We start from the raw sequence: 144,179 nt of genomic DNA, 5'->3' as shown, positions 1-144,179 counted from the left end.
GTATACGTATATGTGTGTGTATATACATACAGACAGAATAAATGGGAAATAATCTCAGAGGGAAGGGGAACTTGGAAAGACTTCTTGTAGAAGGTCAGATTTTTGTTGAGACTTAAAGGAAGATAGGGAAGCCAGAAATCAGAGGAAGGAGAGGAAAGAATTCTAGGCATGGGAGACATCCAATGAAAATGTGTAATTTGGAGATGGAGTGTGAGGCACGGAATGAAGCCATTGTCACAGTGTTATTTATAGGTACAATAAGAATGGAATGGTACGATGGGGCTAGGTTGAGATTTCTTTAAAAGCCAAACAGCAGATTTTATATTTGATCCAGGAAGCAATAGAGAGCCAATGGAGTTTATTGAGTAGGGCTGTGACATGGTCAGAGCTTTGCTTTGAACCACATGAATCAAAGGAACCACATTAATATTGACATTTTTGTGATAAAAGATCATAGTATATGTCGAGAAGCACGACATTCAGAAATGAATAAAGGAATTGATTTCATTGAAGACCTACTGACTAGAGGGAATGTCATTCTTTGAGAGACTTAGTTCTTTATTTTTCTCATAGAAGTCATGAAGTAATTTATAAGTAAAAGTCATATAAGAAGTCATTTATAAGTAAAAATAAGGCCATCATGATGAAATATTATGCGCCAACATTTGGTGCAAAGGAAAAGGAGACAAATTCTATGAAATACTTGACAGATTCTCCAAACCAGGTGAACACCTTAATACTCAATGATTTCAGTTTGAAGTAGGCAGAGGGGATGGTTTTTTTAAAATGGTAGAAAAGTATGGGTTAGTCTTAATAAATGATTGGATACCTCCTTCACCTCAAAGGGCTCCATTGTTGTCCACCTATGCATCTCCCTTTCTGTTTAGTTATATATTTTAATTATCCAGTACTTGCCACCAAATTCTTTCACCTTTTCCCTTCTAATCCCTGTGGTTTTAGAGATGCTACCTGACAGAGTGAAAGCCCTAGTTGCCTCTTCTCTCCTCTCTCTCACAGCCCTTTCCCTCTGTTTCTCCCCTCTTCCTTTTTTACCATCTGTTTTTGTGATTTCTAGAGCCCCTAATATTTTGTTAATGAACTCCTCTCCAGACTAGATTCCTTCCTTTCGTATTTGCTTCATCTTCAGGTGCTCATGGAACCCTGCCTGGCTTCCTTCAGAAAACTTGTCTTTCTTGGCCACCCCCTTTTCAATGCCTTTCTCATGCCTCCTGGCATAAAGGGCCAAAAGGGCAAGTTGGCATCTTCTTTGCTCCCTACTTCCCGACTCTATTTCAACAAACCAACAACCCTTCTTTATTTGAAGTTTGCACCTTCTGTTTGCATTACTCTGGCAGGTAGACTGACTAAAAGGCTATTTCAATAATCTAGGTGATAAAGACCCATATTTGGCTTATAGCTGTGTGAGTAGAGAGAAGGGGAAGTGTATGAGAGATTGAAAGGTAGAAACAACAAGATTCTCATCTGCAAAAAAAAAAAGGTGCTAATGATACCTATAGTACCTTTCAGGTTTGTTATGAGGATCAGAGAAGATAATGGATATAGAATATTTTTCAAAACTTTAAGGGTTACATAATAATAATATCTGATATTATTATTCATTAGTAGTAGGTAACAACAATACAGAATAATAATAGTAACAATTATAGTGTTTTTGGATTGTTACCAAGATCAAACGTATAAAGCCTTCATCACCTAGACTCTCCCTACCTTTCCAGTTTTGTTAACATTTTACTATTGTGGGCTTGCTCTAAGATCCAAGCACCCTGGCTTTCTTGTTGTCCCTCTTGTAGTGGAGACCCATTTTTTTTGGTGGGGCAATGAGGGTTAAGTAACTTGCCCAGGGTCACATAGCTAGTAAGTGTCAAGTGTCTGAGGTCAAATTTGAATTCAGGTCCTCCTGAATCCAGGGCCGGTGCTTTATCCTCTTCCCCACCTAGCTGCCCCTGGACACATATTTTCTGACCTGATTTTATAATCTCCTCATCTTAAGGTCACTCTACCTCCTTTCTCATGGAGTTTAGTAAGTAGCTGACAGTTTCCTTCCAAACTCGAAATAACAATTCATATACCTACTTCTTCGTCTTTACGAAATCTTTATGAGCATGTTCTATTCATATATTAGGGATATTGATGAAAATAGAAGAAGAAAACAGACAAGCTTTGACAGATGATTTTTTTTATAGCAGATCACATCTTTATACTCACACAATTGACTGCAAGGCAAAGAGAATGAACGATCCTGCTGGGTTTATTGTTTTTTGATTATAAAAAAAAGCATTTGACTTGAAAGAACGAAATGCAGCATTAAAGGCTGTCCTCCAGCATGCTGTCTCACATACATATGTTCAGATCATACAAGATTCCTTAATAGATGCAAAAACAAAACTAACTTTGTTCTAGGGTTCTCCGGTTATCTATCTCAAAACAGATATTAACAATGGAGATGTATGCTTAGCTCTTTTACTGAGCCAAGGAGACTCCTGTTGTGTACTGCCTTGCCTCCCTTATGCCACCCCTCAGAACCTCTCTCCATTTTTGTTGTGTCCCCCTCCTTTGTTCTGGTCCCTAGGGGAGAGGTGGTTCTCCTTGACATGGCCAAATCCCTTCCTTGTGCTCTTGATCCTGTTCCCACCTTCTCTCTGGGAACTTGACACCTCAGCCATTCTTTCTATCTTGGTCATTACTCCCCCTAAAATAAGAAAAATAACTTATATGGCCCTTTACAATTTGCAAAGTGCTCAATGTATATCATCTCACTTGATTCTTGTAATAAACTCAAGAAGTCCATATTGTAGTCATCATCATCTATTTCTCCAGATGAAAATCTTATTTCTCATTTCCCAATATCTCTCACACACATCCCCATCTCTTATCTCACAAAGTTACTATCTTAATTTAGGCTTTCAATCACCTCATACTGGGATTATTAAAGAGCTTTCTAGCAGGTTTCTCTGCCTCAAGCTTCTCTCCCTATTCCAGTCTAACCTCCACTCTGCTGGTAAAGTGATTTCTAAAGCACAGGTTTGACCATGTCACTCTCTCTATTCAATAAATTATAGTGACTCCCTATTCCTCAATCAAATAGGAGGAAGGGAATAAATGTCTATCTAGTGACAACTACGCATCAGATACAGTGCTAAGTGCTATTTACAAATATTATCTCACTTGATCCTCAAAACAACTATGGGAGGTATTATTATCATTATTTTATAATTGAGGAATTTGAGACAGAGAGATTAAGTGACTTGCCCAGGGTAACATAGCTCTTTAAGTGTCTGAGGCTAGATTTAAACTCATATCTTCCTGACATCAGGCTCAGCATTCTGTTCACTGTGCTGTCATTGAAAGTCCTTCACAACCTGGCTTCTTTCCTTCTTTCCAGTCTTCCTACTTTTTACTCCTTATATGATCAAGCTACACTGGATTACTTGCTGTACCAAACATATAATGTCTCACATCTTGCCTCCATGCCTTTGCATTGGCTGTGCCCCAAACCTGGAAAGCTCTTTCTTCAATTCCACCTCCTGTGGTTTCTTTGGCTTCCTTCAAGACTGCTCAATTCCCACCTTCTTCAGAACGTCCTCCTGGATTGAAGTCTGGCACTTTATCCATGATACCTTGCTGCCTCTGGTTTCTATAATGACAACAGCAATAATGATGACTTTACTAAAATGATTACTGAAGCCACTTCCAGCTTGAGTATAACGATTCTCTGTTTTTTATTCCAAATCATGGAGCTACAGAATCTTAGCAGGAAGACCTTAGAGGTACAATTTTCCTTTCCCTTGCTGCCTCCCCCGACCCTAAAAAAAAACAACCCTCATCCATAGTCCAATGTTTGGAAAAGAACACTGGATTTCTTATTAAAATACCTGGGTTTGAATTCTGCCTCTGATACACACTACCTGTGTTTTATTTTAGAAAAATCACTTCAAGTCTCTGGGCCTCAGTTTCCCCTTCTGTAAAGTGGGAAGTGGTGAACTTGATTTCCAAAGTACTTTCCACCTTCAGATCTTTAGATCATTGATTTTGAGGTAGAATGGACCTTAGAAATCATTTGGTATACCCTCACATCCCCACAAGTCACCTCCTATAGAAAGAGCTTGAGACTCAAAAAGGTCAGATAATGTATCTAAATGTGCATAGATATGTAGGAAGTGCCCATACAGCACTATCCTGTGGGCATGGGATCAAAGTCATATTGACTTGGGCTTTGTATCTAGTTCTACATAGTAGAAGAGTCAGAAGATGGAGTTCTAGCTGTGTGAAGGGGAAGTCACTTTATCTTTCTGGACCTGGGCCTTAGTTTTCTTATCTGTAAAAGAAGGGGGTGTTTTGTTGTTGTTGTTGTTTGTTTGTTTGTTTATGGGGGGCAATAAGGGTTAAGTGACTTGCCTAGAGTCACACAGCTAGTAAATGTCAAGTGTCTGAGGCCGAATTTGAACTCAGGCCCTCCTGAATCCAAGGCTGGTGCTTTATCTACTGCACCACCTAGCTGCTCCCTGTAAAAGGAGTTTTAAGTAGATCACTTTGAAGATTCTTGCCAGTCCTATCACAATATTCAACATCCATGAATGTACATGTAACTTCTTCCAGAAAATATACAGGTCAGGGGTCAGTTAACACATTTATATTAAATAGTAAAAGCATTGTTTGATGTAAGTGTTAATCACATTTTTCAGGATTATTCCTTAGGGAAGAAAGAAATAGCAGTTTACAGTAGGAAAATATTTTTGAAAATTCAGATAATTGTGCAACTGAGGTTTAAACAGGTTTTTGGCCAAATATTTTTTTTAATGTACTTCAAATCATTTGAAAGAACTTTTCTGAGGAAAGGTTAGAACTCATCCTTGTTGACTATTTCAGAAAGGCAGAAGCATTCAGTGATGGGAAGGTAGATATTACAAAATATTTGAGCTACTTAAAGAAGCCTAATGCATTAAGTTTTAACATGAAAATTTGGCAGCCCAATTTTAAAAATGAAAGCCCTTTAATAACAGCTTATTTTTACCCACTGCCAAGGTCAAAGCCTGTGGTTTTATTGGATTTTCCAACCCAAGATAGTATTTACTGTTGGTGGAAAGGATATATTGTCAGCTATAAAGACCCTTTGTAAAGATATTTGGTGTGTGTGTAGGGGGGAGTTGCAGCTAAAAAAAAAGGCTATTTCTCAGTCTATTAATATGATGGCTAGGAGGATTGACAACTCTGCCTAAGACATCAACAAGCAGATGTTATAAAGCAGCATAGTTCTTCGGAATGAGTAGACACTGCCAAAAATATTCTATTTGTATATTTAGTGTATGTCGCAAGGTCAGGGAGGTCTTCTGTAAGTGGTGTATTTTTCCACTGTTTACAAAATCCTAGGCATAGAAGCTTTCAAAAGCAAAGATAAATACACACCAAATTAGGAAAAAAAATAACACTGTACTTATGTTGCCATAAATAAAACGTGTACCTCTAATTCAGCCTATAAAAACAAGGAAAGCAGCTGACTGTATACTAAGGAGCAGAAGGCTTTGGACCTCAGAAGTAGGGGGTAGGGCAGGGCATGGAGGTTTTCATAAGAGGCCTATTTCATCGAATGATTCAATAGAATAAGCAATCATATTTTCTATAGATGGAATTAATGTTTCACACATGTGTATAAATTTTTTTTTTTAAGTATAAAAGTGGCCAGTCAGAACCAAGTTCTTAGCTTATAAATAATACCATCCCTACCTGATGCTGATCTGCATGGAGACTTGATGGAGCTGCTTACTGAAAATATGGAGTGGAGGTGACTTCTTCCAGATTCAGAGTATGTTCAGATTTTTAAATTTGTAGGTAAATTCTATTAATTAAATTTTAAAATCAATTTAAAAGAATTACTGAATTTATAATGAATTTTTGTCATTGCTTATTTTCTCTATAATGGACATGGATAGTAGAACTACTAGTATAGGAAGGTAATGAAACTTTTAATATAAAAAATGGTTCCCACTCAAAAAAGTTGAGAACCTCTGGTATAAAAAAATAAAGCCAGTTTTCTAAGATAAAGTTCATCATCCAATCTGTAAGTGCAAAAACCCCCCATTTTTGTAAAATAAAAGTCTAAAATAAGAAATAAAGAAAAAATATTTGTAATAAATATATCAGATAAAAGTCTGCTATCTAGAATATCTAAGGAATTAACACATCTATTTATATAATAAATATTCCCTAGTGGAACAAGACTTTAGGGACATTAATAGTTTTTTGAAGTGGGCTAAGCAGATAGTTAATAATCACATGAAAAGATGCATAACTCTCTATTGGAGAAATGCTAACCTAGACAGTCTTAGAATAATATCATCTTATACTTACTAAGTTGGCAAAAGCAGTGAAAGTTATAAAAATTTAGTGCTAGAGATACTGTGGGTAAGCAGGCATCAGGAACTCTAATTCATTATTGGTTGGACTATAGACCAGAGCAAAATTTTCAGATAGCAAAATGGCAATATGCAGTGAGTTAAATAATGGATCCTACCCTTTGTTCTAGAGTTCCTTTACTTGAGCTTTATCATTAAAGTATAATTAAAAAAGGAATGCCAGATAAATATATTTATAGTTGTTTCTTTTGAAATTGCAAACAATTGGAAACAATATGTATATCTATCATTTAGAAGATGACTGAATAAATGATTAGATGTTAATATAATGATATGTTATAGTTCTATTTAAAAAATGTTAAATATGAGACAAGAAACAAGAGAAAACCTCCATGAAGTGATACATTAGTAGAACTCGAACAACATGCCCATTGATTACAAGCTTATTTAAATAAAAAATAAATAAATAAAGCCAAAGATAGTAGAAATTCACTCTGAAGGGAACATTGAGTTTTGGGTAATGGAAAAGTATTGAATCTAAAGTCAGTGGAATGAGGTTTGAAGTATGGCTCTGCCACTTATTATCTGGGCAAATGAAGGGGTTGGATAAGATGATCTTTGATGTCTCTTCCATCTTACAATTTTGAATCTATAGGTTTGGGTATACTTAGCAACTCAGTATAATATGGATAGATATAGCCCATCTAATCCATTACCCTAGATCTTTTATCAGTCCTGCCATTGTACCTTCCAGACCACTAGGTATCCAGAAATGATGCATGAGAGGTCATAACCCACACAGTTCTGGAACTTCAGCCCTGGGAAATTCAAGCTTTCCTGATTGGTCAGTGAGTATAAACGCACAAAGCCAACTATAGGCATGTAAATGGACCCAGGTCATACTTCAAATACTATGCAGTTATCTGTTCCCAATATCTTTTTTGTTGTTGTTTTGTTTTTTTTTTTTGGTGAGGCAATTGGGGCTAAATGACTTGCCCAGGGTCACACAACCAGTAAGTGTCAAGTGTCTGAGGCCAGATTTTAACTCAGGTCCTCCTGACTCCAAGGCCGGTGCTCTATCCACTGTGCCACCTAGCTGCCCCCCAATATCTTTTTGATATTATCCACCCTGCCACTATGAACATGCCCTTTCCCCATCTTCTTTCACCTCTTGATGTGGAAATGATAATTACCTCAATAGTGACATGACCTTAGGAAAGGGCATGTCCAATCAACTCCACCATGGCTCCATTTACTGGCCCTGTGACCTTTAGTATCTACTTCTCTGTATGTGTTTTTTCTCCCATTAGAGTATAAGCTACTTAAAAACGTAGATGGTCTCTCTTTTGTACTTGTAACCTCAGCCATAGCCCAATAGTTGGCACATAGTAAGCACTTAATGAATACTTTTCATTTATTCATTAGTACATTAAGAATTTTATGGATGATTTTATTCCTTGTTTTTGTTCATGTTTATATTTCTTTAGATTACCTTCTACTGATGTTGAAAATTAGTACATTGTTTATAAAAGCCCAAGACTAGTTCATCTCAGCCACTAGACATTGTGATATATTACAAAGTCCTTACTTCTAATGGAAGTCACTAGGCTCTTTAAAAAAAAAATGTATATAAAGATGTGCTCATTTGGCTAGCAGCTGGAGCAGAAGTCATATACACCCCATGTGGTGACATATCAAAAGTTCAGTCTATAGCTCCAATTAGGCCACTTGTGTAAGTCTCAGCCCACCCGATTCTTCTCTATTCTCCCACAGTTGGAGACTTTGGTTTTGAGAAACTTTGCTTCAGTCATGCTGACCCCCTGACTGACTGTTATAAAAGCTTCTGCAGCTCTCACCCTTCACGGTGCAACTCCAGTCCTAATGTCAGCATTCTGGACTTCCTGATTGTCATCATCCTGTGATCTTGGGCTCAGGCATCTATCTGGAAGAAGATATAGAAAGTCTCAGGAAGTGTTGTCAAGGGCACAACTGATGATTACCTTGGGACACATTGTCATTACTGGTATATACTTTCCCTCAAAACCTGGGCCTTCCAGGGCAGCCCACTACACATGACTCTCTCCAGGGATAGAAAGAACTTGACAAACTTTAAATCCCTGTAATAACTCCCATGGAAGCTATTATTATCTTCCATAGCCATAAGCCTGAGAGACAGATGGAGATAGAGGTGGAGAAACAGACAGGTAAGGACAGAGGAAGACAGAGAGGGACAGCTGTGAAGCCAAGACCTTCCTGGAGAGGCTCCAAGGGAGGAAAGGGGAGGAGAAAGGAAGAGAAAGGGAAGGGAAGGGAAGGGAAGGGAGAGAAGGGGAGGGAAAGGAAGGGAAAGGAGAGGAAGGAGTATTTACGAAATATCTACTATGTCCCAAGCACTGCATTGTTTTACACATGTTATCTTATTTGATCTTCACAACAACCCTGTGAGATAGATGTTAGAAGTATCTCCATTCTATAGTTCAGTAAACTGAGGCCCAGAGGGTAAGTGACTTGCCTAGGGTCACACAGCTAGTAAGTGTCTGAGATTGGATTTGACCCCAGCTTTTCCCAATTCCAGGTCCTGTATTCTATCCACTTCACTGTATCAGGAACAGAGGTCATAGCTATCTCTCCTAATCCTTCTCCACCCCCTTTCATTCTATCCCCCACTCCTTGTTATTACTTGATCCTACTCTCAGGAATAACTATTTCTTTTTGTGTAGGCTGTAAAGGATACTTGCTGGAATTTCCTTTGAAGTCCAGATCACATGTTATTTTCCCCCTTTCTTCTCTAAATTATTCTAACTTTTAGGTGGTTCTTCTCTTATGCACTTACCATTTATGCCTTTGAAGCACATTGACATGTATTTTATGTCCCTGACTAGATTATAAACTCCTAGATCAGAGAAACCAGGCTTTGTTCATTCTTGTAGTCCTATCAGCACCTAGCACTAAATACATGCCTATTAAATAATAACTCACATTTTCATAGTTTTACATTGGGCCAAGTAGTGAAAAGAGTGTTGGACCTGGAGTCTGGAAGACTTGAGTTGAAATCCAGTCTTAGACGCTTACTAATCTTGTGCAACTTCTCTCTGCCTCCATTTCCTAATCTATAAAATGGGGGTCATAATCTTACCAGCCTCTCTTGGTTGTTGTGAAGATTGAATAAGATAATATGTGTGAAATGCATTTCAAAGCTTAAAGAATTATTTAATCACTAGCTATAATAAAATAGTTATTATTATTATTATTATTATTATTATTTACTCACAAAAACTCTTTGAGGTAAGATGTTGCAGGCATTACTTTCTCCTTTTCAGAGATGAATAAGTAAATCCTCTGGTTTCTGACTCCAACTATTGGCCTTTTTTCATTTTGCCTTTCAGGAATTAATAAATGATCACAAACTCACCAAATCTCAAAGGATTTAGAGTTGTAAAGAACCTTAAAAATCATCAGATTTGACCACCTTCATTTCCCAACTAGAGAAATAGGTTCAGAAAGGGCAAGGTACCTGTCAATAATCCCATAGATAAAACTGTTGAAGGAAGGAAACAGATATTAATTGCCTATCATATACCAGGAGCTGTGCTAGGGGCTTTATAAACATCACATTTGATCCTTATGAAAACCCTCTGAGGTAGGTGCTATTCCTATTCCCATTTTACAGTTGAGAAAACAGAATTTAATTGACTTGCCCAGGGTCTTATAGCCAGTAAGTGTTGGAAGTCAAAATTGAACTCAGGTCTTCCTGACTTCAGTACCAGAGCTCTGTCTATTTTATTACTTGACTGTCATATGCAGGATGTATTGAAAAGGGAAAGATTGAAGCCAAGAAGATATTTCAATTATCTAGGTGCACCCTTACAAGAATAGAGGGATGGAAGTCTGAGGGAAGAGTTGATTAAATTTTGTCATTGATTGGATGCAGAATATGAAGGATAAGGAATAGTTAAGGGTGAGTGCAAGGTTGTCAATCTGTGTATTTGGGAGAATGATAGTGCCATTGAAAGAAAGAATAAAGTTGAAAGAAGTAGAATTTTAGGAGAAGATAAAAAGTTTCATCATGGACATGGAATCATAGATTTATATGATCAGGGGAAAAGAAAAAGAACCTATGTGTTCTAAAATATTTATAGCAGCTCTCTTTGTGGTGGCAAAGAACTGGAAATTGTGCAGATGTCCATCAATTGGGGCATGGCTAAAGAAGTGGTGGTATATGATTGTGATGGGATACTACTGTGCTTTAAGAAATGATGAGCTGGTTGATTTTAGAAAAACATGGAAAGACTTCCATGAAATAATGAAGAGTGAAATGAGCTGAAACAAGAGGACACTGTATACAGGAACAGCAATATTGTTTGAAAAACAACTGTGAATGAATGTTATTTTGAGTATTATAAATAAACAAATCAGCTACAAAGAGCCCATGAAGGAAGATGCTGTCCATCTCCAGAAAAAGAACTAATAAATAGAAGTATGTATAGTGTTACATACACACACATCTGTGTTTAATAGTGGTTCTCTAGTGTGTGGTGGGAAGGGAGGGAGGGAGGGAAAAAATAAAAATTGTGAAGTAGAGAACAAAAGAAAACTTAGAAGGAAGCATAGAAAAGCAGGGTAGCTTAAAATACAATGTCTAGTATTTATTACATAGTTTAAAAAAAAGGTAAACAGTGTGAAATGGAAATTTGTGATTTCATATTGAATCCTCTTTTTGTGTTGTGTTGTGTACATGGGAAAAATTTTTGGTCTTTATGTATTTAAGTTCCAAATGAATAAAAGTTTTAAAAATAGCCATAGGCACTCTCTATTTTCCCTCCCTAATTTCTAATCTGTCCTAAAGTCAGTTCTCTCCTCAAGTATCTTAACTACACTCAGAGAATTCTGTGGGTTGAGGTAAAGGGGTGGAGGAAGAAATGGAAGAGGGGAGTTACATTAGTGATGACCCAAAATTCAGTACTTGCTCAAAGTGGAGGTTTATTATTTGTTTTCAATCTCTCCATTTCCTCTTCTTCCCTCATATAACTTGACAAGCATCTTCCTTCATCATAGTGTTTTAGGGTACTTCAGTAGCTCTGTCAGTGCCTTTTTTCTTTACCTTCAGGCAAGGGTAGTATCTCCTCTTTGAGTTTATGGGACAGGTAACTGCTTTCAAAATAAATTTGCCTCAATGCGGAAATTACAGAGCTAAGGAAGACCTAGATTTTATTATGCTTAAGCATAGGTTTAGATCTCCGACAAAAAAAAATCTGAATGAAGATCAGGATTCTGGCAAGACCTCTTGTAGATAAAGTTATGTCAGAATGACAGAGAAAGAATTCTTTTACATGTTGAAATCTTGTATATTTCTCTTAGGCTGCAAATGTTAAATAAAAAACAGATTCATAATCCCACCATTCCTTCAAATAAACAAAAATCATAATTTCATACATCCTTTAAGGAAACAAGCCATGTTAAATAGAGTCTATAGGTAATAAATCAAGTTACAAATTAAACTTCATTTAGAGGGTTCATGAATAGGCTGTTTGAGGGGCAAGATGTATATGTCACCAAGATAACCAAGAACACTGGAGTCAAGGAAATCCTTCCTTACATGTTTAGCTAGGGAGGCTAATAAATAACTAAAAAAAAAAAACTTTGGAAAATTCAAACTCCCCTTTGACTTTTATCAAAGGAATACCAAATAGCCTTATTATTATTATTGTTGTTGTTGTTGTTATTGTTATTGTTATTATTGTAGGAGTCAGATTGTGGTCAGGCAAGTTTAATATTAACAGAAGATAGGAATTTAGTTAACCAAAAGTTGCAGGAGAAATGTCCCTGAGCCCTAAAATATGAAAATTATTAAGAAGAAATTTTAACAATTGCCATAACATGGAAACAAAAAATGTTTCTTTTTGTCTTACTTTTGAGATCTCTCTCAGGATCAAGCAACCAGGTGCTAAGGACCATCTTTCTTCCCAAAGGTAAATATCCTTCAATACCTTCCCATCAATATCAGAACTCTCTATAGGATATATTTAGAATTACCCATTTTTGCCATGGTTAAAGTTGACCTTTGGATATTTTTCTTATGTTTCTTTATTTTTTCATTCTTCCCTTCTTCCCTTTATATTCTCCTACTGAAGCTTGATATCTACTTGCCTTAAATTACCTACTATGGGGATGAAGGATTTTTGACGTTGGTAAAAAAAACAAATCCTGAAGCCAGCTTAATCTCCTGTTAACAAGTATAAATGTGTAAAGTGTTTCATTTTAATATATTCTCGTCTCCTCCATGTGACATACCCGTGGATTACCAAAAATGACTTAGAAACTGTGTACCCTTTAGACATCATCTGCTTAATTATGATATTTTTGGTTCCCAAGTCTTCTTTACATGTAGGTGCTTACTCAGAAAGTGATGTACCAGTTCAGAAGAGGCTTAGATTATGACCCTTAGATTGTGGGTAGAGATTATAGGTTACCCAAAGTTATGGTTGAACAAAGGTTAAGATACTTTCATGTGGACCTGGACACTGGAGAGTCCTGGCCAATTGCATTAGGAATTATGTTAGGCTGACTGACCATTTGTCGTCACCTGTTGAAGGCAGCAGGAAGGATTTCTGGAATGCTACCTTTATTGGCTGCCTTTTCTTCCTGAGTAACAATCCACTCAGTATTGAATAGTGTGTGAGAGTGTTTATACTATTCTGTCACTGCCTGGAGGGGCAAGGAATATGATTTCTATTTGTTTTGACAATTACCCAATAGCTAGGTTATAATTATGCAGCATTATTCCTCTTTTCACCTTAAGTGAGACTTTCATCATTTTACATTATATTAATGTTACATTCCAGGATGTTATCTTCAATAAATAAATAGAAGTTATGAAACCAAGTCTCTCTTGAGACTGCCAATTAGAGCCTTCTCTATTTAGTAGCTTAAGGAAGTTCCACACTGTCAGTTAAAACAGGGGCAAAATTTCTGTGTCTTTATTGAAAAGGAGAGCTTCGAGGGAGATGATGCTGTGTAGGGATTGGCTGCATTACTAGCAGTTGTCAATAAGAGATTATCACTAGAGATTCAGAAATTTTACCTCTCATACATATACATGGCTATTTATATATAGTATATATATATTTATATAGTATATATATTATATGTATATATATATATATATACACACACACACCCACCCCCACCTCCCATATATATGTGTATATATGTGTGTGTGTGTGTGTGTGTGTGTGTGTGTGTGTGTGTGTGTGTGTATTCCAGATCCATAGTTTCATTGGTTTAGGAAACTGCTGGTATGGAAAACCCCTTCTGCACACTGATCAACCATTCAATCATTGTTGGGTGTTTTTCTGTTATACCCTTGTATCCTTCTCTTTCTCCCTAACTTTCTTCCTTTTTTGCTCTTCTCTTTCTTCTGTTCTCCTCTCCTCCAGTCCCCTATTCAGCACATTTATCTCGACTGACAGGTAGAGCCTCCACTGCTCATAGGTTGGACTTCCAGAGCTCTAGGAAAACACTTTAAGCTCATTAGATACTATAACAAATAAACCAGGGAGTGCATTTCCCCCCTGGGCATTTTCGGCACTAAGCTCTTCTTCAGTGATGTAAATAAAATAAACCTTTTTATATTGTTTTATTTCTATTGCTTGAAAATTTAACTCTACAGAAATAGACTTTTCTGTAAACACAAGACTACAGAATCAACTGCTACCTAAGTGGTTCCTACATTCCAAAGTTTGTGTGGGCTGTGTGTGTGAGATGGGAGGGGGGGATAAGAGAGGGATTGGGGATAGATGTGAAAGGATGGAGCCTCACTCCTCATTAAAGATGTCTGTTTTGCAATATATGAAAAAGAAATGGAACTGTTAGAGACATTTTTTCATAGGGTCAAAAATTTCATAAAACTTTGTTCTTCAGAGTTTCTCTGGCCTTCAAGAGCATTCAAATAAACTTATAATGAAAATTATATCAATAAAATAACAGTACAGTAATCTGATTCTACCTCATTAGTGATTATGCCTTGGAGGTGACCAGTAATTCTTGAAGACTATATCAACAGAGACAAGCTCTGGCAAGAAAAATGTCAAGTAATGACCCAGTGACAAATTCCCCTTACTATGATCAGAAGATCAGCTTGCTTAAATTAAGTGATGGATTTCTGTTTACTTAGCTAAATTAGTCTACCCCCTGGGCCTAGACAAAACCTTTGCCATTTGGTAGGATCTGCCAGAGTTACTTACACTGTATCATACAGGCTAGGATCAGGTATCTGAATAGAATTTTAGGCATAGAAGAGATGATTTTTTGTTTGTTTCAGCAATTCAGGAAACATCCTTTTAAGTTGTGTGTGTGTGTGGGGGGTGTTGCAATTTGCATGGATGAAATCGCATACTTTTGAAATATTGAGATGTGAATTATACCTTGTAAATTATAACTTCAATTTGAAGTCCTGAACAAAGTACCAAATTTGACTGAATGTGTATTCTCAGTCCTTCTGATTCCCTCTTTCACTTGTAGTCACTTACTGGGTCTTAGAGGGTAGAAAGCTAGAAAATCTAGTATAATGCTTTGAATCCTAGACCCAATTCAGTTAGTGGAAACAGAAATTTGCTGCTATTTTTTTAAATTATAAATTTTTTATTTATAGTTTTGGGTTCCAATTTTTATCCCTTCTTGCCTCCCCCCTCTTCCCCGAGGTGGTAAGCAATCAGATATAGGTTATACATTAATGATTATGCAACACATTAACATATTAGTCATTTTGTATAAGAAAGCTTGAATAAAAGAAAAAAATGAAAGAAAGTGAAAAGTAGCATGCTTCAGTCTATGTTCCATCAATATCAGTTCTTTCTTTGGAGATGGATAGTATGTTTCATCAAGAGTCCTTTGGGATTGTATTATATAACTGTATTGTTGAGAATAGTTAAGTCATTCACAGTTCTTCATCAAACAATATTGCTGTCTCTGTGCACAATGTTCTCTTGGTTCTGCTCACTTCTCTATACATCAGTTCATACAAGTCTTTATAGGCCTTTCTGAAATCATCCTGTTCGTCATTTCTTATAGCACAATAATATTCCATCACCATCATATACCACAGTTTGTTCAGGCTTTCCCCAATTGATGGGGATTCCTTTGATTTCCAATTCTTAGCCACCACAAAAAGAGCTGCCATAAAAATTTTTGTAAAAATAGGTCTTTTTTCTCTTTTTGGGGATGGCTTTGGGATATAAACCTAGTGGTGGTATTGTTGGATCAAAGGGTATGCACAGTTCTATAGCCCTTTGGGCACAGTTCCAAATTGCTCTCCAGAAAGGTTGAATCTTTTCCCAACTCCACCAACAGTGGATTAGCATCCCAGCTTCCCCACCTCCCTTCCAACATCCAATATTTTCTGTTTTTGTTTTATTTTTGACATGGGAACCAGAGATGTAATGTCATTTCCATGCCACTAAAGATAAGACCAAACAACCAAATTAAGAGAGAGAGAAAAAGGGCTTACCTACATAGGTTACATTTTTAAATCAATGTAGATGTGATCAAAGGTTGTAGAGAGAACTGAGAATGTTATTCTAGAGAAGAGAAGACTCAAGGGGACATGATAACTATCTTCAAGTCTTTGAAGGGCTGTCATGTGGAAGAAGGATTAGAATTGATCTAATCCTAGTTCAATAGAACTTGGATCACTGAGCTCAAGTTGCAAAGGGTCTCGATATCATCAAAAATGACCCAGTAATGGGGATTACCCTTCATTGGTGGAAAGAATGGATGGCCAATTGCTGGCTTTGTCTTAGAGGAGATTCATTTTTTGGGCATGGATTGGGCTATATGGCCACTGAAATCTCTTCTAACAAATTTTGTGATTTCATTGATTTTGTGTTTGTGGGGGCCTGAACTGCATCCCTGTCCTTGAGCACAATGTGTTCTGGAGTTTAGACTGTCACTTGACATCTGAGATACCTACAGGGAGTCACTGAAGAGAAGGAGTGGTAGATCTTCCCAAGAAAACTAGGAGGGCACTGATAGGGATATCCAAAATCAACCTTAGCTAGGGGAATATTAATGAATGAATAAAGGAAAGAAAGAAAAAATGCATTTATTATCTGTTTATTCACTAGGCTATATGCAGAATATACAACTACGAAAAGCCAATCTCTGTTCTCAAGGGGCTTATATTCTAATAGGTGGAAATAAGATCCATAGGAGAATGGTGGTCAGGGATGAATGGGTGTTTTGGTTGGGGAAGTGATGGGTCAGGGAGATAGACCCATTGAGGAGTTTAGTGATATAGTCTCTTTCCAGTAGCAATGAGAATATTAACTTGATTGTGATTCCCAGAGGAAGCTGTGGAAATGGTTGGGGGAGGATTTAGAAAGAGAGGGCTAGGGGTACAAATGATCACAGACTAGAGAGCATTGAAGTAGGAAGCAGAAGGGACCACTCTGTTGAAACTGGGAAAACAGAAAGCTGATATTTATTACAAAATAATATTGAGGAGTGGGGTGGGACTTGTCCCACTAAAAATGTTGATGAGTTTTGGGTAGAAATGTCACAAGGATGCCATAGCTCAGAATATCTCCTGAGGACAGGGACTGTGGGAATGGCTAATGACTGAAAATCAGAGGAACCCAGCTAGCACTTATTCAGGGGTTCCATGGAAGTGACATGGCCAAAGTCCACAGAAATAGGAAATGGGAGAGCTAGAATTCAAAACTGTCACTGGTGGGGGGGCAGCTAGATGGCACAGTGGATAAAACACTGCCCCTGGATTCAGGAGGACCTGAGTTCAAATCCAGCCTCAGACACTTGACACTTACTAGCCGTGTGACCCTGGACAAGTCATTTAACCCTCATTGCCTCTCCAAAAAAAAATGCAAGTAAATATATGTGATGTAAAAACAAAACTGTCATTAGGAATTTGGGTATCTGTAGCTTTTCAGATGTAAGGTAGAGATTGTGGTCAAAGGGACCACTAACTACCACGTAGCTCATCATGGTTCTTCCTTATAGTTGTACTACCCCTCTCCAAAGACTGACTGTGGTGTGGATAAGCATGTCTCTTTGGCTGGAGTGACCTGTCCCCTATTTCTGGAGGGTGAAGATTCCTGACACATCTCTTCTTCCTAGATAGGGTCGTCCAAGGAATTGCTTTCCAGTTGGCTGCTTGTTCCTAGGAGCTCTTCTGTTCTTTCCCTTCCCTCTCATGGCAAAAGAACATCAATAGGAAAGAAGCACGCACCTAAGATAATACCATCAGAGCAAAGTTACAGAAGTTTGACCTAGCTATGGATCTGCTAGGATTTAAATCCAGGTTTTCTTACTCCAGATCTAGTTCTCTTTTTGCTATACCAGGTTTTACAAATAGTTATTAAATTCTTCTTATATATAAAGTGATGGAAACCAACAGAGTTGCTGAGCTAATGTAGTTTACAACAGTTGCAAGGAATACAACATATCCACAATTAAGTATAATAGAAGGAAGCGATGCAGGGAAAGGGAGATTCAAAGTGAAATGCTCTAGGAAAATTTGAGGAGGTAAAGAACATTTTTATTTGGAGAGATCAGGGGAAGCTTCATGAACTATCCTTGAAGAGAAAGAAGGCTTGTAACACATGGTGATGAGGAAGATGTACATTTTGGGCATGGGCAGGAGTTGGGGGCAGATAATCTGTATCAGTGATGTAAAGCACAGTGGGAGGAGTAATATGAAAGGTACCAGGAAAAGCAGGCTGGAGCCACGTTGTGGAGAACCAGACATGCTAAGCTAAGGGATCTGTGTTATCTCATGAAAGTGATAGGGAGTAGCTGAAGGTTTTGTGCCAGGGGAGCACTTTCATACCAGCATATGGATTGGAGAAGGCAGGGAGACCAATTAGAAGGCTATCAAAATAGTCAAGGAGAGGGGTAAGGAGTTGATGGTAAGATCATAGAGGTAGAAATGATTGGACTTGGCACCTGATTGGATGCATGAGGTGCAAGAGATGGAATAGGCAGAAATGACTTGGAAGTTTCTAGCCAAGGTAGGTGGCAGTGAGAAGAAATTTTGTTCTCAGGTAAATCTGCCATGTTCTTCCTTATGAGTCCTTTCAAAAGGTGGGTGTTTAATCTTTACTCATAATCAAAAACCATTTTGGGGCAGCTAGGTGGCTCAGTAGATAGAGCACTGGGCTTGGAGTCAGGAAGACTCATCTTCATAAGTTCAAATCCAACTTCAGACACTTATTAGATGTGAGACCCTGAGCAAAACACTTAACCCCATTTGCCTCAGTTTCCTCATTTGTAAAATGAGGTAGAGGAGGAAATGGCAAACCATTCTAGTATCTTTTCTAAGAAAACCACAAATGGGGTCATAAAGAGTCAGACATAATTAAGAACAACAACAACAGGATGCAAAAGTAAGGTAGAGGTCATCTACAGCAGACTCTCCATAGAGAAGAGCAGAAGTAGTGGATAATTAAAACCATACGTACAGACAGTAAACTTTAATCTGGCCCTCATATTCCTTGTTGCTAGGGGTAGGGGAAGGGATGGTGGCTAAGAAATAGGTTGGTAAAGGAGTTCACAATCATTAGAAGTTCAGGAAACCAAGGGTGGAAAACTAACTGCTAGTGTGAATGAATTGATTTTTAAAGTCACTTTAAACTTCTACAATCCTGAAAAAATTGCAATAGTGCCATCTAGTGTTTCACTTTGAAAACAATTTAACATTTATACATTCATATATTCATTCATTCATTCATTCAAACTGGGGACAATTGCTCCCTCTGCCCCTTTCTTTTAAAGCCAGAGGTTCCTGAATTTAGTGGCAAAGTGTTCTTATTTAGGCTTTCTATTTCATCTGATATTAGGATGTTAATAATAATAAAAATAATTATTATTTACTATCACTCCATTCCTTTTTAAAAATTTTTTTCTTCACTCTTTCTCCCTGATTTTTTTTTTTTTGCATCAGTAAAGACACAATCATAAAACTGTAGACTCTTAGAGTTGGAAATGATCTTATTGGTCTCTTAATAAATTCCCAATTCAAGAAAGAATCCTTTTTAAAAATACCACTAACACAGGATGATCCAGAGTCTTGTTGGAACAATTCCAATAATTAGGAGTTTACATTTAATGCAGACAATATAGCTCTCTAATTATTCAAAAATCTCTCCTTGTTTCGATCCACATTATGTCTCCCTGTAATTTCCAATAGAAAATTCCCATCTCCAAATTACAGTTCTTCAAATGCTTGTTTTCAAAATAATTCATATTTACATAGTGCTTTAAAGTTAACAAAATGCTTTTCTTATGTGTTTACCTTGTGAGGTACCACATGAATTCTTATCTCAATTTTACAGTTGGGGAAACTGAAACAAGAATTTTAAGTGAGTTTCCTACAGTCATGTTGCTGGTAAGTGTCAGAATTCAATAAGTATCAAACACTAACCCAGATCTCCTTAGTCTATGACCATGTCCTGGTTTGTAATAAATATCATATTCACTCTAAGTCAAGGGTTCTTAACCTGGACCCCCTAAAAGGGGTCTGTGAATACATTTCAGTGTGTCCATGAACTTAGTTTATAGCTTTTCACCATTATCGACACATTCTTCTAAAACATGAATCTCTTAAAAATATGATAGAACATTTTTTTCCCTTTAATTGCTTGGGAGAATTTTTTTTTTACATCATTCTCACTTCCTAAAAAAATCACTCCACTATAGTCATCCACTTATAATAAAGAGATATAGCTAAGCAAAAGAAAACAATGATCCAACCTCATCTGACAGTGCATGTAACTTACCATATCTATAGTACAGGCATATCCATAGGTGGCTCAGTAGATAGAGTGCTGGATTTGGAATAAGGAAGTCCCGAGTTCAAATATGACCTAAGATACCTACTAGCTGTATGACTTTGGGCAAGTCACTTTTTTTTTTTTGCAGGGCAATGAGGGTTAAGTGACTTGCCCAGGGTCACACAGCTAGTAAGTGTCAAATGTCTGAGGCCAGATTTGAACTCAGGTCCTCCTGAATCCAGGGCTGGTGCTTTATCTACTGTGCCACCTAGCTTCCCCCATTCTTTCTTTCTTTTTTAATTTTTTGGGGGGCAAGTCACTTAACCTTAGTTTCCTCATCTATAAAATGGTTATGATAATCCCACCTCCTTCATTGTGGTCACATGAGAGCAGCACATAGTGGATGTTATATAAATGTTTTTGTCTTCTCCTTCACCTCTTTCTTCTTCCTCTTCTTCCTCTCCTTCTTCTTTGTCATTCTAATTTTCCTTTTTTTCTATTAAGAAAATGGAACTATGTTTCACCATCAGTCCTCTGGAATCAAGATTGGTCATTAAATTAATATGAATTTTGATGTCTTTGAGTACTGTTGACCTTTATGATATACTGGTAATTGTGTATATTTTTTCTCCTGCTTCTCTTTCTTTCATTTCATGATGCCTAGAACTGACTACAATATGCCTGATGTGATGTGATTAGCACAGAGTATGTAATGGGGATATTATGTCTCTTGATTTGGCCCCTCTGTTTCCATTACTATAGTTGGTGGGTTTTTTTTTTTGTTGTTTGTTTTTTGTTAACAGCTGTTTCACACTTGGGGTGGAATTAAGCTTGGGAATAGGGGGAGGAGTGAGTGATCAAGTAAAACATTTAAACCCCTTTTCTTAGGAACTGTCCAGCCAATTTTCACCTATTCTCTCCTTAGGTGCTGGTTTTGAAAAAAACAAACAAACATCTAAATCAAGACTCTACATTTGGCCTGTTAAATTTCATCTTGCTGGATTTTAGCCCATCGTTACAGCTATTTAGATAATTTTGTATCCTGACTCTGTCATTTAATGTATTAGTCATTCCTATCTCTCCTAGCTTTGAGTTATCTGATAATTTGATAAGCATGCCTTTTAGGCCTTCATTTAGGTTAGAGATTGAAAATTTTGGATAAAAAAAAATAGGATCAAGGACAAAGCTCCAGGGCACTCAACTGAAGGCAATATGGTACATTGGAAAATATACTCAATTACCAGTAGAGCTCTAGCACTCAAAGTGTAATGTCCCTGAACTGAAGTCAGACAATCTGGATTCAAGATTTGGCCATAACATTTCCTGGTTATTGTCATTGTGAACAAGTCAGTCTCCTGGAGTCTGTGATGATTAAAAATATGAGAGACACAGTTTCTAGGTAATTTAAAAGTTAATAGAAGTTAATAAAATGATGGTCACTGGCTGTCTCTCTCAAACCCAAGACCTCACTGTGGTCTTATATACTCTTGAGCTTCTATACCTTGAAACATTAGGTGGTAAATGGGGCCAAGAATTGACCCCTGCACAAAAATATTTCTCCAGCCTTGGCTATCAATTCAAAGAATGTCCTCCTTGGGCAGCTAGGTGGCGCAGTGGATAGAGCACCAGCCCTGGAGTCAAGAGGACCTGAGTTCAAATCTGGTCTCAGACACTTGACACTTCTTAGCTGTGTGACCCTGGACAAGTCACTTAACCCCAATTGCCCCACCAAAAAAAAAAAAAAGAATGTCCTTCAATATGGAGCCCCCAAGTGACCCTATTGTGGACTGACCCTCCTCCCTCCCCACATGGAGAAGCTTTTAGCTTTCTAGATAGATAAATCTGTTTCCACCCAGGATTCCTTATCAACTTAGGTTGGGCCTAAGATAAAGAAATTCAATGTAATATTATTTTTCTCTTTTTAAAAAAATAATAAACATTTTTTATTTAAAGTGTTGAGTTCCAAAATATATCCCTCCTTCCTTACCTCCCCTTCCCTCTCTCTGATGTGGTAAGCAATCAGATACAGGTTATACATGTATGATTATGTAAAACATTACCATATTAGTCATTTTGTATTGGAAAACTTGAATAAAAGAAAAAATGAAAGAAGTGAAAAATAGCATATTTCAGTCTATGTTCAATCAATACCAGTTCCTTCTTTGGAGGTGGATAATGTGCTTTATTGTTTTGACCTTATTTTAACATACAGTATGAGATGTTGGTCTTATTTTCAAGGAGAATTGGATCTTTGAGCAGGGGAGGGGAGGAATCAGGACTTTGGAAGAAGGGGAACCATTGAATCTCACCAAGATGTAGGTTATTAATAAGTATTTCTCAGAATCCTCAGTTTTCTTCTTTAGGGGCCAAAATATAACACAAAGGCTATCTCACATGGTCATTGTCAGGAAAACATTTAAAAACTTTAGCATATTATATAAATGTAAATTTCAGGCTACCATCCAAGTTGACTTTGATTCATTAACCAGCATTCTTTGAGAATTGTTATTATTCAACTGACTATCCACCTGACTATGCTAACATCCACTCTCCATTTGTACATTTTGTCCTCAGGAATATTATGAAAAATTTTGTCAAATAATTTGTTGAAATCTAAGTGTGTTATGCTTAAGGGGTTTCCTTGAACTATCAGCCTCGTATTCCTATCAAAAAAAAAAAGGGAAATGAGATTAACTTTTTCTAGCATTTAGAACTGGAAGGAATCTAATGATTATTTAGCCTAGGTGTTCTTAATCAAGGGGAATAGAATTAAAGAGGTCTATCAATTAGGATGGGAAAAATAACACCTGTTTCAAAATAATTGGTTTCCTTTGTGATCCTATAGATTTCATTTTACACCTTTAAAAACATTATTCTGAGAAGTGGTCCATAGGTACAAACATATAAGAACAATTGATCTAGACCAATGCCCTTCCTTTACAGATAAGAAAATTGAGAGCCAGGTGGGTTAAATCACTGGATTCAATGTCATGGAGAATTAATGGCAGAACTAGGCTAGAAGCCAACTCTCTTGGTTCATACAAGCAGATTTAATGTTTGTTTGCAAAATCAAGTCTTCACTTTACTTAATCCTTTACTTTGCTGGACTATGTCTCCAAAGCCCCAGTGCTCTCAGTACAGGATTGTGAAAATTCACCTTGGGGAGAAAAATTCTCCAGGTGAGTCTCACATGTCCTGCAAATATGTATCTGAATTCATTGTAGAGGAAGCTGGTAGCACAGTGGATAGAGCTCGAGGCCTTTAGTCAGGAATACCAACACTCAAATTTGGCTTCAGACACTTATCAGGCTGTATGACCCTAGGTGAATCATTTAATCTTTATTAGCCTCAGTCTCTTCAACTGTAAAATGGGAGTAATAACAGCACCTAATTTGGAGACTTAGCACATTACTTAGCATATAGTAGGCACTGTATAAATGCTTATTCCCTTGCCTTTCTCCCTCCCCTACTATAACCTACTTTAAAACAAAAAGTAAAAACCTTTAAAAATATTTTTTTAAAATTGTTTAACAGGAGAAAAGGGTGTTTCTTAATTTAAAAACGGTTTTATACTCTGCTCTGAGGGTTAACAAATTTAGACTTAAAATTTAAAAATTAAGCATGGTGAAAGAGCCAGGAAAGAGGGGTACACTGCAGGAAATGCCCTCCCTGTGGCTAAAGTAAGGACTAAGATGTTACCGAGGCTGATCACAATTCTGGTAAAAAAGACAAGCAATTACATAATTTTTTTTTTCCCTGCTGACTGTGCAGGGAACTCTTATCAGGGCTCTAGCCAAGTGTACTTTGACCTTTTAATCTCACTTCATTTCTATTCCCTGTTTGCCTGTCTGCCCTGTGGTACTCTCTAGTGATCCCTGCTTGGCCATTACTTTCCCTGCAGTTCTCTGGAAGTCCCTGGACAGTGACAATGGCTTTTTCCAGCAGTTCATACCCACAAGAATTGACCTTCCCAGAAGGATTTGGCTGGGGAGCAGCTACAGCCGCATATCAAGTGGAAGGTAGGAGATATTCCATGAGAACTTGAGAACAAAGGAGTGGGAAGAATAACAAGAGATGGTATTGGGATTTGTGTGGATTCATTTTGGGGGGACATAGTCTTAAATTTTATTGTTAATTTTTGTTTTTACATCATTTTAATTTCCAAATATATCCCCCCCCTCCATTCAGGGAGCCATACCTGTAACAGAATAAAAAAGAAAGGGGACAAAAGAGGCAGATCAGCAAGATTAGCCAATATAACAACTGACTCTAATAGTAAATGAGGGAAAACACTATTTTTTCCATCTCTTATTTAGGGACAAATTTTGTCATCATAATAAATTTATGTCAATTCAGTTCTTTTTTTCTTTTTTCTTTTTGTTGCTCTTTCCAACTACATTGTGGTACTTGTATGTGTTGTTTTCTCAGTTCTCATTTCTACGCTCTGTATCAGTTCACATGAAATTTCCCATGCTTCTCTAAATTCCTTATATTCATCTTTTCTTATGGTTCAGTAATGTTCCATCACTTTCATTCGTCACAACTTGTTTAGCCATTCTTCAACAGATGGGGATTGGTTACAATTTTTGGTACTACATTAAGTGCTGCTTTAAATATTTTGGTGCATTGGACACTACATTCTGACTTTGCTCTCCTTGGGATATATGCCTAGCTGTAGGCTCTCTGGTTCAAAGGTCATTTTCTTAGCATAGAAGCATCTTTATAGTGAATAGAAAGCCAACCTGGATGCCAGGGAGATGCGGGTTGAAAGCCCCACCTCTGACACATACTTCATTTTCCTCGTTATTTCTCTAATGCTCTCAGTTGCACAGAAGGGTGCAGAAGAGAAGGTGTTGACCTGCATTAGTAGAGGGAGCTTCTCCACCCAGGAGTTTCCTCTACCAAGGAAAGCACAGGTCTGGTTACCACCACCTAACATTTTTAGCATCATTCCAAATTCTTTCCTGGAATGTTTGGGTCAATTTACAGTTCTCAGAACAGTAGATCTGTCTTTCCACAACCTCTTAAACATTGACTATTACTGTATTTTCCCTCATCTTTGTGTGGCTTCAACTTAAAAAATCATTTGCACTTTCTTATGAGAAGGCAAATGCTCTTAATTTTGTCTGAGCTCTTCCAGCGTGGGGAGGAACTAAAAATAATAAAAATAGAGTGACAGCTGATCCCCTTCTCACTCTACCAGGGAGAAGCATCATGATATGATGGCACAGTAGGCAGAGAATTCAGAGCTGGTAGGGACCTTAGAGATCACTTATTTAAATCTCCAGCTCCCCTGACTCTGGATAAAGGACTATTTCTAGTCCTTGGAACACCTGGTTCTAGCATGCAATAGCTTTATAATGATGAGTCATCTAACTTCTTGGAGCCTTAGCATTCACATTTGTAAGATTAGGAATAATAGTCACCCCCCCCTGCCTTTTCTACTAGATTGTTTTGAGGAAAGTGCTTTTTTAAACTTTAAACTGCTATATAAATGTGGGCTGTGGTGAAAGAATATGATTCAGCGCACAGGAGGGGGTTAGACTATCATGAGAGTTAAAGGAGGAAAGAATCATTTGGGGCGGGTGAGGTAGGGGAGATAAGCAAAGGCTTCCTGGAGCTATAGGCACCTGACCTAGGGGAATCTACTCATAAAATCATAGAATTTCAGAATTGGAAGGGACCTCAGAAGTTATGTAGTCCAGTTGACCCCTCTCATGGACAGGGACTTCCCAAAGCAGCCCAGTCAGCTTTTGGATTGCTTGAATAAATTAGAATATGAAGAAAGAAATTCTAACATCAAACTTAATCCATCTCTGAAACTTCCAATTTCCCCGCTCTAGTTTTGCTCTCTGAGGCCAAACAGTAACACCAACTCCTTTTCTGTATAATAACCTTCCAAATATTTAATGTGCCCCGTCTCCACCCATGCTATCAGTTGGTATTGGCTCTGGAGTCAGGAAGAACTGAGTTCACATACTAGCTATGTGACCCTGGGCAAGTCACTTTACCTATATTTGTCTCAGTTTTCTTAACTATAAAATGGGGATTATAATAGCACCTACCTCGCAGGGTTGTTGTGGAGATAAAATGAGATAATATTTTTAAAGTACTTAGGAGAGTGCTTGGCATATAGTTGGTACTATATAAATGCTTATTCCTTTCCCTTCCAGTTATTCACTAGAAAACTCATGTGCAAAGTCGTAGAATCAAGTCACCAAACATTTATTAAGTTCTAGACACTATACTAAGGGTTGAGGATGCAAAAAATGAAAGACAATCCCTGCCCTGAGGGAGCTTAAATTCTAATGGCAGAATACAAAAAGTAAAAGGATAAAAGCTAAAAAGCAAGAAGGGGAGAATAGAACGAGATCAGGGGATGATGAAAAAAGACAGTTTTACTGGACCAAAGAGTGGGTACTGGAGAATAGTGTGAATAAAACTGGAAAGATGGACTGAAGGTTTCTTTATTCATAGCTTCTCTTTCTAACTGCTTTACTATTTGTTGATTTTAAGGAGTATTTAATATTCTCTATATGAGTTGGCTATATAGTGATGAGCTTTTTGGAGGAAAAGCTTGATATAAATCTGATAAGTAAATAATAAATAAAAGGTATAAGCAGGAGGAAAATTATGTGTTTTAGATGAGTTGTAAAGAGCATTGCAAAAAACAGTAAAATAATATTTGTTAAGCTAAAAGACAGGAAGGAAAATATAGAGGATACCTGTATATATCAATGACTTAAATGCAATATTTATAAGAAAGTAGCAATTCTCATTTCAACCCTCATAACTTTGACTCTGTTCTTCATTTATGGCCAGATCAAAGTCTAGGCATAAAACAATATGGTATTCATTCATTCATTTTTTAGTTTTTTCTCTTTTTTTTTTTGTGGGGCAATGAGGGTTAAGTGACTTGCCCAGGGTCACATGGCTAGTAAGTGTCAAGTGTCTGAGGCTGGATTTGAGCTCAGGTGCTCCTGAATCCATGGCAGTGCTTTATCTACTGTGCCACCTAGCTGCCCCCGCAATATGGTATTTAATTGACCTCTTTAGTAGGTTCTTCTCTTTTTTTTTTTTTTTTAGTGAGGCAATTGGGGTTAAGTGACTTGCCCAGGGTCACACAGATAGTAAGTGTCAAGTGTCTGAGGCTGGATTTGAACTCAGGTACTCCTGACTCCAGGGCCAGTGCTTTATCCACTGCGCCACCTAGCTGCCCCAGTAGGTTATCCTCCAGAGAAGCAATAGTCACAATGCTGAAGACTCAATACTGCGACTCTTGTATGCTAATAACGCTCAGTGTTTTCAGTGAAAGATGGATATAATACCACAAATTCCAGGTTGCCACAATTACCTTTTTAATTTATTCTTTTGCGGCCCAAATATATGGTCTCTAAATAGGCAAAACACTGTATTCTCTACAAAAATAGCAGGAAACAATTCATCAAATGCTTTACTAAAATCTTGATAAACTATATCTACCGCAGACCTCTAATCTACTAGTTTAATAACCATGTCAAAAAAGAAAATAAGGTTAATCTTCCATGAATTGCCTTTGTTTATATCATATGATCTTATTTTATGATTATTTCTTCTTTTTCTAGTTGCCCACTAATATTGTAACTTATTTGAATATAAACTCGTTTTGAGTAGGATTGTTTCATTCTTTGTACTCATATTCTTTGGAGTCCTATCAGATTCCTTCTATTACACAAATATGGTCATGATGCTAGAGAGAGTTAAAACAGAAGGGGGAAAACAAACTATAGATTGTATTTATATATGCATGCATATATCCTCATCTTACTTTACACCAGGGTAGAAATTATGAGAAACAAAGATAGTGATCTTGAAGTTCCTTTTGTAGAACCCTCATTGGTTCCAGAGAAGCATGTCATTTAGGAAAACAATGTCACAAGAGACCATTAATTCCATGGGAACAACGTTTAGCCACCTAGCTGAGACTTGGCAGTGGTCTCTGGAATGTCTCTGAAATTCAAGTACTTTCACACTTGTGACTATCAGTTGATCAATATCACACTGGGACTTTGGGAGGTGAGGATTTCATCATTGTTGGGAGTTCCCAGTAAGGAACTGCATTTTCTAGTGCAGATCAATATCACCCTTTCTGCAACTTACAAAGCACTGAGAAATTAAGGGACTCACTGTAACAGGCAGTGTAAAGTCAGGGGAAGAACTAAATCCCAAGGTCGTCTGAACTCCAAGACCAGTTCTTTATCCACTGTGTAATGAAACCTCTCCAGTGTACTTTCCCCCGCATTATAGTTTCATTTGGTTATCAAAGAATCATGGAACTACAAAGTAGAAAGCAACTTCAAACATTCATCCTCCATTCAAAACATCAATCTTATCTACAACCTTCCCTGACCAGTGAACACCTACCTTCCAGTTGAACATCCCCCAAGTCAGGGCACAAGTATATGCTCAATAGTTCCCGGGAGACATTTTTACTCTCTCCTACTTTCCTAACCCATTAACAAGAGACCAACTTCAGGAGGTAGATCTGTTCCAATGGTAACTGAGATGGTTTGAAGCTTCATTGTTTGAAGGATGATGTTGACTGGAGGGACAATTGCCATTTCCTTCTCCAGCTCATTTTACAGATAAGGAAACTGAGACAAACAGGATTAAGTGACTTGTCCAGGGTCACATAACTAGGAAGCATCAAAGGTCAGATTGGAACTCAGGAAGATGAGTCTTCCTGACTTCAGAGCTGCTACTCTCTCCACTGCATCATCTAGCTGCCCTTAATTTAGAAAAGCCAAGGTTACCCACTGTATCCTGGGACATTGACAGTTGTCTTGACTTTTTGTCTTAACATTGAACTTTATTGACTCTGGAGAAGTGAGTCTGTTGACTGCCCAGTTCTACCTCACTCAAATCCAATTCACCAGAAAGTCAAGACATCTCCCTTATGATGTCATTGGTTTTCTTGGAGAATGAAGGACAAACAACAAAAAAGATCTATATGTTTCTTGAAGAGTATTTGACCTCCTCCCAGCTTGAGTAATTTGCTTGCTTCTTAAATACACAAACTGAATAGTTCTGATTCATTTTAAGGAGGGTTTGAGGTAACAGGCTGTAATATCTTCAGGTTCATCTCCCTAAGAACTTTCCTTTTTTTTTTCTAATTCTCTCCTCCAGTACCAAGAAAAGTGCTTGTGCCTATAATCAACCTTTACTTCCTTTTCCACTTAGCTCAGGCAGCAGTAGTGGCATATTCAAAGAAATTTCCTCTTTACCTCCTTCTAAGAGGTCCTTAACCTTTTTTGTGTCATGGACCTCTTTAGCAGACTGATGAAGGCTATGGACCCCTTCTCAGAATCTTTTTTTTTTTTTGCCTGCATTCACAATTGAAGGAATACTAAATTTCAGTTAGACCATAAAAATGAAGATGGAGTTTTTTCATATCCAAGTCCATGGATCTCCTCAGAATTATGTTTCTAAATGCATAAAATCAACCACAAAAGATCATATTGAAATCTAGTTATCAAAATATTAAACAAAACAAAACAAAACTAACTTCATAGACCCCAGATTGAGATCCCCTACTTTAGCTGTATTCAGTTTAAAAAAATTTATTAAGCACCATGAGATGCAAAATTCTTTATTAAGCACTGAAATTGATAAATACAATAAGACATTATTACCCTTACTCTCATGGAGCTAGAATGTAGTAGAGGAAATAATTTATGTACAAATAACTATAACAGAAATTAACCTAACTTTCTGAACAAAGAATAAAGGGGTCTCAGCCAGAAAGACAAGCAGGCACACTGCCTGAGCTTCTTAGAAGTATTGGGGCAGAACTGTTCTCAAGGTTAAATAAGGACTTAATGCCCAGGTCCCCAACAATTTGCAAGCTCAGTCTGTTTACTGGATCTGGCAGGATGCAATTCACAGTATGTCCTTCTCCCCTCTTCAGTAAGTCCTAGTCCTTGAAGAGATAGATGACTTCTCTATAATAATCCTTTGTGCAAACAGCTAACCTGCTTATGTAGAAAAGAAACAAAGTAGAGATTCTGTAATACACGAGGCAGTAAATGAATTAACAGTCAAGAAAACTGAATAAGGGCTTTGTGAGTGATAGAGATATGGGAACTTTTTGCAAAGCCATGCAGGAATGCAGAGAAAAAATGTATACAAAGGGTTATTGATCTTTTTTTTGGCGGGGTTTTTTCCCTCTGGTTTTATATTTGTGGGTATCTACCCCCATCTCCCCACCCAATTCTAGATAGTCTGGCTCAGTTCATCTGGGGAAACAGAAAACTTTGCATTCATCCAACATTATGTGTAAGCAAAGAGAAAGAATCATAAAAAAAAAAAGTTTTTCAAGGACTTGAAGAATCTACCCTCCAAGACTCCCCCGCTACTCACACCTACACCCACACCAACACATGGCTATCATGGGTAAGTGGGTTAGCTAGGGCTGGTTGGCCTGGAAATTCAGAGCTGTATACTGGAGGGGCAAAAGCCAAGAGAACAAAAAATGCTTTCATATCTATTCCTGCCTGTGCTTACAAGGGGAAGGGATTACTAATAAAAAAAGGTCTGCCGTTTATCCCCCACTTGTCAGTTGTATCCCCTATAGCCTGGGGTAGGACTAAGGTAGAGGGGAAAAGAATGTCGCCTAAGTGGGGATAAAGAAAAGCGCTATATCATTCTGGCCTGCCTGTCTGCACCTCCAAGGGATACAGAAAATGAAATGGAGGCTTAGATTACTGCTATCAGGATCTGTGACCCAAGGGTCACTTATTCCGGCTCTCTGGTCCTGCAGGAAAAACCAGCTATCTATTAGCAGTTTCGGTAACCTAGAAGACACCCACCCTCAGCTGCAGAGAGTGAGATTTGGACTGTGCTGAGGGTGGGTGCAGATACCTGGAGTTTTGCCCAAGACCTGGACTTCAACAGCCTAAATAAGGCAGTAACCGAATCCCAAGGAGGAAGAGATGATTTCTGATTGGGAAGGGGGAAAGCAAGACTTGCCAGAAGAGGTGGGACCCAAGCTAAGTGATGGAGGATGCATAGATGCTGGACTAGGCTATTTCGGCCAAGAGAAAGGAGGGTGAAAAATGCCAGATATGTTTGTGAGGATGAGAAGCAGTCTGACTTGTCTGGAGCTTAAAGAATATAAAAGGGAGTCATGGGAGACGAAGCTGGAAAGCAGTATCAATGTCACTGCCTCAGTTTTCCTGATATTATTGGCTTCAGATCAGTTCAGGCCTAAGCACATTGGTGAAGAACAGGAGGTTCCTCTTCAGTGCTCCTCTTCGTTACAGGTCTTTCTCTCCAGCCCTTCGAACTGTGACATTCTACCTAGACTTTCTTGTCCTCACTGCACAGAACTCCATGTTCCCAAGTTTCTCCTTGACTCCATGAAAACATACTTCTCTTGTTCCCTAGGTCCTGAGGACTTTGATTCCTGTTAGTGACAGCTGACCAGTATGGCCAGTGATCATGAGACCATGTCAAATGAGGATCAGCTGAAAGTGCTAGAGATAGCTAACCTCATGTTGTTCAGTAATGTTCAGTCATGTCTGACTCTTTGTGACCCCATTTGGGGTTTTCTTGGCAAAGATACTGGAGTGATTTGCCATTTCCTTCTCCAGCTCATTTTACAGATGAGGAAACTGTGGCAAACAGGGTTAAGTGAGTGGCCAAAGGTCACATAGCTAATGTCTAATGCCAGATTTGAACTCAGTTCTTGCTGACCCCAGGTCAAGTATTCTATTCATTTCTACTCCTAGCCCGGATAATGCCTTGTTGAAGATTTTATTTGGGCTATGGTATTTAGGTAGTTAACACCCCCCCCCCCCCCCGCCGCCCCACCCCAAATCAGATCATGAAACCATCTGTTGTACCATACCATCATACAGTGGCCAGCCAGCCAGCTAAATAGATAACTAGTGGCTCTTTCTTGAAATCATTCTCCCTTTCTTTATTAGGAGGGTTAATCAAAATTTTATTATAAAATATGCTCAAGGCCAATCTTAACAAATTTTAAACCGCCACTTATTTTGATGACCGAAACCCTTGATCCCCTTTCTTAGCATAGATAATTGAGTTGACTATACTCCAGTATGTTATGCCTCACCTTCCCCCAAATAAAATTAACACCACATTGAAATATACTTTTGGGTTTAATAACCAATAGAAAAATCCTTCAGATTTTTTTTTTGCTCTTTTATCATTTCAGAATTGTAAATGCCTTTACTTTTAAGTTAGCTTAAAAAGAGGGGGAACCCTTAGAAGCCTATTTAAAATGCTGGCTATTGATTATGTATCCTAAAGAGGATTCTTTAAACTAGTCCTGGGGGTGGTGGTGGAAGTATAAGGAAAAGGGTATAGGCAATTCTCAGCTTATAACACCAGACTTGCAGAAGGCTCATGAATACAGACAGAGGAGATAATTCAAGAACTAGGCCACCAATGGGGGCGACATTGTCCTCCAACTTGAAACACCAGGAGGACTGATTGAACTAGAAAAGGAGTCTTCTCTTACACAGATATATATACAATTAATTAAAAATTTACCATAGACAGGCCTCCTGGGATACCAAACTAGAATTCACCATAATTTTTCTATAGAAATGATGTTATAAATATCTTCTAGGTGTAGTATTAGTATTAAACCCCAGGCATATTAATGAATTTAAAGAGTATTTGAGGGGCAGTCAGGGAACCAATTGCAGTGCTATTTTCTGAGCCCTGAACAACTTACTTATTAATGAAATGTTGGAGTATAGTACATTTGTAAGTTAGGGAATGGCTATGAAGATTTTTTTCCCCAAAAAACCCATCACCAACAAAAGGCAACAGCAATGAATTATCATTTAAATATCTGCTTGGGGAGTTTTAAAAATGTACATTATTTACTCTAAAGACAGTAATCGTTCTTTAGAGTCATTATAGTCCATCATAGAGATGCCTATTTGGGGATCTTTGAAAAAGCTAATTTTTCAACTGATGGACCATAACCACTTCATGTATATTGTAAATTATTATCCAAGACTAGATCTGGGGCTCAAGTAAGTGATATACATCAGAGTTTGTGTTAAGGGGCGTCTTTAACAGACCGAGACAAGGACTTCGTCTACACAGCATAAAGTGGAAGGGAGTGGAAATAATTTTACAATAATCTATTTTTATTTTATCAAAGTATAAAAGGTGGCACAGTGACTAGATCATTGGGCCTAGAGTCAGTAGGATCTGAGTTCAAATCTGGCTTCAGATACTTTCTAACTTTGTGACCCTGGGCGAGTCACTTAACCCTGTTTGCCATTGTTTCGTCATCTGTAAAATGAACTGGAGAAGGAAATGGTAAACCACTCCAGTATCTTTGCCAAGAAAAATCCCAATGGTGTCACAAAGAGTAGCGCATGACTGAAAGGCAAGAACAACAACATAAAAGGAGAACTGACCTTTGTTTAGAATGAGGCCTAACATACAATCAGAAACTTAAATGATGAGTTTGTAAAGTCCCTAAGGGCAAAGATGCCAGATTTCTAGTGTTTTTGTATTGCTACCAGCACCATGTAGCTTAAACAAAGTGACCAAAATGAAGGGGGTGAAGTGAAACAAGGCTGTGGTTTTCTTGATGTAATGAAAAAGTGGTGGGCTATATCTAGGAATCATTGTTGGGCCCTGAACTGTCAAGAACGTTTTATCAATGACTTCGATAAAGGCATAGGGACTACACTCATTACATTTAGATGACACAAAGCTGAGAGGAATAGCAAGCACAGTAGAAAACTGTCAGGGAACAAGAGAATTTTGACCAGCCAGGTAAAATTCAATTGGGATGAATGTAAAGTCTTACCCTTGGGTGGGTACAAAAATAAATAAATAAATTTCCCAAGTACAAGATGGAAGTGGGATACTTATACAGCAGTTGTCATGGAAAATGTCTTAGTTTTAGGAGACTGCAACCTCAATGAATCCATTGTGTGATGTGGAAGCCCCCAAAAAATCTAATGTGATTTTTAGCTTCTTCAAGAAATGTACAGGGGCAGCTAGGTGGCACAGTCGATAGAGCACTGGCCCTGGATTCAGGAGGACATGAGTTCAAATCCAGTCTCAGACACTTGACACTTACTAGCTGTGTGACCCTGGACAAGCCACTTTACCTTCATTGCCCCACGAAAGAAAGAAAGAAAGAAAGAAAGAAAGAAAGAAAGAAAGAAAGAAAGAAAGAAAGAAAGAAAGAAAGAAAGAAAGAAAGAAGGAAAGGTATAGCTTCCAGGAAGAGGAAGGTGGCTCTGTATTCTGCCTTTTCTAAACCTCTTCTAGAGTATTGTGTTCAGTTCTGGGTACTGCAGTTTAAGAATGATATTGATAGGCTGAAGAGTTTCCAGAGAAGGGGATCCAGGATGGGAAAGGCATTGAGTCCATATCATGTGAGGATTAGTTGAAGAAACTGGAGGTGTTTTATTCTGGAGATAAGACTGGGTGGGGGTCAGGGGAGCATGAAAACTGTTTTCAAATATTTGAAGGGATGGCATCTGGCAGAGAGATTAAATTTATGCTGATTGGCCCTAGAGAGCAGAACCAGGAACAATGGGTAGAAGTTGAAAAGCAACCAATTTAGGCTTAATGTCAGGAAAAATTTCCTAATGACTGTATCATCCAAAAGGGGAATGCGGTGCCTCAAGAAGTGGTGGTTTCCCTGTTCTTGGAGGCCTTTAAGCTGAAGCTGAATGACCACTTGTCAGGTATATTTTGGAAATATATTGGAATATATTGGAAATTCTTTTTGCATATATTGGAAATTGGTATGTAGTAGAAATTACAAATTGGCATATATTGGAAATTCTTTTTGGTTTTTGTGTTGGACTGCATAATTATTAAGGTTCTTTCCAAATCTCCAATCCTGTATTTCTATGATTGTTGTAGATTATGCAAGTAAAGTGTAAGCTCTGATAAAGTCCTATCAAGCATAGGAGGCTTTACTCATGATTCCAGGGATGAACTGTTATGTTTAGTATCTAAGGATCAACTTAGTTAATTTCACAAAGATTCATCACTGTGGGGCTGGACATCATCTGATAAATTTTTGGTCCTAACAACTCATCATATCACCTGATAAAGCATAAAAGGCTTGTGATCTTCACCGGTGAAGGAAACCAAAATGAATGGTCTAGACAATAAGAGAAAATGTTGTGGGCTGGAATAATTGGTGGTGGGGGAGCTGAACTAGAGGAGCTAGTTCTTAATATAGATAGGAAGGTCCCCTCTAGCCTTTCTGGCAGTTAGACAAGAGGGTTAATTAGGCAGGTGTGTAAACTGAGTGTGGAAGAGTTAGAAGGAAGATCTCTTTAATCTCTACTTTCTTGCTTAATGCTTCATCACATGCCACCATTGCTACCCAGTCTCCCTCACTCATTATCCACACTTCCCCTCCAGCCCAAGAGATATTGGCCAATACCATGGTTCTTAAAATGATCCAGTTCAGGAGAGGCTATAATAATAAAATAAGGGAAACTTTAAATGATTGAAAATGGAATTGTTGCCATCGGAAAGTTCTATTCTTACATTTAAGAAGCTTCTTTAAGTTCCGGGCTCTTGCTATTTCTTAGATATTTATGAGATGCAAAATGTTTTTATATGTACATCCTGTTCAATTTCAAAGCAGCTCCATTAGGTCATCACTATTAAGTCAATATTCAATAGCTTCAACCTCATCTTAAATTAGAAGACTGGATATTGTTTGGATGTTTTAATGACTTAATTGGATAACCTACTCAGCCATCAATCATTTTCTTGGCCACTTGTCCAATGTGACAACTAGGAAAATACAAAAACAAAGAGCCCCTCCATTGCCTGAGTTGGTGGTTCCTTGTATATAGCTATGACCTAAATCAAGGGGATATGTTATTAACTGAGCTATGGAATTGATTAGACTGGTTAGATCGGGCATGTTACACAAAGGAGGAGGGGGGGACTCTCAGATGGACAGCTAGAATGAATGATGAATATCCATGAGTGTTAACTAACTTCTGATTTCAAGGTGATTCTACCACTGTATGTTCACCTTACCTATCTTCTTAAGATTGATGTCTTTGTAAGAAGTCTGAACCTACCTTTGTCTACTTCATTGTAAAACCACACAGCCCCTAGAATCTGTGGGCCAGAAAACTACATTTGGAAAACTGACCTATTGAGAGCATTTAAGACATATGCGGCTTTGTTTCCCAGATCCAGACAAAGAAAGGACCCCAGTGATTGTCAGTGAAGCAGATATGCATACCTTTTTGTACCCTCACTGTTTGAGTGAAATGTCAACATGGTTTATATAACATAGTAAAAATAATAGTAGACATTTAATAGTTCTTTAGAGCTTGGAGAGTATTTTACATATGTATGAAGTTTCATTAGATCCTCACAAAAGTCCTGTGAGATATTATTATCTATTGCTATCATCATCACAATTTTACTAATGAGGAAAGCAAGGTTCTAGAACCGGTGGTATGCTTATAGACCCATAGCCAGTCAATATTAAAGGTAAGATTTAAACCCAGGTCTTTCCTAAATCCAAATGATACACTCCTTCAGATTGAGTTTGCACAACCAGATTAGAACAGAGAGTTGTGTAATAGTTTGGCAACTTCTGATAATTTAAATAAAATTGCTTAAATTTGGTAAATTGGATGAGAGCTGTCTCATATCACAAAATAACTTCACAACCTTCTTTCTTGTCACTTTATTTGACAGTATAGCTGTAGCTGTGATGCTAGTCCCAATGAGGCCTTTATTTGAACATTTTTTATGATTCAACTTTAATTTCTATTTAGAAATTGGGTTTGATTAGAAAGTGAATTTTTAAGTGTTTTTGAGAGAATTCAATTAAAATAGGTCATTCTCTGGGCTTGGAAAGCAGTGGCAGGCCTTGGGCAAATTGAAACAAAAGTTGTAAAATCCAACTGGATGCATTACAACATTTGTAAAGATGATGCCTTATTTAATAGGCTCGGTTAAAAAATATTTAGTGTAGGTCAAAGGCATTAACACCTGAAAAATGTTTTTATAATTTTTACCCCTTCTAGTTAGAACTAGGGACTGGGACCCCTTTGTGATAATCTCTAATGTCAACAATTCATTGCAGGGCATTGAGGAAAGTCAATTTGTTTCCAGGCCTTACAAGTGAATAAAATGGAGACAGCAATACTGATGGGAAAAAAGGCACTTAGAGATGTTTGTATAAAAGACACTTTGTCATTTGAAAGTATTATTGAATATTTTTTTTGTTTGCCTGAATGTGCCAAATGGCTTAGAGAACAAGCAGGCAAATTTATGTAAACCTTTTGTACAATGTCCCAGATACTCAGTGATAGGCACTATATATATTTATGAATAAATAAATAATATAAACATTATTTTAAATTTTGATGGCGCATCAATATATTTTTGGGTGTTAGCCAATGAGCCTGACCTATGTCACTGACACCAAACATCTGGCTTGGTGTAAGTGTTTCATAAATATTTTTAAACCCAGAAGTGCAGCATAAAAACTAATGTAAATAAAGGTAAATTACATCTTGACTTAAAATGTACTAGAAATCATCACCTCCCTCCCATAGGATTACACTGAGAATTCCCAGGTTGAGCTCCTTATTTCTATGTTGTTTTTTCATGTAGCAGTTAATCATTCTCTACTGTTGTTTTACATCACCCCAAAATGAAAAGTCATAGACTCAAAGAAATACTGGAAATTATTAAAGATGAACAGTGTGTCAAAGACATAATAGATCTCCTAGAGTCACCCAGTGCCGACATATTGGCACAGAACTGGGAGATGGGAGATAAGAGGCACAGAAACAGTTTATTTGGACTGGGTCTCAGCTTAATCTAAAAAGACTCAGTAACGGACCATGAAACGTGACAGTGGGCCTGGAAAAACTTGCTGTGACATTTCAAATTCTCCTAACTCTTCTAATTAACCATTTCAAGTATAATGAACCTTACAGCAATACAGATTTAATAAGACTCATATATATACTCTATCCGGAATAGCCTGCAGCGGATGGTCCAGCTCTGTTCAGGCAATGGACTAGAACCAGATGATAACCTAATTTTGACCTTTAATTTCTATAGTACACGGTGATTCGGAAAGGCATTTTTTTAAAGCCAGAAGCTACAGCAGAATTCTGTTATGAAACTGCTTGTCATTACAGGGGTTTGGACAGTCATTCATTCACTCAGCAAATATTTATTAGGTGTTTATGATGTGGAATGTATTGTGTTGGAGCTGGGGGAGATAGAAAGATAGACAAAACTGCAGTATCTTCCCCCAAATTGCTTGTGATCCAAGAGAAGTTGCAAGGCAGGGATGTTTAATTATGATGCATATTAAAATGTAAGTGCAAATGCGAATGGCAAAGTGCTATGATTTCTAATGAGGAAGAGATCATTGCCAGCTGAGGAAATTAAAGAAATCTTCATGGGGCCTTTAACATCATCTGAGGATGGCTAAAGAATTGACACATAGAGACAGGGGAAGTGGTGGGGAGAGGGCATTTTAGGTATAAGCAAAGGCATATAAATGGGAAAGCATGGGGCATTCTCATAGGAAAAGAAATAGTCTAGAATAAGTGAGGGAGAGTGGGAGATAATGCTGGAAAGATGAGTTGGAGACAGACAATGGAATGGATGGTAGCAGTGAATAGGATAGAATGATGAAACTGTGTTCCCAAAACAAAAATATAAAAGACGCCAGGCTATGAGGAATTTTGGCATTGACCATAGTGAAGACAGCATTGTGAGTAAGGAGTAATCTAAGTTAGGGGGACTGTTGTAGAAAGGATAATAGAGACTAAAGAAAATAGGCTCTGTAGGCCTCTGGCAGAGGAAACTAAGAAATTATCCAAATAGCCCAAGGAGGTAAGATAAACCTGCAATAAACAAGCTACTCTGAATTTGGGAGCTGGAAGCTGCAATAAGGAACTAGCTAACTAGCAAGTTATTCCAGATGAGGGTGGATAAGACTAAAAGCAGCCTTTATTTCTCACCTACTACCAAAGCCTCACTCAGGAAACCCCAGATATAAGAGGAACCTATTTAAGTATAGCTTTAAAACAGACCTGGGAGATTCACTCTCCCCTCAGGCAAGGGGAACAGTGTATATTTTGCAAGCACATTTTGTGAAAGGCAGGTCTCTGGAGGTTTCCCAAGGTACCTAGGCACACAAGTCCTCTATTCCTAAGAAAAACAGTGAGTGTTCTCTAAACTCTCTCATGAACAACTAAGCATTTATGTTCAATTTGAGGCTAATCTATTCGTAAGGCCAGTACCACATTTCTGCTTTGTCATCTGGTGTCCCCACTCAAGGGTTTGTATTCTTCGCTTTAGAAGTCAAAGAATAACTGTGATGCCTGGTTTGACCAGTTGAGTCTTTTTAAGCTAAGGATGGCTATATTAAGGGGTAATTCAAATGTCAAATCAAATAGTATTTATTAAGTGCCGACTGATTACCAGGCACTGTGTTGAGTGTTGGGAATAAAAAGTGGATAAACAATGCACATTCTTTTGGGGCTATCTTTCCAGTGGGGGAGATGATATGCAAACAACTATGTATGAACAAGGTATAGAAGGGATAAATCAGAGAGAATCTTAGAGGGGAGGCAATAGCTTTAAGTGCTGCTAGGTGGCACAGTGAATAGAGTTTGGGGACTAGAGTCAAGAAGAACTAAGTTCAAATCTGGCCTCTGACACTTACTAGCTGTGTTGTTGTTGTTGTTGTTGTTGTTGTTTGTTGTTGTTGTTGTTGTTGTTGTTGTTGTTGTTGTTGTTGTTGTTCTTCTTCTTCTTCTTCTTCTTCTTCTTCTTCTTCTTCACCACTCAGGTCCTCCTGAATTCAGGGCCAGTGTTTTATCCACTGCGCCACCTAGCTGCCCTTAGCTGTGTCATTCTAAGCAAGTCACTTAGCCCCGTTTGCCTCAGTTTCCTCATATCTAAAATGAACTGCAGAAGTTAATGGCAAACCACTCTAGTATCTTTGCCAAGAAAACACCAAATGGGGTCATGTTGAGTCAGATCACAGAAGCAACAGACCACCAACAGCAGCCCTAAAGGGTATTAGGCAAGGCTTCTTGCAGAAGGTTGGAAGGGAAAAATACAAACTGCTTTATTTACTGAAGGGACTAGCACAGTCAGTCTATCTGTCAATCTCAGTAATGCAAAGAATAAAGGAGAGAACACTCTTTCCTTCTAAGCACAGTATCCTTATCCTCTACTCTCACTTTGAATTAGGAGTCCCTGATTATCAGAGTCCAGGCAACCATTCCAATAAGAATTGTGCACAATGGAATTCTAAGACATTTATTTCGTAACAAGAATATCTTTTTTTTTTTTTTTTGCAGGGCAATGGGGGTTAAGTGACTTTCCCAGGGTCACACAGCTAGTAAGTGTCAAGTGTCTGAGGCTGGATTTGAACTCAGGTACTCCTGAATCCAGGGCCGGTGCTCTATCCACTGCGCCACCTAGCCGCCCCATCAAGAATATCTTAACAAGATAGAACAATGGACCATATCTAATAAGGGTGAATTTAATAAGAACAAATATAAAGTCCTATACCTGAGTCACAAATTAACTGTATAAGTAAAGGATGGGAGGCATGGCTAGAGAAGATTTAATATAGAAATTTGGGAGAGTTTAGTGGTCTGTAAGTTCAATATGAGTAAACAGCGCGACATGATGATCTGTCTAAAACTAAGACACTCAAAAAGATTTATGATTTCACTGATATGAATATTTCCTGCAATGATTTGGATCAAAACTCATTTGTACCTAACTATGCTGTGTGACCTTTATCCATATTATTCTATAACTTCATAGAATCAGTTAATCATTAGTTAATAAACATTTACTAAGTACTTACTATGTGCCAGGTACTATACTGCTGGGGATACAAAAAACAAAAAAAGACCAACAAAAACAAAAGATAGCCACTGCCCTCAAGTTGCTTACAATCTGATCATTACAATCAGCATACAAACAAATATATACAAAGCCAAAGGGGGTCTACCAGTGTTCTAGGATCCTTCTTCTCTTTCTTCTGCCATGGTATGGATACCAGTGGAGTAGTAGAGTTGTCTATCTATTGTTCCTTCATCTTGTCACATGACCACTTCCCATCTTTTTTTGATCACTCATTTCTCTAACCACAATCTTTACTCCAGTTTTTATTCCGAGATCTTTATTTATTATATGTTGTAGCCTGCTCACAACAATAAAAATATATATCTTTTCAATAGCCTTTGAGTAGTTCTCATTTTAGATAATTTGGAAACCATGATGCACTATGATTCATAGCTGCACAACAATACTATAGGATACTGGCATTCAAAAGATAGGCCTTTGTTTCTTGGAGAATTTTGGGATCATTAAAAAGGGCTTTGTAATTTCCTAAAGTCAATCCAGCTCATTCATCCATTTGTCTAATTCAGGGCTTTCCTTATCCCTTTGTACTGTTTGTCCAAGAAAAGAATATCCTAATAAATGAGTGCTATAGATTATCCATCTAACTTTATGACAGAGTCTGCACAATAGACAGTCTTTATCCACTTGTTTTTTCCTATGTGGATGGTTAAATCAAATTCTTTTGAGTTTAAATGGATCTCTTCCAGAACTCTATGCAGTATTCTGGAGCTTGATGAGTCTATCATAGTGCCATATGTAAAGAGGTGAATCTGGAGGACCTTATCATCCATAGGGTATGTATAGGGGTGTTCAGGAGGCCTAGCATCTGTGGTGTGAAAGCTTGCCAAACTTTTCATGACTGCTCATCTACCTTAGGTGTCTACCTGATTCACCTAACTCTTACCAGGGTTCAAGAAGCTGTAGTATGATGAGTGGCCACACCCCAGTAAAACAATCTTCACAGATAGGCCCAGGATGAGGGTAACCAATAGGCGCCACACTTGTTGGTGAGTTAGGGTTAAGTCTACCCCAAGCATGTGAAGATATTTCACAGGCAGAATGGGCAGATGAGAACAATTTGTTCAGACATTGAAAGCACCAAGGTCACCTACCACATCCTGGACCATATCACCAGTCATCCTGGATTTTTTTTTTTGTTTTGCCACCAGACTTCAATGACTCAGGAAGGCAGAGGGAGGCTTATGACTTTGTGTAACTCTGCCTCACTTAAATCTAATTTATGTGCAAGTCAAGATATTATTCCATGATGTCTTTGGTGCTCTTCAAAACAACAACAAACAATCCATAGGAAATCTCTTTTCAGATTGGAATCTGTGCTAGACCTACACCACAGCAGAGGTTCACATCTAGGGCAAGCATATATCTTCCTGATATATGCTAGTGTCCCACCTGGTATTTATAGTCATTGAGGAGTAAAACAAGATTATGTCTTATGTCTTTCAAGAAATCTTGATATATTTTGATGCATGATGGGGAGACATTTTGCTGGGACAGAACTTTTACCTAATCAAATGCTTTTAAAAATAATCAACAAGAAACACAGTAAGGTTTTTTTTAAATTTTCTACAGCTTTCCAATTGTGTAATGGTCAAAATATGATATACTCTAGATTGTTTTTTGAGGAAGCTTGTCTGATCTCTATTAATACCTTCAATAAATAATATACACTTGATAATTCCTATCAATTAGGCACATGAATTAATAGTTGTTCTCTCAGGAAATTTTCTTTGTTATTAATAAATCCAGGATTTGCCCCCCATTCCTTTGTTCTCTTCCCTTCCTTTAGATACCTTGGGAACCAATCCCCAAATGTCCTCATAATGTTGTGTTTCCTCCCGCTCATATTTTTTTTGTATACTAGGTCCAATCCCCACTTATTCCTACTTTTACATCACATTTTCCAAGCGTCAAAGTCGATGCTGATTTTATTTGGAAGGTCTAATTCAAGTCTTTCTAGAATTTCTCCATCTCTTCATACTCTGCAACAGATGTTGGTGTTTGAACTGAAATTATATTCAAAAAGGTACTTTTGTACATACTTATTATGAGTACTATGATACCAGATGACCAAATGTGCTAGGACATTTTGTTTTGTTTTGTTTTGTTTATGTTTTTGGTGGAGGTTTACTTGTGGCCTCAAGATAAAACCAATTCTTTTCTCTCCTTTATTTTGTATCTCCTATGAGACTGTGGCTCTTAGTTTGGATTAAATGGGGCATGATGAGAGAGGTCTGCCCTGGCAAGACCATATCCTGAGTGTTGTGTTCACTTCTAAGCATCACATTTTAGGAAGGATGTTGATAATAGTTGATAATTGGAACAAGTCCAGAGGAACTCAAACAGAAAGTGAGAGAACAGGAAATTATAACATATTAAGGATAAGTTCAAGGAACTCTGTACGTTAAGAAGAGATGACTTGAGGAGGACAGGAAAGTGTCTTAAAGTATCTGAAGGGATATACTATCTGGAACAGATATTCTATTTGTTCCATTTGACTCCTGAAGGCAAAACTAAGAGTAATGGATTAAAGGGAAAGGAAGCCCCATTTGGAGTTACAGATAAACTTCCTAAGATTAGAGCTATCCAAAGGTGAAGTAGGCTACCTCTGGTCACAGTAATAGCCATTATTGGAGGTCCTTAAGTACAAGTTAGATGCTTACTCTTTCGGCTTATTATAGAGGGCATTCCTCTTCAGGTACATGCACTTGATAACTTCTGAGCTCCCTTTCAGCTTTGGAATTCTGTGATTCTAATGTGTCTCATCTCCTACACTAGCATTATAAAAGGATTCTCCTATGTTTAGGAATTATGTACCAAAATATGGGTACTGGTAATAAAATATTGGCATTTACTTGATAAATAGCTTTGGCATGTTCTGCCCAGTTTCGTAAGCTAATTTGAGAGAAAATAAAAATGTTGTGCTCCTATCTTGTAGCAATGTCCAGTAAAGTCCTAGCCCAACTTGCTCACTGTGGCATTATGCTGAGTCTGTCAGTCAATAAACATTTATTACATACTTACTATGTGTTAAGAACTTTGCTAAACACTGAGGATACAAAGAAAGACAAACACTCTCTGACCTCAAGTCACTCGTGAGCTCCTGGGGGAGACAACAAGTGAAAACCCCCCAAACAAACAAACAAACAAAACAAAACCATGTACAAACAAGCTAAATAGAGGACAAATAGGAAATAATAGAAGGAATGCTCTGAACCTGAAGGATTGTGTAGAATTTCCTACAGAAGGTGGGATATTAGTTGGTGCTTAAAGGAAGCAAGGAGGTAGTGATGAAGAAGAACATTCCAGGCATGAGGCCCAGCCAGAGAAAATGACCAAAGCTGAGAGATGGAGGGTCTTGGTCTTGGAACAGCCAGGGGACCAGTATCTCTGGGTGTATGGAAAGATGTAAGATGAATAGAAAGGTAGGGAGCAGCTAGGTCATAAAGGCTTTGAGTTCTTGAAGGTAATGCCAATGAATGAACTACATATTCTGGCAGGACCAACCAAGCAGGAAAGAAGTTTTGTGTGATAATGGCAAAGGGTTCCTTATCACTTCCAATTAAATAGCTAAAGCAATTCACTGGTAGCTTTGTCATAAGGTGATCCTGTGTGTGTGTGTGTGTGTGTGGGGGGGGGGTGACAGCAACTCATGAAACTGTCTAGTAAGGTGGAGCATGGTTATATTTTTTGTTTGTGGAGTGAGCCAGTCAGTGAATAAGCATTTTTAAGGTATTTACTACGTATTAGGCACTGTGCTAAGTGCTGAATATCTATAGTGATGAAAAATCATGGATCTTTAGAAGTATTGATGCCCATTTGAAGCATACTCAAGAATCCATGATTAATGGTAGAAATTATTTGAAGAAGAGTTAGTAATTGAGTTAATGCTTGCCAAGTATATGGATTGTTCTACTCCATTCAGCAGACTGGAAAATTCCTGTGGTGTCAAGTAATTAGAAGAGAATTTTCAAGTTCGGGATATCTTGAGGATTTTTTTGATCACTAGGAATCTGTGAGACTACTAGCAAAGCTGTTTAAAATATGAGGTTCTCAATAAATATTTATTAATTTGATAATCTTATTAGATTTTTTCAAGCAAAGAGAATAAATCTGCCTCTGATTTGTGCACTTTTCTGTCTAGAGATAGAAATGGAGATGGAGGTGGAGCCAGTGTATCATAGTTTTCAAAATCTTTTATATGATGATATTATTAGAACCCTCTGAAGCCGGCTTGTAGAGTCACCCCCGTTTCATAGGTTTGAGAACTGAGGCCAGAGGAAATAAATAGTTCAAGGTTACTGGCAAAAAGAGATAGGAATAGCATAACTCTTCTTGCTAAAGAGTACTACAGTGAGATGGTATCTTCCATGAACTTGACATTAATTCCTCCATCTTGGGCTACTTCCACTTCTAGCCAATCAAGAGAGTGGTTGTCTAGACCAGGAAGGGTTTGGAATTCAGCTAAATTCCAGAGAAAATGTAAAGTCAGGTCTAGGTTCACTACTGTGAATCTGATCTAGTAGGACCAGACTGGATCTTTACTGGCCTATGTAGGGAGGTATAGTATCAATATCATTATATAACATAGAAAATGTAAAATACCAGGTGGAAAAACTAGATCACCATCAGAAGAAGACCACCAGAATGACAAGGGACCATAATATCTTGTTAATACAGGCAACTGATTAAGGAAGTTAGGATGTTTAGCCTGGAGGGAAAAAAATCAAAGAAAACTTGATGGGGAAGTGTGATGGCTACCTTCTGTTATTTGAAGAGTTATTCTATGAAGAAGGGATTAGCTTTATTTTGGTTGTCTCCATGTATGGAAGTTCCAGTGAAGAAGACTTCAGCTCAACATAGGAAAACTTTCTAATAAACTAATGTGCTCCCTTAAGGGGGAGTGGGTTCCCCACGATTGTCTTCAAGCAGAGGCTGAGGTACTAGCCATTGAGGATGATGTAAGTGCAATTCGTATTTGGCTAAGGGGTGGACAATCTGGGTCTTAAGGAACAAATACCCCTACTCCCTATATTAGGATATAGTACATGGAGGAGTGGGGCTCTATGAGGCTCACTAGCAATGGAAGCCTTTCTTGCACATCCTTTGCATTTCTAGGGAGAAGGGGACCATTTCTTGCAGCTTTGGTGAAAAGCTGAGTCTACCTCCAGGGAGACTTTTTGTCAGACATATTTTCAAGTTGGATATTGGGAATCAAAGAACATGTTTAGAATTGGGAGATACTTTAGAGAGCATTCCTGATCTTGAGAGGTAGTTTGGCATAATGGATATCCTAGCAGAATTAGAGTCCTGTCTCAGACCCTTTTTGGCTGTGCGAACCTCAGTTTCGTCATCTGTACAATGGGGATAATAAAAGCACTTATCTTACCAAGTTATTGTGGAAATCCTAAAATCATAGATTTAGAGCTGGGACAACAGAGTCCCCTGAGTCCAATACCTATATTTTATAGATGAGGAAACTGAAGCTCAGGGAGGTCAAGAGATTTGCCCAAAGTAACACAGTAATCATGTAAAATGAAAAGCATTACGCCAATGTGAGCTATTATGAGCTAAAGCAAAATCGCCTCATTTTACAAATGAGAAAGCGGAGTGAGCCAAGATTAGAACTGACTCCAGAACCTTTCCCATCATACTCTGTTAGGACCTCTATATGTTCTGTGGCCAAAGATGGCATGAAAACATGGAGGGCAACGAATCATACAACAATTCATTATTCACTATCAGAATCATTTTCTAATGCAGGCAACAGATAGAATGAGGGTATGAATGGATGATGATGACTAACATTAGAAAACACTTTAAGGTTTTCAGAGTACTTTATATTACAGTCTCTCATTTGATTGTCGCTTGAATTAGGTGCTACAGATGTTATAATCTCCACTTTGTAGGTGAGGAAATGGGGCCAATGGCTTGTCCGTGGCCACCTAGCTCACAATTGAATCTTGGCCTCTTCTGATTCCAAGCCAGTGGGAACTCCTGTTTTCATTCTTCTTCTTCTTCTTCTTCTTCTTCTTCTTCTTCTTCTTCTTCTTTTCTTCTTCTTCTTCTTTTCTTCTTCTTCTTCTTCTTTTTCTTCTTCTTCTTCTTCTTCTTCTTCTTCTTTTCTTCTTCTTCTTCTTCTTTTCTTCTTCTTCTTCTTCTTTTCTTCTTTTCTTCTTCTTCTTCTTCTTTTCTTCTTTTCTTCTTCTTCTTCTTTTCTTCTTTTCTTCTTCTTCTCCTTCTCTCTCTCTCTCTCTCTCTCTCTCTCTCTCTCTCTCTCTCTCTCTCTCTCTCTCTCTCTCTCTCTCTCCCCATCCCCCATCCCTACTGTAAAATACAAGTACCTTACAAAGTACAATAAGTACAATACAAGGCACCTATAGCTCATAGAAACCTGCTGTGGTCTTTGATGATACATATTTACATTCAGTCCATGCTTCTTGATGTCATAAGTGTAACCAAATTCTGTTTCCTTTTTTTAATCAGGAGGCTGGGATGCAGATGGAAAAGGCCCTAATGTCTGGGACACATTCACCCATCAGGGAGGAGATCGAGTTTTCAGGAACCAGACTGCTGATGTAGCTTGTGGCAGCTATACTCTGTGGGAGGAAGATCTGAAATGTATCAAACAGCTTGGATTGACTCATTATCGCTTTTCTCTTTCCTGGTCACGTCTGTTACCTGATGGGACGACAGGTTTCATCAACCAGAAAGGCAATTGTTTCTTAAAAATAGAAGGTTGCAGCTTTAATTCAAGGTTATTGCTGCAGTCTGGCATAATTAATCCAGTGTGCTCTTCTGCAGTGCAGCTCTCAAACTGCAAGTTGTGGGTGGGAGGGGGAAGCTGATTATAAGAGATTTTTTTTTAAATGGGCTTGCATTAGTTGCCTAGTTAATATTCTAGGCTCCTTGAATATTTCCTTCTTAGAGGTTGGAATAAGGATTTTGTTTACTTAAGGTGCCATGTGGTTATTAGCTTTTGGTGCATTTAAAAGAGATGACATATGAAATGGTTCTGAGTTTCTTAGAATTGTGTGGAGCTACAAAGAGACATGCATAACTTAAGCTGTTATAAATTTAAGTGGGGATTAAAGTTGTGTAGTAATTGCTTGATTTATAGCAATAAGTGGTTTATCTGTTAAGAGTACGGGGTTATTTATGGGGCCCATCTACTCACATTACCCAGCATTTCACACTGTCCATCTGTAGAACCTTTCCTTTAAATAACTTCTCGTGGAGTAAATTATCTTACCTCAGATCTCAGCATTCCGATGCTATGGTAATGTTGACTGTAGGCATAGTTTAGAGATTTTGAAGTTAGAAGTTCTTTTTTTTTTCTTTTTTTTTTTTTTGTGGGGCAATGAGGATTAAGTGACTTGCCCAGGGTCACACAGCTAGTAAGTGTCAAGTGTTTGAGGCTGAATTTGAACTCAGATCCACCTGAATCCAGAGTTGGTGCTTTATCTACTGTGACACGTAGCTGCCCCCAGAAGTTCATTTTTATACAAGGTGACTATAGCCCTGGTATTCTGAAATTGAAGTACACTTTTTATCCTAAGTGCCAAGATAAATCTTAGAATCCTGTATCCAAAATGATAAGGAAATTATGAAGGTTTCTATTTGCTTTCCAAATAACCTTAACTATTGAACCGAAGTTAGGTAAATTTTAACCTACTAAAACTTTCAGACTTTATGCCATTGTTACAGATGGACACCTTAAGAAGTTAAACACCCCCCCCCCAACTTATTTGTCCATCAGGCCCATTTCTTTTGTCTGTATTCACCCCATCTCAAATTCCTGCCCATCTTCCAAAACTCAAATTAAGTGACAGGTTTTTTTTTTTCCAGAAAAATCTTCCCTGGTTCATTAAGGAATCCTAGATCTAGAGAGGTCATCCAGTAGACCTCTCTACCTCCTTCTCCATTTCACAGATGGAGAAGCTGAATCCCTGGAGATGAGATGACTGGGCCAAGTTTCAGAGGCAGGATTGAACCCAGGTCATCTTACCACAAGAGCCAGCATTTTTTTATTGTACCATGTTGCCTTCTGAGTTCTCCCAGTTAGTACCTGCCCTTTTCTTCTGGGAACTTTTTACATAATGCTTTTTATACAACTTTGCATAGATTTATTATGCTTTTATAGGCTGTGTCCCATTCTCCTCTCCCCTGTCCACCTCTGCCCCACTTTGAGCAGCAGAGTCCATGAATGGCAGGGATTTAGCTAAACTCTTTTTATCTTAGACCCCTTGTACATGACCTGAACACAGCTCTTAATAAATGTTTGTTGAATTTTGAAATCAATTATATCAGTCATAGGCTAGCTGAGGTAGCAGATGTACACATACTGTATAAGTGATACTTGATTAGAAGTACAAAAAGGACGAGAGGAAAGGAGGCATACTTCATTCTGCTATGTGTCCTATTTACTCTGCTAATATTAAAAGGTCCCTGAGGGCATATGTCTCAACTATTTTTTGTATCAGCTTTTGCACCTACTATTAGGGCTTTTCATGTAATTTGTTGGTGCTTAGTTGTTCCATTTATGTCTGACTCTTTGTGACCCAATCTGGGGGTTTCTTGGCAAAGACACTGGAGTGGTTTGCCATTTCCTTCTCCAGCTCATTTTACAGATAAGGAAACTGAGGCAAAGAGGGTTAAGTGACTTGCTCAGTATAACACAGCTAGTAAGTATCGGGAAGATGAGTTTTCCTAAAGTTAGAGCATATTAAATTGTGGTTGAAAGAATGAATGGGTGAAATATCAATCGCTGATGGTATAATTGGAGCTACTAAAGCCTTGTGGTGCTTTTACTGGTGATAATTTCACAACAAATTCAATTTAATATGTTTTCAATTACCACCCACTATGTGTAGTGTGTTGGGCATACAAAAAATACAGTACCTGTCCTCAAGAGGCTAACTGTTTAGTAGGGAGGAAAGACATGCACACTGGTGACTATGATACAAGTCAAGAAGTGAGTTGTAGAATATGACTAATATGGAATGATGTATAACATGATTGTATATAAATATGTATAACCTATATCTGATTGCTTGCCATCTTGGGGAGGGGGGAGGGAGTGGAGGGAGAGAAAAAAATTTGGAGCTCAAAATCTTACGAAAATGAATATTGAAAACAATCTTTACATGTAATTAGAAAATAAAATAAAATACTACCAAGAAAAAATTTTTAAAACATTTAAAAAAAGAGTTGTAGAGAGAACTAGGCAAACAACCCTGAGAAATACAGGGGAGAGAAAGAGAGAGGGAGGGAAGGAAGGAGGGAAGGAGGGAAGGAGGGAGAGAGGGAGAGAGGGGGGGGGGAGAGAGAGAGAGAGAGAGAGAGAGAGAGAGAGAGAGAGAGAGAGAGAGAGAGAGAGATCATATTGTAGCTGCAACATTCTAAATGACAGCATTATGACTTAAAGACTCAACTTTTGGGGGTTTGACCTAAGTTTTTTTTTAAGCTGCCTTATTATTATTAAAAACTTTGTACTAAGACCGTTTTGGCCTTGGTTTAGACCAGCTAGTTTTCAATAAGAAGGAGCTCACTTCTTCTGAGCAGTGATCTGTTGAATCAATTGGAATGGTATAGCTCAGGAAAGGCCACCATCTTTTTTATAAATATTTTCTCAAAGAACATAAGAAGAATCAGAAAGCCCAGCAGCACTAGCCTTTCCAAGGATCCCTCATAGTTGACTGACTACCAGTTTGGAAATCTGTAAAATCCTGTCTTAGGGGACTTGAAGGAAATTTCATGAAATGGAATTATTCCACATGCTTTTATCATGCAAATGTCAAGTTTTCTGGGCATAGGAATAAGAGGCTGGACTTTTTTTCTTCTTGATCTCAGACGTTTCTGTGTATCCTGAGATTTACATCAGCCCTATAAAAAAGTCTAATCAATTAAGATTTCAAGTAATTCTCTAGGGAGAAAAATGGAATCATATATATATATATTTTAAAAGGAATCCATACAATCAAAATCTTACAATCATAGAACTGTAATGATTGGAAGTTTTGATCCCACCCATCTCATTCTACACCTGGCTTCTATGCCCCCTCCTATATACCTGATGCCATGGACATCTCAGTCCCATGCATCTGATTAAGTCTGACTCAGTTTCCTCTAATATGTTAAGTGCCATGGACATATATTCCATCCACCTATTTTAAGCCTGGCATACTGCATGGCTTGAGCAATAGCTCAAGTGTGGGAATGCTGATATCCCATCATTTCTCTGTTCTTTTATGGTAACTCCCATAATTATCTCAGGTGTCATGATAAATACAGTGTTGAATTTGGCCTTGACACCTGTTACCAATTATATTAGATTTTTAAATTTTCTCATAATGGCATGAGGATAATTAGGCAGATGATGCAAAAATTGATGAAATAAAAATAAAAATTATTTAAAAAATTAATATCGCAGCAATTGTCTTCTCAATTAACCCTCCACAAGGGGGGGGGAAACTATAGTAATATTAAGTTTTAAAGAATGTTTCAATTTTTGTTTTATTATATGTTTCATGTGTAACAACTAAGATTCTGAATTCCCTTAGACATGTTTTTGAGAACTTTCATTGTTTGATTTGATTATTGACAAAGCTATTTTAAAGTTGTGTTAAGCTCAATTTTGTAGGAAATTTTCCTGGCTGATTCCAGCATCTACACATCAACCCCTGAAAAGACTTCCATTCCACGACTACACCTAGAGGACATCTGAGAAAAGACTTCCAGAGACTTTAAAAGAACAGTTTTGGTTTTTTGTTTTGTTGTTTTTTTCTTTTTCTGTTATAATATACACCATCTGTTACATGTGCTCTCTGCAGAGGCCCTCCCTTTGCAAGACCAATATCAAAGCGCCGGTTCATGAGGACAAAAAGTTGCCCCTCTGGACAAAACTTTCCTCTCTCCCTTTTCTATATTGTTATTAACATATTGCTAGTTAGCATAGGCTATTATATTCTGTTATTTTTGACTGTTTCATCAAGGAAACGCCCTGTTTCTTGAAGAAACAAAGCAGGGACTGTAATGATTGGAATTATGCCACCTGCTGGAGACTTACTGTAGAAAAGCTCCGCCATGAGGTGAATGTCTCTGAGGGCCAGACCATTGGTCTTTTCTTTGGCATCAGGAAGTGACGTTTGCTTGTGGGAGGAAGAAGGGGGGAGTCTGGCACTCTGACTCTCTCTCTTTCCTGTGGACTCTGGGAGAGAGCAGAGCTAGACATGTGCTCTCCCTTTAATAGATAGATGAATATAGGCCTTTTCTTCTCTCTTTACCAAATTCTTATTCTCCTTAATAAATGCTTAAAAGTCTAACTTTTGCTGAAGCTTATAATTTATTGGTGACCACTCATTAGAGATTTTAGACAGACTAGCTAGAATTTTACCCTTAACAGAACGTTAAGCCAGGAAAGGATCTTAGACGTCATCTAGTCTAGCCTCTCACTCAATGCGGGAATCCCTGTTCTAAGCATTAGTGAGGGGTGGCCAACCAGCATTTATTACATGAGGTTTTGGTGACGAAGATGATTAAAGAAATAGGATATGGGTCTTTTAAACAAAAGGTAAATAGGCTAAAGAATAAAAGGAGAAGGAACAAGCTTATATAACACCTACTATGTTTCAGGCAATATGCTAAATGCTTTTTACAGTTTCATTTTATAGTTGAAAAACTGAGATAAACAGAGGTTAAGTGACTTGCTCAGGTACAGCTCTTTCTGATTCCAAGCCCAATACTCTATCTCCTAGCTTCTTAAACTGTGGGTCAACCCCATATGGGGCCACCTAACTGAATGTGGGGGTTGTGAAAAATTTGACAACAATAAAAGATTAGGTATACCTATTTTATATACCTATATATCTAGGGTCAAGCAAAAATTTCTGAGGTAAAAAGAGGTGGAGAGTGGAAAAAAGTTTAAGACTTTCTGCTCTATTCCCTGTGCCACTAGATGCCTCTAAAAGCCTAATGAGATGGGAGATGCTTGATGACTATCAGTGTACAATGAGAATTCTTATAAGGTGTTGGGGGAGGTGGGTTAGAGGTCCAGATCTATGATTTTTTTTTCAGTGTAGGGAAGTATTGAAATTCCCTCCACAGATACAGATTAGCAATTCTTTCATAACTTTTATTTTAGAGAATTGCCTAATTTGTCTATAGTCATGGCTAGCATGTGTCAAAGAGAGACTTGAGTCTAGATCTTCCTGTCTTCTTGGTGATACTTATGCCAATATTTCCTGACCCTTCCCCCAGCTCCCTTCCAATTGCCTTGAGAAAATTTCAGTTTAGGGGGCAGCTAGGTGGTGCAGTGGATAGAGCACCGGCCCTGGAGTCAGGAGGACCTGAGTTCAAAGCTGGCCTCAGACACTTGACACTTAACTAGCTGTGTGACCCTGGGCAAGTCACTTAACCCCAATTGCCTCAGTATAAAAAAAAAATTTCAGTTTAGTTATTCTTCATGCTCAAAGAGGATAGAAGATATGGGCTTAAATTAAAGCCAGAGAGAATTTATTGACCAATAGGCAACAGAAAGAGATTAGAGAATCTCTGTCCTAGGCAATTTTAAAAAAAGAATAATGGACCATTATCTTTCTTGAATGAATTGGGGTCCAGGACCATATTCCCCATTGATGTTTTTTTTTTCATTCTAGAAATGTGAACAAAAAGATATTTGTTTTACAAAATGCACTTATTCAAAGATGTATTTGTAACCAAATTGTACTAGCCCTGAGATATAAATATAGAGCCCTTTGGCAATTTGTTTCTGTATCACAAAAATGGAAGGCCCAAGAGTCATCTACATACTTATCAATATTACAGATAGCAGCTTTGAAAAGAAATTCAGAATGCTTCTTTCTCAGCCAGCAGTTATATGAAAGAATTTCTACAATACTGAATTTTAAAAGTTACAGAATAATTCATAAGCCCCAACTCCCTCCTGTCATGGGCCCATAGTGCAATTTCTCTCCTGATCCAGAAGGAGTAAGCTTTACTCTCCAGTAGTAAAGCGTTCAACACTGTGAAGTAAATTATTGACTACCAGATACCTTGTTGCTCGGAACAACTTAGAAGTAAGAATTTGACTTCCATTGAATATTTTAGTTACCTGCAATTCATCAAAGCATAAGGATCATGGTAGAATTTACAGTCAACAGGCTGGTTAATTCTCTCTCTTTCCCTCTATATATTTGTATAGATTATATATATGTATATATATTATATATAGTCAATTTTGTTTTCAGTGGTGGTGGTGGTGGTGGGAGGTTCCTGCCCTCCATTAGCCTAAAGTCTAGTAGATGAATATGAGATATGCATAGATAACTATGAAACAAATGAACATATAAGAAGTACATTAGAGAGGAATAAGCCAAGTCCTGTGTATAAGCTCTGAGGGGAATATCATTAATGACCAGGGGATTCAGAGGAGATACCATTTGAGCATGTAACGATTGGAATGACGCCACCTGCTGGAGACTTACTGTAGAAGAGTTCTGCCCATGAAGCAAAGGTCTTTGAGGGCAAGACCAGGCTTCAGGAAGTGACGCGGACTAGTGGGAGGAGGAAGGAAGAGACTGGCGCTTGGTCTCACTCTCTTTCCTCTGGACTCTGGCGGAGAAGGGAGCTAGAAATGTGCTCTCCCTTTAATAGATAGGAATCTAGGCCTTTCTCTCTCTCTTTACCAAATTCTTATTCTCCTTAATAAATGCTTAAAAGTCTAACTCTTGCTAAAGCTTATAATTTATTGGCGACCACTCATTAGATATTTTGGACAGACTAGCTAGAATTTTAGCCCTTAACAGATGGCTGACCACGAAGAGGAAAGCTGACCCTCACTTCTGATCTTCCGGTTGGGTAAGAAATTTCTCCTACCCTTTAAACTGCTAAGTACTGGCGCACTGACTGTGTTTTCCCTTTAAATTTTTTCGAATGGACCTTTTAAACTCCCTAATTACCCTATTTTTGATTTTAGTCTGTTTAACCAGACAAATGGGAGATAAGATCATGTTAATGCTTTGTTTTTGTGGATTTTCTATTTTTCTTTTTCTTTTTGTTAGAAGAGCCAGCAACTTACTCACACAAGGAAATATCTCTCCCTCTCCCAACCATGCTTTTTCAGAGAAACCTGAGGAGATTCCCGCAGCTTTTCCCAGTTCTAACACTAATTGTTGCTTTAATTTTGCATGCCTGGAGGCAATGACCCACCCTCTAGAAGTTTTTAATCCCCTAGCACCTGGAGGCAAAGTGGGGGAAGAGGAATCCAGGCCTGAGTTCAAAATCAAGTCTGATTCAAATTGTGCTGGTCCCTCCCCTCCTCTCCAGACCCCACCCTTTACTCCTCCCATGGCCAAGCCCATTGCTTCCCCTGCCTGGGAAGTCCAGAGATCTGATGCACATGCACAACTTTCTGTAACTACATTTGCAGCTTCAGGCTCAGCCCTTCCCCAGCCTGGATGTACTTCTGAGACAACCTTAGAAAGCCCTTTAAATTCCACATATGCCTGTTTTGTTCATAATTTTGCTAACCTGCTTTTGTCTTTAATTAGTATTCTTATAAAGCATTTGTATGGTGAAAACACTGACAGACAATATAGAGGGGTTAAAGAAGAAAAACTTAAGCTGAATAAGGATGACAATCATCACCATAGTTCAAGACTCCGCTTCTTTTGCCATGGAAGGGTATATATTGTACAGAAATGTAGAAGTAAGCAGCAAGGTATTGATATGAGTATTGGGGATTTTAGATACCGAAATCAGAAGTGTTCTGAATTCACTCAGAGTATTAATGTCAGTTCAGAGGTTACATAGAATTTCTATGCTATTACACATACATTTTGAAATTAATGGTATGGGTTTATTTTCATAGAGATTTTCATGCTTTTGAGATTGTGTCTTATACTTAGTTCCTAAAACAAGGAGAATATTTGTAAAAGCTTTTTATAGTCATGTGATCAAGTTTATATTTTATAATACTCTTATTAATATTAAGTTCACATTCATTTAGATTTCCCTAGTTTGAATTTCATTGTCTTTTATTGTTCCATGTGTATTTTTTTTCTATTTATTCATCTCTCTAATTTTGAAACATTACAAGATGGTTTTGATTTCATAATACAATGTTAATTCTAGGAGTATTGTGCTCCCATATTCTGAGTTGTTTGTTTTTGTTATTTTTTCTCAACTGATTATTTGATCAAACTCTTTAAAGCATTTCCCTGGCAAATTGGTTGCCATGGCAAGTGTAAATTGATTCTAGAAGTATTATTTTTGATAAGCATATTCCAAAAAAAAAAAAAAAGAGGGGAACATTTGTAAAAGTTGTCTTTGAGATTGTGTTGTGCTTTAACTTGTATTTAAATATGTTCAGATTTTTCAAAAAAGTAATTGTATGCTAAGTAAAAAAAAGGTATTATTTGAAATTGTTGCATAAATATATATTGTGTCAAGTCAAGATGTATTCACATTTTTTGCAATCATTTATTATCCTCAATTTTTAAATCCATATGAGACTTGGATTATGGGAACTTATCATTTAAGACATTAATTGCCTTTATTCTGAGTTATCAGATGCCAGTTGGCCAAGATGCCATCCAATCACAAGAGGAATACATGCAAGAGCAGACACTGAACTGTCACATGAGGGGAGACATGCATGAAGTCAAGGTATGGCCGAGGGAACGGCTTTTGACAAATGTTGAGGTTGGATTCTCTTGGTTTAATATTTTGTTCTCTTTTTCCCCACAATATTGTACAGATGGCTGGAAGTATTCATCCCACCCATCTCACTTCTACACCTGGCTTCTATGCTCCCTCCTATATGCCTGATGCCATGGACATCTGAATCCCATGCATCTGATTAAGTCTGACTCAGTTTCCTCTAATATGTTAAGTGCCATGGACATATATTCCATCCACCTATTTTAAGCCTGGCATACTGCATGGACAGTATATATTGCTCAAGTGTGGGAATGTTCATATCCCATCATTTCTCTGTTCTTTTATGGTAACCCCCATAATTATCTCAGGTGTCATGATAAATACAGTGTTGAATTTGGCCTTGACACCTGTTACCAATTATATTAGATTTTTTAATTTCTCATAATGGAATGAGGATAATTAGGCAGATGTTGCAAAAAGTGATGAAACAAAGATAAAAAATTATTTTTAATAATTAATATCGCAGCAATTGTCTTCTCAATTACCCTCCATAAGGGGGGGACTATAGTAATATTATAATTTTAAAGAATGGTTCAATTTTTGTTTTATTATATGTTTCATGTGTAACAACTAAGATTCTGAATTCCCTTAGACATGTTTTTGAGAACTTTCATTGTTGGATTTGATTATTGACAAAGCTATTTTAAAGTTGTGTTAAGCTCAATTTTGTAGGAAATTTCCTGGCTGATTACCAGTATCCACACATCAACCCCTGAAAGACTTCCATTCCACGACTACACCTAGAGGACATCTGAGAAAAGACTTTCAGAGACTTTAAATGAACAGTTTTGATTTGTTGTTTTTGTTGTGTTTTTTCTCTTTCTGTTATAATATACACCATCTGTAACATGTATTCTCTGCAGAGGCCCTCCCTTTGCAAGACTAATGTCAAAGCGTCGGTTCATGAGGACAAAAAAAATCGCTCCTCTGGACAAAACTTTCCTCTCTTCCTTTTCTATATTGTTGTTCACATATTATTAGTTAGCAATAGTTATCATATTGTTTTTACTGTTCCGTCAAGGAAACATTTTGTTTCTTGAGGAACAACAGGGGGGACTGTAATGATTGGAATGACGCCACCTGCTGGAGACTTACTGTAGAAGAGTTCTGCCCATGAAGCAAAGGTCTTTGAGGGCAAGACCAGGCTTCAGGAAGTGACGCGGACTAGTGGGAGGAGGAAGGAAGAGACTGGCGCTTGGTCTCACTCTCTTTCCTCTGGACTCTGGCGGAGAAGGGAGCTAGAAATGTGCTCTCCCTTTAATAGATAGGAATCTAGGCCTTTTTCTCTCTCTTTACCAAATTCTTATTCTCCTTAATAAATGCTTAAAAGTCTAACTCTTGCTAAAGCTTATAATTTATTGGCGACCACTCATTAGATATTTTAGACAGTTTAGCTAGAATTTTAGCCTTAACAAGCAGGACAGTAAAAGATGGGTAGGGAAATAGCAGGTGAACAAGGGTTAGAGGGTGTTCCAGGTAGAGGGAATGACTTTACCTTTTTAATATACCCAGCCAGGATTTAGAACTAGAATGGGTCTTGGGCACCCTCTATCTCATTTATCTCCATTTTATAGATAGGGAGATTTATTAAGTAAGTGATTTGCAAATCGATGGTTAAGTTCATGTAGACAATAAAGTAACAAGAACTTATCCTTCCATCTTCCATTTCTAAATCCATTATTTTTTTGCCCAAACCAAATTACCTCTCTGTCCTCCTTGTCTTCAGGAGATCATAAGCAGTTAGTAGGTACTAGTGAGTAGACTGGTTCAATTCAATTCAACAAACATTTGTTAGATACCTACTGTGTGCAAGGTGTTGTGCTGCATAATAGGGGTACAAAGACAAAAAATGAAAGTCCCTGCCCTCAAAAAGCTTATATTCTAGTGGTGGGTGGGAAACAAAACACAGCATATATTCAGATAAGTGTAACTCATAGCCCAGTGCCTCAAACTTTGGGCTTATGTGAAACAGCTCCTGATGGCTACTCCCAAAATAAAGGCAAGCTAGTTGGCATGGTAGATAGAATGACAGACTAGGAGTTAGGAGGACCTGAGTTCAAATCCAGGTTCAGACAATTACTAGCTATGTGACCTTGGGCAAGTCATTTAACCCTGTTTGCCTTGGTTTTCTCATGTATTAAATGAGCTGGAGAAGAACGTGGAAAACCACATTAGTATCTTTGCCAAGAAAACCCCAAATGAGGTCATCAAGAGTCTACAAGACTAAAAATGACTCAACACCCCACCTCAAATTCAAATATCACTTTCTTGAGCTCATTATACCCCCAACCTAAGTTTGCACTAAGAAATCTTCAGGTTGTAGCTTATGGCTAGGTTTCCACAAATGTTAGGAATTTATAAATATACTCAGGATAACAATGTTCATATCAGGTATAGAACTACCTTTATTCCATCCCACAGAGAATGCCTTTCTTTGAATTGAAATTGTCTTAAAATTCAACTTAGACATGTTTTAAATAATTTTTTTCCTATTCATTTTTAGTCTTTCAAAAATAATCACTATTTTTTTCTCCATCATTTTTGCTTCTAGGAATTGATTATTACAACAAGATGATAGATGACCTGTTAGCAAATGGTGTTATACCCATCATAACCCTGTATCACTTTGATCTGCCCCAACATTTAGAAGATCAAGGCGGCTGGAAAAGCGGAGCAATTGTTGAGGTTTTTGACGCGTATGCCCAGTTTTGTTTTGGCACTTTTGGAGATCGGGTCAAACTGTGGCTCACTATAAATGAGCCCAATACCCTTGCTCTGTTAGGTTATGAAGTAGGCATATTTGCTCCAGGTATCTCTAACTCTGGAACTGGAGCTTATCAGACGGCTCATAATATGATCAAAGCTCATGCCAAAGCCTGGCACAGTTATGATTCTTTGTTCAGGAAAAAGCAGAATGGTCAGGTATCCATAGCATTGTTCTCCCCCTGGATAGCACCAGCCAATCCTACATCTGTAGCCGACCAGGAAGCTGCAAAAAGGGTCATGGCCTTATCCCTAGATTTATTTGCAAAACCTATATTTATTGATGGTGATTATCCGGCTGTCCTGAAGTCCCACGTTGCTGCCATGAGTAAAAAGCAAGGTTATCCATCGTCAAGACTCCCTGAGTTCACAGAAGAAGAAAAGAGAATGATCAAAGGCTCTGCTGATTTTTTTGCTGTCCAATATTACACAGCTCGCTTAGCAAAGCACCAAGAGAATGCAGAGGGAGAACTGGATATTCTCAAGGATATAGATGTTAAGTTATTTATCGATCCATCCTGGCAGGTTTCACAACAGGGCTCTTGGGTCCGAGTGGTACCATGGGGTATTCGGAAAGTCTTGGAATACATTAAGGTAAATATGTACACATTTCTATTCATTTGCAAATATGTACCTACTCATACACATTTGTGTGATGTAGGTGATGGCTTGAGAGAAAATTGGGTAGAGAAGAACAAGAAGATTTTCTGACTATAGTCGGACAAAGAAAGCTAAAAGCCATGTAAAAGGAGGTCAGTGGGGACTGGGATCTTGAAAGCAAAGATCAAAAGATTAGATCTAATGTAAGAGTCAGTTAGGAATGACTGTAAGGTAGTGAGAAAAATAGTGATACTTAATTCAATCTTTTCAAATTTAATTCAACAAGAAGTCATTAAGTGCCTACTATGGGAAAGGCATTGCACCAAACAAAACTAGATCCCTTCCCTCAAGGAGCATAATTTCTAGTGACTCTACTTATCACCTAGCAGAAAAATTATTTTTGTTGTGAAGTGTAGCTTGATATAACATAAACACAGAAAACAAGGTTATGGGGCTAGAAGAAAGTTTTTGTACATGGTCTTTTCTTCCTGTGGGGGGAGGGTGTTGTGTATACCTATTTGGTGGCTAAATGGTAGGAGAGATAACTGAAAGTGTTTGCTTTGAGAAGGTAAACATATTCTTACAACCTATTGCTGAAAGAATCATAAGAAAATGTTGGGGGTGGTAGATTATATAAACTCCCCAAGGACAGGAACTCGTTCACTTTTGGCATCCACAATGCACAATTCAGTGCCTCACACATAGCAGGTAATTTTGCTTCTTGACTGATAGATAAGTGTGGAGTCAATCAGTTCAAATTTTATGGGCCAAATAGAAGCTTTCATAATCCACAGAGTTGTTGGAAATGACTTCAAGGATGCTATGACTGTGGGCTCCAAAAGTGATTTTAAGTATTGCAAGACTCAGACACTTTCATTTATACTGGATGGCACATACATAGCTGAAATTAACATTTCAACTTGTCAGTCATCAGGACCCCTACTGTGGGGTTACCGGGGATGCAGCTGCTGGCAGCACCAAGGGGTTAAGGAGTAGTTACAATAAGCAGATGCTGATGCAGGGAAGATATTTCAGTCTTCTCATTAAAGTAAGAGTCATTTCACTGTCTTCATGGATATTTGCACAATTTTGCTTTTCCATTGTTAGTCATAAAAGGTCAGCTCATGGAAAATTAAGTTAATAGGGTCAGTGCGATTTGATGAAAACTAGTTTGGGGGTTGTAGATAAGAGAAGATAGAGGGTAATGCACCTGATTTTATGAGCTTTTTTTACATCTGTTCAGAATAAAACTTCTGCTCTCTTGTTCTAGGATACGTATAATAACCCTGTAATTTACATCACCGAGAATGGGTTTCCCCAGGGTGACCCTGCTCCACTTGATGACACTCAACGCTGGGAGTATTTCAGACAGACGCTACAGGAACTGTACAAAGGTACCATTTGAAATGATGAAAGATCAATTGTGCAAACTTAATATAATTTTCCTATGTGCCTATTTGCATTTAGCAAAGACCAATGATTTTTGAAGCTGAAATTCATGTAAATCAGTATAAAGCAATGTGATTAGAAAGAAGTATTTAGGAAGAAGGAAGGTGAGTCCTTTTAGCTTGTCTTCAATCTCTTAGAATGGAATCAAATAGAAAAATGAACACCTGTTAAACTCATTTCATGAAATTGATCCCAAAGGTGGGAAGAGCATGGTACTTTATTCCCTGAAGATTATCATTTACCAACTCTCATATTTGTTTGCATATTTTAATAACCCACAAGACAAGAAATAGCCTGATAGATAATGAAAAGTTCCTTTTAATTAAATATTAGAGCAGTAAGCTTCAGAATGACAGAATCACCAATGAATATTTTTGTTTAAAGGAATGATCGGTTAACTCAGGAAGAAACAGTTCTTGCCATGTCAGGACTAGGCACTGTATTTCAAAATATTAATCTCTTCTGATGATTCATTTTCCCTGAATTCTCTTCATTGGTACGCAGAGGTGAAAATATTCTTATGTGGGCCTTTTCCCACTGCTCCCTATAGTTTATCCATTCATATTTATTCTGTAGGTTTTTGTAAGAGCTCAGTGGGTCACAAAGCATCAGGAGTTCAAAGTTGTAGAGGAAATGAAATGGCTTCCTAAGAATATTCATTGTCTAGCACTTAGCACAGTGTCTGGTACATAGAAGGTACTTAATAAATGCTCATTAACTAACTATCATTGACAAGGCTGGGAAAATTGTATTTCTTTGCCTCTAGTCTTGTGCCACTTTTGGTGTTAATCAGGAACAAATATTTTATTACTATATAAAGTTATTTAATCAGTAATATAAAGTCTCTCAAGTTTTCAATGCAAATAAAGGGGTTTGCTGAAGCACGAACTGGTCATATTTTAGTACAAAATAGTAACTCTGAAGGTAGGCATTAAAAATGAGTGATATTACAGGTGATGTGGGGACTAGGAATGTCTGTAGAAGTACAGGAGGCAAAGAACAGCTACTATTAAAAACCCACTAATTTCTTAAAGAGGAAGATGAGTATAGAAGATAGAATCCTAAACTTAGAGTCAGGAAGAACTGTATTCGAATCCTACCTCTGACACTTAAGTGTGACCCTTCATAAGTCGCTCTATGTATCTCAGACAACTCCCTAGGATTTATCTTTTAAGTCACAAATTGGTCATTTTCTATTCTGTTGGAAGGGATTTCTATATCAGGGGTCATTCCTACTGAGGCATCAGAGGAGGATGTTAGTGAAGGAATTTCCTCTTGTAGTATATAGGAAGCTCTCTCCTAGTCTTGGCCTAATCTCTGACTCAGGTAAGCAATAGCCTGGATGTGAGGGACTACCTTGTTCTGTGACCTTGGCTAAGTTGCACACATCCTGGTCTTGAGTTTCTTATCTGTGAAGCAGGGGCTGCACAGACTTGCTTCCTTCACAAAGCTCCCTTAAGGCACAGCTGATGATAATGATTGGCACGAATTCCATAAGTAAAAAGCACCAGGTGAACGATTAAAAATAATAACCAGCCAAATAAGACATTAGCAGGAGCACTGTAGGTGAGAGTCTAGCCAAAACCCAGGGAGTCAGATGGATGATGGTTCTGTGATTTCCGTGAACAAATTGTTCCCCCCATCATCACGTATAAAGATGGGCTCATAATGACACTAGAGTTGAATCAATGACGTTCTCCTGGAGGTCTTGTCTCTCTCATTAGAGAAAATTCCACAGCACTTAACAGAGCAGTAAAAAAGGAAGCTTATGTCTCCATTTCTTTTGGGGGAAAGGGGACAGAAAAGGAATAAAAAAATCCATTTTCTTTTTTTTTAAGGGAAAAGAAATCAGGTTTGAGATCAGGTTATGTTCTCTGTGTTACATAAGTATATTGAATAGTCTATGAGTGTCTAGACATAAAAAATTCACAAGTTTGAGGATAAATAGATCACCTTCAAGTTATTATCCTTGGCATCTGCACCTTCTTTCCAAATACAGCCTTGTCATTTTCCCCAATGTTTTCCCTGAGTCAGAGTGGGCATGGTGTTTTCCCAAGTATGTGTGGATCTCAGCATTTTGGTTTTACCCTCACGTAGGGGAAAAATATCTTTGATACACTGCAGACCTCAATAAATTTATGGCTTCATGAGGAAGCTCACTATGGATGTCATAATGTTGGCCCTGTGGCTATTTACAGTCGGAGTTCTGTAGAGAAGGGAGCAGCAATGCCCCTACTCCATTATTATTGTTGAAAGGGTTGCCAGGCTGGATAAAAAGTCAAAATGTTGGCAGTAGAAGCAATAATCTGGCAAGTGGATGCCTGGGATAGTTTTGTCATGTGAATATCTGGCCTCTTTTTGACAATAGTTGGCATTGCTAAATCTTTAAATTCCTTTTAAAAAGATCATAGTAATCTTAACTCTTTCTGAACTCTATACTGGCCCTTGTTTCTCTTGGGCACTTTATATCGATCTATTCACCATTATAAAGAAAAGGGGTTGTTGAAACCTGGCCAACATTTTTATTTTTTTATTTTTTGGTCACTAGAAAGTAGCACTTTTCCTGGGGTTGAAATTTCTTGGAAGATGATCTAGGTGCAAGGGGAGATTGAACAGATTAGGGAGAACCAGGTGGCTCCTCCACAGAGACTGATCTGCATTCACTTGGATATGTATCTTTAGAGAATAGGTGTAGATAACCTATTAGCACAAACTGCCTCCTTGCTATATCAAAGGGATTGTGTGTGTGTGTGGGGAGGGGGGAAGCACACCAGAAAAATAATCTGGAATTTCACTTCCCTATGCTTCTCTCCTCTGCCCCTTCCAATAATTTAACTTAACTGATTTAGGCATTTAGATGAATATATTAAGAATAGAGGGGATTCCTAAATATTCTGGGATAATATAGGATGATATTATAGCATAAAGGAGCACTTAAAGTTAGGACTTGGTGGAAATACTTAGGACTGAAAGTGACTAGAGAAAGACAGTGTGGTGAGGCTAAATGGGGGCATTAGTTTCAACAGTTAATTGGGCATGAATTTGGGCATGATTAGTAAGGCATGTTTACCATGAGAAGGACCCCTAACGCTTGTTGAAGGTTTCCTCCATGGAACCCTTAGACAAAAAACAAAAGTCAGATACAGAGTGTTTTGAATATTTCATAATGGGATGCCTTTTGTTATGATGCAATTATTCTACTACATCACCTTTCTGGGTTGAAATATGGGAATAATAGTAGGACTGACCTGGCAGGGCTGTTGTCTTATTTATCTGTGTATCCCCTAGCAGCACCTATCATAGTGTCTTGCACATAGTAGGTGTACAATACATGTCCATTGAATTGTATCGAAAATTTCTCATGGTCATCTGGTGTAGTAGATAGACTGCTGGACTTAGAGTCCCTAAGATATCTTGCCTTGAACTCTTACTATCCACTTATTTTCCTATGAAAAATGGTAAGTGATACTAACAGTACTCACCTCACTGGGTGGTTGAAAAGGGCAAAGGAGATAATGTATGCAAAGTACTTTGTGGACCTTGGAACACTCTACAAGGACCAGTTAAGCTTATCATCAAGGCAATCTTGTGTAGTACATAGGTGTCTATCTTTGAAGGCAGAAAAACCTGGGTTGGTGTTTTGCCTTTTTCACATACTTGCTTATGTGACCCTGGGAAAGTCATTTAAACTCCAGGCAATTCTCCTAAGACAGAGTAGGATGGAAGGTACTGACCTGCATTGGTAAATGGAGTTTCCTTACCTGGGAGCTCCCATACCAATGAAAATCACAAGTAAAAAAAAAAAAAGGAAAAAAAAAGAAAAAGAAAATCACAAACTCAGGTCCTATCATTAGTACTTCCCCCCCATCCTCTTCCTCCTCCTCCTCTTCCTCCTCCTCCTTCCCTCATTATATGTCATCAGGTAAATAACATCTATAAGAAATGTAAAATAAAGAGCTGGAAAGATTGTTTTCCTTCTCCCAATAATATCTTCCTCACGAAAGAAAAGCATGATTTTAGCAACTCTGTGTGCCAACCCAGCTTTCCAGTCCAGTGCCATGCCTGAGCTAGCACAGCAGTCTATGATTGCAGGGAAGGTTTGTTAATGACCAGCTTTGGACTTTTAATGACAAAACCCCACAGCAAGATGTCATTTGCCATTATTGAAGACTTCAGTGAGAGTGTTGAAGCTGATACCTTGTAACAAGAAGGTTGTAATCTTAGAGGCTGGATTCTCTACTATGACAAGATGCTGAGAAAAAAAAATTTATGCCCCTTTTGGTAGCACTCCTCCCCATGCATTCTGTGCCCCCCCATTCCCCATGCAAGAAGGGAAAGGAGAAATATGTTCATCTTCCCAAAACAGCATTTTCTGGCATTTACCTACCGATTCTGATTTTAGGTCTCAGACAAACTAGTGCGTTTAACTGGGCAAATTGTGTTAAGCAACTGTAACCTCTAAATGAGCATTAAAAACAAAGAAAATAACAACATCAAAAACAAACCTCCAATCTAAGAAAGGTCTCAGAGGTTAACACATTGAACATTCAAAAAACTGCAGCAATTCAAAATTGGTTGCAAATCCAGAATAGAAAGCAAAATGTCACGTAGAGGTGCCCTCCATGGCCCCAACTATGTATTTATTTAAGAAAATTTGAATATAGGTCTGTCTTGTGTATGTATTTATCATTCTACGTCTGTCTCTTCTATTCTATCCCCTCCTCCCCATCCCCAACATACACATTCCCTGAAAACCAATAAGTAGTAAATCTAGCCATGGTCTGAGTTTGACTGGGGCTGAATGATGAGTTTGCATTGCATAGTCCCCTTCTCTAGAAGTCAGTGTGGAGCAGTGGAAAAGGGTATTGGTTTTCGAGTTAAGAGGACCTGAGTTCCTCTGGTGTTTGCTGATTGTGTCCTTCAGCAAATCATTTGGGACTTTGAGTATTTGTTTCCTTTTCTATAAAACAAAGGGGTTGGAATAGATTGGTTTCTGAAGCTACTTCCATCTCAAGATGTATAATCCTATGATCCCACCTCAATTCCATGAGTAGCAAAGTTGGTGACAGAAAAGGAGAGAGAACAAAGACATTAAGTTTAAGTTTAAACTGTTGCTCAGTGAATCAGGCTGAGTGAGAGGTGGTCAGAGGAGATCAGGGAAGAAGGTATTGGGGTGAGATAATGATCCATTTGGTGGCAGAGTGGCAGAGGTTATTGAGACCTGTGTATTATTCATCAGTATAGAAAACTTCCAGTGTGGAAATCCTCTCTAGATGCTCATATGCAACTTAGGCGTCTTGAATATTTGTAGGTGCATTGACTTAAATGACACAGTATATGTCAGAGACATATCTAGGTCTTCCTAACATTAAACCTGATCTCTAACCACTATGCATGATGACTCTGGATAGATCCATGCTAGGTATCCCAATGAGTGACAGTATATACACATAAGTAGAGATCATAGTTACAGATGGTTTCAGAAAACAATTTAGCCAATTCATAGTTGAGAATTTCCATAGGTCCTATACTCATCACTGCTGTCTGGATTCACAAAAGCTACATTCAAAAATTTAGCTTTAAGAGATACTTAGGTATGGGATTATGGCTACTTTCTTGAGCCATCAATGTTTTATTTATGTAGCTTTTTCAAGCTCTGAGAATTCTTATTTCACCTCCTATTTACACTGACATAGAGTCCCAGAGAAGAGTTTAGAAGCTACTGTTCCCCTCTGGGGTCTAGGTGTATTCCTAAAGGGCAGTAGGGTTTTCCTTAACACCATCTGCGCAAGCCTCCATTCAGGCATGTTCTCCCTTATGTTTTGTTGTTGCGGTTCAGTCGTTTCAGTTGTGTATGACTCTTTGTGACCCCATTGGGGTTTTCTTGGTAAAGCTACTGGAGTGGTTTTGCCATGTCCTCCTCCAGATCATTTTACAGATGAGGAACCTGAGGCAGACAGAGTTAAGTGATTCACCACTGTCATACAGTAAGTATCTGAGGTCAGATTTGAACTCAGGAAGATGAGTTTTCCTGACTCCAGGTCTAGCACTCTAGCCACTGCACTACCTATCTGCTTTTGATACATTTCTAGTAATTAGTGCTCCAGAATCATTAACCAGTTACCATCAATTGACTTTTATGATTAATATTTTCTGAAGAAGCTATGGAAAGAACAAAAGTACCAATCATTCCCTTCAATACCCACTCTGGCCACTATCATCAGGATCTCTAGGGAGAATAGGCTTAAATTTAAGGCTCTTTCTCCATGGCATTTGCCCCACCAAGTTCACTTATTGAATGTGACAGAGCTGATGGATGAGTTGCTCTTCCTCCATTTGACTGCCTTCTCTCCACTTTTATGTTGGGTGAAGTCCCAGCACAGAGCCCTGGAGTTTACCTATGCACAAGGGGATAGACATGGATAATGATCTCTTTAAAGAGGTGAGAAAGGTAGGAGGAAAACCTTGAGAAAATAATGTCTTAGTTCTCACACACACACAAAAAAATCCTCTTTTTAGAAACTGAAGATCAAGAGGATTAAGTGACTTTCCCAAGGTCACCAAGAAACTAAATGGCCGAAACAGGACAAAGACCATGAAATTTGAAGTGCTGGATTTGGAGTCAGAGATCTGGCTTCAAATCCAGCTCTTTCTTCTACATAGTACACACTACCTGAGTGACTTTGGGTGAGTCTCTTTAGCTTTCTGTTTCAGTTTTCCAATTTTAAAAATGAAGGGTTTCGATTAGGTCCCTCCTAGTTCTAAATCTATACATTCTTATCTTAGCATATGAGAATGTTAAGGATGGAGGAGACATTTGTGGTAATTTATTTCAACCTTCTTATTTTACAGATAAGAAAATATAGGCAGTCTGGTGAAGACTACAAACACCTTCTCAGCATATTTTTAAATACCTAAATAAACATGTAGGATTATAAAGGAAGATAATTACAATAAAATACAATTATCAAACTATTAAAAACAAACTGAACAGAACCAGAAAACAAGTTTCACTGGTCCCAGGTTAAGAAGCTCTGGAAGAGGGGCAGCTAGGTGGCACAGTGGATAAGCACTGGCCCTGGATTCAGGAGGATTTGAGTTCAAATCCAGCCTCAGACACTTAACACTTACAAGCCGTGTGCCTGGGCAAGTCACTTAACCCCAATTGCCTCACCAAAAACAAAAAACAAAAAACAAACCCAAACCAAAAACCAAACCAAAAACAAAAAATCCCAAAAGAACCTCTGGAAGAGTTACTGAATGAGTATCCTTGAATCACAACACACCTTATTTATGATAAAACCAGGAGTTAGTTCTCTTTCCACTGTGCTTCAGTGCCTGTAAAAGCACATACCCCTGTGGAAAGAGACGAGTTTATTACCATTGTCTTTAGCTGTTCCTGCCTCTGTAAGGAAGCAAAGCTCCTAGCTTCCATGGATAGTCTTTTTTTTTTTTTTTTTTGTGGGGCAATGAGGGCCATGGATAGTCTTAAGCCAATTGTCTTTTCTAGGTACTTATTGGGCAGGGGCTTTGGAAGTTTGGACAGGGTTATTGCCAGGAATTAGAAGGAAAGAAAATATACCTTAAGATGGAGAGGAGAGGGTGAATACTAAAGCATAAGGGGGAAAGAAGTACAATTAGACAGAGGGATGACATAGTATTTGTGGTCTTGAACATTTTCATTTATTTCCAACATGGCAATTAGTTAGGAGACATTTGTCGTATTACAATGATATTCTTGGGCCAGGAGTTATGAGAGTCTGAAGGCATCAATTTTCCTTTTCTTAGAGGAAATATCTCCACAACAAAATACTAAGATATCCCCTTGGTATTGAACCTGATTTGACAAGGAGACCGAAATGTAAGAAGTGTAAGAAGTCTGAAAGTATTTTTTTTTTAATCTCAGGATGCAACTATTCATTGACCACAGATGTCAAGGATACAATTTTGTTAGAATTATTCACCATTTCCCAAGCTACAAAGTAAACTTTGAAGTATCAAAATTAATTAATAGAGGAATTAATTAACTAATTAATGGGGTTTAATTAATATGACTTGGCTAAATTGTTTTCTAAATCCATCTGTAAGTATGATCTCTACCTATGCATACACATTGTCACACATTTATATACCTAGCATGGATCTGTCCAGAGGCATTATGGCATAGTGGCCACAGTGTAGACAATATTGGACTTAGACCAGGATGTCTGGACTTCACATTCTTGCTTTGACACTAACTGTCTCAGTTTCTTCATCTGTAAAATGAGGGTATTGGATTAGATTGCCTCACTAAAAGATTCTTCCAGTTCTAATCGATAATCCTGTGATAAGCCCTTGGGGGGTTTCCTTGTCTTAAAACTGTCACTAGAAATGTGAACAACTTACCTACTTAGGTACAGAATTATGTTTATGCTCTTAAAAAAGAATTGTTGCCACAGATATATTGATTCCATTTCCAAATAGCTCCTAAGGTCAAGAAATAGTTAAGCATTTCCTCCTTTTCTGGAACACATTGAAAATGAATAGCACTCTTCATCTATGAAGCAAGTTATCACTTGAGTTCGTTGGGTCAAAAGGGTCACCTCAGACACAAGTTAAACAAAGTCACTAAAGATCGCATAAAATCTCTGACAGGAAATTTAATGCATCGAATCAGCTTCAAGTATTAGTGGTAAAATCCCCAGCCGAACAACTCTTGGCCAGTTACCATCATTGAGTAGTAAAATCACATTTCAAAACACAGTCAGATGAAGCACCGCCTAATCTATCAAGTTTTTAAGGCATTTAAATATGACCATCAAATACCTTTCTCTATAAAGTGTGTTCCTTAATTCTGTTAAACTGAGTAGTAATTTTAACTTTTCCCTTAAATGTGACTTTATCATTAACCTTTTGTTCGAGTTCTATCAGATAGAAGGACTCCTAGTCTATGGCAGTTCCAAAATTATACTCTTGTCAAAAGTCTGTACTGAGCCTTCTCTTCAGGAGGTTTGTAACTTGGTTGTTCTGTTGAGCATTTCTGCGAGTAGGGCATATTCCCCACAGGCCTCCATTTTTGTCATCCCATTTTCAGGTATCACTCCCCCAACACCCACTCCTTTTGCACATGAAGGATATATCAATCAGGGAAGGAAGCTAAAACCTGTCTCCACTAGAACAGAAAGTGATTTTTCAGATTTGTCACAAAAACTGGAAGTGGTCTGAGCAGAGAAGTGGTAGTTTCATCACTCTGAAAAGTGAAACACTAGCAAAGCATCCTATAACAGAGGCTGGGCCAGGGAAACCCTCTTGGGACCTAAGTTTGTTTTGTTTCTTAATAAAATTTACTCACATTGGAGATGTGGGATATTTATGGATTGCTCTTTATGGATTTCAACTCATTTCAATAAACATTTATTAAGCACTTATAAGAAGATTCAGGCTAAGTGCTGGGAACTACAAAAGCAGAAGTTAAAGACCCTGCCCTCAAGGAACTTATCTTCCATTGGGTGAAAATGACCAAAACCAGATAAATAAGTACCAAATGTCTATAAAATAAAACAAAAATAATTTTGGGAGAGGGTGGAGAGAGTAGAGGATGGAGATCCTGGACCGGAGGCCCTTAAGCTTTTTTGGTGTCACAGACTGCTTTGGCAGTCTAGTGAAGTCTAGGGACACCTTTTCTGAATAATATCTTTAAATGCAAAAACTGGAGAAGACCAATGTTAAAAAGAAAATGCCTCCCATCCCTATATGAAAAAATGTTTAAAGAAGTCCCCTTCCCTCTTTTTAGTAGCAAAGAACTGAAAAAAAAATAGATGCTTAATGATTAGGAAATGGATAGAAAACAATTATATAAATATAATGGAATATAATTTCATTATAAGAAATCATGAATATGATGAATACATAAAATCTTTGGAAAATATTTGAGCAGATAGCAAGTGAAATGAACACCAAGAAAACCATCTATATGCTGCCTACAATGAAGGGAGGTAAAGGACAACAACAAAAAATATTCTAAACTGAATATTGTGAAATTATAATGACTAAATTTGGCTTTATAGAAGTATGATTAGATACCTCTCCCACTTCTTTGTAGAGGTGGTGGATTATGAACATGGAACATTGCACATAATGTTAATTTATTTTATGCTTTGGTTGGTTTTATGCTTTTGGTTGTGAAAACAAAAGATACCAATATAAATTTATTTATAAAAATCCGTATTGTTTGACACTTTGATGGTTCTGAATAAACTCATTACCAAGTCTGAAAAAAAGATCTGTCCATCTAGCTATGTTCATTGTTTTCACAGAACAGCTTATTATTACATATGTGAGGATTTAAATCCCCTAAGAACACATTTTTAATAGTAGCAAGGTATCATGGGTTAGATTGTTGGACTTGGAGTTTGGAAGACTGAAGTTCAAATTCTGTGTGTGAATCTCTGTGTCATAGGAAACTTCTTAAAATGAAAAAAACAAAAACCATAGATGAGTTGCAAACTTGCATGAGTGGAGGGAGTTTTTACATCCAGAGTTTCCCATTCTTGAAGAGATCCAGATCCTTTCTGCATTTTCATAAGAATATACAGCTTTTATAGGAGTGTTTCAAGGCAGGAAGCTCTCTGTTGTATAGCAGTCTATCAATGGCAGTTTTATAATATGTGGCATATATCAAGTGTACACTGAAGACTCATCATGACGACCTGGTTAGTATATCTAACCTGGTAACTGCACCTGTGGGGTTTAGGCTCTCATCATCCATATCCTACATTCTCAGAGTTTATGCCAGGTGCCTTTCATGTCATTATCTTGATCACAGATTTACAGAGTTGACCAGGGGGTCATTTGGTCAAGCTTTCTGCCTTTAGGCAGTGAAATAACTAAACTATTTCCATCAGATGCGTATCTATCTTTTTCTTAAAGATTTCTAGAGAATGAGGCTCCCTAGCCTTCCTCACGAATCCATTATAGTTGTGACAATATTGAGTTAACTCAGCCTTCTTTTGTTCAGGCCACATTAAAGAATCCTCTCTCTCTCTCTCTGACATATATATATATATATATATATATATATATATATATATATATATGTGTGTGTGTGTGTGTGTGTGTGTGTGCACATATAGATATGGCATAGAGATAGACAGACAGATAGATAAATAGATAGCTAGATGACACAGTATAAAGCCCTGGGATCAGGACCTGAGTTCAAATCTTATTTCAGACACTTACTAGCTGTGTGACCCTGGGTAAGTCACATGCCTAATTACCTTAGCTATCAGGGGCCATCTCCAGTAGTCCTGATATATATCTTGCCACCGGACCCAGATGGCTCTGGAGGAGAGAGTGATGTTGGTGACCTTGCGCAGCTCTCCTCCTTAAATCCAATTCACTGCTAGTAATGGTACTCTTCAAGAAGGAAGGACAAACACACATATATGTATATAGATATAGATATAGATATAGATATTTGTATGTGTACATATATACACACATCTGTATATTTGATATGTATATATGTACATATATAGAGATACATATATACTTGCTGTTCTTTGTACACTGCAATTTAAAAAATTGCCTGAAAATGTAGCTTAACTGAAATATATAAATACAACAGAAGGGTTCTTTTTTTAAAAAAATGCTCAACTGTATTATAGAAGCTTTGGAATTTGTTATATTCAGAAATATTTTCAGCGAAATGAATTGATTAGAAAGAGACATCCAAGACAGTCTGTTTGCGCTAAACTGAACAGGATATAACATCCTAATAAAGGTTGTCACCTCCCACCCACCTTTGCCAATTTGTTGACTTTCCCCCACCATTCTGGGCCTATCCTGGAAAGAAGTCCATCAATATATAGATATGTTATAGTAACTAAAAACTACAGTAATCCTCACTATTGCAAATCAACTGTTATTTTATTGATGCCAAATATGTTTCATACTTGATAATACCAAGTTTGGCTTAAGTGACTATTTAAATCTTCTGGGAACTATGATTTTGAACTTTGGTTCATTCAAATGGTCAATTACCATGTTTCATAGACGTTGCTTCTGTAACAAAACCCTCACATTTCCATAAGTACAGCATGAGATCACAGAGCAGAACAAATGAATTTATGTTAATACAAAAAGTTTAAGACTTCACAACATTCACACTGTCAATCTCTGACTGTCTGCCCCCTTGATACATTATTAAACAAGGAAAAACCCTACCATTATCTTAAAAATGTGTGTATTGGCCAAACAATGAAAGATTGTGTTGGTAATAACCTTTTTCATCTTTATTTTTTGCCAATCCTAGTTCTTGGATATCATTTACATACGTAGAGTCTTGGAGCTTGAGAGATAGCTGGAACTTTCAAGGTCAGCAAGACCAGCCTTTCCTGACTATTATACAGATGAGGGAACAGAAGTCCAAAATTTCTGAGTACCTTGCCCAAGATTGCACAACAAATTAATCTAATCCCTGAGACTGGAACTCAAGTCTCTTGATTTACTGTCCTGTATTATTTCCACTTTACCAAACTCTTTTTCATGGACAATTTCCACCAAGGTAAATTGTTGAAGTTCCCACCACCACTAGCATGTGTTTTCCTCAGGCCTTTTGTCTTTGTATTTTATGATTAGAATAATATGCAACACACTCTCCTCTGAATAATTGGGTAGGCAATGTATGAAATACTGAGAAGTCTGAATTTATATATAGACTATTTTAAAAGAAATATTGTTTTATGACTTTCAGGTTTGCATATGGTACCTAAAGGTAAATCCACAGGTAATGGTAATTTGGGCAATTATGAAATTCAGTAAGGAAATTCTCTCCCTGGGGGAAGAGGAATAAACTCTGAATAAAAATTGGAGCAAGTGTGAACCTAAAGCCTAAGGCCAGATTGATGTTTAGGTGGGTCAATATTAAGGTTTTTTCAAAAGAACTAAAATAGGAGTTGACAGATGCTAGAAATTGGTTTATATATATATACACATACGCATACATATATGTGTGTTATGTGTTTGTATAGTAAATATATTTTATATATAAATTTATATATAAAATTTATTATAAAATATACCTATTTGTATATGTGTTATATAATTGAGTGCGTATAATATATTTTTATTTGATGTTTTAGCCTTTCTTTGTATCCTCAGTGCTTAGCACAGTGTCTAGAATATTGGTGCTTAAAATGCTTATTAACTTGACATGCATATGTCCTTTTGTAGAATTCATTTGTTTTATACAATCTTGACTGAGTTCATGTGTTTTTGACACATTCTTTAATGCATCATAAAACCACCCTTTGATCACAGTGGATATTAAGTATATCTTTGATTCCAGTTGATTTTTCCAAGTTCTAGTTGTGATAATAACCCATAGATTTTCTATGGAGAATAAATCAGGTGAGTTCCCAAGGCATTGAAATATGTTTCTTTTCATTTCTTGGATAAGAGATCTATCTCCACCTCTTAATCTCACATATAGCAAGGCTGTGTTTCAGTTCTTCTCTCTGTCTCTGTGTGTCTCTGTCTCTCTTTAGGGTTTTATATTATTTTGTAATAATGCTCCTCAGGATTTTTTGCTATTCGTCAATTTTTTTCAGGTCATGTTCGACTCTTTCTGACCCAATTTGGGGTTTTTCTCACAAAGATACTGGAGTGGTTTGCCATTTCCTTCTTCAGTTCATTTTATAGATGAGAAAATTGATACAAAGATGGTTAAGTGACTTGCTGAGGGTCATACAGCTAATAAGTGTATGAGGCCAGATTTGAACTGAGGAAGAGGAATCTTCCTGACTCCAGGCCTGGCATTCTGTCCACTGCACTACTTAGCTCCCATACTTCTCAGTATATCAACATGTTTTTCAGAGTTTATCATTCTCTTTATTGGGAGAAGACTTCCAGTGTTACTGGAAGGAAAAAAAATCTTACCAAAATTTTTGGATGGATGTTTTAAGGTTGATAAGGATACCTACATCTTAAAGATTTACCTTGGCTTCTTCTGACAATAGTTTTGGTTCAGCCTTAATGAAATAGTTGTGTTGGGCAGATAGGTAGTGCAGTGGATAGAGCACTGACCTTGGAGTCAAGAGGCCCTGAGTTCAAATCTCACCTCAGACACTAGCTCTGTGACCCTGGACAAGTCACTTATCCCCAGTTGCCTTAGACATCTGGGGCTATCTCCTGTCATCCAGAGATAGAGATAGAGATAGAGATAGAGATAGAGATAGAGATAGAGATAGAGATGAGATAGAGATAGAGATAGAGATAGAGATAGAGATAGAGATAGAGATCGAGATAGAGATAGAGATAGAGATAGAGATAGAGATAGAGATAGAGATAGAGATAGAGATAGAGAAAGAGAAAGAGATAGAGGAGATATCTTGGCACTGGACCAATATAGCTCTGGAGGAGAGAGTGAAGTTGGTGACATTGCACAGCCCTGCCTCACTTAAATGCAATTCACTGCAAGTCATGACATCACCCCAATGTCCTCTTCAAGAATGAAGGACTGACAAGAACAAGTCAATTGTACCAGTAAAAATTTCTTTTTTCTCAATCTTCACTATTCAATCTTTGCATTGTCTTGACCACAGCTAGTGCTTTTTTTCTTAGAAATAGCAGCTAACTTTTCCTTGGGGTTTTAAAATGTTCTCCCAACTTTAAGAAACAGGGACACTATAGAGGAATAACTATGTGACCTTGGGTAAGGAATTTAACCTCCATCTTACTCAGTTTCCTCTTTGGGAAAATGGGGGCTATAATAGCAACTACCTCTCAGGGTTTTTGTTAGCAGCAAATGAGATTTTTTTTCAGTCTCTTAACACAATCCTGAATGCATAGTGGGCACCATATAAATGCTAGCTATTATTACTGCTACTACTGGTCTTCCTATTCTTTCAGGCTTTAAGAACTACATATGACACTATAGAGGAATCAGGAACAACTTCAGTTTCCACATCCCTCTGAGTGTCTGCTTTTCTCTTTGGATTCACCCATCTATTTTGCAGTAGTACCTTTGTCAGTTCTTGGTTTATTTTTTTGTTCTGGACCATACTTCCCTTTGTGCTTTGGCAAGGCTCTGCCTGTTTCATTCTGGACTTAAATGATATAAAATGTTTGACTCCTTCCTCTCCCCCACTCCACTAACTAGTAATCTAATAGCAAACCTAACTCTTTAGTACTTAAAATTTTTGCATGCTTCCTTCCATTCTTAAAACCCTAGAATTAAGAAAATATGTGGTGCAATACAGTTTCATCTGTTTGAGGTCAAACATTTCAATCAGCCTAGTATCATCAGAAGCTCAATAAAATCATTGCTTGTCTCAATTAATTTGTATATCACTGTAATGTTATTCTCTACTATGAACACATTTTTATATATGCAGGGCATCCCAGAAATCTTAGTGCTGTCCTAAACAATTAAAACTCATAAATCTATTCCTGATTCCTCTATAGTATCAATATGTAGTTCTTGAAGTCAGAAAATTAGTAAGACCAGTAGTAGCAGAAATAGTAGCTAAGTTAAGAACTGCCACTGTCTTTTTGGAACACCCTGTATCTGTATATACACACCCATATATGTAAAAAGGGACTGGCTTGTGACATGTATTTACATTCACATATATATGTATATACTTTTATAAAACACACATGCATACATATATATGTGTGTATGTATATATATATATATATATAATATATAAATAAATAAATTTTAGATAGATAATAGTATTGGAGAAACAGAGAGAGAGATACAGAAGAGAGACAGAAACAGAGAGAGAGAGACGGAAGAGAAACAGAGGGGCAGCTAGATGGTTGTAGTGGATAAAGCACCGGGTCCTGGATTCAGGAGGACCTGAGTTCAAATTTGGCCTCAGACACTTGACACTAGCTGTGTGACCCTGGGCAAGTAACTTAACCTCATTGCCCCACAAAAAAAGAGAGAAACGAAACAGACTGAGAGAGAGAGAGAGAGAGAGAGAAGAGAGATGAGAGAGAGAGAGAGAGAGAGAGAGAGAATGAGAGACAGACAGAAGAGAGAAAGAGACAGGAAGACAGAGAAACAGAAAAGACATGAAGAGAGATACACAGAGCGAGACAGAGAGACAGAGAGACTTGTTCTATGACTTCATTGGTATAAGGAATTTGATATACCTTCTCTGCAACTTAGTCTTCTTATGGAGTTGTCTACAACACTGAGTCATTAAATGACTTCTTCAGTGTCATATAGTATATATTGAATAAGTAGAGAGAGTAAATATAATGGAGTAAAGGTCACTAACAGTAGAAAGAATTAAGAACTGCCCTAAGTATAAGGTGATGCTTGAGCTACTTCTTAAGGTGGTTTGCTTTTAAGTTGTTTTTCAAGTTTGGCAGGGATGAGGTGTAGATAATCAACCATCTGTTTGTTAATGTCTTTTGGGGCAAAGTATAGTTATCTCAGATTAGGAATTTGCCCTAGTTTGGTAGGATCTCCTCCTTCCTGCATTCTTAGTTGATTTAGCAATGGTTTTTAAAGGATTACAAGTACCTATTCATATATCCCATTATAGCACACTGCATAATGGTTAGAATCCTGGAATTGGAGATAGGAAGATCTGAGTTCAGTTGTGTAACCCTGAGCAAGTCACTTGACCTCTCCGCTCAGTTTCCCTGTTTGTAAAATGGGGGTGGTAATATTGACACTTACTTCACAGGTTGTTGTAAAGACTGTTGAGTTAACATATATACAATGGTTTGCAACCTTGAAATGTAACATAAATGCTAAGTATTGTTGTTCTTAATATATTATATTGTTCAATAGACCATATTTGGAATACTATGTTAAAACCTGTTTAAAAAATTCCTCAAGTTTTACTGATATTTTTTGTTCTTATCTTATTTTTGGATAGATCTCCTTGAATCTTTCCACCGTGAAATGAATTGTCTTTAATTAAAAAAATACTTAAGCAAATACAAACAATACAATGTATGCATCTAATAATGAATGCTACATTCTACCACCCCTATCCCCTTCAACATTCTGCTAAGAAGAGGGAGGTATATTTTATATCTGTTTTCCTGAGCCAATAATCTTTTCACCATATTTTAAGAGGAACATTAAGAAACTAGAGAGTGTCTGGAGAATGGGGAGGAGTGGTTGAAAGAACTCAATATATTTAGACACAAGGAGAGAAGACCAGGTTGGAACGCTCAGCTTTCAACCATTTGAAGGGCTCTCATGTGTGACTCTAGAGGGAAGAACTAGGCCTAATGCTTACCTCAGTTAGTAAGAGGTCCACCTGTCAATGAAATGTTTAAGCAAGCAAAGATGTCCAATCTATCCATCCAGTGGATTTTGTAGAGGTGCTTCCATTACCTTGTAATGCACTGTCCAGCAAAATGATATCCACCCATTTCCACCAACATCCTAATTTTGCCTCCTTCTTTTAAACTATGCTTTCTGTTCTATGATTTCAAAGATGGAACTCTGCATTAGCCAGTTTCCCTCTTTTTGTTCACTCCTCACCCACAGCTGCCTTGAAATTTTAGCATACATTCAGGAGTTTAGCATGCATAAGATTTGCCTTCATTTAGTTATATACTCTGCAGAGATAAATATTTTTGCAATAGAATTGAACCTCTGTAATTCCATGGAGGACTAAAACAACCATTGTAAATTATAGTCTGGACGAAGAATTATAAGCAAGTACATGCATGTTTTTTAAAAATCTAGGCTGCCACACTATTCCGTAAGTGTTTGAGGAGAAACCTCTCCTTTGCTATATCCTGGCTGTGAACTAAATCTTTTGGTGAAATGTTTTTGTAGGGCAAACCTGTTGATTTCTGGTAAGAGTCTCATTGTGGAATCTATAGGGTACAGTTTATTTCCTGCCTGAACTTTTGACCATGGAGCATACACAGACTCTGTCTTTCTAAATGGAGAAACAAATGATTCTATTTCTCCTCAGTGTTTGTCACTCCCAGTGCTCCAGAAATAGGAGTAAGGATAGAGAATAGAACTGTGACTTTGTTGGTTGAGAGAAATCCTGAGAAAGGAAATTACTTGTAACAACGTGGGTGGGCACCTCCTCTGTAATTTTTAATTTAGAAAACTGACTAGATCATGGAAATATTAAGTGAATTTCTCAGTTACATACACAGTATGTGTCAGAGACAAAACTTGAACCCCTGTTTCTTCCTGGCTTTGATTCCATCTCTCTATGAATATCAATGATGCCTCTAATGAATATTGTGATAATGAAACAAAAATGGTGTACTCAGTGGACAGAAGGAGTCAGTATGTTCTTCTGAGCTTCTCCACTTTACCAGCAGTGAGCAACTTAAACTTCAATAATAACAGAAACTCCTGATATTTAATTTTATGTAATATTCCAATAAATATATAAGGAGTAGTATGATTGTAATATGGTGCTGGATTTGGAGACAGGAATACCTTGGTTCAAATCCTGCCTTTGACACTTACTAGCTATATGACCTTTCTGAGTCTCAGATTCCACATGTGTAAGATGGGAATGCTAATACATGTAACAATATATCTCATAGGTTTGTTATGAGATTTAAATAAGATAATGTTTGTAAAATTCTTTGCATATTTTACAGTACCACACACATATACATAAATATTACAGGCGATTGAAAAAGTCTTTTTATCAAAAACAGCAGCTTTTTATAGCTGAAGAACCAGTTGTATCTTCCTCTTGCAGACACCTTCCATGGATGTATAATATTCTTGGAGGTAATTATTGAGAATTCTAAAGGACCAAATTATGCGTGTTGACCCTATAATGAATGAACCTAATCTAAACCTGTGTCCCAAACTGCTTAAATGTTGTCCTTTGTTCTGTATAAGGTATACTATCAAATTTCACCAGGATGGTTTTTGCTGTGGAAGGAACAATTTCAAGTCATTCCTAAGGAGCTCTTATGGTAATTAATTACGCAGGCCTAAAATATAATTTTAATATTACATATAAGTTGTTTCAAACAAAACAATAAGATATGGTAGGAAGGGTGGATTATAAATTAAGAATCTTGGTTCTAGTCCTGGTTCTGCAACTAACTAGTTATATGACCTCGGGCAAGTTATGTGACCTTTCTCTTGGGCTCATTTTCCTCATCTATAAAATGAAGTGGTTGGTCTAGTTATCTCCAAGGTCCCTGTAGGACCTAATGTTCTCTGATCTCTAATGCCTCAGCTTACAACAGATAGAAAGAAAAGACAGTGAATTAACAAGGATAAATTGAAAGTCAACTTCTTCTGAAAATCAAATCAAATCAAAACAAAGGCTTTTTTGCCCTTTGGTGGCATTATACATCTGCTATTTTCCTAGATTTTTGTTTTTTATTCTGTGTAGAGAAAGAAAGGGACAACAAAATGGCAAACCATTCTAGAATCTTTGCCAAGAAGACCCCTGGACACTATGGTCCACTGGGACGAGAAGAGTTGGACATGACTAAAAGAGAAAGAAGGTAGAGCTCTGAGTTTAGAAGACAAAAAAGAACAAAATGTGGTCTCTATACTAAGGTCTGGTGATGCTGAGCTAAGTTGTAGGGTAAAGAGGAGCCTCTGAGAAGACTTTTGATATGGGCATGGTGGTGCACAGATGGTCACTGCTTGGGTGGAAGCCAAGTTGGTTGATTGCTTGAGTTTAGGGCTGGACTTAACTGAAGTCCAGCACCAGTGTGCAGGGCCTTTGGGAGTGAAGGGCCATCAAGTTCTTCCTAAAGAGGGGGCAAACCAGCCTAGGTTGGAAAAATGCAACAGAGTAAAGCTTCTCAGCTTATTCAGTACTGGAATCAAGCCTTTGAGTGGCCTTTTCTAATTCTAACCTGGTGAGATAGGGAGAACCAGTCTCAAAAAAAAAAAAAAAAAAAAAAAGGCCAGAGAGGGCTTTTGACAAATTTAAGATTTAAAGTTAGTTAAGGAAAAAAGGAAAATAAAAGAAAAGCTTAGCATTTGTGCTCAAGGTACCTCAATTGTACCTTAAATATTTAGTTCTTTGCAAGATCCTTTGAAATGGTTTCACTGAAACTAAAGTTTGGTTAATTTTGTTTTTCAGCCATTTCAATAAGCAATTATAATTTGGATAAAGAAATATCACAGGGCTATGTCTGACCACACATAAAAGAAAAATCACTGACACAGACTAGATTGGAAAAGGTCCATCTAGAAAGATGAGCAAACTCACAGAATGCCAGACTAGTAGGTAGGTCACTCTGAGACAAAGTTTTAGATTTTTATGATCTAAAGTATTATATAATGAGAAGGCCAAAGAAGGTCAGAGAGAACATGGTGACTAAATAATCTCCCTGCCCAGATAATAAGACTCCTTTCAGACAAAGAATAATTTGTTTCTATCATGTTTATACTTAAGCAGAACTACCATACCACTGAGCTTTGGAAAATGTCATTTTTTGGGCACAATATTGTGGCATTAGTTCAAATGGTATTTGAGAGAGAGGAAGGGTTATGGGAAGTATGAGAAAGAAGCCTTTATTGAGTGTATTTTCAGGGGAATACAGAAGTAGGTGATTAAGTTCCTGTCCTCAAGGACCTTACAATTACATTTAGGAGAGAAAGCTTAATTGTATGAAACTCAGTGTATAGAAATTCTAGGATGGAAGACAGTAACATTGTCCTGGAGTGGTCAGGGAAAGTTACATGGATTTTCTAAATATTCAAGGGAGTTGCCCATTGGGATGGAATTGTTAAAGAAGTCTCTAATTTAGCATCTTCCAGGAAAGTGATTGACTGAGTGTTAAAAAGGAGAGAGGGAGGGGCAGCTAGATGGCGCAGTGGTTAAAGCACCGGCCCTGAATTCAGGAGTACCTGAGTTCAAATCCGGCCTCAGACACTTAACACTTACTAGCTGTGTGACCCTGGGCAAGTCACTTAACCCCCATTGCCTGCAAAAAAAAAAAAAAAAAAAAAGGAGAGAGGGGAGTGAAAGGCTCTCTTGAGGAACCAGTCACACCAGTTCTGTTGCCAAATACATTTCTTTTCTACCAGATGCTCCCTTGTAATGGAATCTGGCACCTACTCCCAAGAGGTTGTATCTTCTATAATACAGAATAAAAAAAGAGGGTGAAGATAAACAAGCCTAGAAGCAACTCTCCCAATCCCTATGCTTCAACTTCTTTGTTGTTGCTGTGTCATTTTCAGTGTGTCTCACTAATTGTGACCCCATTTAGGGTTTTCTTGGCAAAGATACTGGAATGGTTTGCCATTTCCTTCTCCATCTCATTTTTTAGATGAGGAAAGCAAATAGGGTTAAGTCACTTGCCCGGAGTCATACAACTCGTAAGTGCTGGGGTGAGATTTGAACTCATGAAGATGAGTCTTCCTGACTCCAAGCCCTGTGCTCTACCTGCTGTTTGACCTAGTGGCTCTATCAACTTCTTTACCAAGACTATATTGGTCTTCACACTCCATTTCTTTGACAATGAAAGAGAACCAGACTAGAATAAGGAAATGTGAGATCTATCCCTGACTCTGCTACTATTTAGCTTTGTCACCTTTTGTAGATCACCTTATGACTCTGGTTCTCAGTTTCCTAAAATATGAGAATATGGAACTTGAATTAGAGACCCTCTAAGATCCTTTTCAATGCTGATTCTACTGTCTGTCCCAAGGTATGTAAAATGCAGGATTGCAAATCTTTGAGGACTTCAGAGGAGCCATCTGGCAGAAGGTTTGGCAAAACCTACCTTGGAGTTTGGAGCATGTGACTGAGATGCCACCACCACATGGTGACAACCTACTCAAAGTGCATTTGTCAGCTTTTTTTTTTGAGTTTTAAATATACCATTGCAACAGGAAAAGTTGTAACTTATGAATTATCAACAAATGTCATAGGCTTATATTGACTGTATGATTTCCCAGTAACCAGTAAATGATTTCATGAAGTGAGAAGAAGCTCGAATCTTCCAAAGAGTCATGGGACTCCTTGCAGAACTTCATGGCCTGTTAGATGATATTACATATGGAAAAGATATAGGCCAAGTATTTTAAATTTCTTCATAGACATTTTTTCTTATGTTTGATAAAGAATAAATGGACATATTTAGGAGTTTGTTCTAGTTTCTTTTATTTTTTTTGGGGGGGGGGGTTTGCAGGGCAATGAGTGTTAAGTGACTTGCTCATGATCACACAGCTAATAAGTGTCAAGTGTCTGAAGCCGGATTTGAACTCAGGTCCTCCTGAATCCTGGGCTGGTGCTTTATCCACTGTGCCAACTAGCTGCCCCTGCTTTAGTTTCTTAATGCTTTCTACAAAATACTTCAGTGAAATAGGTTGTTGTTTTTCAAACTGATACATGTTACCAGAGGGAGAATGGGGTACTAGATAGATTGGTTGAATTTGGTGTCAAGAAGAATTAGGTTCAAATCTTACTTCTGGGGTTATGACCATAGTGAAGTTACTTGTATTTCTGGACCTGGGACAACTCTTTAAGACTAGATATTAAATTACAGGTCTTTAGATTGAAGGATTATAGATAATATATAAATTATAGATTTAGACTTAGAAGGAATCTTGGAGGTCGTCTGGTTCAGTGCCTTTATTTTATGTGCAATCTTTATTCTAATAGACCAAAGATGCTGATCACTTGTTCTGCAACTTGCTTGGAGCACTCAGAGGTTAAATCCCAAGTCCATCCTTTGACACATATTGGCTGTATGACCCATGGAAAATCAGTTAACCCCTCAGTGTCACTCCCTTCCCGAAGCCCCCAACCGCCAACTCCCCCTCACCCCAGCAGTTGTAGAAGAACAAGTGCTCATCATCATTGGTAAGAGTTCTTCATTGGAAGTTCTGATGAAATGACAGGTTTCTCTTCCCTGGTTCCTCCCCCCACCCCATCTTGGTTATGCTGTGCCTGGCATCGAGTCTTCAGATATCTTGATTTTTTGGAAAACTTTCATGATGATGATGATAGTAATAATAACAACAAAAATAATTCACATTTATATGGAGCTTTAAGGTTTACAATGCAGTCGATACGCATTGTCCTATATGATCTTACTGTTGCAGATTCACTCTGACCTACGTTTTTCTCTTGTTTGCCAAACCCATTAAACGTTTTAGGATCATTTAACAATAAGGTCATTTGTATTCTGTTTGAGTGAGCCAAATGGCGTGTCCTTATAACTCTGCTTATTGTGCCTACGATACTGTTGTGTGTACTTTGGATGGTTGAGAAATATTTAATGGTGATGATGGTGGTGGTGATGAAGATGAAGCAGAAATCTGCTGTTTGTTACATCCTAATTAAATTCTATTCGTCTACATGATTCCTTGAATCTAGGCAGAATTTTTACTTTAATCTCACTATCCATATTCAAAGATAAATGATAAGAATGTGTAATGAGCATTATCTTTTTTGTGGCTAGGTACAGCAGACTTTCTTTTAAGATGAAGATGTTTATATGTAATTTTGATACTCAGATACAATGAGATGGTATAAACCAGAATTTATGGTAATGATGACTCGGAAAATTAAGGTTCTTTTTAATGTTTAAAGGCCAGATTAATCTAGGAAATAAAAGTAATGGTAATGATGATTATGCTTTTAGCCATTTATAAGGCTTCTTGGTCGTACCATGTATTATATAGGGCATAATCAAGGGATATTTCATAAGTCCTCAATGACTATTAGTTATATATCAGCCAAGACATCCTGATATCCATAAAATAATTCAGCTTTTCAAGGATTTATGATTTAGCTAGTTTTGGCACTCCTTCCACAGAGGCAGCTCACAGTCCCTCAATGACTTGATAGTTTTCCACTGGCATTAATTAAGCCCACAGAGGCGGCTAGGTAGCACAGTAGATAGAATGATAGGCCTAGAGTCAAGAAGACCTGGGTTCACATCTTGGCCCAAATACTTCTTAGCTGGGTGACTCTGGGCAAGTCATATGCCTCTGTCTGCCTCATTTTCCCCAACTGTAAAGATGGGGGCTATAATGCCTCCTATCTCACATGGTTATTGTGAAGATCAAATAAGGTAGTATCTGTAAAGTTATCAGTAAACTTCTTAGTAGAGTGCCTGACACATAGTAGGTACTTATTAAATGCTCGTTCCTTTTCCTTCCCCTTCTCCATACTGTGTGCCAGGAACTGAACTAAGTTTGGGATTATAAAGAAAGACTAAAATAGTCTCTGCCCTTGAGGAGCTCACAACCTAAAGATAGAGACAAATATAAGCTACTATATCAAAATGAAATAGAAATGGGTGAAATCGGAGAAAGTGACAAAGGGAAGGCAGGAACAGTCAGGGGATCCCAAAAAAGCTTCTTGTAGAAGATGAGATTTTAGCCGACACTTGAAAAAAGCCAGGGATATTAGGAGTGAGAGACAAAATGGGAGACCATTTCAGGTATGGGTTTCAGCTGGTGAATGCACAGAATTAAGAGATAGGTGTTTTATGCAAGGACAGAAAAGGGAAGAAGTGTTAAGTGTTATAAGACAGTAGAGTATATGAGGGGGAGTAAAAGCCTACAAAATCGGAAAGGTAGGAGGAGGCCAGGTTATGAAGAGCTTTAAAAGTCAAATAGAGGATATCATATTTGATCTTGGAAGTAATAGGGAGCCACTGTGGTTTATTGAGCATGGTAATAACTGCACTTTTGGAAGATCACTTTGATAGCTGATGAAGGATAGAATGGGGAGAGACTTGAGGCAGGGAGATCAACCTATGAGCTATTACAATAGGTCTATGCATGAGGTGAGAGGGCCTGCAAAAGGGTGATGGAATATCAGACAAAAGAAGGGAATATATATAGGAGAGATGTTCCAAAGGTAGAACTGGTATGACTTAGCAAAAGATTGGATATGGAGGGTGAAAGAGCAAGGAGTTGAGGGTGTCACCTAGGTTGCAAGCCTGGGTAACTGGGAGGATGGTGGTGCTCTCAACAGCAATAGAAATTTAGGAAGAGGGAAAGGGTTGGAGGTAAGGAGAAGAAAGAGGATGAGTTCAATTTTGGACATGTAAATTTTAAAATGTCTATGGGACTTCCAGTTTGAGATGTCTAATAGGGAATTAGAAATGTGATATTACAGGTGAATAAAGAAGTTAGGGCTGGATAAAGATACTTTAATTAAATCTATAGAAGCTAATGAGTTGACCAAACAAAATAGTATAAAGGGTAAGAAGAGAAGAAAGCCCAGGATACAACACTGGAGGACACCCCAAGATGAAGATCCATCAAAGGAGACTGAGAAGGAATGGTTGAACAGGAAGGAGGTGAAGTAGGAAAAAAGCAGAAGATGGTGATTGGCACTGTCAAAAGCTACAGAGAGGTCAAGAAGCCAACATATATGAGCTGCTGTGGCTGAAAATTCATTATACTAAGTCAACCTGGTGATGAGTCATTTGGAGCTCAGTGAGGCTGGCTCTCAGATGACAAGCAAGTCAGTCATTGGAGCCATCTTGAAGTCTTTCCAATTGAGATAGCTACTAGACCTCGTGTCCAACTGGCTTAGTCTTCAAGGATCGAGAATCCTCTCTGTCCTTCAATGAGGCATTAGAGTAGGTCTTCAATGATATTATAAGACAGATTCCAAATATACTCTTCAATTTTAGGAAGGAGGAAGTGTTTATTTTGGTGTGTTGTTAAGTACTCAGTGTTCCTTAAACAGAATGATGTAACTGCTAAGGGAGACTTCTCGAAAAAAAAAAAAGGACAGTTATCCTACAATCTCAAGAGTTGGAAGGACATCAGAGGCCATCTAATTCAATTCATGTTCAATAGGCTTCAATAAGAATTCTCTATCCAATATGTACCTTTTAAAGATCTCAGGTTGAGGAGGATTGCAATGCTCCTGAGGAAGTTCATTCTACCACATTTTGCTAGCAATTGTCTATGAGTTTATCACACTGAAATTTGTCTCCTTGAATTCTACCTATTGTTCTATTTTTGCCCTTTGTGAACAAGCAGAATAAGTCACACTCATTCTTCAACACAACAGTCTGAAATACACTTGAACATAGATCTCATGTGTCCTATTCTCTCTCTGAGGCATTTCTTTTCCAGGTACCCATCCCCAGACAATTAAAGTCAAGCATATACGGCATGACCTAGAGGCCCTTTTGTAACACTAGTTTCCCTCCCTCTGGATGTTACTATTGTTTCTTATAGATATATTTTCTAGCCATATCTGAACAGAATTCTCCAGCTATGGTCTGACTGGGGCAGAATCAATGTGTCTATTGTTTTTGAGTTGTTTTTCATTCATGTCCAACTCTTTGTGACCCCCTTGGGGTTTTCTTGGGCAAAGATATGGACTGGTTTGCCAATTCCTTCTCCAGTCATTTTACAGATAAGGATACTGAGACAACAGGTTAAGTACTTACCAGTGTCATACAATTAGTTAGTTTTGAGGTCAGATTTGAATTTAAGAAAAGGAGGTCTTCCTCACTCCAGTCCTGGCACTTATCTACAACACCATTTAGCTCCCTTATCTTCTCTTACTATTTTCTTTGCACAACTAGATCATACTATTGACTCACCTTTAACTTGGAAACTTGTAAAATTTTTCCTTATTTAACATGATAGCTAAGATAAGTAAAGAGAGGTAAGTGTGCACCTATCTGTACTTAATTGAGTTCAAGTCACCCTATGAACTTCTTTCTAGTATACTAAAGAACTTGCAGATGTGATTTCTGAGAGGACAAGTAAAGTCTTTCTAGAAAAATCTACCTCATCTTGTCCATATGTGGTTGAGGTTTTGGATCCAAGTGTACAATTTTACATTTACCCCTAACAAATTTCATCTAATAGCTTTGGATAAATTTCAAGTTTTGTTTTGTTTTTGATATTTACTCTGTCACCTGACACTTTAGCTAGTCCTCTTAGCCTTTATTTTTCATCACAAATTTGATAAACCTGCCATCTGTGCTTTTAGCCAAATCATTGACAACAATGTTAACTACTAGAGGGCCAAGTACCAATTGTTGGAGGTCCTCCAGTAGAAATATCCTTTCATGCTGATATCAAACCATAAATGGTTACTCTTTGATTTCTGGCCATTTGATTGCTTCTGAAGCTGCTAATTGTATAACTGTCTTATTCACATCTTTATTTTTCCACAATAGCATGAGGACTTGTCAAAATCCTTGATCAATCTAGGTAAAATATATCGCATCATTCTCTTGATTGTCCAGTCTAGTTACACTGTCAATATAAGGAAATGAGTTTACTCTGGCCTGACCTATTCCTGAAGCCATGTTAGCTCTTTCTGATCTTTCTTTTTCTCTATGCCCACTAAGCATTCCTTTTATATGTTCATGGATCCTGCCAGAATAACATTTGTCAAACTAACTGTCCTGCAATTTGCTGAATACCCTGCCCTGTTTTAAAAATTGGATATCTGTCTTTTTCCAATCCTAAGGTATCTCTTTGATTCTCTACCACCCTTCAGATATCATTGATAGCTGTTCAGCAGCACATACCAGTTATTTAATTATCCAAAGATATAGTTCACCAGTGTCTGGTGACTTGAATTCATGAAATACAGCTAAGTGTTCTCTTGCTCTTAACTTATTTTAGGAATCAACTCCCTACTAGGAAACAGGATTTTATTGAAGGAAAAGAGTGCTTAGCTACTTTCAATGAATTCAAATCTCTATGTTATGATGAATGATATCCCAGGATGCAAAAATAACTTGTAGTTCTCATTGTGGATCTGCTTTAGGTAATTCTTGAGAATTTGTAAAGAACAGATAGGTACCAAAACTATAGAGATGGTCAGGGGGTCTATTCTTTACCAAAGGGACCCTGGACACATATAAACCTCTTAGCTGAATGCAATCACAAATGAAATATCACAAGTAATTATCCAACCAATGCTTGTTCAGTGATCACTAGGAGCTAATGCGGATTTACTAAAAATAAGGCTTACCAAATGAAACATTTCACTTCCTGATATGATTGCTAGGATGGAGGAGAAGAGACATGATATAGGCACAGTGTCTCATGATTTCATCTGGCCATTTGATGAAGTTGTAGAAAAAATGAAGAAGAACTTGATTGTTATAGAGTCAGATAGATTTATGTAGGATACACTGAATGCTGATTAGTGATGCCATCCTAGAAGAAGGTCTCTTGAGGTACAAAGAGTTTCTTTCTTTAAAAAATAAATGAATTGGATGAAAACAGAAACCATGTTTATTTAATTTGTGAATGAAACAAGCTATTAGGGATGTGAGTGATTCTCACTAGAAATATTCAAGAAAGAGCAAGATAATCACTTAAAGAGGATTAAAAAAAAAGGATTTCTCTATTGAGTATGAGGTTAGGCTAGATGGACTCTATTTCCCTCCCAACTTCAGGGTTTTAATATGGGAACATAGACTATACCTACATATTTTTTTTAATATGGCAAAGAAAAAATGTTTTGCCTCTCAATGCCCATTCTGTTTTTAGGGAGTAAACATGTATTGGATAAAATAAATAAAGCTAGATTAATTCTAACTCCACTTACAGGAAGTTTCAAATATTTTGGCAATTGTGTGTGTATGTGTGTGTGTGTGTGTGTGTGTGTGTGTGTGTGTGATTGGAAAGAGGCAGATCATGAGAAATAAACTCCTAGTAGGGCTTGGATTTAAAAAAACCCAACAAAACATGGTTTCCAGCATGTGCCTGAGGCTAATGTATATTTAGGCCAAATTTCTAGACCTCAACATATATGGCACTGTATGATTAGAATTGATGGAATGAGGTGCTGAGGCATGACAACATGTAATGTCCATCCAGGAATGCATGTACTCACTAGACTGTATTTAGCAAAACAGAAGGGGTGATTAGTCCATTTTGATTTTTTTTACCTTTAATTTTTTATATGTGATACTTTAAATTTCTATGACAAACTTGTTTTTTTTAAATAAAATTACCACATTCCTTTTAACTTTTCCTTGCTTACTTGTTATTTTTCTGAACTTCCTTCTGTGTATTTAAAAAATGCTTCAATGACCCTTTTTTGTTTTTTCTTTTGTTTCCTTTCCTTTTCTGTTTTTATTACACTATCAATAGCTTCCCTCTTTTCTACCCCCTCCAATAAAACATAAAAATAATCCTTGTAACAAACAAACATAACTAAACAAACAAATCCATGTATTTGGGGCCATTAAAAAAAGATTTTTCAGCAACAGTAGTTGAAATCAAGAAGGATTTCCTTGTTGACCCTCAGTAAACTAGTAAATTCAATTAAGAAGAATCTTGTTCCCCCATCTTTGTTTCATCCTAGAAGATGATGATAAATTTAATTCTTTATTGCCTCTTAACTTTTTACTCTCCATTGGTTAAATTAGTATCTACATGGTGTAACTGGCCATATGTTTGTTCTGGGTTGTGTTGAGAAAAGGAAATAAATGGAAATAAAATTTTAAATCCTGTTGTCCTCTTCTATCCCAACCTTTCCTTCTGTTTTCATTTGCCCTCTTTTTGCCAACCTACTGTTTTATGACTTGACTGATTTGTCTTTCGCTTACTCTGTCTATGGCTAAACTTGGCTTCCCAATGAAGCTATCACAGACTGCAGTGACCTCTGCCTCCTCCTTAAACGCAAGCTGGGATGAGGATCAGAATAAGATTGTAATGCAGCAATGCCTAGGCATTCACTGAGCCCAGCCACACAGAGCTTGGTCATTATAGGTTCACTTCTGGGTGCAATCATATGAGGCAGATAGCAGGCTTGGTGTGAGCCCCTCAGCATTAACAGTAATTCATGATGAGCTGTATTCAAATGAAATAAGGAATAGTTTTGAGCTCATCAAGAACAGGATTTTACTTGTGGTACACTGAAGTCTCTCTTTTTTTTTTTTACTCATAATATTGTAAGTCTAAAGGATTTCTATGGTAGGAAAATAGAGTTTCTAGGATCAGAAATATAGTTTAGTTTAAAAATTAGCCAGGTGGAAGATTTTAGTTTTAAAATGTGAAAATAATTTATCCAGCTATTCATGAAATAGAAGGCAGAGGATGATATTAATTATGCTAAAAATGTTTTTCACTCAGAGATTACTTTGAAAATTGAAAGTGGGGAAAGAGTGGTTGAAAGAGAATGTTGGGGCCAGAGAAGGAAAGGAAATAGAGAAGTAAGTGAGGGGATGAAGAGGAAAATACACAGAGAAGATAAACAGGAGACAAAAGACTAAGAAAATGAGTAAGGAGAGGGAAAGGGAGAGTAGGAGAGAAAAAGGGAAAGTTGGGAGGGGCATTTTGTGTGTGTGTGTGTGTGTGTGTGTGTGTGTGTGTAATCTATGTATACAGACATTCATTTTACACACATACTATATTTTTATGTTTATAGAGAGAGAGAAAGAGAGAGAGACAGAGAGAAAGGAGAGAGGGAGAGAGACAGAGACAGACAGAGAGACAGAGAGAGAGGGAGAGAGACAGAGAGACAGAGTGAGAGAGAAAGAAGGGAGGAAGAGAGGGAAAGAGAGAGAGAGAGAGAGAGAGAGAGAGAGAAGAGGAGAGGAGGGGAAGGGAAATGGTTTGCTGATATTCCATGACATGTAGACGTTGTTTACATTAAACAGTTTTTTTTTTTTTTTACTTCGTGTTTTGGTTTGTTTTGGATTTTTTCAGTGCAATTTAGCTCAGTGTCCCTGCACTTCTCACTGTATGTTTTGGCCAAGAAAAAGAATTACCTTTCAGAATGACTATTCCTACCTCATAATAAGATTTGTTTCTAGATGTGAAAGTTGGTGAGTGAGAAGAAACCTGGAGGTGATGAAGGTATACATTTTATGAGGGGAGGGGATGATGTTTTATCTAAAAGTAAATATTTATCCTCCTTAGTGCCTTACAGAGTGCTCTGCAATGGATGGATCTGTGATCTTGTTATGGATGAGTCATCTCAGTCACATCTGGATGTGACCCTATCTGTATTTATTTGTTTTTTGGAAAGGCTACTGGAATGGTTTGCCATTTCCTTCTCTAGCTCATTGTACAGATGTGGAAACTGAGGCACATAGGGTTAAATGACTTGCCCAAGGTGATTCAGCTGGTAAGTGTCTGAAGTTAAATTTGAATTCAGGTCTTCCAGACTCCAGATTCAGGACTCTATCCATTGTGCCACCTAGCTACTGGTCTGTGATCTTACTGATTCCAGAATCCCCTACATCCCTTCCTATATTTTGTGACTCTCATCTATATTCTTCCCCAAATTCACCACAGATAATCTACCCAATGTATTGGAGGCCTTTCTAACTTTCTCCTAACTTTGAGAAGATATCAAGGAGCACTTAGCTGTCCACCCATCATTTCTTTGTCTTGTCATAGAAGCCTATCTTCTATCCTTCATGCAATTCACTTCCTTAATTTCATCCTTTACTCCTGTTCTTCAGAATTCCTTATAGGTTACATGTTGCAGCCTGTTCATATCCACCATGCACCTTTCCATTGTCCTCTGTGTGACGCTCAGCTTTAGCTCCTTGAAGCTATTATGTTTAAAGTCTCCCTACTTGGTAAGACAGTTAATGAATGTTTTGTTGAAAGAAAGAGAGAAAGAAAGAAAGAAGCGAAAGAAAGACAAAGAAAGAAAAGAAGGAAGGAAAGAGGAAGGAAGGAAACATGTATATGGGCAGCAGCTGCCTTGGATGGAGATAATTAGCCTTTGGTTCATTTTTGCTGAGCTTGAATTCTGAAGAATGGTTGCTTGGTATTTATTAACACTCTCTGAGCTAAGCTGTCTCTTTTATAAACCTCAAAATTTTTTTTCTCTTAGAGAGCTGAATTCTCAAGAGGAAAACTGAATTATCTGGTTGACTAATCAGATAGTATATAATCTATATAATGGAATACTCTAGAGGATTAGTGCCTCTCCTCCTTCCCCCAAACATATTTCCTCCCACCTTGAGAATGTCCTAAACTGACTACTTATTTCCACAGAGCTTGTCTCTTATTGTTTTGGAGTCTGCCTCTCCTTTAGCTATGGATATAATTGATAAGACTTTTCACCTATATTCTGCTACCTCCTCATGAGTTTCCTCCCCACTTGGTAGTATCTTCTGCTTCCAGAAATCCCAGTGCTCTCATGGTGCCTCAGGGCTTCCCTGCCTAAGCCTGGGATAAGAAACTTGGATTTTAGTCTTTCCTTGCATATTAACTCTTTATATGACCCTGGGTAAATCACTTAGCCTTTCTGGGTCTTAGTTTCCAAAGCTACAAAATGAGGGAATTAGAAAAAAATAAGATCTCTACATAATCTTCCAGTTCTGAAATTCCGATCTATGAATACGGTCCTATCATATACCTGTGAACCAACTTCATGACTATTAAAATGTGTCTGCTACAGTACATTGTCTTCAAAAGCCTGTCTTTGCTGTCTCATGGTTTTATCAAGGGTCCCCCTAGGCTAAAGTACTGACTCCTCACTGACATTTAAATCTCTTCATAATCTAGGCTCCCTCAGTCTCTACAGACTTTTTTCCACCATGCTTTAAGCAACCCGGTCACATGGCCTACTAAGTGTCTGAGTACATCACACCTCCCCCCTTCACCCCCACCAACCCACAGGTTACCATTTCTTTTACATCTTCTACACCTCTGCACAGGCTGTTCCTGGGGCTCCATGCAAAGTACCCCATCCTCACATGTACTATTGACAATTCTTAGCTTCCTTCAGAGCTTATCTCAGGGCCTCCATAGTCCATGAAAGCTTTCTTGATCTTTCTAGTTCTTAGTGATTGTGCATTCTCTCGACTTGCACTCTTGATCCTGTCTCCCTTGAGAATTTGCCTCTTTAATCATCTCTCTATTTCTAATCTTCAATATATCTCTATCTGTCTCTTTCTCTATTTCCTTTTTCTGCCTACACACATACCTATGTTTCACTCTTTTCTTAAAGAACCTATGGCTCTGTGCTCTCTCTGCCCCACTATGCCTCAGTTCCCCTCTCCCCAGCCCCTCACTGAAGGTGGTTTTCAAAAATCACTCTGTCTTTGATGCGATATATTCCCATGGAGGCAGCTAGGTGGAACACTGGATAGAGCACTGGACCTGGAATCAGAAGATCTGAGTTGAAATCTGGTCTCACATACTTACTTGCTGTGTGACCCTGGTTAAGTCACTTAACTATAGCTTCCTTAGTTTCTTCAACTGTAAAATATGTAGCACTTACCTCCTAGAATTGTTGAAAGATCAAGTGAGATGATATATATATTTTTAACAATTCCCAGGAATATATATATATATATATATATATATATATATATATATTATATATATATATATGGGGCGGCAAGGTGGCACCGTGGATAAAGCACCGGCCCTGGATTCAGGAGTACCTGAGTTCAAATCTGGCCTCAGACACTTGACACTTACTAGCTGTGGTGACCCTGGACAAGTCACTTAACCCCCATTGCCCCGCAAACCCCCCTCCCAAACCCAAATATATGTGTGTGTGTGTGTATGTGTATATATATATTTCTATATTCCTGGGAATACCACACATTTATATTCCTTCCTTATACAATATTTTATTTTTCCCCAAATTACATTTTAAAACATGTTTTTAAAAACTTTTTTTAAAAAGAGTTTTGAGTTCCAAATTCTATCTCCCCCCTCCCCCCGCCCCCATCCCAGCCTTCCCCACTCTCTGAGACTGCATGCAATGAAATGATATTGGTCAAATGCTTAGCAAAATTGCCTGCTTGTTTCCATACTTCCTTCCTATTCAGAGTTTACTCTCAGAAATTTCAAATACAGCATTTAGATGAATTCACAAATATGAATTAATGGAGTCTCTTAGGTCTATATATTCAGCCTAGTCTCTATTCTGTGGCTCAAGAGAGTCCTGTAGGCAACTCAGAGTCATCATAAGTAAAATGGAGCTCATTCTCAGACTCCCCCATATCCAATCACCTGCTAAGTTTTGTCTATTCTCCCTCTTCATCTATTCCCTTCTCTCTACTCATGCACTGCTTCCCTCCTTCAGTCTTTCATCACCTCTGCTTGAACTATTACAATAGTCTGCTAAGTGATATCCTCTATTCATTCTCTCCCATTGGTAATCCATCCTGCCAAATTAATATTCTTAAGCAAGGTTACTGCCTTCTCAAGAAGTTCAGGTGACTGCCCACTGCCTTAGGCTAATAATAGCTAACATTCAAATTCATATTTTAAGATTTATGAAACATTTTACATATACTTGATTATTCAACCTTGTAAAGTAGGTTATATTATTTTCCCATTTTACAGGTGAAGAAACTAAAGATGAGAGAGGGTCAGTGACTTGCCTAGCACAATATATCCAGTAAGTATTTGAGGCAAGATTAAAACTCAGGTTTCTATGACTCAAAGGTCAACCAAATGTTCCAGTTGACCGTCTAGCTGCCTCTAAGCATACAACTCTTCAGTCTGGCAATTAAAGGCATATTTACCCTATGACTGGAACCAGTCCTTTCTAGACTGGTTTTAGATTTTCCCCTCAAACATTCTATGTTCAAGACAAACCAGCCTTTTGCTATTCCATGCACGTACATGTCAAATCCTACTCCATGCCTTTGTATAAACTCTCTCCCATCTCTGGGATGCTTCTTGTTCTTATTTCTTGCTTCTGACTCTCTAGTTTTCTTCATGTGCTGCCTCCTATAGGAAACTTTTCCTTATTAGCTTAGGTGTGATGCTCTCTCCTCATATTTTCATGCATGTACATATTTCTTTGTCTAGCATATCCCCCAAAGACAATTGCAACCCCAAGGAGAAGCACCATGTTCTAATGAATTGACCTTGAAGACAGAAAGACATGAGTTTGTTCGTCCTGCCTCTGACTGTATGTTGACTGTGTGTGATACTTTATCAGGTCAATGCCCAAGGCAGCTCTCCAAGACTATAGGTTTCAGAGAAAGTACTGATTTGAATTGGTAGAGGGAGTTTTCTGACCCAATGAAATCACAGATCCATTCCCTATCTCTCAGTAAAATGTAAGCTCTCATTAAAAGTGGACGCTTTCATTTTTTTCCCCTTTGTATTCCTAATACTGGTGCAGTGGTTTACATGTTTGTGCTCCATAAATTAATATTTGATTGGACTGTAAATAATCCTATACTTGACTTACATGGCAACATGTTATATCCCTCATTATAAAGCAAGGGCTGGTGACATCAGAGACCATTTTTTTGTTTTTTTCTTTGTATCCCCAGTGCCTAGTGCAATCCTTTGCATATAGTAGACACTCAATAGGTGTTTGCTGGCTTGAATCCAATGTATATAATTTAGCATATCCACATATTACTCTCCTAAAGATTTGTGAAAGAAAAGAAAGAAGAGGGTATGTGGTTTGTTAGTTCCTGATATCTTGTGGTTTTACTTCTGCTGGGAGAGGGGGTGGGAGAGAATAATACTTTTCATGACCTAATTTATTTTTTTGATATTCTTTTGAGAGATCTTGAAAATTGAACCCTGTGTGCCTAGTGGTACCACCAGAAGAAATTCTTTTGTGTGAATTGGGGCAGGTATATTCACTCTTCTTGTTTTTCTTCAATATCATTTCTAACTCCTTGAATCAAGTACAAACTCCCCTAAATCCTATGGTTATAAGGAGCCTGAGTCCAAGAAGTCTACCCCATACCTGAACAATGATACATCATCATCTGGCTTTTTATGGAAAACTTCTACCAAGTAGTAAGGTACTAACAACCCTTCCCCACTCCCAGGTATTCCATTCCACTTTTGACTACATCCTTTCAAATGCTTGAAAGTATCTATTCATATCACTCTTTTGATCTTCCTTATAATGCTTATTATAGTGATTATCTTACAGTAGTTAATTTTTTCTTAAGAAATAATAAAAATCATTGGATTTTCTTCCATCTTTCCTTCCCTCCTTTTTTGTTTCATATTCATAATACATACATACATACATGCATGCATACACACATACATTACACACCTACCTACTTACATACATTTTAACAGGTTAGGGTTGTAGCTGTGTTAGACTCTTGGGGATACCCCAGTTGAAAGGCAGAAAACTATTTTTGGGAGGTAAAAGGGACCATGTGATTATTCATAATTGGTAGTATTCCCCCAGGCTATAAAGAGGGAATGTCAGGACATTCACACTGTGGTAGGTGATTGTTCCAAGTTGTGGTCATGGTGGCAACATCTTACCTATAGTGTATTGTGGATTCCATTCAACTCAATTTGACACACACAGCTGTTGAATGAATGAATTAGGGACTGGTTGCTTGCAACTGAAAGTGTATAGGAATAGAGAAGGAAAGGGGCTTAATGGAGGAAGAATGGGGAGGGTGGAGGTTAGTGATGTGACAGTATGAAAACTAAGAGAGTGTGAATGATTGCATATGGGGTGAATAAGAGTAACTAGATAGCAGAATTATATGGCTCTCAGAGAAACTAATAGTTTGGGAGGTCTAGAATAGAGGAGCCTGTTCCTTAAAATAGTATTGAATGGGTAGCTAGGTGGCACAGTGTATAGAGCACCAGCCTTGGAGTCAGGAGTACCTGAGTTCAAATTCGGCCTCAGACACTTGACACTTACTAGCTGTGTGACCCTGGGCACGTCACTTAACCCCAATTGCCTCAGTAAAGAGTAAGTCAGGATCAGAGAAAGTAGTGGAGGCTGGCATTCCGCTGTTATAGCTTTCCAGAGAAATTAAATGTGGATCTGGGTCCTAGTGCCCCTAGACAAAGCCATTCCTGTTGAGCAGTGATGCTAAGCAATTACAGGTCAGATTTGCGTCGTGCCAGTTATTTTAATTGACTCTATAGTTTTCTCAGAAAAAAAAAAAAACAAAAAACATAACAGTGGGGATGCATAAAGGGACCCAGAACTGTTGGGTAATTGATAGCATGTGTGAGTGGGTTTTGTAACAAACTGGTGTAATGGCATCCAGAATCTTCTGGTTTATATAATTTCTTCTTACTTTGGTGTTAATTTTGGCATTTCTTATAACCTGTCAATAATATGATTACACATTACATGATTCTTAAATGATGCCCCTTTTCATATACCAGTTATTTTCTTGTCTCTTCAGATAGAGCTGATTTCATTTTTGTGTGGTGGTGTTCAGTACTCACTACATCTGACACTTCCCAACTCTCTTCCTTTTTTGCTCATGAACATCATCAACATTGTGAGGCAAACCGGTTCCAATGAAATGATGTATTGCTGCCTTGAGCCGATGATGAAACTGATGCTATCCACTCCTTTGTCTTTCTGAGAATTTGTTGAGTTATCATTCCTTTGGCTGAAACTTTTCCGGCTTGTGTGTGTTTATTTGATTTTTTATTTCACTGGTTTAGGGGACTCAAAAGAGGAGACTTCCTCTACCAATGTAGATTGGTAATTGTTCTTTTAATTTATAGTCATAGAAAATTACCTAGAAGTACTGAGACATTAAGGTGGCAGAGTAGATAGATGCTAGCCCTGGAGTCAAGAGGACCTGATTTCAATTCTCACTCAAACACCTACCAGCTGTGTGATCCTGAGCAAGTCACTTAACCCCAATTGCCTTAAACATCCAAGGTCATCTCTAGTCGTCCTGATGTATATCTTGCCACTGGACACAGATGGCTCTGGAGGAGAAAGTGAGGTCAGTGACTTCGCACAGCCCTCCCTCACTTAACATTCAATTCAGTACAAGTAATGATATCAGTCTGATGTCATAGTCCTCTTTGAGAAGGAAGGACAACAAGAACAACTGAGAGGTTAAAAGCCTTGCCCTGGGACACATAAACTAGTATATGTCAGAATGATCTGAACCAGTTATTCAATGGTTCTATCCTGCCTTGGTCTGGTTTTAACCCAATGAAAATATTGATATCAATATCGTTAAGTTGTTCCAGAGGTATATCAGCATTTGGTGATTAGATATAGATCACTCATTGAGAATAGAGTACTGGGCCTAGAGTCAGGAAGATCTAGTTCAAATCTAGCCTCAGACACTTACTAGCTGTGTGATCTTGGACAAGCCATTTCACCCATTTGCCTCAGTTTCCTCAAATATAAATAGACAACAGTATAACACCTACTTCCCAGGGTTGTTGTGAGGATCAAATGAGATAAAATTATGAAGTGTTTAGCACAGTGCCTGCACACAGTAAGCACTATATAAATGCTAGCCATTATTTTGCTTTGTTATTGCTGTGTTTGTGGATAGTTTAAGAACTAGGTAGTTCATAGAGGCCTTCTGCTCAATTCATGGTACAAGGGATTAGTGGAATGTTAATGCATATCAGTTTCACAACTCATTAGGGACAAAAAAAAAATCTGTCACTTAGTGACTGACCTAACAGTGGTAAACTTCTCCGTTATTGTAAACCTAGTCTGTGTGTAGCACAATCTTTTTTTTTTTTTTTTTGGCAGGGCAATGAGGGTTAAATGACTTGCCCAGAGTCACACAGCTAGTAAGTGTCAAGTGTTGAGGCTGGATTTGAACTCAGGTCTCCTGAATCCAAGGCCAGTGCTTTATCCACTGTGCACCTAGCTGCCCCTGTGGCATAATCTTTACTTGGACTGTATTCACAAAAGTCCTTTTCAGTATCTCATTGGGGCTTAGAGATGACCCACGGTCTTCATTCTTTGAAACATAGTATATGTTAACTCTGGCAGATTCTACAATGTTGGAATGACTTCAAGTTTAAGCCTTGTAGCCTTTTAGATACTAATAATTATTTATGAACTTATCTTTTTATATGTGATACAACAGTGGATTATAGGCTCTTAAAGACAAGAGATAGATAGATATAGATGGATGAATGGATACATAGATACATAGATGTATAATAGATATGTATAATATAGAATGTATATTTACCACATATGTAGTACAATATATTGTGTTTTATATATACACATCTACGTGTGAATGTATGTGTGTAATAGTTATGTGTGTGTATATATACACACACACACATATATATATTATATATATTATACACATATACGTATACGGGAAAGAGAGAGGAGAGATAGGGAGAGGAGAGCGAGAGGAGAGGAGAGGAGAGGAGAGGAGATGGAGAGGAGAGGAGAGGAGAGGAGGAGAGAGAGAGAGAGAGAGAGTAGAGAGAGAGAGTGAGAGAGAGAGGAGAGAGAGAGAGAGAGACTGGCTTTTATAACAGATAGCACCTATCACAATGCCTTACACATTGTATGGGTTCTTAATAAACACAGCTTGCTTGGGTTTCCTAGTGCTCTCCTCATTGTTCCTCTGTGAGATAGATGATGCAGGCATTATTACTAATACTTGGTAGATGAAGAAACTCAAGGTCAAGGAATTGTAAGTATGAGAGCAAGGTCTTGAACCCATGGTTTTCTGTAAGACCAAGTGAGTTGCTCTTTCCTATATAATTGACTGTTGCAGTCAATTTGCTGTTGTATCAATGCAACAGCCTGTGGACATTTTGTAATCTCAGATCTAAGAAAAACAGTGATATTCCCTTCGTTATCACTTTGAGGGAAGCACAAAAGACCTTACCGTGAGGAGCAAGGCTTAATTAGCACTTTGGTGATTCATGTAGCAGAGTGTGAAAATCTCCACTGCAACACAGAGAAAGATCAGAACAACAACAGCTTTCAGATTTTTCTCCCTGTTTTTTTGTTTTTTTTTAGTCTTATTCACTGAGAATACAAACCCTGTTTCATTGTTCGAATTTGCCGCAATCTAGCATCAAAACGACCTTTGAGTTCAGTATAAAATGAAGAAAAAAAATGTAGCTGCTTACAAAGCCTAGGATAATCTCTATTCTGATCATGAACTATACAGATATACCCTTTCTTTTTGTAATACACGTTTTCATAGGTTCACAGACATAGGACTTAGAAGTCATCTGATCCAAAGCCCTTATTTTACTGATGAGAAAAATTGGACCTTAGAGGAAGTTACCATTCTAAGGTGACAGAGTCTGGAATACTACTGTGCTGTAGGAAATGATGAGCTGGTTCATTTTAGAAAAAAACAAAACCAAAACAAAACAAACATGAGGGGGGCAACTAGGTGGCGAGCAGTGGATAAAACACTGACCCTGAATTCAGGAGGACCTGAATTCAAATCCGGTCTCAGACACTTGACACTAGCTGTGTGACCTGGGCAAGTCACTTAACCCTCATTGCCCCATGCAAAAAAAAAAAAAAAAAAGGAAAGACTTGCATGAAATAATGAAAAGTGAAGTAAGCAGAACCAAGAGAATGTTGTATACAGTAATAGCAATATTATTCAAAGAATAATTTGTGAACATTCCTAAGTTATTCTAAGCATTATAAATTTTCAAATTAACTATAAAGGACCTATGAAAAAAGATGTGATCCGCCTTCAAGGAAGAACAGATAAACAGAAGTATGCATAGTATGGTTTTACATATATTTATAAATCTGCATCAAATGGTGTCCTCCTCTAGTGTGAGATGGAGGGGGAGGGAGGAAGACAGTTTGGAACTAAAATATAACAAAAAAATTTAAATTAATTTAAAAAATAAGGTGATAAGAGTCAATAGATAGCAAATAATTATCCACTGACTGAATCTAACTTGTTTCCACTGTGCCACACTGACTCTTATTTGTATAGACAAGTGGTTTTGTTGTAAGGAATTCCCCAGTATGGGAACTCCCTCCATCATTTGCAACTCATATGAGTTGATAATAGTGATGTTGTTGTTCAGTCATTTTAGTTTTGTCTTTTACTGACTCCAGTTGGGGTTTTCTTGGTGAAGATACTGTAGTGGCTTGCCATTCCTTCTCCAGTCTCATTTTACAGATGAGGAACTGAAGCAAACAGGGCTAAGTGACTTGCTCAGGGTCACATGGTAAGTGTCTGAATCTGGATTTGAACTCAGAAAGAAGAGTCTTCCTGATTCCAGGGTCTGGAACTTAGTCCTTGAATCACTTCGCTGATCCATAGTAGTGACAACAGTTCCCAATTTCTTTAAGGTTTAGAGTTCTTTCCTCATAATACCGTAGATATTATTTTCCTGATAAGCACATAATGGCTACTGTCAGTTTAGCAGTAATAATACTTTGATGAAACAGAAAATAATGATGATAACGACAGTTGTGGTGGTGGCGATGGTGGTGGTGGTGACTATGTTAGTGATGACAGTGATGATGAGTTTAATATTCTTAGGATCTGTAACTTTTTTTTTTTTGGTGAGGCAATTGGGGTTAAGTGACTTTCCCAGGTCACCCAGCAAGGGATCAGTAACTTTTTTAAGGCAGGTACTCCCTCCAAAAGGCAGATACCTTAAATAAGATTAAACTTCTAAAACACAGTGGTTGGCACAAAGTGATAAGCATTTATTAATACTATTATATACATACGTGTATCCATATATGCATATCTGTGTGTACATTTATGTATGCATGTGTAATGTGTGTGTGTGTGTGTATGTGTGTGTGTACACTCCTCTACTTGGACACAGACTATGTTTGCATCTGAGGACCAATAATGGAAAGAAAAGTTCACCACCATCACCACCAGTGGGTTTAGCCACCAGTTCATGATTTTTTTTTTTTGCTTATGATGCTTAAGGAACTTATTCATTACAGCTTATGAACCTTCTGCTATAGAGTATGCCCATACTGCTGATATGGGACTTGAAATAGGAGTAATTATTTTTATAATTTGCCACTGATAACATGCTTTCGACAGTTGCAAAGTGCTTTGGATCCATTGTTGATAATCCTTTTGAGGTAGGTGATGAAAATTATGCCCTTTTGCAGATGAAGAATCTAAGGGTCCAAAATGTCAAATATCTTGCCCAAGGTGTCACAGGAAATTAGTGTTAGAGGGAGGAAAGGAACCCTTGTCTCCCAACCCCAAGTTCCCTTTCTACTTTCTACTGCCTCTTAAGTTGCATGCCAATTTTATTTTTACAAACTGAATCATGTTTTGAAATGTGCCAAGGGAGCTGGCTATTTAAAAGGACTCCTGTGTGAATCTTTTTGTAAAGTCACTCATGATTTATTTTTGTCAATTTAGATTTTTATGTATCGGTTTTGCTTGGGGCTGGGGACACCTGTGATGCCATTGTTTAGCATAGGGAATTTTCACAAGGGTATTTTAAAGCACAAGGCCCTATTGAAAATGCCTTTATTGAAATTCTTCAAGGAGATGTCACCGTGGCTGCAGAAGCTGCGGAAACTACACCAGGCCGTTAGCCTGTGGAGCTGTGAGCTATTTTACAGAAGACAAATTCTTCTTCTGTTGTTTGGCAGAGTCACCCTGGCACATGTCTTCCTTCTGTAGCTGACTCCAAAGGACAGGCTGAGGAGAAGGAACCTAAAAGTAAGTCTTTAATGGTGAGGAGGGAGAAAGCAACAGTGTCTGTTTGTTTGATTGGCACAAGCTAGGGCTCTGTTATACCTGTTGTGGATTATTCTTGATTTTTTTTTTTTTTTTTTTGGTGAGGCAATTGGGGTAAGTGACTTGCCCAGGGTCACACAGCTAGTAAGTGTCAAGTGTCTGAGACCGGATTTGAACTCAGGTACTCCTGAATTCAGGGCCGGTGCTTTACCACTGCGCCATCTAACTGCCCCCATTCTTGATTTTTTTTTTTTTTTTACCTCTAGGATGTGAAGCTATGAGAGGCCACTGAGCTGATCTAACTCAACTCATTCCTTTTCCAAATGATGAACCCTAGTACCAGGGAAGTTATACTGGTACATAGGTGGTAGTATGCAGTAAAGTTGAGATTTGAACCCAGTTCCTCTGATTTCGAACTCACTTATAAGGCACTATCCTCTTATCTCTTTGAAGTAGAACATAATCTCAGTGTACACGTCTTCTACTTTCTTTGTCAATTAAGCAACAAGCACAAATTAAGCCCCAACTGTGTGTCAGGCATTGTGCCAAGCACTGGGTGTACAAAGGCAAAAAAATAGTTGCTGCTCTAAAAAAGCTTACAATCTAACGAAGGAGACAACATGTAAAACAATTATATAGAAACAAGATATATACAGGATATATTGAAAGTAGTCATGATAGAAAGCACTAGCATGAAAGGGGACAGGGAAAAGCTTCTTATGGAATGTGGAATTTTAGCTGACACAGGAAGGGAATCGAGGAGCCAGAGACAAGGGAGAAGAGCCTTTCAGGCAAGGGACAGAGCCGGGGGAAATCTATCTCAATGAGGAGATTATGTCTGATCAAGTAATAAATGGGGTCAGTCAGCCAGTCAACAAGTATTAAGTGCTTCCAAAGCTCCAGGCACGGTGCCTAATGCTGGGAATACAAATAGAATCTCCCTCAAGGAGCTTACATTCTAATGGGGGAAGACAACACATCCAAAGGGGCATGGCAAATGGTGGACATGAGTCAGCAGTGCAGCCTGGACCCAGATGATGATGTCATTGTTTGTGCTTTCTCCTTAAATTGTAGGTTCCTGACATTTACTTATAGAATTTCTTTCGCTATCAGTGCCTTCCCTAATTAATTCTAGTATCCATAAACAAGTGGCAGGCACTATGCTGAGTGCTTTATAAATATAATCTTAGTGGAGATTCTCACAGAACTCGAGGTGGTATGGGTAACTATTATCCCCATTTTTACAGTTGAGGAGTTGTTACTTGCCCAGGATGATAGAGCTAGGAAGTTTTGGAGGGCGGATTTGAAGTCCAGCACTCTATGTGCCACTTAGCTGCTTACAAGGGGAGACAGCATATGAACAATATTACATACAAATACATTCAGGGTAAACTTTTTGGACGAGGTCACTAACAGCAAGTGGGAAGTAAAGAGTGTCAGGAAAGGTTGAATGTAGACGTTGTCACTTGAGCGGAGTTCTGGAATTTCCAAAGTTGTGAGGGCCTTAATTTATGGATCCTATCAAAAGAAAAAAAAAATCCATCACATTCACCATGATGTATTAGGAAAAAAAGCTTTTTACTTGGAGAATAAATTTTGAGTATCTTGTAAATACATAAGCATCATACTTGTACTGATTTTCTCACATTCTCAATCCTCTTAAAATACACTGAATATACTCTCTCTAAAACCAACGGTGCTCTTTCTGTGACAATGCATTTACAATTCCCAAGCCTGTTTCCAAAAACACCAATGGAAATTCACAAATCCTGATGTTACTTCCATGCTGTTACATACCTTTCCCCATCCTCATCCCCCCAACAGAACTGCAAACACCTGTTTCCTTTGCAGCTGCCCCTATATATGTCAGGAGACAGGGAAGGAATCTTCTGTAAAGGGCAACAACTGTGTTTCTCTCTTCTCAGTCCATAATGTCTCAAATCCCTGATACTGGGATAATTTCTTTTGTCATACCCTACTTAAGGCTTGATCAATATTTATTAACCTCAGGTTAGGAGATGCCCAATTCCTTCCTGGGGTAAGAAGAAGGAAAGCATATCATAGGAGGAGAAGAGACATAAATCAGAAAGTTAGTCCAGGCTGGTATCTTCAGCTTCTCTGGAGCAGCAATGCAAGGAGGAGAAGATGGTTTGTGAGTATTTAGAAAAAGAAGTGACCATTAAGGCTTATTCATCTTATGTAAGTCTAAACTCATTCCTTTTTTTTGGCAGGGTTACTAATGTGGCAAATTATGGAATTATCATAGACATATTTACATATGTGTTATAGTAGCATTTGGCCAAGTCTCTCAATATATTTTTACGGACAGGATGGAGAGAGGTCAACTGAATGATACCACAGCTAGTGTGATTCAGAACTGAATGAATGACAGGACCTAAGGAACAACCAAATCATGAAACAAAGTCAACCTGAAAGAAGATTTCCAGAAGACTTACTCAGGGACTTAACTTTGGCCCTGAGTTATTAGAAATTTTTCATTAATCACATGTATGAAAGCATAGATAACTTATTTATCAAATTTGTAGATGATATAACCCTGGTAGGACTAGGTTACACACTGGATGAGAGAGCCAGGACCCTGACAAGCCAAATTAATAATAATAACATTAATAAGATGTAATTTAACAGGCCAAATGTAAATTCCAATACTTGGATTAAAAAAATCAATTCTAGCATTATAGGACAGGGAGGAACATGATTAAACAATAGTTTCTGTGAAAAAGATGCAGGGTTAGAATAACTATCACTCAGTGTGAAGCAAAAGTGTGGACAGGGGAAGGGGAGAAGCCTTGACCATTGGTCTGATTTACCCCAATTCTCTGAAACTTCACTCTTGTGCTAGCTACCTGCCTCCTGCTGCCAAGTCTTATTGTTTCTTTATGGTCAGTCACAACCTTCTCCTTTACTTGCCTCAATTTTGAATTTTTCTGAGTTGTAAATGAGGGCAGGACTACATAGTACAATAGAGTAGAAATTTGGCCACTATTTGGTAACCTAAGATTCTGTTGATTGAAAAATGAGCAATAGAATACCCAAGAAATGTGTTCCGAAGTCTGTTTTCTTGTCTAGCTTCCCCAGATTCTCAATATCCCCCTAATTCCCACCAGAACTGATTACTCTTTACTTAACTTGTACAAGCAACCTGGCCCAAATGACCTTGCTGTGTCTTTGCTTGTGAAGGGAATATGATATTTGGAGAAACTCTGAGGAATTTCCCTGTGGATCATTTGGGCTTTCAGCGTTGTGCATTCTTGTTGGGTCTTTGCCAGCGGGGTCCCACCAGATTTTTTAGTTCACAGTTGTTCTTATATTCTCAAATGAGTATTCCTATAAGGAATTTGTTTTCTTTATCTAAAACAACTGTGTTTAGGGTAGTACCTGGTCATTTCTGCTATGCATACATATACATATGCATATATACATACACACTTATACAAATTTACATGTATACCCACAGAAGACACACATTGATATAGATTGCACACATATATGTATGTATTCACATTCACATATACAAATGCACATACACATATGTGAATATATATGTGTATAATATATACATACATATATACACACATGTAAGTTCATGCACTAGTTGATAGATAAGCTAGAGGAATGCCTGCTTTGGAGCCTATATATTTTTTCCATTTTCAATACTTTCATTTATTTCTCACTCTGAACTTGGAACTTTGCATAATTTTATATACAAAGAACAGAAAAAGAGAAACTAGTTAATCTCTATTACATATGGTTTGCTTTTAAAAATGCTTTAATTATCTTTTCTCTTCATTTCTGGTTCAATTCTTTTGTTTCTTTCTTTTTTTTCTTTTTAGTAATATTGTTGACTTTTGGAATTATTCTTAAAGATTACACAGAACTCTTAGTTTCTCAAGAATGTAGCCTAATAATAGCCTTAAAATGTCATTCATGTCATATGATCTTGGATGTTTATCAGCTGCTGCCTCCCAAAGTTCCTGGGCTTGTTTGCCCGTGGGCAGCAGTTGGTCAACACCTGTGTTGGTAGGTCCCTTCTTCATAGTGATCAGAGATTGCTTTCCTCAGAGATGGCTTGTGGGCTCAGGTTGGAAACAGGGCTACTATTGTGTGTGGTGCTGCTATTCCCACAGTTCTTGACTGCAGTGGTCATGGGCTGTTCTCCATCAAGATGTGAGAGTACAGTATAGTTGAGGTGGTCTGACTTGTCTGCACATGCCTACCCCCATGTCTCTCCTTCAGGGTATCCTGCACCTTGGCTGTCTGGCTTGCCTGGTAGGTGACAGGGTTGGGAGTGATGGCTGAATCTTCTTCACAAGAACTGCTTCCCCCCTTTAAATGGTTTTGGGGTCTGTGGTAGCATTGTTCTGGGCTTGATGAGGCAAAAGCTCACTCATGAGAGTCTAGAGTCCAAGGGGCCATTTATCAATAGGATAGTTTCCTCACCTGTGAAATGAGGGAGTTGGACTGCTAAGATTTGAACGCAGGTATCCTTACTTCTCAGCTTGGTACTCTTTCCATATTACCACAGGGACTTTCCAGTGTTTTTCTGGTTAGCTATAGTCAGTTGTGTTAAAATATTTTAAATTTTTTTGTTCATTAAAAAAAATCCTTTGAGTATATTTAGAGGGGAGGGAAGGATTATAGTTTTTTGGTATGAAGGCTTGGTACTGTTTTTCTCAGGAAAACTAGAAAAAGGAAATTAAAATCCTAAGTTGGAAGGCATTTATTTATTTATAACCTGAATGAACCTGTCTCAAATATGATAAATGCCATACTTTTCGAAGGTTTGTTATAGAATTGATTTTTTTCTACATGCTACTGGTGGGTTAATTTGATTGGCCATAGCAAACTATTTCTATTTGATGTGGGAGAAGATTTAAAGAAAATTCAGCACTCAGAACTGTGGGTGAAATTTTATTTGTGCTAATAATGTAGAGGTAACTGCATTTCTGCACTGTGCTCATGCCTAGCTCCTATGCTACAACATAATTGATTGTCCAGGTCTCAGACATAGATTTAAATCTTTACACAGCTGGGAATTAGCCAGTCACATCATATTTATTCCTGATGGAAGAGTCATGGAAAAGATCAAATGAAAAAAAGTTATTTTTTGATTACCCTTATATTTTAATATTGCTTTTGACCTTGGTATCAATAATAATAATCAATCAATGATTGATTCACATTTGTGTAGCACTTTGAAGAGTACAAAGTGTTTCCATAAATCATCTCATTTGTTCCTCACTATGACCCTGGAAGGCAGGTACTATAATTATTTGCATTTAGGAAACTAAGGCCCAGAGATGCTAAATGACCTTCCCAGCATGTAAGTGTCTGAGGTAGGATTCAAACCCAGGTTTTCTTATTTTCAAGTCCAGTGCTTCAACCACTACGTAATGTTGCCTCTCAAATGGATGATAAATCACACATATGAAAATTCACTCAGCCATAGTTAATAGGATCACAAAGCCAAATTCTCTAGGCTCAGGTACAAATACTATGACTTTGGGCTTCTGTCCAATTCCAGACCAATTTTGGTTTGTTTATTTTACTTTTGATGTGATGGCTTCATAAGACAGTGTACCATAGTGGATGGAGCTCTGGGGCTCTGTATTTATTATACAATTTAAGAGAATCAAATTGACACATCAGACATTACTCTGCTCTTCATCCCATTCTTCAAAGCTGCAATGTTAGGTCAGAAAGATATCCATCAAAGCAGAAGACATTCCTCTAAATATCATGGGGAAAAACAACCCTCCTTCCTCCTTCCCCCCTCCATAGGCTGGTCTTTTTCTGCAACAAGGAAGCCTTGTGGACCATTCAAATCCGAAAGACAGTTATTTATTCTCTACTTAAAGGGAAACCAGTTCAGCCTACAGCAAAAATAAATTCCAGTCTTGCCATATGAGGCTAAATAAATATGTAGAAAAAATTAAGTAAGAAGAATAAGAGAATAGAAAGTAAATAGTACAAAAGTAAATGAAAAAATAGGAAAGTAAATTAGAAAGGAGCAGTACGTAAAATAATAACTTATCGAACGTTGTGTCAGAGAAGGGAGAGTCTGTGGTCAGGAATGGTCTGTAAAGGCTTCAGGGGGGTCTGCAGCCAGGTAAACATTGAGGTTTTCTCCACCATTATGACAGGTTAGCATTTAAAGGACATTCATGCTGCCGGTCCCTTACTATTGCTTTCATGCAAACAGCATTGAACATAAGACTATAGTGAAGCTTTTGCTAGGACCAGATATAATACCGACAAATGAAAAGATTTTCAAGTCATCTTTGTGGAGTGGTGTAAGGGGTGTGAAGTAATCTCAGTACCTGTGCCTGTTTTAAACAGAAGCAGGGTACATGAGTAGGCCTCTGCCCTCTTTCTGGTTATAATTGACACTTGTAGCCCCAGGGCTGTCCTTACACAGCAGGGAATATAAATTAATCAAGGGAGCAAACATCATTTGCTCTTGAGAGCTGACAAAGGTATCTTTCACTGGTACCTTTGCTTCTCTAACCTCTGAAATCGAGATCCTGTCTTCTTGGCACAGTGGTGTCCTATGATCCTTCTGGCCCAAGCTTTCTTCTCTAAACTTACCCTCTGCTCTTCCCATTCCTGTATGCCACATGCCTGACCCCCCCTTGTCATGGATGGCATCTTTAGGCTAAAGCTCTGGCCTGCTTAGACCTTTATCATATGTCTAAACCTTCAAGCCTTGTTTATCCCTTCAAAACTTTGCCTCTTGCTGCCTTCACTTCTAAAATTAGGGTTTTTTTTTCTTTCTTTCTTTCTTTCTTTTTTTTTTTTACCTGTGGACCCTTATAAAGCAAGAGACAGTAAAGACACACTCAGATGGTGTGGAGAGGAAAGACACCACCCCTAGGACAATGACCCCAGTGAGGAGTTAGCAAGCTTACCCTTGCTGATTATCTGGTGGATTTCATTTTAAGCCAGGCCAAGGCAAGTCAATTCAATGAGTACTTATTAATTGCCTACAATGTGTTAGGCAGTATACTACTTGCTAGGGTTACAAAAGCAGAAAAGCCTTTGCCTTCAAGGAGCTTATGTTATACTAGCAGACCCTGGAACAAAGTAAGTAATCAATAAATATTTTTGATTGATTTCTGATACCATTTTATTTGAACAGATTAGCCTTAGTACTTTTTGGAAAGTAACTTCATGTGAGGAATTTAATTTGAGTTACTTTCAAAATTGTGTGGCTTTGAAATAAATGCCTAATGTGGTTTTATTGTGGAGTTATTATGGACAGTGATGATAGAAGGGCATTGGCAGTAGAGAAGGGTGTGGACAAATGGGGTGCTGTGGGTTTTGTTAGGGGTGATGGCATAAGTGGGAAGGGTCATTTGTCCACTACCTTCCCCACTGTAAGTTTTCTCTTTTACATTATTACTGTGCTATCTAGTCAACAAGCATGACTTGGCTGATGATTGTGGGTGAGGCCTACCCTTAGGGCTGGAGTAACAGCTGAAGGTTGGACTCCATCCATGCTCATGAAAAGGCAGTGGAGACAGGAACTAACCTTATGACCCAGGCCAAGTAGATGCATACTCTGGTTAGACTGGTTTTTCCATGTTTTTTGGAGAGAAAAAGAGGATATGATAAAGGGGAGTGTATTGTACTTGGACTATGGTTGGTTTTCCTCTTCAGTCTTGCAGTCCTTGGCAGTGTTTTCCTTTTTCGAACTTTTTAAGGGGCCTGAGATGGGAGCTTAGGGCAGCTGCGCTAAAGCCAATAGGATCTTTCCTCCTGTTTCACCCTAAGAACATGGCAAGCAGGTGTGCCACTATTCTGGTGGATTAGAGTTCTACCCCACTATAGACCTCCCTTCTATCCCTTGAGAGGTCAGGCCAGGCAGGATGACTACTGACTGCTCCTTAAACCCTAGGAGGAGGCAAGACACCCCCATCTGCCAACTAGGTACCTAATTCATCCTCTACGGGGAGGAGTAAAATTGGATATTTCCTGCCATTCACATCTTCATGTCCCTCTGGTTATCACAGCCTTGATAGTCAGTACCCCAGATGCCACAGAGGGTGTATCAAGAAGAAATGCTCAGCCCCGAGTTTCATGGCTTCCAAACAATGAGACTGAGGGGGTTACTGTTTATTCTACTTTGCCTATACACATATTGTCTTCCCAGGCACCGACCTACCTATCTGCTTACCTCAGCTTTGGGGATGGTGTGTATGTGTATGTATGTATGTATGTGTGGGGGGGGGGAGGGGGGCGGCAGGTAGGGGGCTCCTATTTGGAGACCAATCAATTTGTTCGTCTTATTTATAGTTCTTCAGATAGTGCCTGTCAACTGTCTTCTGCATATATAACCATTTGTTAAGTCCCGAATCCTCCTGTAACTTCTACCTCCACGTGTCATCTAGACCATGACTCTGGGATCTGTTTGGTCATTTCCTTTGTTGGCTAGTTCTGCCTCTCCCTCTCTCACTTTTGAAAATGGATAGCCCTGCACATTTTCTCTCTCTTTTGTGGCAAGAGGTGGTAATGTTCTCACTAATCCTCTTCACATTCAGTTTTACTTATGGAAAGCCCACTTTAATTCTTTCCTGTCTAATCTGCTTAATCTTAAGAAAGCTAAATGTGAGCACCCATTGGAAGGCTATAATAGGGAAGAAAGATTAAGAGCCGTAGGAAAAAAAAAAAGATTCTTTACTTGAATAAAGCTTTTCCAGGACTTCAGCTTTATTAACTTAGCCATTGTTTATAAATTATTTTGATAAAAACCAGGATGACATTATTTTCTTTTGCTGCAAAGGTCAGCTTTGTTCTGATCCTAGTCATCTCAGCTAGTCATAGATGGCTAGATCTGAATGTCTGATGGTAGTTTTGCTTTTCTCAGTCTTCTTTATCTCAGGACAGATCTTAAGCATTCTAAGCTTCCATAACCAATAATTACCTTTGCTATAGTCCAGTGACCTTTTCCTTAGATGATAAGGAGATACAACTCATAATAATAATAATAATAATAATAAAAATAACCATCTGTCTATTAAACAATTCCTCTGTCATATAGTTGTGTCAATTCCCTATAGATTTTGGATTTCAGATTTTCATGAGTTATTTAGTTTGTGTATATATATATATATATATATATATATATATATATATATATATATATATATATATATTAATTATATATTATATATATATATATTTTGTGCTATCTGTACCTTTCCCTCTTATTGAAGCAAACCCCATTTTATTTGTGCAAAAGCTTCTTAATTTCATGTAATTCAAATAGCTGATTTTGTGTGAATGTATGTATATGTTTGTGAAATTTTCTATCCCTTTTATTTTGGTTATGATCCACCCCACCCCTTTTCACAGTTATGAAAGATGTGACCTTTCTTTCATTCTTATCTAATTTTTAAATGGTATAACACTTCATTTTTAGATTGCTTTTCTTTTTGGAATTTTTTGTGATTTAAGGCACCATATATAGATCTAAGCCTAATTTTTACCAGTGTGCTTTCATGTTTCCTCAGCAATTGTTTTTGCATAAAGAGTCTCTTCTTCTGTAGTCTGTGGTCCTGGGTTGTGGGGAAGGCTGCATGGGAGAAGGGAAAGAGTGTTGGATTTGAAATGAGAGGGTCTGAGGTTGAATCTTATCTCCTGCCATTAACTTACTATTTTTCTATTGGACCAATCATTTCACTTATCTGTGCCTCCAGTTCCTTATTTATAAAATGAAGGAGTTGGATTAGAAAACTTAGCAAGATATTTCTAGCTCTAAATCTTTGATTTTATGATTAAATACTAGTATTCTATGTGCTCTTCTGTTTTTTAAAATAAAAAAATTATTTAAAGTTTTGAGTTCCAAGTTGTATCCCTCCTTTTTTCCCTGTTTGTCTCCCCATCCTGAGTCAGTGAGTAATCAGATATGGGTTATACCTGTGCAATTATGTAAAACATTACCATATTAGTCATTTTGTAGAAGAAAATTTGAATAAAAGAAAGTGAAAAACTTTGAATTTTGTGTTCAGTCAATAGCAGTTCTTTCTTGGGAGATGGGTGGTATGTTTCATCATTAGTCCTTTGGGAGTGTCTTGGATCATTGTATTACTGGGAATAGTTAAGTCATTCACAGTTCTTCAGTGAACAATATTGCTGTCACTGTGCACAGTATTCTCCTGTTTCTACTCACTTCACTATACATCAGTTCATACAAGTCTCTCCAGGCCTTTCTGAAATCATCCTGCTTGTCATTTCTTATAGCACAATAATACTATTTTACCATCATATACCACAGTTTATTTAGCCATTCCCCAATTAATGTATATTCCTTTTATTTATAATTATTTGTGCTCTTCTTTTTACATCTTACTTTTTTTCCTGGTCAATGAGGGTTAAGTGACTTGTCCAGGGTCACACAGCTAGTAAGTGTCAAGTATCTGAGGCTGGATTTGAACTCAGGTCCTCCTGAATCCAGGGCCAGTGCTTTATCCATTATGGCCCCTACTTCTTACTTTCCTAGTCCATTCTACTGATCTACTTTTTGATTATCTCCAGTATTAGACATTTTGATAATGAGTAGAAAAGTGATTCAGTTTAAGATACTAAGCCCTTCTACTGCCTACTTGGAATAAACCTTGAACTACTCAGACTTGTTTCCATTTCTTAAGTTTCTGTTATACTTAATATTTTAAATTCAATGATTGCCCAACTCAGACTTCCAAACACTATTTAGAAGTGGCCAAATTTGTTAAAGAGCTATTGTCCCCTATATCATACTCGGCTTAGATGAAGGGCGAATGATTCTTGGTATAATAAGCCACTTGCCCTTCATTTACAGTTTGCCACATTCCAATACATTTAAAAAATTCTAGTTGCTGATGAGTAGTCTTGTGATTCTAACCGGAGCTCATCAGTGCATGAGGGCATTCTGGTTGCTTGTGATGTTTTTTATCTTTGGCCTAGGAGCACTGGACCTTGGCAATTCCATTTCTGGCTGAGTTAAACTGGGAAGGCCTCTCTGGTAGTACCCTGTGGATTCCAATACCTTTGGGCAATTTTTGTTTATGATTTCATGACAAGCAATTTATTGCTCTATTTAGAGTGCTGACCAATTAACTTCTTCATAACTAAGTGCTGAGTCTTGACTCCTGCTGCTCTTCATCCCCTCCTTGTCATCATCAATATGAAACTGATATCTTATAGGTTAATTCTTTTGCTGGGTCATTCAACTTTTCTCCCCTCTTCTCCACCTCTCCCACTTTTTGTTTCATTATTTTTGTTTGTTTTCTGGAAGGCTTTTATGTTGGAATGGAATGATTGGATCTGGAATGATTTTTCAGTTATCTCCTTGAACCCCCTCCCCACAGGTCAATTTTTATTTTAAATTTTAGATACTCATATGTACTTTTAATTTACCATCTCCTGATTTGCTCTAATATTTCTTGTTTTATAATCAACTTTTTAGTCCTATTTCCTTTTTTTTCCAGGATATCCATAACTTCTAAAAGTTTTTTCTTTTGTTCTTCACTATCTATTTTTAGGTTTTTAAAAAAATATTATTAAGAGTTCTCATTTTGATGGAGGAGGCAAAAAGGGGTTAATAGATAAACTGAGGGGGCAGCTAGGTGACGCAGTGGATAGAGCACCGGGCCTTGGAGTCAGGAAGACCTGAGTTCAAATCCAGCCTCGGACACTTAATACTTACTAGCTGTGTGACCCTGGGCAAGTCACTTAACCCCAATTGCCTAAAAAAAAAAAATAGATAAACTGAGGCTTTAGTCCTTATCAATAATACCTAAAAGGTTTAACAGAGAAACTATGGTTTGTGTTCTTATCAACAGAACTGTAACTAGAGGGTTTAATGTCTACCAACCAATACTATAAACAGAGATAGTAACCAGGGACCATTAACCATTAATAGCTATTAATATTACTAGATAACAGGACACCTAAAAACCAGATCTTAAGTAAAGAGATATCATAAATAAAGAGACCCTCTGGCTTTGACAAGTTTAAGCATGTCTTTAGGAATATGCGAAGAAAGGACCAAATGTGTCCTTAAGTTCACCTTATGACTATAAACCCCAAAACACACCTCCAGAGAAAAAGGTACCCGGCTTGGAGGTGGTCTTAGGACTCCAGGAAGTCCAAATTAGGATAAAACCTCCCATGTACTGCCTTAAGATGGAGATTATAATAATGAGGACATCATTTTTTCTTACTACAAACATAACTTACCCGAGATAGCTTATGGTTTTGTTTTGTTTTGTTTTGGGTTTTTTTTTTTTTTTTGGTATTCTCCATTTGGCCTCACAGTATCCTAATAAAACTTGGGAAGCTGAGTCACTGAGTCTTATAATTCTTTTGGGACACCTCACAATCAATCTGATCGATTAAATCCCGCCCCCCCCCACTACAGTTTCACTCCATATCTCCTCCTTAATTTCTTTTATAAAACCTTTCAAACTTGCTTTGATTCCTTGTGTCCATTACATTCTTTTTTTTGGAGAGGTTTATTTGTAGTTATTGTAGAATTATTTTTCTTTAGATGGAGATTTCTCTTGGTAATTCTTTATTCATTCTATTAGGAATTTTCTTTGCTTGTTAAGTTTTTTCATTCTTTGTTTGTCCCGCTCTATGGAATTTTCTTATAGAGATTTCTTTCCTTTTACTCTTAGTTATTTTTAAAAAATATTTGGCCAATTTCTAGTTACTTTGAGGCAATGAGGTTGTAAACTGAGGCAAATGCTTACTTAATGGAATTTTGATCTTTCTTTTCTCAAAGGGGAAAACCAGAGAATACTGTGGTAAAAAATGAAAGTTTTTAACTAAAATTTAAGAGTTGAATGCATACTACTGAAGGACTGCCAGTTTTTGAAAGACCACCCTTTCGGGGAGGAGACCATGACAAACAGCCGTGAGCCTGCTGCTGCTCTGGAGAGCTTGGCCAAGGATGCCACTTCCGGTGCACCAGCTTAAAAATGAGTAGAGAATAGAAGTGGGCTCTCTGGCTCTCTGGCTCTCAAAACACACGCTGGCTCAGGTTTGACAGCGTGTTTGGGTGATTGGCTCTGGTCCTCGGTGGCAGCATGTGCTTGACTCTGGTTCTCAGCCCAAGAGGTAGGTTTGGGATTTGGTGAGTTTTATAAAAGAATATAGACTAAGCTTAGATCTAAGACTATTCATTTGTATTTCTACTTTCCTATTTCCCTAATCAGTATCACCTGTTTGTTGGCTAATTAATTCCCAAACAATAAAAGCTAAGTAATCCCTCTCTAATTAAAGCTCAGAGGTTTCTTTCTCTTACTGGTCTGGGAAAGGTTAAAGGGGAGTTTAATGCTCTTATATCCAATTTTAAATCTCACAGTACAAAGGCCAGTTCTAGAGATTTAGATCCCTTTATTCTTAAAAGAGAAGGAAACCAGAGAAAGACAATGCCTGTGAAAGTTAAAAGAAAGGTTTTATTAAGCAGGAAAGAAAATCTGACATGATCAAGGGTGCTATCCACCTTGTTGCCAAATAGGACTCCATGCAATAGATTGCAAGGGTTTATGTAGTTTAAACAAAGGCAGGCAATTTGGAGGAAAGGTGGGATTAGAAAGGCATACTCTGAAAGGGAGGGGGTGTGCATGAGGAATTCCAGGGGGTGAAGGATATGGCCTTTGATAAGGAAGCTTGATTATGAGATGTCTTGATGATCCTTCAAAAAGAAAAATGATTCCAGTTAGGAAAAAGCTGAAGATATAAGGTCCATATGTATAGTCACTTATCCTGTAGAATAAGTCTTTGCTTGGCTTCAGAGTTACTGATTACCTGCATGTCCAGCTAGGTTTACTAGAAATCACACAAAGGATTGTTGGTATATTAGCTGATGAAGCCAGGCCTTATACAGTCATTTTGGTTACCTGGATAACTGAGGGGTTCAAGGAAATCAAGGTATCCATTTTCACAAGGTGGAGCAGGACTTATCCCCAACATTTCCTTTAGTCATCTTTCTGGAAGGCCAATATTTAATTTTTCTAGACAAGTTTCATATTTTCCCATTATATTTGAATTTGTTGTCACTCACTATGATGTTCTTTTTATTTTAGTTTTTCTTCTTTTAAAAATATTTTATTCTGAACTTAAGAAATCAAACAAGCATTTCCATAACAAAGCTGGATAGAAAAACGAATGATTAAACATGAAATAGCAGATCAGTTATGAACAACTTGCTATTCCTTTCAAATATAAAACAAAGTTATGATGTAACATTCTTTTTTCCCCCTTTCCATCTCCCTCAAATTTTTAGACATAAATATGTATATGTATATCCTTTTTCTGGATTCAAACAACATCTTCATAGTATCTTTGGGTATTTATAATACTTAGAATGACTTGGTTGCTCAAAGTTGTTCTTCAAAGAGTACTTCTGTTACTATAAACAATGTTGTCTTGGTTCTGGGCATTTAGGTCTTCATTATTTTGTGGAGATCTCTCCATGCTTCTTTGAAATTATTGATATCATTTTTTTCCTTTTTTTTTTTTTTTTGGTGAGACAAAAGAGGTTAAGTGACTTGATCAGGGTCACACAGCTAGTATGTATCAAGTGTCTAAAGTCAGATTTGAATTTAGGTCTTCCTGACTCCAGGGCTGGTGCTTTATCCACTGAGCCACCTAGCTGCCCCAATCTCATCATTTCTTATAGCAGAGTGATATTCCATCATGAACATATACCACAATTTGTTCAGCTATTCCCCAATTGATAAGCATCCCTGCAGTTTCCATTTTTTTTCCACCACGAAGAGAGCTGCTATAAATATTTTAGAACATATAGGTTCTTTTCCTCTTTTTCCCTAATCATCTTGGCAAGCAGACCTAATAGTGGTATTACTGGGTCAAAAGATATAGGCCACTCACTATGATGAAAACACAGTATACTAAAATGGAAGATATTGCTTTATTATTTTTAAGTAATTAGTACTTTGATGTGGACCATTTAAGCTATTTGTCATTCCTTCTCTCTAAACCTCAAGGTATATATTTTTAATTTTTTCCAGGTCCTGGCCATGAACCTTTTGTACCTCAACTTGAGGGAAAGCTTTATAGCCGGGGAGGGGGGGTGTTGTAGTTTTTAATCCATCCTGGGTCAAATATCACTGGCTCAGGCCCAGTAAGAAGAGAACACATCTCTGGGGTTCCATTTCCTATTTCCTTCATTTCTCATACCATGCCTATGACATGACAGGGTTATGAGCTAAACTTGTAGAAGCTGATTGGATTTGGGAGACACTTCTATAGCAGATCAATTACACAGTATCATCTAAAAAGATAAATCAGTTAAAAGTTAGGACTTCTTTGGCAACAACTATGGAGCATAAATAAACATCCTCCCCACAAAAAATCTTTAACCATATCTAGTATGCATACCTGGTCAGATTTATTTATTCCCCCCACCACCATGTTTTTGATCCATGTCACATTCCTTGTACTATAGTGGGCTGTTCCACAAAGATAAATAACAGCAATAAATATCAGTAATAGTTGGACTGCTTCTGGAATGAACTAGAGAGACAGAATTTAATATCGGGAGCTAGATGCTCACTCACATAAAGGAAGTTAACTTTTGTGAGCCACTCAGTCCCAATTAGCACACAAAAGAAGATAATTTACTAAATAGACTCTGAGTAATTGGCCAGTGGTATATGGGTGAGTTGTTTTCTCCAGAGAGCAGTTTCCCATTGGACAGTCAGGACTGCAGTTGTTTATACTGTTCTAGTAATATCACAGGACATTAATGCTGCTTTAAAATGATTCACTCTTTAGCAAACTGGGCTAATGGAGCTTGGCCCTTGGTTCTAGGAGGTAAACACAACAAATATGCACTGGATAACTTTGGTACATTTACATGAAGGGAGTGAGAGTCTGCCCCTTTCTACTCATGGTCATTGCTGAGACATCAGCAGTGAGCCCATGCGCTTTTCCCAAGTGTATAGACAGCTACTAAAGGAAGCCAACCACAGAGTTGTCACTAGACATTTTTGTACCTGAGGCAACTACCACAAACTGAGCCCAGGACAAGTAATGAGGTCACTACCCTTATTTTTTTTTGAGGGAGGGGGATGAACACAACCTCATGCTGGGAGATGGGAACCCCAGTATACCTCAAGGCCTCTGATGAGAAAACTGCCCTCCTGAAGCCATAGTCAGAGGACCATTAGATAGCTTCCTATTTAAAACCTTGGTTCCTGGTTATTAAAAATAATTACTTATTTCTTCATCCCTGGCATCAAACAAACAAGCCTAATTAGTGGAGGTATGAGTAGAGTCTTAATTTTTGTAGCAGATGAAACAGGGCTTGAGGTTAAAATCCCTTTTCCCCTCCCAACCTCCCCTTCTCCCTGCACCCCTTCCTCAAAGAATCATGTTAGAATTGGAAGGCACATCAGGGATAAGCTATTATAATTCCTTCGTTTCTATAGAGGAGGAAACCTAGGCCCTATAGAGGTGAAGTGCCTGCCCCAAGGACACAGAGAAAGACTTATTCAATTCTCAGTGAAATCCAGGCTGAGGTAAGGTGGTATCCGATTTTGGACCAAATTTCATAGATTTTCAGAGCTGGGAGAGGCATTGTTCAAACTCCTTGTTTTACAGAGGAGGAAAAAGGAAACATACATTGTTGAAATGTGACTTCCCTTTGGGATATGGGAATTATAGCCCTTGTAGAATATTAACCCTAGTTTTATAAATCAGAACAAACAGCTAATCAAGGAGGTGGTCCCCTTGGTCTTTCAAGGTAGACTGTGGCCCTAAACTCACCACCATCCCATTCCCAACACTCCCATAAAAGTTTAAATAAAAGAGAAATCCTGGAGATGGAGGAACCAAAGACATTCCTGAGACAAAATTAAAACGCTATAAGAGAGCAAAAGCCAACACTCAAATGATAGAGAACCAAATTAAAGTAGGAAATCCAGCTCAATCTAGTTTCATCTGTTCAAGGTCAGATATTCTGAAACAGACATATATCTGTAGAAGCAAACATGCTTGGCCATTCCTATCTTATAATGAAATGACATCAAAATTGTTGCTTGTCCCAGGTAATTCACATGACAATCTCTCTACATATTGTTCTTTCTTTTGTCTCCAAGCAAACAATAGTATCATTTAATAGGCCTTCCCTCCCTGTCTCCATTATGCTCTTTACATTTTTAGACATCTTCTGCAAGAATTAATTTTTTCCTAAGACTAACCTTAGGTCAAGTCTCTGGGCTGTAGCTGTAAAACAAATCTTTTGGAGAAGATTCTATTTAAGGTTCGTTAGGGAACTATGATCCTATGAGTCTAACCATCTCTGATTCAAATTGCTCTAATCCCAACAACCCTAAAGTCCAATTTATCTGTAATCATGGTACAGCTGGGACTTTGTACTATATGTTTACATATCTACCATTTCTGCTCACATGCCTATTTTTCCTTGCCATATCTGCTTTACTTGATGAGGAAGCCATGTTCTTCATTTTCTTGTTCGTTAAGTGGCAAGATCATCATCCTCCAGAGAATGGGTTCTATGGACATGATGTTACTTGATTTCCTGACTGGGGCTTTTTACCACATTTACCTGAATTTAAGGCTTCAGAGTTGAGACTAAGCTAAATCTCTCAGGTTACCATCTGTGATTTTTATATGGTGTAGTAAAGGTGGTGTCTGTTTTTTAAAAATATCAAAGCTTCATTAACCTAGACCATTGACTGTAGAAATTTTCCTTCTACTTCTATCTCCATATGCAGCCATGATGATTTGTAATTTTATTACACCTTTGACATCAGACATTTCCCCTGATAATTGATCTGCTGAATTAGCTGACTCTGATCAGGCATGTTGAAATGTAATGTATGTACATGAGCCCTAAATGAATGTGGTTGTCCATCCTGTTGATGAACAAATATCCACTTAAATCAACTGATATTAATTTCCTGTACAGTTGATTTCTGCCTTTTCAATGTTGCGTGATTAAATTCTTTTTTTTTTTCCCTTGGCATAATGAAGGATTCTGGATGTAATAATGTTCTCATCCCCAAAGTTTAAGAGGAGAGACATATTTCATGGCCCTCACTCTGAGGTCCATAAGGAGTTTTATTTTCTGAATAAATATTGATTGCAGCTTACAAAATACTGCAAACCCCAATAATTAAAAAGAATGAGTTCAGTCATTGGTGGGCAGCACATGGGCACAGTATAAAAAGAAGACAAATTCTTCAGGTGCCTGCGATTTAATAATTGTGTTGGGTTTTGAAGCTTATTAAAGCTGTGCAGGTGCTATGTTTCATCACGGAGTGGTGAACCTTTGAAAGATATGCATAATAAACAGAGTTTGAAATATGTTTTTATACCAAGCCATATGGTCCTGTCTGGGGCTTTCCTGGATCTTTGGGTCAGTTCATTGTTGAAAGATGGGCTTGCAAGGACCCACCTCTCTGAGCTGCTGTCAGTGCCCTATCAGAACTAATACACTTTTGCATTATTATTTATTTTATGTGGCTCTCTGAAATGGACTCAGCCTTGCACGGTAGCTGAAATGTGCTGAGCAAAGTCTCTTCCCTGAACAGCTTGTGGCCACATCACCAAGTGATGACCTTCCTTGTCCTTAAAAAAGTGGGAAAGTGAGACTTTTAAATTAGGACCATACAGACAGTCTGGATTAGATGTCCCCACCTGGGCTCAAACTAGGTTCTACCATCTGAACCTTATATGCTGAATCAAACTAGCATTCTCATAGGGAGGTATGCTTTTTCTCTCTTTTCTCCACCTTCTGTCATCCAGTTTCTTAATGCCCTGGACTAAGAGAACCATACTACGACATTACACAGAGTTGCTTAAATTCTTTTTGAGGGTGGTGGTGAAGATGAAAAAATGACTTATTTCCCCCTCCTATAACTTTGACATAAAATGGCATTGGCTTTGGAACACTTTTTTTTTTTAATTTTAGTGAGGCAATTGGGGTTAAGTGACTTGCCCAGGGTCACACAGCTAGTAAGTGTCAAGTGTCTGAGGCCGGATTTGAACTCAGGTCCTCCTGACTCCAGGGCCAGTGCTCTATCCACTGTGCCACCTAGCTGCCCTTGGGAACACCTTTGATGAACTGAAGTGTCTGGAGAAGGAAAACCAAATTGCCAAAGAGCCTTGCAAGGTTCCATGCTATACGAGGAACAAACTGTTTAAATTGGAGAAGAGAAGACTTGGTAGTAGGGTGATGCTAGGGAGATGGAGCAGGATAACAATTTGAAGACGTGTGTGTGTGTGTGTGTGTGTGTGTGTGTGTGTGTGAGTGTGAGTGTGAGAGAGAGAGAGAGAGATTGATTGATTGATTAGACTTGTTCTATTTTGCCTGAGAGGGCAGAACCCCAGAGGTTGTATTTTCAAGAGGCATTGACTCCCACTGGAAGCAATAGGTTCCTCATCATTGGAGATTTTCAAGCATATCAGTTGTTTGGTAGGTTGGAATGATGATTGTTTGGGGCATGAGTTCAACTGACAGCTGCTGATGTCCTTTTCGATTTTAAACTGCTATAATTCTGTGTATTTTTAAAGGTACATGGATTTAATTCATTTAACATTTTTGAACATATATATGGGGAAGGCATAAGAGAACAAGCATTTATTAAGTGATTACTATGTACTGGGCATTGTGCTAAGCACATTACTGGTATTATCTCATTTAATCATCAAAACAGCTGTGTAAAGTAGGTGCTATTATTAACCCTGTTTCACAAATGAGGAAACTGAGCAAGACTGAGGCTGTGACTTACCCAGGGTTACCCACTTTGTAAGTATATGAGGCTGGGTTTGAATTCAGATCTTCTTGACTCTAGTCCCAACACTCTCCAGTATACTACTTTCCTGCTTATATGGCACATGCCCATCCCCTAATGAATATAGTATGCAGACACTAAGCTATCTGTTCCCTACTCTACTGAATCTTACAGTGGAATTTAGATGAGAGATAACCATAAGATAGTGGCTTAAATTATGGTAAGAAAATGCCCATGTTTGTTTAATATGAAGGGGAATCCATTGAGTGAGATTCAAGTACAATTTCCTTTACTTATTTGGAGAAAGGTTCTTTGGGAAAATGAACTGTGGGCTGTTTTGAAAGATAGAAATGATCAAGCTTGATCAAGGAGAGAGATTAGCTGACTTTCAAGCTAGTATTTAGCAAACTGCAGCTCTGATGTACCAAACATTTCTGTTTTCTTACAAGCCTGCCTTTCATAGAAAGAGAAAGCATTTTAAAATATTTTTTTTGTTTTTTTCTTTTGATGGGGCAATGAAGGTTAAGTGACTTGCCCAAGGTCATACAGCTAGTTAAGTGTCAAGTGTCTGAGGCCGGATTTGAACTCAGTTCCTCCTGAATCCAAGGCCGGTGCTTTATCCACTGAGACACCTAGCTGCCCCTATTTTAAAATATTTAATATTTACCAAGCATTGTGCTAAGTGGAGGGATACAAATACAAAAATCAAAGATGATTTATGTCCTCAAGAAGCTTAAATTTGAATGGGGAGTCAGTTTACAAAAGGAAATAGTAGTCAGGAAAGTGCACAAAAAGTTGCAAGATGGTGAGTTGGTCTGTAGGAAAGTAGATTGACACATCCCATCCAGGCAAAGCATGGTTCACTGCTCCAGAACTGGGAGTGGATTGTGGGGAGGGAGACAAGGGTTCCTGAATAATTGGTGTGGCTGTGGAAGAAAAAGCTGGAGAATCAGGAGTGAAATGAAGCATGGCAAGTGCTTTTCCTGAGTGGTCCAGGAGAGGCAGTCTTATCAGAAGAATGGGATTCCCCAAATAGAAGTTTCTTCAGGGTGGGAAAGCAGCTGGGAAATTAGGCTATAAAAGAGTCTTATCCTATTGTTCATGACTGCAGTGTCAATTTCTCCACATCCAAAGCCACAGAAACCAGCACCAGACTTTCCTCAGAAGATATAACTGGTCATTGATCCCAGGAAACTGCCATGTTGGGCTCTACTTATCTTTCTGAGCTCTGTTTTGAAGCATCTGTGATTGGTAGGATCATTTCTGTGATATTACAAAAAATATGCTGGTGACCCTTAACTCAAGAACTGGGATCTATGTCTCTCAATTATTACAATTTTGAAAGTTCCTGCCTCACTCCTAGGGACTAGTTCACATAACAAAAGAATCTATCCCATTGAGTTTCTATGTCAAATTAAAAACTCTCCAAAGCATATAAACCATACTTAATTCTTCCATTCAAGAAGTTTACAATCTAAACCTATTTACATTTTTATCCTACTCTGAAAAAGAAGGTAGGAGATTTTATATAGTAGCAACACCAAGGAAATAGAATACATCTCTAGGATCTGAGAAAATATCACTGAATTTTAATCCTGTTCATTCTTTTTTTTTTCCTTTTTCTCCTTTTAATTTATTTTTATTTTTTAAATTTTGTTCATTGTTAAGCATTGCTCTCAAGTATGAAATGTTCTTGACAATGACACACAAAGCTCCCTATCATTAGTTATTATTTTGCATACCTCTTGAAAATTTGACCTGCTGCTGACCTTACTTCCATGGAACACAGAGCCCCAGCCCCAGATGTTGTACTTTTCCCCAGTTTCCCCTAACTCCCTAGTCTCTTTACATACAGATTTCTGGTGCTGACTCTATGCCCTCTGAAAACTGCTGTGAAGCCAGATAGAAGGTGGAGAAATAGAATAATTTCATTCAGTGATTTACCAGCCATGAAGATGACAGATTTTCCTGCTTAGAATATTGCCAGAGTACTTTCTTCTACAGAGAAAGCCCTAAGTTGTTGCCATAAGGGGAAAAACTTGAAGTGAAATAAATACTTTTTCATTAGGAACCACTTCATTTTATAGGTGAACTGAGACCCAGAGAAGTAAAATGACTTGCCCAATGTCACAGAGATATAGTTAGGATCTGGTGATGTTTGGTTAAGCCCTCATCTCAATGATCTTACCATTGTGCTACGAAACATGACTTTCTAAGATGTGCCAATCCAACTCTGTTTCCATTACTCATTACATCCCAGGAACTTACTCTTTGCAAAGTCCTTCTCCAAGTGATCTTTGTGCCCATAACTTGTCCACTTTAGTGGAATTTCTATCATATTGGCATTCATGATAACTTTCCATCAATTTACCACGTACACATGACAAAAAGGTTGTCTTTCTTAGATGTGATTTGAGAGAAAAGTTCATACTGTCTTATTCCACATTAACTTTGGATACATGTCCCTCAGGAAGAGTCTAAAGCCTCAGAAATGGAGAGCAGTTATAGTCAGAGAACTGGTACACCTGCTGTTAGTCTCTTAAAAACACACGCACAGCATAGGTAAGAGCTAAACATAGAAAATGCACAATAAGCCCCCAACTCCAGGTGAGCAACAGTGACTGAGAAGCATCTGTGACCCTCCCTCCTCTCATGAAATCCCAAAGCAAGAGACCATTACTAAAGACTGATCTGATAAGTGGGAAAAAGTGAACCTATGGAAAGAAAGACTTCTGAGACCAAATACTAGGTTTAAAAATATATTTCATTTAAAAAGTTAACAACAATTGAATTGCCCAGAAATCTACATGAGTTGGTATGTTCCTCCTTTGTTAATATCTTGTGGAAAAGAGATAGACTATACTCTACTCCTCCCCTCCAAAAACCAAACAACCTTATGGGAGTTGATTAAAATGCGACATTTTAAAGTTGTCCTGGTGTTAATATACATTCAGCTCGAATTCTTATACTTTCTTCAACTTTATGTCCTGTATGATGGGAGTTATTTAGGATAATACCTTTGAGGTACTGCAAGCACTTTCTGTTTTAAATATGATGGTGATGATAATGAAGATGAAGATAACTAATATTTATATGGCACTTTCTAGTTCACAAAGCACTTTACATATATATAGACACTGGGAGCTCATTCTCCCAGAGTTAGGGTGAGTATACCTTCCCCTCAGATGTATAAGATATCCCTAAGCGGGGATGGGGGTAATTCTTCTCTTAACACTATTAGCTCAAATCCCCATTCCAGTGTGTTTCTTATTATAAATTGCCAGTGATTACTGCCTTAGCTTAATTAAACCAATTGTTATCAATTTGCTTTTACAAATGTATATTTATTGTAAAGATATAGCAAGAACAGAAGTTATAAACATTTCCCCTGTGGTAAAATATGAAAGTTTTTAACAGTCGGTTAGGATAACTGAAAGACGCCAGTTTTTCAAGGACCACCCTTTTGGGGAGGAGATGAACAGTCCGCCTGCTGCGCATGTCAGACTGCCTGCTGGGTTTTTGACTTCCGGGGTGGAGAGAACGGGAGTAGGCTTTTTTGCCTGCTTGGCGGGACTCCTGGCGGCGCGGCACAGACGGTCTCCCTCTCTCCAAAGGTGGCCTTTTCGGTTTGGTGAGTTTTTATAAGGAATATAGACTAAGCCTAGATTTAAGACGATTTGTATTGTATTTCTATTTTCCTATCCTTCTAATCAACAACACCTTATATACAATAAAGGCTCTATCTAGAAAACCAGAAGCTTCTTCCATTTACTAGTCTGGGAGATAAATTAAGGGAAAAGTTAAAGTAGGGGAGATTTATGATCTAATATCCAATTTTAAATCTCACACCCCTAACATTTGGTTGCACATTCTTTCCAATTTTACATTGGTCTCTGAAGTGAATGACCTCAGACTTAATGCAATTTCTCATAGCATTTGCCACACCAAATTCACTTCCCAATTCAGCATGGCTGATAGATGGGTGAGTCTACATCTCTGCTACTGCTGGCCTGGGTTAAATAGGTTTCTGAGGACTTTGCTCTTCCCCATCTGGCTTCCAGAAAATTCTTGCACATATTCCAGCTCCCAGATTTCTGATAGTTTTCACTCCAAACCTTTTAAAACTCGTAAAGCTGCAACCATATCTAATCTCCTTTACCTCAAGAACGATAAATGTGAAGAGGCAAAGAACAGAGGTCTTTAATCACGGGCCACAATTTGACCTCAAATGGGGAGATAAAAGCTTTTACTTTCTTGCCCCATTGAGACTTTAGTCCTTGTCTCCTCACTTGAACTCCTCATTGCAGGAATGAGAACCACCCTTACTTTGACTCGTTGGTACTAATTGAATGCACCTCAATTCTGGTTATATGGTCAATCAATAATCTATTTCTTCATCATGTGGTTAGTAGACTGGACCAGTTGCAGACTATCTAAATATGTTTCAAATCAAGGAGTCCTATACTTCTGTTACATGTCATCATTCCTTTCCAGAAGCAGGCTCTTTAGACTCTTCCACATGTGTATATAGCATTAGCTGAGTATGCTATACATGTTCCTGCTCACCATTATAATATTTTCATATTTGACCTTTACCAGATCCTCATGAGATAATTACTACCAATGTATTTATCTATAGCTATAGATCTCTCTCTCTGTGTCTGTGTCTGTGTCTCTGTCTGTCCCTGTCTCTCTGCCTCTATTTCTCTCTGTCTCTCTGTCTGTCTGTCTCTCTCCAAACTCATTCTCCCAGAGTAAGGCTTATTACATCTTCCCCTCTAACATGTAAGATATCCCTGAGGAGGTGAAGTAATTAATCTCTTAATACTATGAGCTCAAGCCCCCATTCTAGTGTGTTCCCTATTTTAATTGCCAGTGATTACTGACCCAGTTCCATTAAACTAATTACTGTCAACTAGCTTTAACAAAGGGATATTTGTTTCAAAGATATAGTAGGAACAGAAGTTATACACATTTCCTTTATTTATTATAAACACACACACATATAGTCACATAATTGGCATATAAGTGTCAGAGGGAGGATTTGAATGTCTTCTTGAATCTAAGTCTAGAACACTATCTACTACAGCAAAGCTTCTTAAACTATGGGTCGTGACCCAATATGGGGTCACATAACAATATGGTAGTCGCAAAAATTTGGCATTAAATGTTAAATTTGTATACCTATTTTATATACCTATACATCTGGGGTTACATAAAGATTTCTGGGGTGAAAAAGGGTTACAAGTGGAAAGAGTTTAAGAAACCCTATACTACAGGACACTGTCTCTGTAGCACACTATGATACTATTTTCTTGATTTAGTTATATTCAACTTGATTTAGTTAAAATTCAGTTATATTGGGGCAGCTAGGTGGCACAGTCGATAAAATAGCGACCCAAACCTGAGTTTAAATCCGGCCTCAGACACCTGACACTTACTAGCTGTGTGACTTCGGGCAAGTCACTTAACCCTCATTGCCCCCCCCAAAAAAAATTCAGTTATATTGAACATATTATAGGTATAAATTAGAATTTTATATCCTTTAAAATTAAAATCCATACATTCATTCATCTATCTATCTATCTATCTATCTATCTATCTATCTATCTATCTATCTATCTATCATTTTTTGGTGGGGCAGTGAAGGTTAAGTGACTTGCCCAGGGTCACACAGCTAGTAAGTATCAAGTATCTGAGGCCAGATTTGAACTCAGGTTCTACTGAATCCAGGGCCTGTGCTTTATCCACTGCACTACCTAGCTGCCCCTAAAATCCATTTTGAATGAAAAATAATTTCTTTCCTACTGCTTCAATTAGAAAAAAAGAAAAGAAAAATAAAACCCTTATGGCAAAATAATTTCTACATTGGTTATGTACAAAAAGTATTTGTCTCAGTCTATACCTTGAGTCTACCTCTCTGTCAAGAGAGGTAAAAACTATGTTCCTTCACTGATTCTCTGGAAATGTGTTTGGTCATTCAATTGATCAGCCTTCTTATGTGTCTCAAAGTTGTTTTTATAATGCTATTATTGTCGTCCTGGTTCTGCTCACTTGATTCTGCATCAGAAAATCTTTTCTCAGATTTCTCTAAAATTATCCATTTAGTTATTTCTTACAGTACAATAATATCTCATTACATTTATATAGTATAATCATTACCCATTTGATGTGTACTCCTTTAGATTTCAGTTCTTTGCTAAAATAAAAACCGTTATAAATATTTTTGTACATATGGGTTGTTTTCTCCCTTTTGATCTCTTTGGAATATAACCAATTTGATAATTATACAACCTTTCAGTCATATAGGTCATGTAACCATTTGTAGCTTTTCTTTGGTTTAAGGTGTGAGATCCTGGTGTGTGTGTGTATATTTTCTTTTTGTTTTTTTCTTTTTCTTTTTCTGCCAGTCCACTTTCTAGTTTTCCCAGTAGTTTTGGTCAAATAGTGAGTTCTAATCCCAGTAGCTGGCATCTTTGAATTTATAGATCACCAGGTTACTGTATTTGTTTGCTTGATAATTTTGTAACCCTCTGTTTCTTAACCAGTACAAAACCATTTTAATCACTACTGCTTTGTAGTAGGTTTTGCAATCCAGTACATCTAGGTCCCTATACTTCTCATGTTTTGTTTTCTTCCATTTTCCTCTTTAGAACATTAAATATTCCACATGGTTCAGGGAACTGAGGCATTATTCTAGTAGTAAATTCTAGGCAGGATTTCTTAATCTGTGGACTGTGAACTTTAAAAAAAAATATTTTGAGAATTGCATTTCAACAGTTAGTTTTCTTGGTAATTCTATGTATTTTATTTTACATTTAAAAGCATTATCAGAAGGGGTACTAGGCTATCCTAGACTGCCAACGACATCCATGATGCCAAAAGAGGATGAGAACCCTTGTTCTGAAAGCTGTGGACAAGAGGGGTTTAGACATCAGGTCCTCTGCACCCTGAAGTGGGTTTGCTCTTACATACTCTTGTCGTCCCTGCTCTAGGCAACTGTAAACCTAGATGGAGGCAAGACTTATTCTTCAGATTCTTCTCTCCTGATGATAGCAGGAGGCTTTTGTTGGGCTGCTTCAGTGCTTGAAAAGGAAATACGCTGTTTGTGAGGACTCTGATGGCTGATGTGGAGAAGAAAGAGTGACGACTTGTTCTTGGAAATTATCTGTCACAGGCCTGCTAGAGTCCACAGTTGCTAACACAATGAAGGAGGTACTAAAAGGAATTCTCCAATGAAAGAGAATTCCAAGGATGCTGAAGGGTCGAGCTTGGCTAGGCTCAGCTGGACTGAAAAACTGACCTCTTTGTACAGCACAGAGAGTCTAGTAAACTGGAATTCTTCTCTTCTAGTACAATACTTTATTTTTTTTAATGTGGTGCTAAACCCTTTATTCCTAAATCTTAGACCTTACTTCTTGCTAGCTCTCCAGATTTTGCTGTGCTCCTGATTTTCAACCAGCTCTCTTTCCCTACATTTTTATTTCCTGCAGCTTTGCAATGGGTGACTCTGGTATAATCCAAGTTTCCAGCCATGTCTGGAGCATTTTGTATGAGACTCTCCTAATTTGAAAAGAAAATGCTTTATGGGATGCTGCATGTGTCAGCATACTCTCCACCAATTAAGGAGAGTCCTGTACAAAATATCCCAGGCTTGGTGGGAAACTAAGGCTACACTGGTTATTGACCTCACTTGCACTTCTAGCACTGCTTTAGGACTTTTATCTCCTCTTCTGCTTTCTTGTACCATTATTTTTTTTCTTTGATCCTTACCCCATGGACTGTGTCAGTTGAAATTTCTCCCTGTCTTCTTCAGCACAGGGAGGCTCTTGGCATTCCAGTAGGAACTGTATAAGTACAGACTTGGGCACATCCTAATCCTGACATCACCAGGGTTAGGGGAAACAGTATTTATCTATCTTCCGAAAGTGGTATGATAACATGATACATCAATAAAGTGGCTCTATGAAGTGTTTGTCTCTGCTTGGAAAAGCAATATTCTCTTGTACAAAAAGTGTTGGCATTAAGAATTCCTTCATCAAAGAGTCTAAGGCTGTTATATCTCTATGTTTCTATGACTGTAACTCTATTTCTTAACCAATATGAACTTAATTTAATGACTACTGCTTTGAGATTTCCTTTAGACTTCCATTTTATGTAAAGTCCCATTCTGATGCCTATTGATGTAGGGAAGTATATAACAGAGCACCTCAAGGAGAATGAAAACACTTTGATGGTAGGGACCAATTACTTTAAGTTGTTGTATCCCCAAAGTCTAGAATGTTGCCTGCTGTGTAGTAGGTGTTTATTAACTACTTGTTGAATGAATGAAAGGAGATACCAGCACCTAAAATCATGCCTTGCACCTAGTAGGCAGTTAATAAAAGGTGGTTTTAAAACAAAAATCTAAATTTTATTGATTTTAGTAGTTTAACTGTCTGATGTTAAGAAGACTAGAGACTCTTAGTAGTCTCCTAAACCCATAACCCTCATCTCCCTATACCCTCAGACCACCATCAAGGTGAGCGGAACCACTTCCAGATATACCCCATCCTTCTCCACCTCCGATTCCCATCTGGAAGCACAAATTCAAGTCTGGCTCTGTTAGTGAGCAAATCACTTAAACCCTCTGTACTCTCTAGCCTTTGTGAAGTTCCTTATCTCTATAATGGGGATTATAATACATCCCCAACCTCCCTAATAGGGGTTTTTATGAGCTAGGTATTCTAAATGCAATTCATTTTGATTTGTCGGACACTATAAGATAGGTTCTCTCAATGCAATTCATTTCATTTTGTAGGACACTATGATAGATTCTGAGGTTATAGAGATGAAACTGGGCATGATCCCTAAACTCAAAGAGCTTATAAATATAATATAGGAAATAAGAAATTTACTCAAATAAGTATGAGTCAACCATTGTGGAACTTTGCTTTGTTTAACTATGCATATTTGTTAAAAAAAAAAAAAGTTTTGCTTTTCTTTTTTCAGTTTGGGGTGGGGATGTGAGAGGAAAAGAGGGTGGGTTTTTGTTAATTGAAAATTAAAAAATAAATGTATTTTAAAATGTATGTTAAAGTAGAATTAGTCCACACAAAGTGAGCTAAGAAATTTCAGAGTGAGAGATCTTTTAATTACTTTCAAGAAGGTTGTAGCCAAGCTGGGTTCTGAAATAAAGAGAATAAAGGTATGGCAGGAATACTCACAAATACTTGGAATTTATAGAGGGGAAAAAAGAATTGGAGGAGAACAATAATACTATTTGATTGAAAGAGGGATAGAAAGGACAGTGAAAATAAGACTGGAAAGGTAGGTTAGGGAAAAAATTGTGGAGTGACTTAATTGCCCAGTTAAGGGGTTTATAAGTTTATTCTTTTAAGGGTCAGTGGTATAATGGAAAGAGCATCTAGACTTGTAATCAGAAGACACCTGAGTTAAAATGTTGGGTCTTAAACTCACCACATTGTTTCCATGATGCCTGTAGTAATAATTTTATATATGTCTCTCTCTATATTTATACATGTCTATATGTATGTGTGTATATATATATATACACATATACATTCACTTGTACATGCATAGACTCACATACACAATACACATACATACATACATACATACAAACCCGTTAAAGATTTTTTTGGGGGGAGTGACATGTTTCAGACCTGTGCCTTAGGAAGATTTGTTTGGCAGCTATGTGGGGAGATTTTAAAGGGGAGAGACTGAAGTGTGTGTTCGGGGAGGAGGAATGAGTTGAGTTTTATCAACTTAGGTGCAGCATTGGATAGGGTATTGAACTTGGAGTCAGAAAGACCTGAATTAAAATCTTGACTTTAGATATTATAGGTTGTGGGATCCTGGGAAGTAATTTAAGAGCTTTTAGCCTTGGTTACCATATCTCTTTAATAATAGCACCTACCTGAAAGAATTGTTATGAAGAACAAATGAGATATATGTAAAACACTTTGCAAACCTTAATGCAGTATAAAAATTCTAACATATTTATATATTTAAGTGTATGTTTGTGTGTGTATACATACATGTATATAGTAATACATGTATATATACATACATACACACATATACACATACATACACATGTGTACACAAATATGTAGATGATAGAGATGCTGCTAATGGTTACTACATTCTGTCCTTCCCCTTGTTTTTTGTTTTTTGCTATTTTCCTTCTTTCCCCCTTCATTTCTGCCTAAGCTGGATGTGTGATTTCACTGGACACAGATGTTGTGGTAGAGTTAGGGGTATGGAGAAGAGTAAAAAGCATGTTTTGCTCCCAGGTCACATGCTGTTCTAGGATGACCCCTGTTCTTCCTTAGGGACAACCTTGAAGATGTGCCAAGGCTTTAGCCTCCTTATCTTGGTTTTTGGGAAACTGCTTCCCCTCCTGCTCAGTTGTTTCTTTGGTGTTCTTTTTAAGAGGACTTGGGTCTATTGACTGGCAGCCTCCCTATTCCTCTGGCACCTTTTTTTATAGAAGTACTGTGTAATCAGGAGACCAAAGTCTATCCATATTGGGCGATGATGACAAAACAAATCCCTATTGAGCCTTGTCAGAGGGACTTCTGTTTTCCATTCTTGGAGTCATGTGACAAGCAGAGGAGAAGCAGTGCTCAACCTCCTTCGAAACTTGAGAGAATTCTGCCTTGAAAGAATCAGCGGCTAATGTGTTTCGTGTTGTAATCATTTCATTGGCATGAGATTCATTGTCTTTGGAAGTGCCTTACCAAGGCTCCCACGTAGGAGCAAGGCATGTGTGTGTGCCAGGAAGATCTTTTCCTGTTGTCATCTTGATTACAGGCAGAGAGGTGGAAACATGATGTATTGGGGGGAGGCAAGTGAGGTTTGAATCAAGGCTCTGCCACTTACTAGAGGAGAGGTATCAGATACTGTTGGCTTCATGAGACCCCCAACACTCCCAAGTATGGCCCAAATCAGATTAAAATGTAGTTTCTACCTGATTTTAATAGGTTGATGTATTAATAAAAAAAGAAAGATATAAATGTGTTTGGTTTCCTAAGACAATATGTGGCCTGCAGGGATCCTTAGGTAGGGGTTAGTGGGCCCTATTTTTATTTGTTTGACATTTCTGTACTGGAGCTTGTGACTGTGACCAAATCATTTGATTTCTATAAACTTTAGTTTCTTGGGTGACTAAGGAGGTGCGGTGGATAAATTGATGGGCCTGGAGTCAGGAAGACTCCTCTTCCTGAGTTCAAATTTTACCTCAGACACTTACTGGCTATGTAAACCTGGGCAAGTCACTTAATTCTCTTTGCCTCAGTTTCCTCATCTGTAAAGTGATCTGGAGAAGGAAATGGCCAACTACTTCAGTATCTTTGCCAAGAAAACCCCAAATGGGGTTGTGAAAAATCAGACATGACTGAGAAAACAACTGCAGAGCCTCCTTGTCTGTTATACGGGGATTATATCACTTGCATTCGTTCCTACTGTTCTTGTGAAGAGAGGACTTTTAAAAAGTAAAGTTGCATTAATTTATTTTGTTTCTATATCATGGACATTTCTGGATATATTTTCATCCGCATGCCATGATGATCTTTCCTGGGGTTTTTTTTTTTTTTTTTGGTGGGGCAATGAGGGTTAAGTGACTTGCCAGGGTCACACAGCTAGTACGAATCAAGTGTCTGAGGCCAGATTTGAACTCAGGTCCTCCTGAATCCAAGGCCAGTGCTTTATCTACTGAGCCACCTAGCTGCCCCTGATCTTTCCCTTTTAATAATGAAAAATAATTAAGTAAAGCCAATTGACACAGTGATTGTAGTACCTCCCCCACCCCCATACACACATACTCCCTCCTACCACAGAAAGGAAGAATTGAATGCATTTCTTCATCTCTGCCCTGTTCCTTGGGTCCCAGATAGAATAGAAAAGTTCTTTGTTAAATAGGAAAGCACTATGGAAATTTGAGCTTTCATTTCTAACCTGCCAACTTTTTCCTCCTTGCCTTCTAAGCCAAAAGCAGGATACACAACACAGGCACCACGGTGCTCATCATATTTATCCCCCTTTGCTTTGCTCCTACAATCATCCCTGTCAGTCTCTGTTATCTTTGCATTCAACCCTGGCTAGAGGAGGAGATTGAACACACAAAAGTATTTTTTTCTCCCTATTCTTCAAGATTTGGGGACCTCATAAATCACACTGACAGATCACATGATGATGCTTCTTTCCCTTTCCAAAGAGACTGAATGCACAGAGGTGTGGAGGTGCTCTGGTAGGCTTGAGATCTTCCCCCACACTGCGGCCCAGCGTGGCCTGCTCCTGCAGGCTCATTTCTAGCCTCTGCCTAAGCCGGTGATGTGTTCTACCTGAGCAGCCCCGTGATGGAAGAGAAAAACTGGGCCGCAGTTTCTCAGAACAGTTTCCATGCCTGCTGTGGAAGCCTGACAGTTAACAATGAGACTGTCAAGATTCCCTTTTTGTCCCGTCCTCGAGGCAGGAGCAGCCTCGTTTTATCCCAGGGTTTAGCACATGAATCACTGCTTTTGTACGTGATCAATGGTACTGCATGCATTTCCAGGAACTGTCTGGCTCTGTCACTGGCAGCACTTGCTATTGAGCAATACAGTTCCAAACCTGATGGTTGAGGCAGGGAGGGGGAATGATGTAGATTCTTCTGTGTGAGCAGTTTGAAAAACCAGGAGGATCAAAGGCAGTTGTTGTGTTCGGGGTTTTGTACACTTAGATGCTGTCATTTTTGATTCTTTAAAAGAAGCAGGGGGCTTAGATTAAGTTTCAGATCTGCTTCCCTTCCCAATAGGCTCTTCTAGTTTTAGATGGTCTCAGTGCAGGAGTGATGATGCAGTGGGGAAAAAAAAAGGACATGGAAAATGTGTATCCATAAGAGAAGGAGGAATATCCAGTGCATGTTCCCTTTCTCTTGACGCTTGGCTAGTATGCATGAATATCATGTTTTCCATCTTCAAACAATACTTTATTCAGGAGGGGCCCAAACCACCCTGTTTTGCTCCATATCTACCTCGAGGTCAGGCATGAGGCATGCTCTCCACCAAAGACTTTGTGTGCCTCCAAGGGGCACAAATGGAAAAAGGATGTGAGTCAATTAACCTGTTATGAACTGTTCATCTGTGAAATCTGCACGGTGCTCAAAGAAAATACATTTCCAAAGGTCTGGAGACTGTGGGAAGTGGTGAACTACAGGTGTGTCTCAGTAGGAAAGTGGATAGGTAAAAAGTCCAGGTTTCCACCAGAATAGTTATGGGGTGATTCCTCATCTGACTGAAAGCTTCCCTATAGGATTCCTTTAGCTGGGAAACTCTTCAAGTGTTTTCGAAATGGGATTTGATCCGAATGATGTTGATTTGTTTACAGGCTTTTAAGGAACGCGGCTAGAATTAATTGTAAAATGTTAGCTCTGGAAGGGCTCTCATTTAAGTAAGGTCCAGAAAGAAGGCATGTGACTCACCTAAGGTAGCACAGTTAATTAGTGGCAGAACTAGTGCTAAAATGCATGCATCCTAACCTCTAGTGAAGTACCATACTTTCCTCCCTATCCAAGTCAGCCTTATCGTCCTCTGTTCCCCCATTCCATTTGGGCCATTTGGAACCCCTGCTCCCAGCTAACAAACTCTACCTCAGTTTAGATCCCAAAAATCTGCCTCCTTCTGGGAGATTCTGGATCCCCTGTGACCCTCTTCCAGCTCTAGGCCATCCTTCTCTAACCCTAATTCCCTCCTACCATTCCCCCTTCCCCCAGGACAGGAAGAAGTATGATGTGATCTTAATCGCCACTTCCAGAATTTTCCTTTGCCACCATCAGTGGCAACCTCTCTTGTTCATAGGTTCACTCAGTCTGTCTTTATCACCCAGTCCAGATCTTTGTAGTAGTCTTTTGATGGACTCTGGGTCATTCCCTTTCCTTTCTCAAAGAGTTCAGTACCTAACTCATAGGCCTAGTCTACACTTCCACCTCTGCCATTCCCTCAACCACCTTCTCCTCCTATATCGAGTCAGTTACCATGTCTTGTGGATTTCAGTTCCAAAAACTCTTTTGCATTTATCCTTTTCTTTGCATCATTCATACCTCCACTACTCTGGTTAAGTCCCTTGTCATCTCTTGCCTATTCAATATTTTTCTAATTGGCTTCCCTGCCTCAAATCTCTCTCTTCTGTAATCAACCATCTATATAACTACTAAGGGGATGCTCCTAAAACATAGGACTGATCGATCGTATTATTTCCTGGATCCAAAAGCTCTAGTTGTTCCCTTTTACCTATAGGAATGAATAAATGAAAAAGCATTTATTAAGCACTTGTTATTTACCAAGCTAGGGAAACCATTCAATGCAGTGGATAGAGTGCTGTGTCTGGATTCAGGAAGACTTATCTTCTTGTGTTCAAATCCAGCCTCAAACACTGTGTGACTCTGGGCAAGTACCTGAACCCTGTTTGCCTCAGTTCTTCATGTATAAAAATGAGCTGGAGAAAGAAATGGCAAACCACTCCAGAATCTTTGCCAAGAAAACCCCAAATAAGATCACGAATCGTCAGAAATGACTAAAAAATGACTGAACAAATGTGCCAAGCATTGGGAACATAAATTAACAAAAGCTAGATAGACCCTTCTTTTATGGAACTCACATGGATAATTGGAAGAGAGACAACACATAAAAGAAAGGTCAGCCGCTGGGTAGATGAAAAGCCCATTACTCCTAAGGATACAGTGGTGGGACAGATGGCAAAACCCAGAGGTCCTTAGGTTACTTAAGTAGTTAAGATGATAGTGTTAGGGGAATGACAGGAATAAAGGCAGGGCAGATGGCAAGGCCTGGTGGGTCTTCATCTCATCAGAACAAATGGAATTATTGACTTTTATCTCATTCAGACACTGAGTAGTCAAGCAGCCTGGGCAAGGGATATGGCAAAGGGGTAGGGAGAATATGAGCTCCTCTGTAGTCTTCAGACTACCTTGTCAGGCTTATTAGGCGTCATTTCCCCTCAAACCCTCTGCATTCAAGGCGAGCTGACTGGGTTGCTGTTTTCCTACATGACATCGTCACTGTATTTCCTCTTAGAAAGCCTAGCTTCCTTCAAGACTCGGCTCAAATGCCACCTCCTGCACAAGGCCTCTTCTGATCTGCCCACCTATTAGTCCCCTTCTCCCTCATGTTTACTTTCATGCAGTGTGCAAATATTATATGTGTACATAAGTCATTTGCCACAGTAGAATATCAGGTAGGTAGTATTTATTTATTTTTTGTCTTTTTGTCCCTAGCACCTTAGAGTGTACCTGGCACTCTAATAAATGCTTATTAATGACTTGGTTGATACTTGAAGACTTCAATATACATTCTCTGTATCTTATTCTCATGAAACCTACCTTGGAGAGAGAAACAACAAGTTTATTTTATTTTATTTTTTTAATTTTTTTTTTTGGGGGGGTGAGGCAATGGAGATTAAGTGACATGCCCAGGGTCGCACAGCTAGTACATGTCAAGTATCTGAAGTCAGATTTGAATTCAGGTCCATCCTGAATCCAGGGCTGGTGCTTTATCCACTGCATCACCTAGCTGCCCCAGAAGCAACGTGTTTAAATGGAAAGAATCTTTTTGACTTGGAGTCAGGAAGACTTAGGTTTAAATCTAGCTTCTGACACAAAATGTATGACCTTGGGCACCTCATCTCTTTGAGCCTCAGTTTCAACATCTGTAATGGGGAGAACAATATCTCTAGTACCTATCATACTAGGCTATTGTGAGAACCCAAAGAAATGATGTTGATAAATGTGTGTCTTTCACAAACCTTTAGTCACCATATAAATGCCAAGTATTTTATTTCCATCTAAATCTTACATATATATATATATATATATATATATATATATATATACACACATACATATACATATAAATTTGTTTGTCATTACAGCTATCCACATTGATAAAGTCAATCTTCAAATATATTGTGTCTGGTCTCTTCTGGATAACTTTGAGTGGAGCGATGGATTTAGTAGTAGATTTGGCCTCTACCACATTGATTTTGAAAATCCATGTCGACCCCGTGTTCCTTATAAATCAGCGATGGAGTATGCCAAGGTCATCCGGAATAATGGAATCAAAGGACCACTGTAGAAACAGGAACCTGGGAAAACTCAAGCTTGGAGAGAAGTCCTTCATGCCTATGCAAGAATACTCTCAAGAGTCCCCATGGAGCAGAAATTATAATCAAATCACATTACTGACTGTCTACATGTTAAAGCACATTCAAGATTATGGAAATCTATAAAAATAGAGGGAGGTTTTTCACTAAATTCCATATAGTCATATAATCATAAGTAAAACATAATGTAATCATAAATCATATTAAATGATGATTTTGAATGACAGTTTTAATTACTTGTTAATTCTTATTCTAATTTTCTCTCCAACAGGATATGAGGTGTTTGCTTTTTCTTTAATTTTTTGAGGTACTACAGAATTTTATGTGGGCAAAGGACCTGAGAGTCATTTAATCCCACCTCCTCATTTTTTTTCACTATTCAAGATATTATAGAATTTTTCTGGTGTAAGGTACCTTAGTGAACATTTATTCACACCCCCTCATTTTGCTCATTTAATCTCCCTTATTTTTTTCATTATAGAAGATATTACAGATTTTTACATGTAGGGGGGATCTTAACGTTTAACCCTATACCCTCCTTTACTGAAGAAAATGAGAACCAGAGAGATGAAGCAATTATCTCAAGGTCACAGAGCAGGGGACCTAGGGCTTGAACCCCAGCCTCCTGACCTCTAGGCTGTTTTCACTATATCAGTCATTTCTAACCTGTGGCCATGGAGTATAAACAAAAAGAGTCTTTGTTTATTTATGGAATTGCATGTGGACTCAAACAGCTTCTCTGGAGTAAATAAATTATATACATACACATCTCACTATTTTTTTGAATGTAAGGAGATGTTATTGTGATTGTTATAGCTGGACTTAGTTTTACTGAATTCATAGAACTCTTTGGTCATCATCTGTTTTCTCAGTCAATTCATGTCCTCACATATGGCTCTGGATGTGAGATGTGTCAAAGGGGTAAGCATCCTTGAATGAGTTGAGAACTATTATCTCATCCTAAGAAGGCAAAGTACTTTTTCTTTTTTGAAAAAGCCTAATGGAAAAGGACTTAATTTTTTGGAGTTAAAAAAAAATTCCCAGAACATAAATTCCTAAACTAAAATTGTTCATCAATTACAAAGACAAAAAAAAATGAAGAAATGGTGGGTGGGTATAGATATATATTTAAAGTGTTGGTTCACAAACCAACTGAAGCCTACTTAGGGAAAGTGGGCAATTTCTTCTTCATCTAGTGACTTTTTACCAGTTCTCTGGCTATAGGAGCTGTTCTGAAAGGGCCTGAATATTTTTTGTTCTTGATCTTGATGGCATTTAAATCAAAGCTGTGAGTATATCACATTATCATTACACATTGGTAGCTAGGTGGTGCAGTGGATAAAGCACTGACCCTGGATTTGGGAGCTCCCGAGTTCAAATCCGGCCTCAGACACTTAACACTTACTAGCTGTATGACCCTGGACAAGTCACTTAACCCTCATTGCCCCTCAAAAATTATTATCATTACACATAGATATTGTAGTTCTGTAGCGATTTGAGAGCTTTCCTACATGTTTCATTGATGTTTGAAATAAAGGTAGGCCTTTCTGCAGCTAACCAGATTTTGAGGAAATTAAGTCTCTTTCTCCCTCCCCCCCCTCCCCCACCCAAATGCATATGGCTAAAGGAAATTCATTAGATAACATATGATTAACATCAACAGAGTAGTTAAGTAGTATAATAGAGTCATTGGTATTCTGTCAACTATGCCAAACTCAGTTGAGTGAGAGTAAAGGGTGGATTCCTCCTACCATGATCTGATTCATCCCATTCATCCTCCTGGGGCTGCTTGGAAGTTGGGCTACTACTTAGTTTGTACCTAACATCATGATGATGCCTACCCTGGTGCAGCTTGGCCACTGTCCTTGGGTAGCCTTGGGTTCTTTCAAGGGTGGATTATGGTTAGACAATTGCTGTTTGCTTTTGGGCTCCTCAAGAGCTGACCCAGCCCAACTAACTAGGTCTCTTCTCTTGGTCTAAGGTCTCTGGGTCTATTTGTTTCTTATCCTAGAACAGATTGTCCAGGGATCTGGAATTTCCCTCCCCTGGGTGGATACTGAAGTGGGAAGGTGCTTACCTTTCTGGGTTGCCATTCAGAGACAAAATTATCAATGGTTCTGCTTTAGTTATAACAACAACAATAAGCATCTAGTAAGTGCTTCCTTTTAGCTGGGTACTGTGCTAAACTCTAGGGCTACAAAGAAAGGCAAAACTTGTCCCTACCCTGACAGAATTCATATGACCATGGAGTAGACAGCTTTTATAGTTTTCAGAGAGAGAAGCAAAATCGGTTGACATGATACCTGCCCTTGGGAAACTTACAATTAAGGTAGATGGTAGAGTGATGGAAAGAGTTACTGAGCACATTTTTTTTTAAAGATTATTAAATATAACTCCCTCATTTTACAGAAAAGGAAATTGAGGCACAGAAATTTGCAGTGACTTGTAAAAGATTACACAGCTATATTAAATCTGGTGTTGACTCCACTGCTCATAATATTTCTCTCTAGTTTATCTTTCTGCCCTTCACTGTAATGCATTAACAAACAAAACAAAAACAAGAAACAAAAAGAAAAAATCTAAAAACCTGTTTGAGCATTTGTCTGTACCATACAAATATTATAAAAGACCCTTGGACTTGAGTCAAAAACCTTGATTTTAAGCACTGTTGCAAATGCATGTTAATAGTGTGGCTATGGGCAAGTCATCTTTCTTCTCAGCCTCAATTTCCTCATCTAGAAAAGGGGATTATAATACTTCCTACTTCCTGGGGCTGTTGTAAGAAAAGTGCTTTGTAAACCCTGAAGGAATAGAAATACAAGCTCTTAGTTTGCATGCCTTATCTTCAGAATTAGTTGATAAACTCTTTGATTGAAGAGACATTGTTTTATACTGTATTTTTCTAGAATGTCTCAAAATACGCTTGATACACATACCTACTAGGAGAAAGTTGCTAGGAGCTCTCTGTGGCTAAGGGAATTCAATTTCATTCAATTCAACAGGCACAAATCAAATTCCTACTATGTGCAAGGCACTAAACTACACATTGGGTATATAAAAAGAAAAACGAAGCATTTCCTTCCCTTTCTTTTTGCTGGAAAGAACACAGTAAGTATGCAAACAAATATTAAAAAGTAGAATGGCAGAAGGGAAAAGAACTTCTTTACCTCTCCCACTTTACACACACACTCACACATACACACACGGGGGAGGGGGGGAGAGAGAGAGAGAGAGAGAGAGAGAGAGAGAGAGAGAGAGAGAGAGAGAGAGAGAGAGAGAGAGAGAGAGAGAGAGAGAGAAAGAATAGTTTTATCTGAGGAGATCAGAAGAGGGGAAGAATATTCATGTCAGCCTCATCACTCTTACCCTCTCACTCTCATTTTGGCATGTCGTCCTTATTTCTGGCCCTTGGGAGGATCCAGAACTTATTAACAAAGTAGGAAGCATCCATCCCTTAAAAGCCAAACCCTCGGGAAAATTTTATTTGTTCATGGGAATCCATACCATGATCGCCCTCCAGCCACCTTTACTTTATCTCTTCTCTGACCTGAAAGCCATGGAATGAATCCCCTTGGAAGCATTTAATTGTTTGGTAAATCCAGGGCTGGTGAGCCTAGTGGCTGCCTGTATTCCCATTCCCCTCCCATGACCAGCAGGCTTAGGGACCACTGTGCAGGTCTGGACATTCTTGCTGAGGGTGGAATGATAGAACTTGTGGATCTGTCTTGCCACCTTTCTGCATTTTCAGTTGGCTTCTGAGTTGCTTTCATGTTTGCACTTGGGTAACACCAACAATGAAAACACCTTGGTGACTTTGGACAAAGGGAGAGAGAAATGACTATAGTGGAGTCACTGGGGAAAATTATATTAAGATAAAAATGGTATCCATAGGAAATTCCATTACATCTTTGCCAATGGTTGTTTATTTTTATTGTTCAAAGAGACATTATCTTACAATTGGTGTTCATTCAAAAGCCCAGTTGAAAATCTTATTTCATTCCTTTTCTATCCAGCCCGTCTTTTTCATTTTCACAATGTATCTTATTTACAATTTATGTGCCCTCATATTATTGTGCAAGACAACTCAGTTTTCCTTTTAATTAGGATGTTGTTTTGAATATTATTTATCCTACAGGGCATATTTACAAGTTTTTACAACAATACAAATGAGCTCTGCATTTTCACCACCAAAAAAAAAAAAAGGAAAGAAAATTAATATTCACACTGTAAATAAAATGCCCTGTCACATTTGGTCTACCAGGTGAAATAAACATCCTGGATGCTGGCACACAGACTTCCTCAACGTGCATTGGCCATCTGCAGCTCTC

The 144,179-nt window shown here is 38.0% G+C and overlaps 1 protein-coding gene across 2 annotated transcripts; it reads left to right on the top strand.

Moving 5' to 3' along the window:
- The first annotated feature begins 24,074 nt into the window (after nucleotides 1–24,074).
- Nucleotides 24,075–140,008, top strand: LOC122732493 (cytosolic beta-glucosidase-like). 2 transcript variants are annotated; one of them, XM_043972665.1, is made up of 5 exons: nucleotides 24,075–24,174; nucleotides 47,594–47,821; nucleotides 59,379–60,184; nucleotides 61,461–61,584; nucleotides 139,621–140,008. In XM_043972665.1, exons 1-5 carry the CDS (start codon nucleotides 24,084–24,086, stop codon nucleotides 139,821–139,823), a joined length of 1,452 nt encoding a protein of 483 aa, XP_043828600.1. In that variant the 5' UTR covers nucleotides 24,075–24,083; the 3' UTR covers nucleotides 139,824–140,008. The 2 variants fall into 2 exon arrangements, with proteins under 2 accessions (XP_043828600.1, XP_043828599.1); XM_043972664.1 differs by having other exon boundaries at nucleotides 47,594–47,845.
- Nucleotides 140,009–144,179: the final 4,171 nt, after the last annotated feature.

Source organism: Dromiciops gliroides, chromosome 6, assembly GCF_019393635.1.
Source record: "Dromiciops gliroides isolate mDroGli1 chromosome 6, mDroGli1.pri, whole genome shotgun sequence".
In the NCBI taxonomy this organism is placed as follows: Eukaryota; Metazoa; Chordata; class Mammalia; order Microbiotheria; family Microbiotheriidae; genus Dromiciops; species Dromiciops gliroides.
The sequence above is the reverse complement of the archived record's forward strand: the minus strand, read 5'-3'. Positions and strand labels throughout refer to the sequence as shown.

What these genes read in the sequence shown, in the direction of transcription:
- LOC122732493 (XM_043972664.1), top strand. Translation starts at nt 24,084, where the DNA reads ATGGCTTTTTCCAGCAGTTCATACCCACAAGAATTGACCTTCCCAGAA. An exon ending in AGCCGCATATCAAGTGGAAG is followed by an intron (nt 24,175 to 47,593) that starts GTAGGAGATATT and finishes TTTTTTAATCAG; the next exon opens with GAGGCTGGGATGCAGATGGA. An exon ending in GCTACAGGAACTGTACAAAG is followed by an intron (nt 61,585 to 139,620) that starts GTACCATTTGAA and finishes TTGTCATTACAG; the next exon opens with CTATCCACATTGATAAAGTC.